Genomic DNA, 123,792 nt, shown 5'->3' with positions numbered 1-123,792 from the left:
AAATATTTTTATGCGAGCCATTGGCGAGCATATTATTTTATTCACCGAATTCAATAAATTTAGTATTAAACTTACACGAATTTAATATTCTATTTATCACATACCAAAAAAGACCGTTTGAAGTTTTCATTACGCTCCTTTAGCATAATGCTAATATATTTAGCGCGTCTTAACGAAAATGGCGTCAATACCATTTTTACGGAGTCGTAAAATAGGCACTGGTATGTGATAATGAGTTTTATTAGTTTTAATTAATTATTTTAGAGCATGTCGGTTGTTGGTCACCTAAAAGGAAGCTCTGAGTGTGAGAATATAAAAAAGTGTCAAAATGTAAACAAAGTAGTATTTTGACAATCACTAAATGTACTATATAAATGGCAAAATTTAAGGCACCAGAAGTGAAGGAATTTTCAGGTAATTGAGCCAATTAGTAACTTTCACACCAAAAATATATTTTATGAGAAAGACAATAAAAGCATTTGTGAGACATAATGGGCCTTTAATAAATGCACATAACAGGTTGCATCACAGGGAAATCTGTCATTATTTTCTTATTCTTTATATATATATTATATATATATAATATATATATATATATATAAGCAAAAACGCTATTTAAATTTGCCGTAGCTTTCGTAATGAAAATACTTGAATGATGCTTGAAATATGGGTAAATGGCAGTCTGGAAATTATGAAGATGTTTTTTTCTTCCTATGTTGAAAAATTTGGTTGATATGGCAACAAATAGACATAAAATATGGCAAATATAACAAAATTTGTGATCACTCAAAAGTACTGAAAACATTTTTATGAAACTTAAAATATGAAAAGATGACATCATGACCATACAGAGATTATGCATGTCAAGGTTCACAAATCTAGTACCAAATTTACTAGATTTACCCCCCTTGCACTTACAATTTTCATAAAAAAAATGTTAATTATCAACTTCTTTATTTCTTAGCATATCTACTTTAAACTTTGAATATATCTTTCTTATCATTACCCACTTCATAGGTGCATTATTCTAGCACCTTTATATTATCATCCTTAAATTTTCATATTGAAATTGGAATTTGTTTGAAAATTGTTAGATTTTTATTTTTTATTTTCTTCTTTATTACTTTAAATGGTATATTGTATTTTCCATTGCAATGTCATGTTGTATTTTGGGACGGAATATTATGTTACAAGAAATAAACTTTACTCTTATATCTTTGAAAATTGTTATATTTTTCACTTTTCATCTTTGATTCTATATATGGTATCTACTTAAGATAATTGTTGTTTGTCACCACTCATATCATGTATGATAATGTTTTCACTATTCTAGCATCTTTATTTCAAGTAACGTATCTCCTCTTTAGTGTAAGCATTTTGCTTTTTCTGAAGTGTTATATTCTGGTTTCAAACCAGGGATATTAAAAAAATTGCCCTCATTCTGTCAGTCAGTCTGTCTGGCCATCCAAAAACACTGTTCCTTGGATTATAATTAAAGAACTTGGAACTTTTTGGACAAATTTTATTTAAATAGAGAAAAGATGGCACATTAGTTATACATATTCATCCTGAAAAAATTTGGAACTTTTGATTATCTGTTGTATTAACATAATTTCCTCATTAGTCATGGAAACTTAACACATTACCATGATACAGATTAAAACAAAGAACTCCAAAGATTGAAGTTTATTCATGTCTACCACAATGGCTAAATATAATGGCCTTGACCCTTCAAAATGTTGCTTGGGTTCTTTCCAGTAGGGGACTTTAATATTACTTGCATTACTATCAAATTTTAATTGCTTGTTATTTCTGATATTTATTTCTGTTTCAAAGAAATATTTCATCAGAACGTTAACAAAATTGAATGGGCATGTAATCAGATTATTAGATATCATATTCATAATGTAAAAAAGGTATATTTTGATGTGACGTCATTAGCATAATACAAACATAGAGAAAACTGCGATGACTTTTTGGGGGTATGTGATAAATAGAATATTAGATTTGTGCAATTTCATAACTGAATTTATTGAACTTGTCGAATAAAACAATATTATGCTGGCCAGAGGCTCGCATGATATAATTTTATTCAACTCTTGCAATAAATTCAGTATTGAGCTTACCCTCATTCAATATCCTCTAAACACTGCATAGAAACACAACAGGAGATATTGAATGTAGTTAAATTATGTGTATTATATATGAGTCACGTCACGACAAAACCAACATAATGGGTTTGCGACCAGCATGGATCCAGACCAGCCTGCGCATCCACGAGGTCTGATCAGGATCCATTCTGTTCGCTTACAAACTCTATAGCAAGTAGAGAATCTGATAGCGAACAGCATGGATCCTGATCAGACTGCGCGGATGCACAGGCTGGTCTGGATCCATGCTGGTCGCAAACCCATTATGTTGGTTTTGTCGTGACACGGCTCATATGTTCTTTTAAATGATGTACTGCTGCAGAAAAAAAAGTTTTTATATAAAGATGAATAGGACATTAAGTATATATTAATTGTAAGTACATTACAACCTCTGTATAGCAACCACCCTTATCGGAGACAAAAATTTTGGTTGCTGCCAAGAGACATTGTCAGAGGTTACATTTATTGTAAAGTTTTGATTTGGTAAAGAAATGATACTGTTGTTGTAAAAAGGTGATTGCAGAGGTTACATTTAATTGGGAAAGTAATGAAAATGTTGTTGTAGAGAGGTGACTGCTCTACAGAGGTTTATTGTAAAGTTTTACTTTAGGACAAAAATGATAATGTTGTTGTAGAGAGGTGATTGTTCTGCAGAGGTAACTTTAATATCTTTCTTTGGGCAAAAAATTATAATGTTGTAGAGAGGTGTTTGCTCTGCAGAGGTTACATTTATTGTATAGAAATAATTTAGGAAAGAATGTTATAAAGAGGTAAAAGTTCTACAGAGGCTGCTGTAATTCCTGTCATCATTACATAGATTAATCAACTACAAAACTTGAAGATTAAGTTTGGAAATATATACACAGTGTTGTAAATTAATTAAATTGACACAACATGTGTGATATTTCATATTGACTCATTATTTGTCCTCAGACATGTTATATTGATGCTTGGCTTATGGCTAATACAAATATCTTTACCTGGTGAAAGGGACTCAACTGTGTTTTGTTTTTGATATAACGGGACTGAAAATAATTTTTTTGTGATTATAATTACTCAATTTCATGTACTTCTATACCAACAACTTATGTGCAAACTTTTAGACCATTTTATAAGCTTGATCATATTTTCCAGAAAAGCTAATCTATTTGTGAAAAATGACCCAAAACTTGAAAAGTGTTGCAATGCTTTTCACTCAAATTGGACAAAGAATGGCAAAAACATATGATTTTCAATGTATTTCTGAGTATATTATTTATTTAACTTTTGTACATATTTCTGTTTAGAGTGCCCCAGTTGATCTATGTGAGAAATTAAAATTTTATGTTTTTTGGATCTTGGAGCAAAGTGATCCTTTAACTGATCCAGTTAAAAGTCATTTGAGCCGTGTCACGACAAAACCAACATAATGGGTTTGCGACCAGCATGGATCCAGACCAGCCTGCGCATCCGCGCAGTCTGATCAGGATCCATGCTGTTCGTTATCAGTTTCTCTACTTGTAATAGAGTTGATAAGCGAACAGCATGGATCCTGATCAGACTGCGCGGATGCGCAGGCTGGTCTGGATCCATGCTGGTCGCAAACCCATTATGTTGGTTTTGTCATGACACGGCTCATTTATTTATACATCTACTATTATTACTACATAGATATTTAGCTTATCTGAAGAAGTTATTGTGATTGCTGGGCATTGTTCTCATTGTACAAAAAAACTTGCCCATTATTCAAACATTTTAAAGGGTATCAACATGAAGCTGTAAACAACATTAAATGTTTGATTAATTTACTTCATAGACTTCAGCCTTCTTATCATAGATATCATAATATTCAAGTTTGGCATATTTAAAAAAAACCAAAACATAACTGATTGTTGTATGATGTAAGGGAGAAAACTCTTGCACAGCTATACAAGTTTTATTTTTCATAGGGAAACAACTCTTCTGTGCTTATCTGATACTTTCAGATTACTCTCCCTTTTTACATTTTAAAAGTTTATTGATAAAATAATTGTAGAATTGTTGCATAACAGATTTATGGCTCTCATGTTTATTAATTTGAAAATCAACTTTTTCTGATACAATAATGTTTCATTTGAAATAAGATTGTTGAATTGTTTTATTATAATTATATATGAAATTATTTGTTAAATAAAAGGCCTAGTTGAGCAGGCCAAACAAAATTAACTGTTGTTCATTGTTAAATGGTCATAAGAGACAAGTCAATTGTTTCACCAGGGTTACATTCCGGAATAAGTTTTGGAGGTTTGGACCTTTCACCTGCTGGAACTAAAAGTGGTTAGTCATCATTATAGAGGCAGGTCCCATGTTCACTAAGATTTAAGGATCAAGATCAGGATCAAATTAAAAAAATCTCAAATATTTTCTTTTGTTTATCCTCATTGAATAAATATTTAATAATAACTTGATAGAATTGGACTTTAGATAGCCTGTTTATAAATTTTTAGAATATTGTTATTTAACGAGATATAGGCATTTTACAGTTGATACAAAAATTGTTCCTGATCATAAAATTGATCCTTATTTTTTTTATCCGATATTTGTATTTGTTATGATAACATCCTGAAACCGGCTTGTTTTTATGCAAATCAGCATATTTTTTTACTCCGTTTATATACCATTTTATTCTAGGACAATACGATCAATTTAAGTTTTATAAAACAATGGAAAGAAATGATCGTGAGCAAGTAGAATAAAAAAAATATTTTATGCGAGCCATTGGCGAGCATATTATTTTATTCACCGAATTCAATAAATTTAGTATTAAACTTACACGAATTTAATATTCTATTTATCACATACCAAAAAAGACCGTTTGAAGTTTTCATTTACGCTCCTTAAGCATAATGCTAATATATTTAGCGCGTCTTAACGAAAATGACGTCAATACCATTTTTACGGAGTCGTAAAATAGGCACTGGTATGTGATAATGAGTTTTTTTAGGGGCCTCCGTGGCCGAGTGGTTAAGGTCGCTGACTTGATATCACAGGCCCCTCACCGCTGTAGGTTCGATCCTCACTCGGGTCGAAATCTTTCATGTGAGGAAGCCATCCAGCTGGCTTACGGAAGGTCGGTGGTTCTACCCAGGTGCCCGCTCGTGCCTGAAATAATGCCCGGAGGGGCACCTGGGGTCTTCCTCCACCCATAAAGCTGGAAAAAAAATCGACGAAAAATCTCGGCGGGACGCTCTAGGATGGACCGACTTGAGTGTACGGTCGCCCATATGGGCTTTCCGGCGGCGACCTTAAATAAACGCATTAAAAAAAAAAATAATGAGTTTTATTAGTTTTAATTAATTATTTTAGAGCATGTCGGTTGTTGGTCACCTGAAGGGAGCTCTGAGTGTGAGAATATAAAAAAGTGTCAAAATGTAAACAAAGTAGTATTTTGACAATCACTAAATGTACTATATAAAATGGCAAAAGGCACCAAAGTGAAGGAATTTTCAGGTAATTGAGCCAATTAGTAACTTTCACACCAAAAATATATTTTATGAGAAAGACAATAAAAGCATTTGTGAGACATAATGGGCCTTTAATAAATGCACATACCAGGTTGTATCACAGGGAAATCTGTCATTATTTTCTTATTCTTAATATATTAATATATATATATATATATATATATATATATATATATATATATATATATATATATATATAGTGGGAGAGTAAAAATGACAGAATCCCTGTGGGTTGCATTGTAATTTAATTCAATGATTAACGTCTGCAAACTATAGCATACATGTACATTTTTTACCTTTAATCAGAGAACTTTCGAGTTAATTGTTATTGTCAGAGTAAGGAAAAGAAACTATGTTTTAAAAAGCAAAAAAGAGCGACATAACTCTGAGACGTTTAGTTTTCCAGTTTTAGCGTCTCTCTTAGTCGTTGACCTACTTTCCGTACCGTAGACACGTACTATGTTTGATCAGAAGGTACTCTACTGATGTTTTTATTTGTTTGGGTCGTCAGACCAAATAAATAATGGTAGCGAAATTTCAGACTCTAATGCTATTAATTGCAAATACCGAATGTAGTCCGCTTTTTTGAAGCGGTTACTTCCCTTTATATGTAACATTAAGGCCGAAAAATTCAGTGGAGATCACTGCGTAAATATGGTCACATGACAGGCGCATTCCAGCAAAATAATTCCCAAATGGTCGAAGATTTCTAATATTGTTTTATTCTTTATAGATATACATGCTTATAGAAAGCGCCATGATTATTTAAACAAGTGTTAAACAACAGTTAGCGTCGTCACAAACCCTAATTAAGAATAATAATGCTTTCAGTCACCGTGGCCGAGGAGTTTGCACGCTCGCTTAGGAAGCGCGAGGTCCTGGGTTCAATTCCCAGTTGAGACAAATCATTTTTTTTCAAATTGTTTAAGTCAAATAAACATTGGATTGAATATCAGTGTTGCAATTAGTCTTATAGCAAATCTACTACAATTAAAACGCTGGAAAGCATTGGTTGCACTATACAAAAAACAAAATTGTTTTATAATCCCACAACCTTCACATTTCTGACATTCTGAGACCCAAACAAATTCAGCGCCTTCTGTGCTTTGATTACTTTCGTCATCACGTCACATACAGTTTATCCAGCGGGAAAATTCAACTTGCATTCTAAGATATTATCTACACCCCACATCATAATCTGTAATTATTATAAAGATTTGTAATCATAAACAATTTAATATCTTAGATAAGATATATGTATTAATTAACTTTTTTCTGGCTGTCCTTTGATAAAAAGTAATAATAAGGAGATCATCACACCATCATTATAATAAGTTATAGATCTATATAACTAGATTCAAGAGCTACTGAAGTTGATGCCTTCTATTATGTTGCCCATGTCAATTCCAGTCATTTAAAAGTAGATCTAGATCTATTACAATTTTATTTTTAAAGGTGACATTATCGAGATATCTTACTAAAGTGATAGTTTGTATATGAGGACCTTATAGGGCAATGGGTTGTGGTAGCGTATGATCGGTTGCCATGCCAGGGAGAGATATTAGACGGCCACGGATCAAATATTCTTTATCTAAATTCTTAAAGCATATATAAAGTACCAAATATACTAGTATCAGTTGAGACGTTGTAGCTCGTGAAAATATGGATTTTTATCTTACTGAGTGATAACTACGTCCCATATTTCACGGGAAAAAAAAACGAAAGAAAGTAATACAAAACAACAATTTATGTAATTCTAAAGGTAGTTCTAGGTTTTATCTGATCACACGAGGGAAAAACATAATATTTATTGCATGCTATGTACAAGATTGGTCAAAATCGTTTTTTTCCCCTGCCTCTCATACCTGATGTTCTATGGTAAGAAAAGAAGAAAGTAGTTACACTTCTGAATGGGTCCCCAGAGAGGGTGACGGGGAGTCATTGCCAGGCTCACCCTGGCGTTCAGAAATGGACAAACTGTTCGGATTGTTTGCTTTGATGATGTAATGTTCTTAACTGAGATAAAATAGTTATGAAAACGTGTTCATTAAAACGTGTTATTGTTACATATCATTTCTGTAACGAATTACCGTAATTCATCACCTTTTCACTTCCGTAACGCGGCATGAATAAGTGGATTTTAAAGCAGCACGCCTGCTGATTCATGTTAAATTTCATGAAAGTATTTGAAATATATGTGACAGTAAAATATTGTTAGTTAGACAAATAAAGTAATTTACATATTGCAATCGGCATTTACAATCCAAGACAATAACCAAAAAGTGGTCAACATATTTGCAAATTCAGCCCTTACAGCGTTGTAGTAACGCAGTAGAAATATGGTGATAAAATACTGCAAAATCAGTCTTAAACCGCACCCTGACTTTCCGAAAACTACAGGATAGCTTCCTAATATAAAAGAAAGCATTAAAGTCCCTGTTGAGATTCGAACCCACAACATTGAGGGACATATTGATTTGAAGTCAACTACATAAACCACTCGGTCACGGACAGCTCCTATTGGTAGATATTCACAAGATAGTGCTACTGATACATACATGTACCAAATATTACATCTGTGGGTCTTGTGAATTTGACCAAGAGCATCTTATAAAGATGGCAACCCTAGTTCTACAAGCAATGGCTTTAGTGGAACAACTTTGATAAGACTTCACGTAAGTAACATCCCGACAAATTTTCATCAACTTTGAAGCAGTAATTCATGAGGTGGTGATGTTTAAAAGAAAGGTTGTCCAGGCACAACGCAATTAAAGGAGCTCCACTGATATCAAAAAGCCTAAAAACACAAAAGTTGAAATTCTTACATAGAACAAGTTTAAAGTCATTTTAAAGGGAAATGTCTGCAAAAGCTAACAAAGAACATACTCAGAATTGAATTGAACATCGATTGTTTGTGCAATTCTTAGTCTGGAATGAGTGGAAAGCGTTATGTACAACGTTTTTCATTTTTTGGTCATTTCGCACAATTGAAATAATTATTCTGGTAAAAAAACGTAGTGCGGGAATGATCTGAAAATTTGAACACAAGTTATTGGTCCAGACTTACATCAAGTGGTATATATACATCTCTGGGAAATATTAATTATTTCCCTTATTTAAAAAAAAAAAAAAAACCCTCAGTTGAGTCCCGCGCGATGGACTAAGTGCGAGTTTAAGCACTTTGTGCACAAATGGGAATAACACATTATTTCACTGCACTGCGTTTTTATTGTTATCATTCCTGCACGAAGAAAATTTAACCTATTTATCATATTCACCGAATGTTTATTTAAAATATGGACAGCACTTTTTGTCCATTTGAAATAAAGCACTGTCCGTCCAAAGTAGGCAGTTTAGAACGGGCGCGGTGGTCAAATAGTTCTCCCTTTGACTACACATACAGGGAAAACGAACTCGATTCCCCTCTTACCAACTAAAAAGAAGCACATGATTTCATTTGAATCACATGTGTACATGTATTTTGATTGAGGTTTCATCCGTTCGTGACGGTTATAAACCTGAATATATTTTACACCAGTTAGTGCTGACATTGTTAATTTTGTTGTTGTTGTTCAACTTCTTTAAAAGGATATATTCCTCATTATCGTGAACATATACCTATATTATAAGATATTATCATGCAAATTAAGGCATGGATAACTACCGATGAAATGTAGAACGGTTACTGGCCATTTCAATTCTTTTATCAAATATTTAACAATGTTTAATCTAATTCTAAATTAGAAAACTCATCTTTCATGGTGATCTATATGTGGCCAGCGGAAACCATTCCGAGTGAAGGCATTTATTCAAAATTTAAAACAAGGGGAATGACTAAAGCTTATTTTCAAGTTTATTATAATACATTAGTCTCCCTTTATCCTATTATTTTTTAAAGTGACTAAATTTTGTTAAAAATCACAGAATATTTAATTCTACGCAAGGAAAAAAAGAGAGTAAATGTTGTATTTTGTTAAATAAAATGTTCCATAAATAGAGGATATTTTGAATGAGTGTAGGTTCAATACTGAATTTATTAAACGAGTTGCATCAATATATATTATGCCAGCCTCTTGCGAGTATAATATTATTTTATCAGATTAAGTAATGGAGCTACACGAATATGACATTCTATTTATCAAATATCCAAAATAAGAACTGTTTACGGTAAAAAAGAAAAACCTTTTCATTGACGCCTTTATGTATAAAAATAATATAATTATAGTGTAACGCTTACATTTAGCGCGTTTTACGCTATGTTTGCATAACGCTCATGACGTCATGCCAAAATATATGCACGGCCGGCCGTGCAATACTGTTTTCACGAAGTCGCAAAAGCAAAAGGTATGTGATTAAGGAATATCCATTAACGCTAATGAAGTAAAAACGTTACACACGACGCGACCTAGATTAATACGCGCCGACGTCATACTTGACGTCATGCACGTAACTATCATTGCATTCTACACTAGGTGTCTATATGATAAGTTCAAAGTGCATTAAATTTTTATGGTTATTGTTATTCTACAAATGCACCATTAATAATAATAATAGTGTATTTAACAAGTTGTTGCTAAAATATTAAGGAAGGTTTTTATATATTCAAATCAAACTTGATATTGAAAAGAAAAAAAAGTTATAGATAAACTTAACAAACTTTTATTGCAGTGAAACTTCAATTTCCTTTTAAGAAGGAATTTTATTGCAGTGCGTAGATCTATTTCACACTAAATAAAAAGCATTTTTTTGAATTAATGACAGAAATAAATTACAATACATTTATGATCTTAATACGAATACACATAATACAATAAACACTTAAAATGTATACGTAAGCTTTATGGATTATCTTGCCGAATGAATGATCGGTTATATATATACAGTATATACATGGTCTATAACTTAACTACTGGGTTATCGGAATATTATACACTTTATATTGAATTTTACGGTAGCTTCAATTCGATTTGTGTGTTAAGGTAAATATATATTTTTTATCTAATTTAAAATGATTTTAAACCATAATTTCAAAATCTGAATTATAATATACAGTTTCCATGTCGAATTGAAATCGTTCATTTTGATATGTCAGGGGATTAAGCTAACATTGCAACGGAAGTGCAAAATACGGTGAGTGGATACTTTAGTCCTTGGTAACGCGACTCCATTTTCATAGCGACGAGACGGTAGCTTGATAGCAGAGGGATTTCTTTCTCGTGAGTAAAAATTTAATAAGTTACAATTGGTAATGTTTTAATTAGAAATAATTAGGAAATTGGTTATTCAAATTATATATATTTTATGAGCGATTTTGCTCTCGGGTTTCTTAAATATCCAATTAAATTTAAATGACTTATTGACTGACGTATCGATGTCATAATGGGGGTATTTAAATGACCATGGTAAAATTAAAGGTCTCAAAGCAAATATTAACTAGCGTTTGAGAGGCTTTTAAAGGTTGTTGAAGATATACAAGTATGTCTAAATCGAATTAAGTCTTTTTTTCCAAAAGAGTCAAAATAGAGTGTTTAATTTTTAACTTAATTGGAAAATTTAGCAAAAAATGAAATTGTCGCACCATTAGTTTTGGCAAATTTAAAACTCTTTAAAATAGCATGCTTGATTAATTTTTTCTTGTTTTATAAATGTCTATTGCCTAAATATAGTTTATTTTCAATTTCTTTTTTAAGGTAGCGTTCTTTTGAAATATCCAGTACTTAGTACAGTTTGAATAATCGACTTTGTTTGTCAACTACACGCAATACATACACATAAATCCCTGCTGATTAAACAATATTCAATATATCAATATAAGTTAAAACTGTTTTAGATGATAAGGGGTTAATGGATCCAGTGCTGACGGTTTTGTTAAAACATATTGAATTACGTACGGTGCATTTAAAGTTATTTCTAACAACCTTCTACATCGATGGTGAAAGTTATGTTAGTTTTGTTTAAGAATGTTAAATACTAAATACTAGATATATATTATGTCTATTTACACGTTTTCTTTTTACAACTAAAAGCATTAAGTAAAATACTATATATACATAGTTCATATATATCGCAATACAGAGGTTACTTCCCAGCAGCCAGAGGTTCATTGTAACAGAACAGCTATATTATACTTAAAGGGTGGTATCCTTCTTTTAAACTGTCTAAAACAGTTTTGAGGTTCTTTCTTTAATACAACACAAATGTCAACCTATTATCCTTTAGTTGAGAAAAAGACAGTAGGCAAAGAAATTCGTAAACTCATTTGTGACAATATAAAATATTGGGTAGCTTAATTATGTGTATACTTGATTGTAACACGTCTAAAAAGTACATGTTAATGTATTAGACACTTTGGTATGGTAAACTGTAAATTCATGTATGACTTAGGTATTATTGAACCACTAAAATGCTTCAAAGTTTGTCACTATTAACAATAGACAGTCGTAATGATTTATTTCATGTGCCAAGCTACTGTATTTACACTGGGTATTGGGTATTTGTAGCAAATTCGCGTCATTTTATTGTTAAATTTACAAACGTATGATAAATAAATTTTCGCTTTTTCTCCATTCAAATAGAATTGTATCGAATTGCTCCGACTTGGAAGTGTATTATGTTGAATAAACAATTCATTCTGTGAAAGCTGATAGAGCGGGCGAGGGAGATGTGTTGACTTTAATTTAAAAGTTAAGAAGTTTTTAAGGTGCTTAATTTAGATATGTTTGAATTATAAATTGAAAGTGTGAATAAATGCTATTCAAAAGTTGACGCCTGTATTATCCTACATGTACTTGGTTCCTATTCCATTTAAGTTTGAAGTTTAATGAAAGAAACTCATATTTCTCGTTTGTATTTAAAGATGATCACAAATGGAAGTGGAAATGCATATTACATCATTCAAGACACACGCACACAAATACTCCCTTCATTTGTTTTTTTTTAAGTTAATACTAGATCGCTGTTTTGAATATGTAAGAAATATGAATAGTTAATGTATCCGTGTAGACAATTATCTGTAAAGCTTTTAAAAAGTCGTTTATTAGATAATAAACACCGCTGAATAGGTTTCGACTTAAAGACTCAATATGTATTAACGCCTGTTCGTGGAGAACTTGGCAACGTTCGGAATGTTATCTCAGTGCCCAAATAAATAAGGTCACAGCATTCATAAAACCCCTCACTGTTAACTTTAATCTCTTAAAATTCATTAATATATTTCACAAATAAGTGAGACTAAAACTTTTAAATGTCCGATTGATTTGTTATTGAAAAGTGGTTTACACTTGCGATACATTAACATTTGTCAGAAAGTCCGAGAGCGTTAAATACCATGGTGACGGTGAAATCTCGGTTCAATTGGATAATGTTCAGCTTTTATATATAAACATAAATGGTCGAGATATTTTGAGTACGAAGGAAATAACAGACGCGCTGACATATAGTATAACTATGACATAATTTAACTCCTAACTACGTTTTTAATAGCGAAGTTAATTATACGACTGTACTTAAAAAGCATGCTACTTCAAAACATTTATCTAAGTTCGATTGTGTTGGAAGCTTATAAAGCTGATAAGCTTCGCGAAACACTTTCAAATCCGTTCAAAGAACCAACTAGTACTGAGCAATGGGTGTAAAGTTTCTTTCTCAAAGAAACAACGACTTGCCCCTGATGGGGTTCAAACCATTATTCCATTTGACGCGCATTTTTCAAGTTGTTTGTACCTTAACCAATTATCTTAACCAGTCTTCTTAACATGGCATACTGCCCTAGTATCCATTTTTTTTGTCAGTTTATGAATATAATAAATTTATAAAACATTTTTTTTCTTTCAAAATGAATCAAAGTCTTCAACTATGTGAAATATACAGTTATAAACTTCCAAGACATAAGTTACATTTAATACATTAATATACTGACATACATTTGACCTTTTCATGCGATTTGAATCGTACAGACAGTTTGTTGGCTCGATAATCAGTTTTTTACCTTTAAATCTTTATGAATTCTACTGCAGAAAGGTTTAAGATAATATTTTACGAATAGTTCTGGGTGATTTACGTTTTTAATCAATAGTTCCTCTTGGGGATTATAAAAGCTTTAAAAGGTTCAAAAACGGTTCAAAAACTGACTAAATATTGTTTTAGATTATGTTTGATTCATTTTTAATATATTTTACAAAAGCACATAGCGTTTTTTTGTATGATTATGAATTGTCTTGTTTATTTGTTGTTAGTTTTTGGAAGTGTTGTTTATCTTATATAAAGAAATGTGGTCAGATTGTAACCATGCTTTGGATTTTAGCTGTGTTGTCACGGAAACTATGACTAATATGACTAAAATGAGGTACTTGCACAGTTTAAAGAAATTTCATCATTTGAAATTCATAAAAAAAATGAAATAATTAAAGGGAGCTCCACTGAGGTTAAAAAGTCTAAAAACATAAAATTCAAAATTCTTAAATAAATCAAGAGAAGCAATTAATTAACTTAATTGTAAGGGAACGATCTCCAAAATCAATTCTTGTGCGATATAAGCCCGATTTAGGTGAAAAGCGTTGAAACGCTTTTCTTTTTTGGGGTTATTTCGCGCAATAAAATGACGATTCTGAAAAAAAAATAACTGGGATAGGGAATGATCTGAAAATTCGCACAAATGTTATTGGTCTAGACATACATCGAATGGGAAGAATATTTCCAGTCCCGCCATGTTAAAAAAAAACAATAACTCAGTGTAGTCCCTTTAATTTCTTGAATCATTTCGTGGGCTTAATACAACATCTAAGTATTTCAAGTTCTAGATATGTTTATTAACTTTGTTGCAATAAGTCCACACGCAGTTAATTCAACAAACAAACTTGCCTGTATTGTTCATATCTTTAAATTTAAGTCATATTTTTTTGTGAAAGAGAATCTAAGAAGTTTCAAATAAGTACGCATCCACGTAAGAGCTTTATGTCATAAAATAAAATGGAACGCAGCAACAATATGCTACACCCACATCACCTCCCTCTCCATTCGATTTTTGCATTATTTCATTTTCTAACAGCATAGACAGTTTTTGCCGTTTTTCTCAAGGGATGTATCGATCAGTCGGTGTATTTACCAAACTTGTAAATTATTAAGCATTCGTTTAAGATAAGATTACAAGGTAAATAATGGAATGAAATTAACGGAAAATGATTAATAATATTGTTTACCAATAGTTGATAAATTATTTCCTTTGTTTATTCATAGAAAAGAAGAATAAATTCTCAGGTAGTTAACCGACTGACAGACTCGATTCATTTTCATGGAATACCTGTAATTATTCCTTAAATAATTGATGGCTAGACTTTTTGGTGTATAAGGCTATGACTAGATATATCGTGCTATAATATATTTTATCTTCCATTGACAGTTTGTTGATGTAGCAACGCGGGCTTTAATTGAAAGTAGTTCATATATTCTCGTTTTATCGGTGCATCTTGTCTGACTTTATCACCAAATTCAATCAACCTATATTGGCTTCACCTCGTAAAACCTAAGTTTATGTCTTTAAACTATGCCATCCGTACAATAAACATAATACTGCACTGTGAAGTAATACATATATTCTTAGAAATAAGGCCATGCTTATATACGTACACTTTGATTGATTCATTCCCTGGACTGATAGTCACAGGCATTTCGTTCTTATATTGCACACGAAATCTTTAAAAGTCACATACCCTAGATGCAGCTAGCCAAACTAAAACAGCTGGGACGTTGCATTCCTTTAAATTCTTTTCTATGTTAGGGAATTTATTTCATTCATCTTCATGAAATTGGCTATATTAGAAAATGTATGACTTAATCACTTAATATATATACAATCAGGTTTTAAACATGATTTAAAGCGAAAATTTGGCAATTGGAAATATGCTTTATATTTGTAACTTTTTTTCAAAATAGAAAAGTCCTTCACTGAATGGACTTTAATAATAAATGCGATATTACACTTCAAAATGGTAAACTAGGACCATTAAGTATAATATACGATCTATTTGCGTGACAAACGACTGTAAGAGTGTTTTGCAACAGTTACAGATAAATATCTAATTACTTGTACTATTTTATCAGTGTCGATGGCCGCTTTGTATTCTTTTGGAAGATCTATGGAAAGAATTAGGGTAATCACTCGTGCCTATTCGGTTAACTTCGCCAGTTTCCGCGACAATCACTCAGGAAAGAATTAGAGTAATGACTCGTGCATGTCAGGTCAACGTCGCCAGTTTCCGTGTTTTTTCTTTTCTAATAAGAAGAAAAAAATAGCGAAATATGTTCATATTTCACGAGCTGATGATGGAATTAAAACTGATTTAGAATTCTTAGGTAAAGACAAACGAAATCTCAAAGAAAGGCATGTTTAGATTGTGAGAGATAGAGTGTTGTAATGTAATGGAAAGTCCATTTTTTTTTACACCAGGCAGTCAATTTAAGCGTTTGTTGCTTGATTTACCAATAAACACGAAAGCAGTCATTTACAATTATTTCTATTTTTACTAAAATGGAGGTATTTGAACAGATTTACATTACTTGTTTATTTTCTTCTCATTTTTTTTTCAAACTTCTCTGAAGAAATAAAGATCGCAACCATCAAACAGAAAATATGTCAACTGCGTATTAATTATCCTTGCCTTTCTTATTACATTTTCTACAAATAATCTTATTTTCGTGGATTTATATACTTTTTCAAAAATAAAATATGTATAATTACTATACAGACGGCGAATGTTATAATTAACACTTTCGTCTAAAGATATTTACATTCAGTTTTTTTGCTTGTAATGTATTTAATTCAAATGAAAAGAAATTCTATGGGACGGAAAACGCATCAAATGTTTTACTGAAAGGTTTCTTGATAATAATGTATTTTGAAAGCTGTGTGCGCTTGAATTTATTCATGTTTTGGCCTTAATCGATTCAAATGTTTTTATGTGATTTTGTGTATAATGCAATCATTGATGTGGCATGTACCTTTTCAAACCAGATATAAGAATACTTTCATACGCACAGATTTGAACAAAGCCTATAAAACTCGCTTACTCTTTGTATGATACGATCCCTTATGAGATAAGATCGCAGTTAACATGGTGTCTATATAATGTAATAAAAATTTCATCAGTGAACATGTGTGTTATGGTTTAGATTAATGTAAATATTTAGAATTTACGTCACTCGAACAATTCTTTTAAGTCATCTCAATCCAAATCCCCACGATAAATTATTATCAGAAGACATTATCAATCATTTATTTCACCTACTTCACAAAATTTATTGTAAAATGAGTTCATTTGGATCACGTGTCACAATAGTTAGACATTGTCGTAGTCGGACCAGTTAATGAATTGTTTAACCTTTAGTTAGAAGTCATTACTTTTTCCAATAGAAATATGGTTTTAAATTTTTTAAATCAACCCTTTAGCACACGTGTCAATATAGTTATTCTTAATTGATTTTATTTTCAATTTTTCAATATTTATTTAGTGACCATATGTTGACATTTAAGTGTTCATTATTTTTTTTATTTAATGATCTTTGTCAAAACATTGGTACCATTATCTATAATAATATTTAAACATATTCAATTTCAAACCAAAAAACTAAAGTTGTCTAATGTTTCCAAAACTTCGTCTCTCTAAACGTATCGATTAACTTTGACACTATTACACTTTATACATAAATAAGATAATGAAATTATGTTTGGATAGGTAATATATTATTTTTCTGTACGATTGTATTTCGACAAGAACAATGCCACATCTATTCAAGTATTGTTCTTTTAACAACCATAGTTATTGAAATCGCTCGATCGAACATATCCGGTTGCCAAGATGTATTCGAGCGCTTAACTTGAGTTCAGTCATAACCGTATTTTGAGTTAGAACAAGGCCTGTTGAATATTTAAATAGATGATTCAATTAAATTTTGGCTATAAATCATTAGTATTATTGTAGACATTTTGGGTATCAATTACACGGTGATATATATGCATAAGAATGTACATGTATCATAACAATATTACATATGTCAATAGCATACATAAGTGACTCGCGGGGCCGAGTGGTTTGGTCGCTGACTCAAAAATGAATCTACCATCGACACTGCAGCGGGTTTAAGCGAATTAGTTGGGTCTTTTCGTGTAAGGAAGCTACGCAGCTAGCGTTCGGACTGTAGGCAGTCATGCCAAAATAACTTACTTATGCCATACATATCAGATCTGGTGAAATAAAAGTGCATTTTTTTTCTCGACAGATATAATTTCATTACCACATTTTTTTATCAAAACTGTAATTAATTGTTTATATAATAAGTTTATTCAATTATAATTTGTGACGCTTTACAAAACGTCGTTTTTGCCAGAGATTTTCCTTAGCAAATAGTTTAGCATACTTGTTGTTCCTATATTCCAAGGATTCTAAATAATGTGGCCAATTAGTATTATTTCTTTCCACATCTTCTAATAATCAATTTAGAATTTCATTTTTTTTTCTGGATTCAAAATAATTCATTCCCATGAAAACAAACTGTAAGAGAAAATGTTCTGACTTTCGGATATAACCCTTAATGTTTGACCTTTGAACCCTGAAATGGCTTAGCCAAACAGCAAAATGGTTAAAAATCCATTTTGAAGAAAAATATCTTGGGAGGTACGAGATATTGTAGAGATCATTCGAGTAATAGTTGTACTAAAACTGACAATGTCTAATGTCCTGCCTTACTTATTTAACGTCTGACCTTCACCCTTTCCTAAATCCACTCTTCCATTAAAATTATTTATCATTTTTAGAGGATTTTTGAATAATTACCAGCTGAATAACAAACAGTGCAGACCATGATTGGACGGCAGAGTCCCTGCTGATCTTGGTCTGTATTGGTGGCCTCGGTAGAATATGTTGCTGCAAGTAGGGTAAGGCTTAATTATATACATGTAGCGGTGCACTTAACGTTCTAAGGTAAAAGTTCAGGTAAAAGTCAGCCGGATATTTAAGAAGCAATTAATCCGTCTTCTCAAGAAGAAAAAAGTTCATGTATATAAAGAGTTTTGTTAATCTTTATATATTAAAGTGTATATTATATTAATATAATACTAAATGTTTCATCTAGTATAAATTGGTCGATATCAAATAAGGTATGGTCTGTGGTATATAATCCAACGTTTAATACGCTTATATTCAAAATCCAGAGAAAATATTAACATGTAAACTACAAATCAATTTTTAATAAATTATTGGAAAAGTATCGTTTAAAACGAACTGATTCCTTACTTATCAGCAATTTAAAGAAATGGTTAACAGAGTTTGATATCACCTTTTTCGCGTTTTTTACTTGACAACTGTAAAATATAAACAGCTATTAGCTTATCTCACAAAGTGCGAAATTTTTCAGAAGTTTTTTTTCTCTCTCTTTTTAACACAAAGAAGAAGGTTGAATGAATATATATTTGATTTAGATATTGTTGGGTTGGTGAATATTGTCGCCATCGTTATTAGAGACAGACAAAACCCTCAAACCGATTTCTTTTTTGTTTAAAGTAGTAAAAATCAACTCTTGTTTTGCTGCTTTAAAAAGTCAAAATGACATTTCTTAAAAGATCTTTATACAAATAAAGATAATCGCTTTACAACCGAGTACAACATAAATAAGCACAGTTCAATCTCTATACTATTTGAGCCGCGTCATGACAAAACCAACATAATGGGTTTGCGACCAGCATGGATCCAAACCAGCCTGCGCATCCGCGCAGTCTGATCAGGATCCATGTTGTTCGCTTACCAACTCTTTTACAAGTAGAGAAACCGATAGCGAACAGCATGGATCCTGATCAGACTGCGCGGATGCGCAGGCTGGTCTGGATCCATGCTGGTCGCAAACCCATTATGTTGGGTTTGTCATGACACGGCTCATTTTTTTGTCCTTTCCGTATAACAGCACAGGCGACAGAGTCTATGTTATCGACAATACACCCCACTTCTATGCCCAATGTTTACTTATCGTAATACTTTAAATCCCTCTATTGCAACCAGCCAAGTAGAATTCCATTTTATATTTTATTAACAGACAGGTGTAAATACGCGAAAACTGTAAAAACATACTTAAAACGGAAAAGTAAACACTCCCCTTGTAATCGCTACTGAAAATAACATAAATCGAATTGAAACATGCATTTTCCTGTTTACTTTAAGAGAAAGAATCGAAATGTTCATATAAACTATGCAGGAACGAATTTTTTCCCGTGACACGAAGAAAAAAAGGCTCGAAACCGCGTCCATTAATTTGATTTTGTTTTTCAGACCAACAGCAGCCTGCATTTAATAGTGGTTTATAAGATGAGTACAAATTGATGTTTTTGTCTTGAAAGGGTGATTTTAATTTTCTGAATCTAGATTATTTTATTGTAACTTGATGTGTTTGATTCTTGTAATGTTATCTCTTAGAAACTGAACTTTCTTATATTATGCCATGCAGTTTTAAATGTATATATGGATTAGACTTGGGTTGAAACTCGATAAAGTACAATGGATTTGATTATTTATCACCCGTTCTGAACAATTTATTATCTAAAAACCTTTAAAAAAATAAATGTTGGAGAGAAATATAATATAAAAAGGCTTTGTGCGGTTTGTTACGGAGAATGACAAATTACTGATTAAAATTACTATTCACAGGGGGTACAATGAAAACGTTAGCTATTTTACTGAAGAAAGTAAATTTAGAAATCGAAATGAACAAGAAAACATTTTCACTAGTTTATATGCAATGAGTTTATTGCCTTTTTGTGGTCAATATTTACCTTAACGATAGACCAACATGTAAATTTCATTAACAAAAAACCCACACACAATGGCTTTGAAAGTTTAAACTCTTGATAAGACATGGTAGTGCTTTCATTGTTATTGCGTACACTATAAAATCCGATTAATTTCATGAATTTTATATAACAACGGGCTTATGTGAATTCATTTTACTTAATGTATTGTTGTGGGTGATATAAACCGTGCTTTAGTAAAATGAAAATGAACTTTATTTCATAGATACAAAAGTTACAAAAGGTACAACAATCAAGTAGAGTTAATAAAATAAACTAATATGATCTGGGATATTACTTGGATATATTATACTGTACTTTGGATGTGTATAATAACATATAAATTGTTTAAACATTAAGTGTTGATCAAGAATAGTTCAAAATTTTAACGCTTTCGTTTGATTTTATTTCAAAATTTTATCAAATTATAGAAAAAGATAGACTCTCATTACAAAATATAAAGTTATTATTATTATCATTATCATTATTAGATTATCATAGAATTTAGTTCTATATTATTTTTTATTTATTTATGAAACTGTTATGAATATGTTATTGTCAGCCAGGATTAATGAATAGCTTTTGTTTTCTTAAATACCGACAAAGAGTTTGTAGAGAAAAATCACCTCACCCGATAAAGATCATTTTCTCTAGTAAGGTCAACTGTGCAATGAAACACAATTTGCGCGTAAACACTCTGGACTTTACCTCATATTGATTACAGTTGTGGATTATCAGAATAGGTTATATTACGAGTTCTGTGATAAATTATGCATAAAACATACATAAAACGGATACTCTTCATTTCAGGACGTCAAACCGGAAGTGGGCATCATCACGTGACAGTTACTTAGAAACGTGTGTCTGACAACGTCGCCATCCTCACAACTATTGTTGCATTCAGCGTGCTGTCGAAAATTTAGACAATCTAACCGTACAAACGATATTTTGGATTTAGTTCAGGGTCCAAGTCCCGTACAGCATTCAAAATGAGTCACAAGTAAGTAAAATATTATGTGTCTTTCTTAAATTAACGAGGATTTGATTGTTCGTTTGTGCGCTGGCGCTACACGTATTAATTTTGACGTTTGGTAATTTTCTTAAGCCAGAATTTTTCAATTTTGAGGGTGTGATTGCTTTGTTTCTGACAATTTGATATGTTATACAGAATACAGACGGAAAAGAACTATTAATCCGTTTAAGGAATCTTTTAACTGTTTTTTTTAATGAATTATCTAGATCTACCAAGTTACCCCATCATAGATCTATATTTCCTCTGTCTATCCATAGCCTGTTTAGATGCACCAAGAGCTTGAAAACGTGAAACTAACTGATGATGTATTTAAATTCGTTAAATTCATTCTCTGAATGAAATTGTAACTTGTTTCAATATTTATGTCAGAAAAAAGACAGATTAATTGCTGTTTCTGAATTATTTCTTGCAATAGGGGCCTAATGGCTTAGCTAAATATTTTCTACAATTAATATTAATTTATATTTACGTGTTTTAAGATTAAAACTACCAATAAATTATATTTCTGATGAACCTGTATCCACAATTTAATAAACATTTTCATATTATCATTGTACACATGTATCTATCATAAAATTTAGCTAGGAAACCAAAGAGTATAAAGGAAAGCGCATATTTTAAGAATGTTTGATATAGGCCCGAATAATATTGCATTAAATTTGGATTTTTATTCATATCTTAAGAAAATAACCAGAAATATTTACATGTTTTGCTTTCACATGTTGCATAAAATTCACAACAGTTACCTTATATTTCACGTTGTAAAATACTAATTTAAATGTTTAGGGGACGAAGCTGTACCAGGTAAAGTATTTTAGCAAAATTAATCATTAGTTCTCTTGTATTCTCGTAGTTAATGCACATTCTGCTCATTAATCACTCATTTCGCCAACTTCCCTCTGGTTACGAAAACTATCCCCTCATTACGCCATATTTTTCTGATAAAAGAGATTTTTTGTTGTTTATTTTACATAGTTTATGCTAGAAGTACATAAAAAACGCATGTTTTAAGAATTTGGAAAGGTAGCATTTCAGTTTTAGGGAATTAAGGTACGGAAGAACGGAAGTATGTATAAGCTTTTAAGGCAGTAGAAAATGCTAGTTTTAACTACATGTATAGATAGGAAAAGTTTCTCAAGCTAAAGTAGGGTTTTATTTTCTCTTTAAATAGATAACTATCTTGACTTTGCTTTTCTTTTCGCTTATTACGATTATTCCGTACTGCCTTTCGTAAAACATCAAATCAAGTTAATTTACATGATCCGGAGTTAAAAATTATAATGTCTTAAAACAAACAATTGCATCACAATTTTGAATCCTTATTCCTTTCTTTTCTGTTCCTTTTGTTTTCGTAAAGCCGCTAGTTTTTACACTTTTTTTCGGGATATTTGGCACATTTAGACTATATACAAAATGTACATATAATATGTACATGGATTTGTCGATCACTGATAGTTTAAAAAGGTCTAACGGTCGATAAGAGGAACACGTTTTATTTTTCTAATGCAATAAAATCATTTGGTCTTCGGTAAGCTTTGTGAAATTGAATGTGGAAAAGGAATTACATTAATAGCTGTATACTTCAGCCGACACTGCACAGAGTTCAACGGAAATTTTTGAAATTCCGTCTTTTCGTCTTTTACGAATAATGTCTGTTACACTGCTAAATTGTAGAAAGGACTTGTCCTTTGAGAGATTTTAACATCAAAATACTGATGTTCTGCTGCCACAGCCTGGCCACAATGTGCAGATATGACGGTTTTTCTATTGAATGTATTGAAATACATGTAATAATTAAAAAAAAAATAGTGTACTGAAATAATTTTATGACTAAAACAGATCGTTAAAGGGACTCCACTGAGGTTTTTTTTTTCCACAAATTAGATTTATCATTTAGATATATTTTTTTCGGGAGAAATTTTCCATTTGATGTAGTTCGATCTTAACCAATAACTTGTGTGCAAATTTTCAGATTATTCGCTCACTCTGTTTTTCAAGACTAATTATTCTAATCGTGAAAAATGTCTCAAAATTTAAAAGCGTTACAACGCATTCTACTCAAAAAGGGCGATGAATAGTTAAAAAAAATACGATTTTCAACTTATGTCTGAGTGTATTTCTTAATTATCTTTGAATACCTTTCTGTTTTATTTGTCCCAACTGATCTATATAAAAAGTTTAAATTCACTTTTTAGGCTATTGGACCTCGTTGGAGCTCTTTATAACAAAAATTGAATTAGATTATCCATAGACGATTTATGCATTTTGATAACATTTGTTTTTCCATTCCATTTTATATCTAGAAAGTCTGTTCATCAAATGCGCTCAATCATAATGTTACATGTTTAAATCAATTGTGCGATAGTTATGCAACGTAATATTATGCTAACAGTGTATCAAATATGCATAGGAATGCGTGATTAACGTGCATGCATTTTTAATGTAACATGTATTGTAAATTGAAAGTGATCTTAAACCAGGATAGATTGTGTTCAAACTTTTTAACTATATCACTAAACTTGAAGACAACAAACTAAATAAAAATACTATGTAATCTATACCAACTTTCCGTTTTTCATGACTGAAGAAATAAAACTATGCCAACTTTTAAGACTTTTAAAACACATTAAAAAGTACGATTTGCACGAAACTTAATTGTTATTCTGAATAAGAGTACCTGGAAAATTTAATTAGATTTTATTACCCGTAGTGAATATGTCGTTTTAACACGCAAGCAAGCTTTTATTGAAAACGCATGAACGCTTTCAAATGTATAGACTTGGAATAATGCAAGCAATTTCAATGTAAGATTTATTCATGAAAATAAAAGTGTAACATTTTAAAATTTCCGATGTATTGAAATTGTATATAAATGAATGATTAAACAAATATTTCATGCCATATGTTTAAAACATCCGGTGCACAACCCATGAGGGCAATTATTTAAAGCAATAAATACAAGTTTATTCGCGAGATAGCAGTACAAAATGTAATTGTTTGTTTTCATGAACAAGGACTGAACGGTTTCAATTTTTCCCATCTGAATTCGGATAATAAAATAGCTATGTTTAACATTTCAACCTGTCTTTTACAAGTTTTATTATACATGCATTTCCTTTGACGGATGCACTTTACAGAGTGAACATTTAAATGCAAAGAGAAGATAAAATAAAATACAAAATGTATCACTGGTATTCATCTTTATTTTAAGCGTATTATTCATGTCATTACAGATTGGCATTTTACGACAGCCCAGCCATTGTCCGCTCCCGAAGTGCGACACCACTCACACCGGAAATGTCCAAAATCCTGCCATACGTTTCCGACAAAACTATTTCAAGACATCTGGGGTATGCAGGACGATCAATGGATCTAGGTCATGCCAGGAACTACTTCAACCCTGCCAGGTAATAATGCCCCCACACCCCCGACTACTACACATTTAAACGCAAAATTGATCCATTAAAAGTTAAAAGTCCTTGATCTATTGTACACGCAATTTCTGTTTGAAATGGCCCATTCGTATCCAAGCATGTCTAAATCTGAAATCAATTCATGATAAATACAAAAAAAAAATCAACACCAAAACAATCAAGACTGCCAAAATAACATTGATGTCTAACGACAAAGTATTTGTTTATAAGTGTAAAATATTTCAGTTGGATGATAAATGAGCGTTAACAATACAATAGATAAGACAAGTTAAATATATAACATACAGTAGTTACGTAAGAAAACAAACACATATGTTTCAGAAAATAGCCGTGCCAATAAATCAATAAATAAAATGTTTTTGTAAACTACATGGGTATGCTATATAAAGCATTGTGGATTAACAATTATTTGGGAACGTAATCGTAAATAATGTAACGCCATAAAAATCTTGTTTAAGGAACACAATTTACTCCCGATACACACCCAATGACTGGGGAGTTTCTAACCAGATGAACTACAGTTTGTCCGACAAAGAGCGCGCATTTGGCGAGCGTCTACGTGCCGACGCTTGGAGAGCAATGAAAGAAACAGACGCCAGAACCAGAAACCGCCAAAATGACGTCACCAAAAAGCTAGGTATGACAACGAGCAAATATGAACAAAAAAAAAATTCATTTATTTCTATTTTGAACGAAACACGTGTACGTTTGAAGAAAGAAAAATAATTTTATAACTAAATTAAAAAGAAAAATGATTTTTTTAGAATTATTTTCCATCTACTTTATGGTATAATAAGTGAATGACTAATTACTATTTGTTTAAATATTGCTGCCACAAACACGTGCTTAAGAAATATTGTCATTGTGATATAAAAATATATACATGTACATGAATATATTATCATCATTCATGGCTCTATTAATAGATAAAACTTGCATATTTCTATATTATTTATGTTCATTATGGATTGAGTACAAGAAAGAATGACAAACATAGCCTTCAGGAGTCAATGAAACTTAAAAGCATTGTTTCATGTTTTGCTGGACTGATTTTGTTTCAGGGGAAAGAGTTCAGGACATTGCGTTCTGGAAATCAGAACTTCTTTCTGAAATCAACAGTATAGGAACAGAATATGAGAATTTAGAGGTACTCCGAATGAATGACTTCCTATGTCGGTAATCACGTGACATTCAGTAGCAAACATCCTCTAATTTCTACGCATCCCACTCTCTACATGTTAACTAATCTAGCATGCATGCATTATTACTCGCTCCTAACAAAGACTTTGAGATCGTTAACTTTGCGGTTTGTTATTTTGGTTTTTAGCTAATCTAGAAGGGAGAGTGAGATAGTGACTCTAACACTTCTTGATTGAAAACTTCAAAATCAAAACTTACTTGGCCAATGCTCCGGCTGAATTCGATATTTCTTCGCCTTCGTCACCAAAGAAATGTTGCTACATGATACATTTAGATTCGCAAGTCGTCTGCAATGGCTAAAAGTAGCACTTAGATAAAATGTAAAGATCTCAGGGTGCTTGTTTAGAGAAAGTACAGAGTCATTGGTTATGAAAACTGAATTTTTAATCAAAGACTTTTAATACCACTCAAGAAGTTTCAAAATTCAACAAGTCTTTCGGTATGAAAGCAATTCAATCCGCAGAATTTAAACATTTCTTTCGAATGTGAAAAACAAATTCAATAAGTCTGAGAGAAAAATCAGTTTTAGTAGCTATTGGCATCGGTGTACACCAAGGAGCAATTCTATCTCCCCTATTGTTTTCCTCAGGCGAACGTGTTTATGACATCGCATTTTGGAAGAGTGAGCTAAACATGGAAATCAACTCCCTAGCAACCGAGATTGAAAATTTGAAGGTAAATGTTTGCCACGTGACATTCAGAAAATATCGTTTAAGAAACATAATGGTGTCAGAAGTTTATTATCTTGGCAAACATTTTGTCTTTGATTACAAAATGCGATGAAGCCTTGAGGATTATTTTTGTCATATAAACGTCTAAAAGCATAGTTTAGTTACAGTAAATATACGGATATATTTATATATCAATGGTTTCACTTATTTACTCTATTTATTAGTGGTTGAATATTTCTTTATGTCACAATATTTAGTGTTTCATCTAGATTTAACGCTATTTTATGTTTGCTTGCTTGCCTACTGAAAAGAAGAATGAATTACATAACTGCATAGAATGATTGCAAAACAAATGTATGCTTTTGGTCTCCATGTGTTATTTAACAAATGTTTCAGCTGATTGTTTATACAAAACATGACCATTTTATTCATCTAATTTTAATTTACCAAACTCTTTAAATTACTTAAATACATTCCCAACCTCAATGTAGATTTCTAAGATATTCCTGTTTGTTCCAAATGTCCTATTCCTCCATCATTTTGTTATTTTCAAATTCCATTTGTTAGTAAAAAGCCACCCGGTCAGTCGCTGCATTTTTATTTCTTCGCAGTAGTAAATGCACTATAGTAGCAGTATGTATCAGTAGAAATTGCACTTTCTTACGTAAATTGTTCGGCCCGGGAACACAATTGCATTTTAGTACTAGTAGATTAGCTGTGGAGCAAATCGTAGCACTGGCTTTCAAACATAAGCATAATATTCTCTACGATCATTTTTTATGGTGTTTGATTTTAATAAGTTTTACATAGTCATATGTCATCATGTATATAGCGGTAGACGATTGCATGTAAATGAACTAATAAATAAATGAACCAATACGTACATTTTAAGGTAAATTTGAAAAGAAATGAATTTCTCTTTTTGAAAGTAGTGCATTGACTGCGCAATAGTTTTTCAACCGATAACTGCTGTTTATATAGGAATACCGCCGTACCTGCGAGAAGGCTCTCTCCGACACAGCTAACCCATTACATATTGCCGAGGAATGTTTGATGCATAGAGAAAAGAGACAAGGAATTGACCTGGTTAATGATGATGTCGAGAAAGCTCTTGTCCGAGTAAGTACTGTTAACCCTAACTACCCTAAAATATCTTATATGGACTTGTCCATTTTTCAGTCTTGACAAAACCTTTCACAATTTTAGGATTTCACATTATGCCTCAGAAATATATGGTTTTCTCTTTCTTAAGGATGGGCAAACATGTGTTTTATAACGTTTAATTAAAGGTGTTATAGAACATGTTAGATGAATTTTAAACTGAGGTAGGTAGCTCTGAATGAGAAACCATTTGTCATAAAAATCGCAAAATGTAAGCAATGAAGTACTTTGACTATTTCTTAATAAATCGTATACATTTTGTAATTGTTTGAATTATGCATCAACGATTTTGTTGTAAAATGATCCAGTGTCTCCAAATACAAGAATAATTGGTATTATCAAATGTTATATGAACACTAACACAGCATTTTCTTCGTTATTTTAGGAAGTGAATGTAATCAAGAAATGTCAAGCTAAGATGAAGAGAGTTTTGGACAAAGCTGCCGTCCAACTGAAGTAAGTTTGTATCACTATTGAATGGGTCAAAAACAAAACATAGATATACAAAACGTAGATACAAATACATATTTCAGATTTATTGAAACTTCAAAATGAAAACATTTTTGTTGTTATTGTTATTGTTTTTGTAATTATCTGACATTGAAGATTGTTATTCTTAGATAATGGCTCCTATAAGTTTTTGCCTTCAGCCAAAGTCTATATATTTTGTAATGCTGTTACTTACACATGTTTAGATATTCTGAATAAAATATAGTTAACCAAAGTAATTATCCTATTTATTAGGTTGAATTTAAAGCTAATGACTTTAACTCTCAATTAACAGTCTGTTCGGGAACTGTTATGTCAATGAATCTGTTTCTTTTTCCTTTTCATTAAAAATATTTTATCAGTATAAATATAACGAACAGCACTAAAGATTGATAATAAATCTATTACATGTAGGATAATTATTTGGAAGGACATGACTGCAATCCATATTTACTTTCTATGCGTTATTTATTAATGTATTTACATTAAATGAGTCTTTACTCGTATTTCTCTGCCCAGGATGAACCGTGCTGCACAGCACACTTTGGAAATCGACGCCAAGGACAAACATCATGCACAAGGACTTGACGATCGCATCCAGTCGTACAGAAACGGTTCAGCTGGCACTGGTTACTATCCTGGCATTGAAAATATTGATAACACGTATGTATACAATGTTTCTTTGTTTGTTTTTCAAAGTTTTAAAAAAACAACATCTTCTTCACTGGTCATTTTTGTATATTATTTTTTGCTTGTCTTTTGGGATTCATTATTTACAATACTTTAAATTGAATACTGCTTTTAGAAAGGGTGTGGCTTTGTATGGATGGAAGTAGGAAGGGTTTTGGAGAAATATTTACGTTTTTTAAAGCTAACATTAAAAACGTAATTCCAATGTGAAAAAGAGTATGCTCTCTATATTTCATGAACTATGATTTTGACAATATCCATCTTCTTAACATAGAGTTATGTACCAGTGCAATCGACCAATGTTATTAAACACGGATGTTTCAGCTGGGATGAAATTATATATTTCAGAATCACTATCCCAGAATCATGGGCAAGGTACACACAGGAAAACATTGCCAGATCCCAGAAGGAACGTGCATCTTCTGAACGTTTAAGAGGAGAGATCGACAGCTGTCTCCGCCAGTGCGCTAACGACATGTGGAACATGTTCAACACAGTGAATAACGCCTTCAACACGAGAATACGCGAGACTACAGATGCTAGAAACAAACTTCAAGCTCATCTCCAGAGAGTATGTTTAAGATTCATTACAAAATTTTAATTTACTTAAATCATTTAGTGAACTGTATTCAAGCTTATGAATATGCAATATATTCAAGACATTTATTTATTTACAAGTTTGATGTTCGTAGATATTAAAGCAAATTGAAACAAAATTCCGAAAAAGGCTGTGTCAATGTTTTTGCGTTATCTTTCCTTTGCGCCAATTATGTCATATATTTTCTTATTTTCAAGTTCTACTATAAATGTACATGTATTGAAAATGCATTTCTTTTATATCAGACAATGGCTGAAATCTTCGATATGGAGAAGAACATTGCATTGCTACGAAAGGCCATCCAGGACAAGGAGGCACCAATGAAGGTTTCACAATCTCGTCTAGATGAAAGAACCAGACGTATTAACGTAGAGCTCTGTAACGATCCAGTCATGAGATCGTAAGTACATGCATTTAATACCGAGCGCGCGAAATTTGAAACCAATATCGATATGTAAGCTGATACCTTATTGGTCACTGAAAAAAATCTAGTATTTGTTTAACCAATCAAATGCAGACTTCAAAGTGATGCATTATTTTTGCTTGAACTGGTTTAAATATGGACCCAGAATCTGCGTGAATCTGTCCATGTATCAAACGAATGGAACAAGACCTATTATTTTGATTCCTTCTGTTAAATCTGTATTGTTTACATTATCTTTGCAGTAAATCTGATATTAGCTTTTATTTTAATAGATAACTTTGAAATCAATCTTAAAGCCGATCATACTTACGACGTTTTCTTTTTTAAACAGTCTGCAGCGTGAGGTGAGCGAGATCCGAGAATCTGTGCGTCTACTCAAAGAGCGTCTGAAGGCATCAGAGTTGAGCTTGGCACGCTTGATGAAGACAAAGGCAACATTGGAACACGACATCTCGGTCAAGGAGAACAGTCTAAGAATAGATTCACAGTATTGCATGGGCATGCGCAAAGGATTCCCAATGGATCCAAAAGTCGGACCAATTTTCCAAATGCCTACATGCTAGGGAACTTTAAATCAATAGACATATTTTGTTTAAATAATTCTAATTGAACACTTTATTTAATAAAGAAATTATCTCATGCTTCATGCAACATTTTAGTGCGTGTGATTTCTCAAAATATTACTAAAAAGAATAAGGTGTTATAAAGCGTATGAAGTCATCCTTCCTGGATTGTGTCACCATTTAAACCGGCAACATAGTGCTATTTCAGGTGTTGCTGAAATTAATTCCTATTTTTGCCCATATCTCAAAATTATGTTATATATTACAAAGGGTTTTACATAATGTTATATATCATGGTTACAAAATTGCAAACATTCAGAAAACAGCCCCAACGTTTTGTTTTTGCATTTTATTTTTTCATGCAGTGCACACAAATTTCTTTCTAGATCTGCAATCGGCCATGTTTGTTATCTATTTTTTGAGTGTGGTCACATTAATTAAATCTTTTTTAACTGCCATGAAAAAGCTACCATCGTTAGTTTGTACATTTAACTATTATTTGTTTATTTTCTTTTACTTTGTGCTTAGTTTTTTAAAACATATGTACAATGCTTACTTAGTAAGCATGTCTTTTTTCTCTCGGTTTTAACACGCTAGATTTAAGAGATAATCTTGTTTGGTTTCCAATCATTTTTTGTAATTATATTTCTCCCCTCTCAATATAACATTTCTTAAATAATTTCTTACAGGAAGGTGAGTTTTAGTTAATCGCTTGACAAAATGATTTAAACAGATATGGGCATATTCTAATCCCTTTCATTCTTTTTATGTGGCTGTAAAGAAATGTTATATTGAGAAGGGTTTGATGGGTGCGGATTTCACTCTCTCTTTTCTCATAGTACAAAACAGTATTATATTGTTATCCTATTCCACAATGTAAATTATGTACAGTGTGCTTATTTTCATTGTAGTAACTTGTTTTTTTATATTTCATGTATTTATTTTAGATTTTATTTCATTCGAGTCATTTTTATTACGCTATTGGTATCAATTCAGCTCTCCGACGCCGGAGAATCTTATGGTTTGTTGCACTGAAACTGTTCTCCAGCGTTGAAGAGCTCCTAATAGCTATCCTTTGAGATCTTCAATATAGAAGAGCTCATGATATCTATAAATAGGCTAAATTGCCTAACACCGTAGTCAGATTAGATTCTTAGAATAGAAGCAATTATGCTTACAACCAAAAACAGTATTTTTTTCATTCGTCATTCTGGTGTGAAAATGTAATCAAATTGTATTTTTTATAATTTTTTGTGTATATGAGGTAGAGGTCAAATGAATTTGTTTCCAAAAAAAAAACGTAACCAAAATATGATGCTGTAGATGTTTAGTCTTCAAGTATCTTCAAACTTTCTCCCGAACTTAATTAGTATGATGAAAAATAAGCAACAAAGAACGAACTTTGAAGACTTTTGTCCACTGAATGACTTTTTTATCAGTATTATTTAACACGAAGTATTACTATTGTGTCCACCACAATCTAAGTTATTTATCTACAAATGTAGATTGTTTATTTATGTCCTTGCTCAAAACGGCGGGAGAAATATCTTGCCTAAAAATCAAATTCCCTTGTCTGTGATAAGTATAACAGGATTTCCGGAAGTCATGAGTGTACGCATGCGTTTAGAGATTTCCGGTCTGAAGGTCTACTAGTTATGTTTGTTATTTTGTATGTATTGCATAGAACCACAATTACCAAGGCTTATGTTGTTTGCACAATAAAAATCTTACATAAATGTGAGTTGTTTTTCTTACTTAATTGTTAAAATAGTTCCTTAAGCTTCAAACGGTGTCATTATGTATACATGTATACACGCATTGCACTGCAGTTTCATTAACAATGTATTATGTTCAAGTAACAATTTCATTTGCTGATTGAACAGAAATTTCAACATTTTGGCATTTCAACTTTAGAGACAGTTTTATATATACATGTAATTGTAATATAGTCTGCAAGTATGATTTAATCATGAAGTGGAGCACAACTTTCATAAGTTTACAATCTGCGACATATCCATGTTACCCAAGTAGTAATTAAATTAAAGTCCAGCAATCCACTTTTCTGTAGTTCTGCTGACAGTGGCTGTACCTTTGAAGTTTGCCAACGCGTAAACATATGATACTTGCTATTAGTTAATGTAAATTTATCTTTGAGACTTCCTCTTACTACAGCATTGTTTTTCATGATAATAACAGATACATTTTTTAAAACATACTACATGTATCTTATGCCAATTATAGCCTTTTTATGAACAATGCCGTGTTTTAATCGAGAAATCTTTTGAAATACACATACTTACAATTTTAAATTCTCAGTAGCCTACGCGCATGCGCCCAAAGAAGCAGCTTAGATTTAATTATTTTAATTTACGGAGACGCTAAATAGGGACTGATAGAGATGTAGCTCTAAGTTTTATTGAACTATTTTAGTAAATTCTCATTTACCGGTATATGTAAGACATTGCGGGGTAGAATTTTCATCCTGCAATTAGTACTATTACAAAATAAAATCATAGGTGAAACACAACAATTGAATTAAATAATCCTTTCTAACATATATACATTTAACAGTTTAATGATACAATGTACTTAATCGCTATATTTACAATTTCATGAAAAATACCTATGCAAATGTTAGCATATATAATATGCAAGAGAGTCGGGCTACAAGTTATTACGCTGTATCTATCAAAATAAGCCAAAACTCTCCCTGCAAAGTCTAAACTTTATATCACATCTGTTCCAGAACATGTAATAAGTCTCTGTTTCGAAAATAACCATCTGTTTTTTATTTTATTTTATAAGCATAGATCTATGCTGTATTCAGATGTTTTAAATATTTTTGTCTGTATTTGTCCCTAGAAAGTTAGAAACAATTTTATGTTCGATTCCATGTCCAAGACACTAAAAGGCACAGTATGACCCAGAAACAAATACATTTTTACTTCTTAAGACGATGCAAACATGAATTTTATAATGTTTAACTTATGGTTTACAGAAATGTGAGATGCTTGTTACCTAAAAAATAACAATAAATGTGAAATGATTTGTCATAAAAGTAGCAAAATGTAAACAAAGTAGTATTTTAAGAAAATAAAAAGGAAAGCAATAATAAGGCATGATGGGCCTTTAAGATATGACATTCAAGATATGTAGTATTTTGTGAACGTATAGTTTTTAATTAATGAAGTGTCAGTCGTTTAAACATCTACTGGAACGGAATTTTCTTTTCACTTTCTGTGTCCCCGTTGTCGAGTTCTTTTTCCTCGCTCGGTTCTTCTTCTGTATTTATTTCTAGTCTATCTTGCAAAAATGGCAAAGATTCCCAATTTAGTCTAATATTTTGCTCTTCGTCTTGGAATGAAACTTGACGGGAAAAACAAGCACCCAGTGACATTGACTTTGTCGTCTGCTTTCTCGATGGAATATCTGAATAACAGTAAAATGTGAATTAATATTTCAAATTGCCAGCATATACAATTTTTAAAATTAACAAATGTTATGTTAACAAAAATATCTTAAATTATGACAATCACTTTATCTGCTAGGGTTTAACTATGTCAGTCTTTGCCACTAGCATAGACCTATGTCTGCCTGAACATCATGCAGTCTGGACAAGCTCTATATTGATGGTAGCTCAATTTCTGTATATTGATATTGAAAGCCTTGACATTTTGAATGGACTGTTCCAGCTTCAAACCTAGGAAAGTCTATTTCAAAAATAAAGCATGTTATGGGTGGAAGTAAAACATATTATTTACAGGTCACAATGGATAGATTATGTAGAGAAATCAAGAACTATGTAAGATTGTTTTCATAGTAGTCCCATCATATGCCAATTAGATAGAAAATCACCATGTAATAAGAAGAAGCTACTTCTTTATGTGCATGTATGATTTGAAAAATTTAATGATAGATGTTCAATTAACAAGAATCAATTCACCATATAAATGTTTTTCGAGCTCCTTATAAACGTTTGCAACAACCGGCTGATTTGTTTCATTTTTAATTACAACAACAACAACATAACACAAAAAAACAACATAAGAAAAAATAAAACAACAACATCAAAAATGTATTAATTGCTTGAACATAATTTTGAAAAATCTATTTTGTCCTTAATGCTGTACATTCTGCAAAAAAGAAACAAAGCTTAATAGTAGGCAAATATTTAAATGAACCATTAAATACGACATTCCTTCTAATGAAATACAAATGAAAAAATTCAGAAACAGTGGCATTACCCTTATGATATCTGTTCATTTAATAAAAGTATATAGCTAATAGCTATAACGTATTGATATTTGCTTAAACATAAACAAGTAACACTTTGTGGAAGGCTACTGGTTGTTGAACTAACGATTCTTCAAGAACTATGAAATTGCAAGATGACCCAACCGATTCTGGAACCCGTAATCCTACCAGCGATCGGTGTAATATATATATATAGCACGGTCAGGTTAGGAACCTATAATCCTACCAACGGTCGGTGTTTATATAGCAAGATATATAGCACGGTCGGTTGTGGAATCCATGATCCTTCCAGCGTTCGGTGTTATATATAGCACGGCTGGTTACGGAACCCATGATCCTACCAACGGCCGGTGTTATCAATATAACGACTGGTTGTGGATCCGAATCCATGATCCTACCAGCGGTCCGTGTTATATATAGCACGGCCGGTTGTGGAATCCATGAGTCTAACAGCGTTCGATGTTAGATATAGCACGTACGGTTGTGTAATCCGTGATCCTACCAGCATTTCCGTGTTATATATAGCACGGCCGGTTGTGGAGTCCATGATCCTACCAACGGTCGGTGTTATATTTAGCAGGCCGGTTGATGAATCCATGACCCTACAAACGTGCGGTGTTATGGACAGCACGACCGGTTGCGGAACTAATATGATTCTACCAACGTTTGATGTTATATAAAGCACGGCCGGTTGTGAAATCCATGATTGTACAACGATCGGTGTTATATATAGCACGACCGGTTGTGGAATCTATGATCCTACCAACATTCGGTGTTTTATGTAGCACGGATTGTTTCGGAATCCATGATCTTACCAACGTTCGGTGTTATATATAGCACGACCGGTTGTGGAATCTATGATCCTACCAACATTCGGTGTTTTATGTAACACGGATTGTTTTGGAATCCATGATCTTACCAACGTTCGGTGTTATATACAGTACGGCCGGTTTTGAAACCCATAATCCTACCAACGTTCGGTGTTTTATGTAGGACGGGCGGTTGTTGAATACATGATCCTTCCAACGATCGGTGTTGTACATGCATATAGCACGGCCGGTTGTGGAATACATGATCCTGCTATATATAGCATGGCCGGTTTTGGAATCCATGATCCTACAAACGTTCGGTGTTATATACAGCATTGCTGGTTGTGGAACACATGATCCTACCTACGGGCGGTGTTATTTTTAGCACGACAGGTTGTGGAATCCATGATTATACCAGTATTCGGTATTATATAGTACGGCCGGTTGTGGAACTCGTGATCCTACCAACGTTCGGTGTTATATAGTACTGTCAGTTGTGGAACTTGTCATCCTGTCAACGTTTGGTGTTATATAAGCACGGCTGGTTGTGGAACCCGTGATCTTACCAACGTGCGATGTTATATAGAACAGTCGGTTGTGGAACCCGTGATCTTACCAACGTTCGATGTTATATAGAACAGTCGGTTGTGGAACCCGTGATCTTACCAACGTTCGGTGTTATATAGAACAGTCGGTTGTGGAACCCGTGATCTTACCAACGTTCGGTGTTATATAGCACGACTGGTTGTGGAACCCGTGATCTTACAAACGTTCGATGTTATATAGAACAGTCGGTTGTGGAACCCGTGATCTTACCAACGTTCGGTGTTATATAGAACAGTCGGTTGTGGAACCCGTGATCTTACCAACGTTCGGTGTTATATAGCACGACTGGTTGTGGAACCCATAATCCTACCAACGTTCTGTGTTTTATGTAGGACGGGCGGTTGTTGAATACATGATCCTTCCAACGATCGGTGTTGTACATGCATATAGCACGGCCGGTTGTGGAATACATGATCCTGCTATATATAGCACGGCCGGTTTTGGAATCCATGATCCTACAAACGTTCGGTGTTATATACAGCATTGCTGGTAGTGGAACACATGATCCTACCTACGGGCGGTGTTATTTTCAGCACGACAGGTTGTGGAATCCATGATTATACCAGTATTCGGTATTATATAGTACGGCCGGTTGTGGAACTCGTGATCCTACCAACGTTCGGTGTTATATAGTACTGTCAGTTGTGGAACTTGTCATCCTGTCAACGTTTGGTGCTATATAAGCACGGCTGGTTGTGGAACCCGTGATCTTACCAACGTGCGATGTTATATAGAACAGTCGGTTGTGGAACCCGTGATCTTACCAACGTTCGATGTTATATAGAACAGTCGGTTGTGGAACCCGTGATCTTACCAACGTTCGGTGTTATATAGAACAGTCGGTTGTGGAACCCGTGATCTTACCAACGTTCGGTGTTATATAGCACGACTGGTTGTGGAACCCGTGATCTTACCAACGTTCGGTGTTATATAGAACAGTCGGTTGTGGAACCCGTGATCTTACCAACGTTCGGTGTTATATAAGCACGGCTGGTTGTGGAACCCGTGATCTTACCAACGTTCGGTGTTATATAGAACAGTCGGTTGTGGAACCCGTGATCTTACCAACGTTCGATGTTATATAGAACAGTCGGTTGTGGAACCCGTGATCTTACCAACGTTCGGTGTTATATAGACAGTCGGTTGTGGAACCCGTGATCTTACCAACGTTCGGTGTTATATAGCACGACCCGTTGGGGAATTAGGAATGATACAACGAAAAACTCGACTGTATGCATGAGTAAGTAGTAAACTTGCAACATATTGTCAGAAGTATTGATGCCGTTTGACCATCAACAGTGATTTTTTGTTTTATATATACATAATTTACTGTAATTGCATTTTTATTGCAATGTACTAAATACAGAAATTTATTTCAAAAATTCTCACTAATTTGAATTCATTGTACATTCAAAGAGATTACATCTAACCGCAACATTTTTTTTAATCTTTATTTTGAAAATTTACTTTTACTGGAGAGGAATTGATATAAGTATTGTTTTACTTGTTTTTCAGTCCATTCTGATTTTCTTTGTTGTGAAATGTAGTTTTTGTACAATTAATGAATAAATAAAGTTTCTAAACTACTGTAATTGCAGATGAAGATATTGTATTTTACCTCAATGCATAATAGATAGATATACTAGCTTCATCTAAGAGTGATTCAGGTACAGTTTGACATTTACAAGGGTAACATATTAAGTCATTAAGGTTTCAATCACTTCATAAAATACATGTCTTGTTTTAAATCTGTTTAAGTTTTATGCATATCTATGTAACTTAGCATTTACGGATTAAACAACAGCTTATCGGTTTAAATACAAAAACTGAATTATACGCAGATTAGGATATAGCACCAATCCGGTCAATGGACCGGGGTCAGACAGAAATTAGTAGGCTTACATTTAAAATAATTTCAATTTAAACTTCATAATCGCCTTATTTACCACAGATATTTAAATCATTTGCGTAAGAAAAAATTGCTGCCATTTGAATTTATTCCAAGTGAGTTACTATAATTGTAATAGGGAAAAAATGCTGAGTAGCGTCTCGGACTTATGCCTCATAACCCAAAACAATTACAAAATCAGAAAATTAGTTATTTTAGTTAAGTTTTCTCTATGATAAAAAATAAAGTTAAATCTTGGCATCTAAAATAGACCTAAAATGACATGTTTATTACACTTAAACAACCTGTTATAAATTGCTATTTGGTCACGACCTTTCCGACTGAAGTCATTTGCAGAAACAGTCTCTCCGACTCTCAAATTGTATAATTTAAGTTTCATCTTAAATAGACCAAGTTCTTAAAATGTATACTCATACTATACTATATTTTAGTTTTCAAATAACCGGACAATAAGAAAGCATACAAATATCATCTATAACACTTGCTGTATTCATATCACATTCAGAAACGAAAACATATTTTATCTTTTCGATTCATAACATATACAAGCCAAAGACAAAATACTCTACGTTTTTTTTTTAATTAAATACCCGTACAGCCGAAAAGTATTAACAACTTCTTTCTGTACCGAATCACAATTATGTGCTGTAAGGGTTTTGTTTCTGTATTGTATGGATCACACGTGTGTGGTGTACGGATTTTCTATCTCCACTGGATCATAACACTAAAAAACTTCAAAATGTGGTTCACTAAAAGTGCACAGATCTATATGGTACACGGATTTTCTATATGTACGGGATCACACGTGTGTGGTGTACGGATTTTCTATCTCTACTGGATCACACGTGTGTGGTGTACGGATTTTCTATCTCTACTGGATCACACCAGTGTGGTGCACGGATTTTCTATCTCTACTGGATCTCACGTGTGTGGTGTACGGATTTTCCATCTGTACTGGATCACACGTGTGTGGTGTACGGATTTTCTATATCTACTGGATCACACGTGTATGGTGTACGGATTGTTTTATCTCTATCGGATCACACGTTTGTGGTGTACGGATTTTCTATTTGTACAGGATCACACGTGTGTGGTGTACGGATTTTCTATATCTACTGGATCACACGTGTATGGTGTACGGATTGTTTTATCTCTATCGGATCACACGTTTATGGTGTACGGATTTTCTATTTGTGCAGGATCACACGTGTGTGGTGTACGGATTTTCTTTATCTCTACCGGATCACACGTGTGTGGTGAACGGATTTTCTATCTCTAACCGGATCACACGTAAGTGTGTACGGATTTTCTATCTCTACCGGATCTCACGTGTGTGGTGTACGGATTTTCCATCTGTACTGGATCACACGTGTGTTGTGTACGGATTGTTTTATCTCTACTGGATCACACGTGTGTGGTGTACGGATTTTCTATCTCTTCCGAATCACACGTGTGTTGTGTACGGACGGATTTTTTTTATCTCTTCCGAATCTCACGTGTGTGGTGTACGGATTTTCTATCTCTACTGGATCACACGTGTGTGATGTACGGATTTTCTATCTCAACGGGATCACACGTGTGAGGTGTACGGATTTTCTATATCTTCCGGATCACACGTGTGTCGTGTACGGATTTTTTTCATCTCAACCGGATCACACGTGTGTGGAACGGATTTTCTATCTGTACAGGATCACACGTGTGTGGTGTACGGATTTTCTATATCTACCGGATCATACGTGTGCGGTGCATAGGTAATCGGCGCGTTGATGGTCACTACCCCACACCCCCTCCCCCCTCACCCCCACACCCACTCTACAGCCCTCCTACCTCTCAAAACCATGTAAAATACAGTATTTTTCATTTGAAACATGTTTTAATATTTGGCTTATGCTTTTAATTCAATTACTTTCATTTCCCACAAAAAATAAAAAAATTGATACATATATATTGAGTGCTGAAAATTGATCGGCGAGTTGCATACCTTTACTAAATATATATGTATCAATTTTTTATTTTTTGTAGGAAATGAAGGTTATTGAATTAAAAGCATAAACCAAATATTAAAACATGTTTCAAATGAAAAATACTGTATTTTACATGGTTTTGAGAGGTAGGAGGGCTGTAGAGTGGGTGTGGGGGTGAGGGGGGTGCGGGGGTAGTGACCAATCAACGCGCCGATTACCTATGGTGCGGTGTACGGATTTTCTTTATCTACCGGATTACACATGTGTGGTGTACGGATTTTCTTTCTGTACAGGATCACACTCGTTTGAATACCGGATAACTCTCGTGTGATGTACGGGCTTTCTTTCTGTTGGGTATTATTTTTTTACGCAAACAAAATCTTATCTAACATGTATGTAATTCAAGAAATAACTGTCTTACATACAATGAATTTAGTTACAAATAAAACTTCAAAATGTGATTCACTAAAAGTGCACAGATCTATAAGGTACATACTTGGTAAGTAGTCTTTCATCTCATCAAAACCAACACCGTTTATTTTACAAATCTCTGTGAAAACCTCCACCATATTCTGAAATTATTTCAAAGGGCAGATAACTCAAGCTGAAACAATACATTATAACATTTTAACAAGAAAATCACAGGCACTTGGGTTGTGGAGCTCCAAATGCCTTAAAATTTTAAATAAATTGTATATTTGTCAATCCAAGCAAATATACATTGTATTTATCATAAAGATATATATCAATAAAACCTACTTAAAGTAGTTTTGTGAAAAAATCTAATTTTAAAATGTATAAATATATTATATTTCCCAAAATAAATACAAAAATATCAGGTTTAAACACAACATCCACTACAAAAGTAAGGCATCACCATTATAGGAATTGTGCCAGATATGCAAAATATCTTTTAGCCGCATGCCTCCAGATCTGATGAGCAAAAATATTTAAAGAAAATTAAAGTTGAGAAAAATGTACTATAAGATTTTATCAAAAGAAAAGGTTTAAGAAATAATTTGCATGTTATGTGCTGGACTAATTTTGCATTACTTATCACCATTTATGATTTTATTTTCGCGTTACTAACGCAGTTAGGGCTATGTTTGCTTATTTCGACGTCTTTTTGGTAATATACGTGGATTGCAAGTGCTGTTTGAAATATGTAAATTAGTTTCTTTGTTCACTCCACAACATTTACTTATTTTAAATACATTTTTAAAATGTTCATTAAAATAGGCATAACTCTACAGGCTGTAGAGTTATGTTGCTTATATGACGTCACAAGCGTCTTCTTGTCATACAAACATGGGTACGTGAAAACAAACCTGTTGCTGAGCATTGAGTGACTCCAGCTCTGAAATCTTTTCCCGTTGATATTTGTTCTTTTTATACATCAGTTTTAGAAGGAAATGAAAGTTGTCTTTTACCGCAATTATAAGACCTAAATTGAAGATAGAAAACTGTGTCGGTACATGTATTATTAAAACCGTTGCACTGAAATAATTTTATGAAAATCACACGAATTGTGTTTCTTACATTACAAATATATATAACGTGAAGAGAAATTGTAGAAAACTGCATTATACATTGTACCTATATTAGATTAATAAAATGATTATCAATTTATATTTGTATCAAAATGTGGAAAAAGAACTGTAGAAAAAGAAAAGAAAAAAGTAAAAAAGGATAAAGAAAAGGACCAAATGGTGTGGTCGAGTATTTAACGTTGTAGTAGTCGTTGTAGTAATCTAAGAAGTGTTAGCCGCTTGGGTTCGAACCTTGTCAGTGGCAAGACGTTTTTACATTGAGCAAACTTTACCCTCATTTATTAGTTAGTACAATCTGGCTCCAGGGACGGTTTCGAGTGTTAAACATATAGCGTTCTGCACGATTGAACTAGACTTAAATTCTGTATAAACCAAAAAGTAACTTTGTCTACTGTATGGGTTGATATGAAACAACTGACAATTTAAAAAATAAACCATTATTTACTATTTAGAACTCTTATAATTCTCCACGGGATCATGATGACCAATATGAGGACAAAGGACTCCACGGGATAGTTTGTTAGTCCGTTTATATAACATAAATCCAGGGTGAATGATGATATAACAACTATACCGTCAAAAACCTGAAAATAACATATCCACAATATCATTCACCCCATCTACTAGTAAATTTTCATGTATTAGTATTCAATTTTATAGCGTACACAGTTTTTACGGATATCCTTTACTTTTCTTGTATAAATCTATGGAAAAAATATCTACCCTCTCAAAATCAAAATATAAGTCATATTTTACATTTCTATGAACAAGTATAAAGATTTGCATTTAGCCCATACCCTGGTGACTGTGTCACGGACTTGCTTATCTTTGAATTTGGAACAGTCCATTCAAAATTAATGGATTTCAAGATCAAAATACATCAATTGTGCTACAACAATATAGAGCTAGGTCAGGTTATCGGATGTGCAACCTTGCCAGACTCGTTTCTGGCAATGCTCATTACATTCAGTTCCATTTACTAGAGCATTCAAAATATTTTGTAGAAGAAATGATTATGAAATACGTACTCGTTTAGAAATGATCGAGTGTATGTAATACAAGATTAAAACAGTGCATACCTCGAGCTTATGCTTTACAAAAGATAACCCATGGCAGAATATTTTAAACAGTGTCTGAAATGTAGAGAAAAATAAAAATAGAAATATATTATAAAAGCGACTTGTACATGAATAAAGAGCGAAATAAGTGGTTGTCAGTAGATACTAAAGAACTACGTTTGAATGAGAAAATGATGTTAAGCAATACCGTAACTATAGCCATCGGTCAATTAAGGAAAAAGAGGAAAAGATTCCTCAGTTATGCATCTCATATATACAAAATCTAATTTTGTCGTATCTGTAATTGTCTTTTCGTATTATCGAAGCGAAAAGGACGACGCAATAAAGCAAAATATGACACATTAAAAGAAGAAAAAAGCAAAAACAACAAAAAAATACGAAATTGTAACAAATGAGAAGACGACAAATAAGAAGCACTTTTGATGTCTATCATTTTTGCCAAATTTTTGTTCACCGTTCGCTTTTCCGCCTCAAAAATGCAAAAAAATGCGATAACACAAAGATACCAATACAAAAGTGTGTACTTACAAAAAGTACTAAAATGCTTAATATAGTAATACTGGCTTTATGGAATGCGTGCGACACACTTTCCTCTAGGCTGTGAGCCTCCTCCTCCAGGAAGTGGGGATCGTCAGAATCCTTGAATATTGGTACCCCGTAATTATGAGCTCCTGGTTCCGTGCTTGAAGGGACTATATTATGCTATAAATAGAAGACAGATATCAAATTGGATTTCCGTATTAAAATGTTCTTTATCTTTTGTTATTTTTTCAATCAGTAAAGTGTCAAGTGAAGCTTAATTCTTAGCATTTAATTGATCATTCATTTAACAAGCTTATAAATGAACTTCACTACATTATGAAGGACCATTTAGAGAGAGGTAATGTACTTTCAGTCTTGTTTCATATTCATAATTACACTGAACAATCACAGATTTGTTTAATTACCGCATATTCTTGGATTCTGCATGCCAGTTACTGGCATTAGACATTGCTATATAAGCGACTTTGAAAAGTACCTTATATAGAACGTTGATAAATTTTTATTTTATTGTTTTAAATTTTAGTTTTCTTAACAAAATTAAAACATTCATTATATAAGGATATTAACATAAACTTGTTATTATGAAAATTAAATTGAATTTAAACAAATGAGCCGCGTCATGACAAAACCAACATAATGGGTTTGCGACCAGCATGGATCCAGACCAGCCTGCGCTTCCGCGCAGTCTGATCAGGATCCATGCTGTTCGCTTACAAATCCTATAACAAGTAGAGAAACTGCATGATAGCGAACAGCATGGATCCTGATCAGACTGCGCGGATGCGCAGGCTGGTCTGGATCCATGCTGGTCGCAAACCCATTATGTTGGTTTTGTCATGACGCGGCTTAAAAATTACCCCTAGGTTCCTCGTGGCTCTATCTATGTGCATGTAAGTTAGATTTGTGTCACAGACCAGTTTTGTCGTGAGAATTTTATTAAAGAATTTATGTGTATCGTGCACATGGTACCCGGCAAATTGTTCCGGGTGACGATCTTTTAATAGTTGGTTGAACTGTTCCATCGTATTCTCAGCCGTAACAATCATTTCTAGAAACGAAACAGAAGTCAGGACATTTATATAAATATTGCATAGTTACACTTTATACATGAAGTAGGTGAACTTCTGACTTAATGTAAGAATGAAGTGACCATACAATGATGGACTCGAACGCAGTTAACACTAAAAACATTCAAAGATTTATTAATTACATATTACATGTATGTTGGTGATAAAAGCGTCTACTAAAAGCAAGAAAGACATATTCATGTATAAGTAGGTAAATAGGTAAAACTTTATTTCTTTATTTGCTGTTGCTATTAAACGTTATTATTTCCCTCTAGGTCTAAGTTTCCTACAACAACTCAAAATCACGTCTTCTTTTATCTTAGGGCATCGACCGAGGTCTTTTGAGATGAGCGGATTGGGGATTTTTCTAGATTAATGTTTCATTTGTTGTAGGTCTAAGACAGTAATTTGTGCGCAAAATTTCAAATCATTCGCACACTCTGTATTTCCAGAATAATTATTTTGATGTAAAAAATGACCCAAAATTGAAAACGTTTGCAAGGCTTTTCACTCATATCGGGCTAAGAATAGTATAAAAAATACAATATGGAATGTGTAAGGAATTTAAAATTAATGTTTTTAGGCTTTTGAATCTCAGTGGAGTTCCTTTAATGCTATAAACTGTCCTTGGGGGAAACAATTACCAGTTTCAATTTCTGCTCGATTATCGATTAGTATATTAGCTAAACTTACTTTTTATAAAGTAAACGTCGAGTATAAGTTCACTAAGGACTAGCAGACAATCAAGACAGTTTAGAATGACAACTATCAGCAATAACACCTGGCTATGTAAGATCTCTTTTCCCTTCTTCCGAAACCTAAAACAGAAATTACTGATTTGAAACGTTTGTCGTCTGTTCCCTAGAAATAATAAAATTGGTATAACGTGTGTCTAAAGACCCAGTAGGACGTTTCGTTCTTTTACAAACTTTAGTCGTGTCTATAATTCAATTATATTGGATAAAATAAAAACTTATATTAAGAATGATGCCAAATGCAAGTTTCTCCAAGTTCATCAAGAAATTCTAAAGGAAGGTTAGTTTACATTGATTACGCGAAAGTGTGTACCTCCATATTTCCTATATACATTACAAGTAGCGAAAAATTATATATTCAAATGAGGCTTAGTGCGTGTAGTTCTTGATTCTTATTAAAATAAGAAGAAAATAAGGTAGAACTCTAACAGCGTTAATTACTCTTTCAGAAACTGTGTTGAAATGAATTGAAATATTTAACAAAAATGTATTATCGTTCTTAAGTATTTATTTTCTGTTGTAATTCTTGCGTACTACTGTATTTTCAGTCCATCAATAACAATACTGTTCAACACAACAGTCTCTAATAGTATGCTGTTACAGCCAAAGGTTTATCAGCATATATGATTCATATAACGAGGTCAACGACCTTACTTAAATATATTGAAATCGCGCTTGTAAACACAACATCTGTTTACGTAATTGAAATAAGCCCAGGCTCCACAATGTTCCCGTGCAAACACAATATGTTAAAACAATTACATCTGTACGACACTTCCGCTCTAACTCTGGTAATGTAGGCGAAACATTCTGATATTTACCATAGAGTTGCGAGCCGGGTGATAGTCGAAAAACGATTTTTAGTAACGTAAATCATTTTTTCTAAATTACTGTTTAAGTCAATAATTATAACAAAAAATAAGTTGTTTGGGAATTCATGTGAGCCTTCATGCAATACGACCGTTAATAACTGCATAATATTGTTTTACATTGCATATATTTTTACTTTCTTTTACTTCAATCATGTTTCCGTGGTCGAGGGGTTAGAGTCGATGACTTCTAATCCACTTACCTCTCTGGCGTGGGTTCGATCCCCGGGAGATGCTTTGGTAGTTTAGCGCGGAGGAAAGTAGTCTAGTACTGGTGTAACTCTCCAGGAACGATGGTTAGGAAACTACCCGCCTATATGACTGAAATACTGTTGGGAAAAGGCGTAAAATGAAACAAACAAACAAACAAACGAGCATATATTTTTACTTTCTTTAACTTCAATCATGTTTCCCGAGCACTTTAGTATATTTTTTTTACTACAAAATTTTTAAAACTCGCTTAAAAAGATAGTAAGCTGGTAAACCCCTAGCCTCAAGAAGTATATTAATTCTTGGAGTTTAATTGTCATAAATTTGCAACCATCTTTCTCCAGCACATCATAATTTATGTCTTTTTTCAAAATAAGATATAATAAGGTTCATACCTTTGAAGTTTTGACTCTGGTTCGAGCTTCTCTCTGTTAATATGCTTCTCCAGGAAATCCTCCCACACGGACAGGGTCCGGCTCTGTCGAGGACTGAGAACTTCCGGCGATACTCCAAGGGCATCCATTACATAGAGTACAACTCCTGATATCTTGTCATTCAAACTTTAGAATCACTGTATCCAAATTGTTCAAAGAAAAATATGTGCTCCTTGTAAAATGTGCTGGTAAATTAAGAAGTACCATTAAAATCACCACGTTAAATAATTAAGGAATATGGATAGAGAATGTAAACGCTTTCCTAAAATTAACCTATACGACTATCATAAAGTTATAGGTTGAAACACATAAATAACATAAAAATACTACTGTTAGTGATAAAAAACGAACACAGTGTACGTACGGGAGATTGTGTAAGTTATGCGAACTCATTTTTCCCTAGAAGTCATCCAATTAATAACGTATGTTGCCAGTACAATTTGATGTTCTATACGTCATATCTTAATTCTGTTCATATTTTTCTTTCCGCTTAAAAGTACGCTTGGTGTTATTTGTATTTTTTTGGTATATTTTATTATCACAAAGCAATTAATTTTGAGAAATGATATATCTTCCAGTTTGTATTGACTAATGATCGGTTTTTTTAAAAGCCCAATAATAATGCCCACCAAATCATATTACCTTTATTTCTTAAAAAAATCTTAAAATATAGCAATTTGCTCATTGGGCAAATAGCTGAACCGTGTTTTGCTTTTTGGAATTTAGTACTTATATAGTGATTTAGTATTTAGTATTTTGTATGGAAGTCAAAAACCATTTTGTGTACAGCTTTTGTCGTCAAATACTCCTAAATCCATTGTTAAAAGAGTACATTTGTATAAAACGCTTGTTTCTAAAGAAGAAAATTCTAATGGTAAATGTGACCATTTCGGTGCTCTGTATAAATATTACCCTTTTCCACAATACTATTATTTCGGAGGTTTTGTTGCTGTTTGATGTATCGCACTCGAGACTCGCGAAAAGCGCGTACATATACTTCATAAATTATTTTACCCCTGTATATGTTCAGAATATTAAATCAAATTTACATCTATCCCACATAAATCAAGAGCGTCAAAAACAACTTTCCTATTTTTACGGTAGTACTTGTACTAATTATAGCTGGTAACCGGACTTGTCAAGACAAAATAACAATGTCTGTTAACATTAACTTCATATAAAAAAGCCACTTACTTATGATGACATTTCAAGTATTAGATCAGCATCCCGCCACTGTTTTTCGTTTGATTAATGAAATATTCAGTATAACTTGACTTTTCATTTACTCATTTAAAAGGCAGACCGAAAAAATATCAAAACGCAACCCTCATCATTATACGACTGTCTACATATACATACAGTCAGCCAACTTATGAACTTAAGATGTGACCAGCTTAGACATTTTTTATTGTTTGTTTCGTTATAACTTTAGATCAGCTACATCGACGTTACAAAATCGACTATATTCCAGCGATATATCGGCCTACGTTTCAGCGATATATCGGCAGACAATTATTGAGATAAGCACAAAATCGACAATATCCCACCTTTACATCGGCGGACAGTTATTCGACTATATCCCAGCGATACCTCAGTAAAATCGACAATATTCCAGCGATATATCGGCGGTCAGTTTTTCGACTTCATCCCAGCGATACATCAGTAAAATCGACAATATTCCAGCGATATATCGGCCGGCAGTTATTGAGTTAAGAAGAAAATCGGCTATATTCCAGCGAACACTTACCGAGTTTAGAGCAGAAAACACTATTGAGTTTAGCACAAAACCGACTATATTCCAGCGATGCATCGGCCGGCACCTACTTAGTTAAAAGATAAAATCGACCAAATCCAGCGAACACTGGAGTTTAGATCAGAAAGTACTCTATTCCAGCGATACATCAGCGGTCAGCTTAGCACAAACATTATTATTATGCAGTAAAATACCGTCGGTTAACTCATAATCATATAAGTTTTAGCATGAAATTCACCTTATTCCAATGATATACCAGTTGACAGGTACACTGGCAGGCAAATTATGAGTTTAGCGCAAATTTCACTTATTTCATTCCAATGATATACCGAAAGGAAGTTCGGCGATTATCACACATTTCCCCTTTTTTCCTATGATATACCTGCGCACATTTCACCTAACTCAATTTAGCAATAGAAGGCGATTGACATCAGTCACATTTTTGTGACAGGTGAATAATTACATGCATATAGATAGACGAGAGAAACGCAAAAAAAAAATCAAATAAAGACGTAAAATATTTAACATAAATTTAATTAACTTTTTTCAAATGGCATTTCTTCTGTTACACATCACAACATAATCACAATTTAAAGCTTGAATTTGTTTTTCCAATGAACAAAAACAAACAAGAAACAAAACAGGTACATTATACATATAACAAATCTGAAAAGAGCATATGGCTGGTGGGAAATTCATATTGGCAAACGGCATTTCACAATTATTTTTAAAAGGAAAAATATATAAAAATACATTAATTTTATATATTGACTTCAATGTATTTACTTTCATAAATGGATGTAAATTGTCATCTGATAATATTCTTTGATTGCAAGAAAGAGAATGTTTTTATACATTAGTAATTTTGACAACATGAATGTCACTAACACAACGTTTTGATATATTAATCACTGAAATAAGTGGTTTTTGTTAGAAAGTAAATGTCACTCTTATACATTTCTTAAAATATTTATATTAAATGCTTTATTTATAAAAATGTTTACTTTTCAAAATCTTCAAAATAAATCAAATCAGAATCAAGAATAAACCCTTTTATGGAATAATCATAATGTATTTGAGTAATTAAACAGACAGAAAAATCATGAAATATCAAGTATAAATCAATATTGAATATTCCAAGGATGGTCATTTGTGACAAGAAATCGTAAAAACTGAAACATACATACAAGAAAATAATGCAAGGGCCAATTACAAAGCAATTCTGGCAATTTGATGCACAAGTACTCTGGGTGAACACCACTAAATATGCTGACAATTGTGTATCTCAAATAATGTGACTATACTTATCAGTGCAATAAATGTTAATCATAATACTGCTAAAATAATAATAAAAAAAACTTACTCATCAAAAATACTCCGATTTATTTACATTTGTTATACAGGGATATAACAGATTCTTTTGTCTACAGATCTAGGATGATAATTTAAAATTTATATGCCCATGCAGGAAAGAAGAAATAGAAAAAATACAAATAGAACCCTTTTTACACACTCAAATATTGCTTCGAGAAGAGATTAAAAATCTATATAAAAAAGAAATTGTTCATCACCTTAGTGCAGTAAAGGGTTAACTCCTATTGAATTCTATAAGGAGTTAAGCTGATACTGCACTAAAGTGATGAAATATCCAACAGTCAAAGAAGAATTTTTTTTATCAATAATTATATTAGAAACCAAAATATCTTTGAGCTGGAGAACCATTTTTGAATAACATCCAAGTATGACATCTAAACTAAAAACCATGCTATGTGAAGCAAAAACTAACTACACATATTGAACAGGCAATCCATCAATAATGCAAGACGGGCATTTTGCTACAAGAGCTCCTAAAAGGACAGCATACTTGATAAGTGATTATCATTTGAAAAGAAGAGCTAAAATCTTTTTAATCCACAAGAACCAACAGTTAAAAACACCTCTTATTTCTAATAACAGAACAAATCATAATACGAAAGGTAGTACATTGTTATATAACAAAACAACAATCTAAATATCCAAAAAATTTAACCTTAACACGCTAGCACCAAAATTGATTAACCTATGCCACCTGAATTAAGCTAACCTAGCCTGTACAGAGGTTTTTTTCTGTTATAAGCTAAGTTTTTGTATAATGATCTGGAAATCCCTAAAACTTTGAATGGACTATTCCAAATTCAAAGCAGGGCAAATAAATTATACAACTCAGAGAGTTAAAATTTCTTCTTTACCAGTATACTGTCAAATTATCAACTTATATCTATACAAACTTATCACACTCTGTTTATGTACTCAACAGATAACCTTAAAGTGAAATCAAGGTCAAAGGTCAAATAATCCACCAAACAAAGGACTTGTTTCTCATTTCAATCGATAACTGATAAACCTGTTTGAAAATGTGAGTTAATTCATAATTTTACTTAATATAACACTTTACCATTTAAAGAAATCAGCAAAAATCAATGGCAACTGCTAAATATTGAATAAATAACACAAATGCCAATTTAATTTGTCATAAATAAGTGCAGACTGAAATTTCAACAATGTTTTAATCATAGTATTTCATAATTCCTTTGGACATATTAATGAATGTGTATGTCAGTAAATTTATTTAAATAATCATGAAATATTTCAACTTTACACAAGTACCCTTTTTTTAACAAATATTGATTTCTTTCACTTTATAATATATACAAGCCACTTCAAGACAATAATGATAATGTCATGAAAATATCTCACCAGACAAAACAAATATCTGAGTAAGCAGATAACAAAACAGTGAAAGCAATACTTAAAGGGAGACTACTCAATCTCAGAAATTATCTTAACAATGAAGTTTAGACTGTACAAATTCAATCAATACTGTGTCTGCAATTATGTGTCATTTTACTGTTTTTATTGCTTTCGAGGGATCAATTCTTTCCAGATAATACCAGATATTTAAGAAAGCTTTTCATATAATATAAAGTTCAAGTAATATCAAAATTGATACAAAATTTTCAAAATTGGAAAGTTCTCGTGTTACAATCAAAGTAGTGTAACAATTTCAATACAATAGTCATCTACATGTACAGATAGAATTATATTATATATTATAAAGGCAATCTGTTGAAACGAAAATTCCAAAAATAAACAAGCATCTAACAATTGTGATTTTATTTTGACCTTCATAATACTGAATATTTGTAACATGGCTTTTCATTGGATAATCCTGACATTTATGTAATCTTTATACACAGCTGCTATCAATTTGTGAAGTAAATTTTGTTTTTCCTCTCTGATGTATTACAAATTCGTTATAAATATATTACTGACAGGTTATATGACTGTATATAAATGGTTGTTTGCAATATAACCCTCTCCTAGCGACTTGGGTTATATTTTCATACAACCGTTTATATAGGGCCATATAACCTGTTAAAAAATCTATATAACAAATAATATATACTGCTGCAACATGTTTATGCATTAATTTATTTTCTACCCATAGAAAGCAATTGTTTTAGTACTGTAAATTTGAAATAAATAATTATGACAGAATATATTGCTGTGAATTACAATTTATAGCTATATAATCCTTATCTAAAAGGTCAAGTCCTGAAATCTTACAACCATATATCTTAACTGAGCCATAATTCATATATTATCATAGGAACCCACTGGTACTGATTCCACTGAACTACATTCAAATGAAGCATATACATAATCAGTATGCATTGGTATCCATATAACTTTATCAGAAGTGTTTATAACTAGTATCATTATACTAAGCATCACAGACAAAATTTGGCACTTGAAACACGATTATCTCCCCTTACAGACTAACATCAACTTACTCTTTATAATTCAACCCTCTCATAACAGACCTATGCCAAAAATATACAGTTAGAAAATCCTAACCTATAGATTAAATTCTTTAAAAGAAAACAAACTTAAGAGAAATATTTTCATAATTTTAGAAATGTATACAAATGTGTATGTTAAATTGTTTTTTCAATCATACAAAATATGATAAAATTTACTATTTTTTTATCAGCAACATTGTTCCCTGTTACAAAGAGTAACAGATATTTCTATATTGTTTTGTTGATGACAGGTGCCTCTAACTAGACTTAATCACTTAATTTATACATCTGGCATCATTTTTACTTATTAGTTTTTTTTTCAAGTGTTCATAAATCTGGCGGTGAGCTGCTTTACAGCAGAAAAATTAAATGATACAAAAGAGTTTTGTTAAATGCAAATAAAATAATTATTACTGGTAACTTTAATATGTAATACAGACAAAATAATAGATAAATAAGAATAAGCTAATAAACTATAGCAAGTAACAACTTCGAAGAATTTGTCACCTTAGTGCAATAACTGTTTTAACTCCTATTCAATATAGAAGGACTTAACCCGTGTCTGCACTAAGGTGAGAATTATGCTATAATATAATAAATATTACAAAACTAATTGATTACAAGAAACTCTATAAAGAAAATACTTTGTAATGATTTCACTTAAATACAAGTGACTAGTCTATAATGACAAAAAAAAAAATCAACCTCCTGAAGCAAATAAAAGATTGTTTCTAGTTCCTTCAGAAAAGAAGCTTTTTACACGCAGAAAATATACAGAAAATACATAAATCTTACCATCCTGCTGGGACTGTGCATGGATTGAATGTTTCACTACCGTTCACTTCTTTCATCTAACTTCTACGGATTTGGCCAAAAATATGAGGTTTATTTTAGGTTTTACGAATTCATTTTAGTTCAATTGAATTGAAATTCTGACAAATGTGAAATTTCAAGTAAATACCATAAATGATTATTGATTAAAGTGAATTAGTCTATAATGGAAGGTGTGTAATACAATTAATGAAAATGTTGATATTATTTAGTATCAGACATAATAACAAACGACAACAGATATATTCATGGGCGTTGTTTGCATTTGTAAGATGAATGATCTAATATTACATATACGTATATAGCAGGTAATAAAATGTTCTAGAACAAATTATTATACATGTAATTCATCAAATAAATGTTCATCCTAAATAAATTAGAAATTTATTAACAATTTCTATTTTTCAAGCAAATTTAAAAAACAATATCCAAATGATATGCTTTTATTGCTTTTGTGAATATTTGAAATACATAAGGAATGTGCCCATTGTAGACCAATCCACTTTAAAGAGACAGAATTTTATATAAGTATAAAAAGTGCTGTAATTCAGTCAAAATTTAGGTTAAAGCTTTGTGTCCTAGATGTATCAAACATAATCCTTAAAAGACATGTGTCAAGTTAAAAGTGACTATCTCTAGTGGTCATTTAAATATAAAGTTTTTCGAAAGTTTGAAAAGGGGCATAATCAAGTCAAAATTCAGGTTTGAGAGGTAAGTGTTATGCCGATGCATAGGTTAAGTAGGACAGCCATATTATCTTTGAATAATTGAACAAAAAGATAAAAGTAAAATTTACAATTGAATAAAATGAATACAAAAGCCTAAGAAGTCTTAAATCAAATTCATTGATTTTGTAAAAAGAAAATCACTTCATTTTTTTTTTATTACACTTAACAGTAGCAGGCAGATGTTGCAGTTGTTACAATGAAAAGCTTATCTGATAATGCTCGTTAAAGAACATAAACAAACCAGTGAGGTGTAACAACTCTACAGCGCATTGTAACATATGATATCTGTCAGCTAATACACAATATGTCAACTGGAATAATAACTCAAATGCTTTAGTTTACAGGTCTCGACACTAACTTTTTCAGCAGGTGGTATGCCGGACCACTGGATTCAAAATTCAGGTGGTCCTTTCTGAACACAGGTGGTCCATCTTTTTTTTTACTCATTTGTTTTAAGGAAACTTCAGATTTAGAAGAACTACACTTAAAATTGGTGACAGAGACACATTTATTATTAGATTTATAACAACTGAAGAAAACATGTATTTTTTCTATTTCAATCTAATCAGATAGTAAGTCATTGTAATCCTATTTAGTATTTATTATCTCATTGAAAAATACATGACAGTACTCATACTTTGGTTAAGTGACTTCTTCCGCAACTCAAGTTAGGGAATAGTGAAACCATTTGTGAATGACTTATTTCCTTACTGTTATTCAAATACTCATTGCTGTTTCCTGGTACATCTTATAAGAATAATAATTGCTTTTTATAGATTACCATTTTTAATTAAACTATTAAGTTATTATATTCTTGTCTTTGAAACAATGAAATATTAATGATAAACAGAAAAATTCCTACATTATAATTGAGCTTATCTTCCTCACAGATTTATTATACATTGTTTGTTGAAATTTATTTATTTTTGACAAAGTATTTATAACCCTTTAAAGTACTTTAAATAAGAAAAAATGGATCTCTGATCGTTTAAAAAAGTAGCCAAAGATTACTAGATATTTAATTTTCACTTTATTATTCATTATTCATGTGTGATACAATGTTACAAATTCAATGCAGTACTAGAGACATTTGAATGAATTTTATATTTTAATTTACAAAAATAATTTTCTACTTTTTTAATTACACTGTTAGCGAGTTAATAAAAAGTTATTGATGTTTTAAGATCTTTTTGAACTAATGAGATGAATGAACATATACCTGTACATCGGAGAAATGGTTTTAAACAACAATTATAGAACACGTTTTTCGACCAAATAACCATTCTCCCAGATGGCCCTGCACCATTTGGAAAATTCAAGTGGTCTAACGGACCAGTTGCCTGTAAAATTAGGTGGTCCTTGCCAAAATCAGGTGGTCTCGGACCAATGGACCACCGCTAATGTCGAGGCCTGAGTTTAAACATATACATGTGTATATACTATAAACCAGTCTGATCGTTATTCTGTGCAAATTTCTTTCTCTTTAGGTACTATAAGTCTGCCCAGACATATAGTGCCAAAACAAAAGGGTTGTCCCAATTTTACGAAATGAATAATATACATCAAAGGTATATCTGCCCAGTTTAAGGATAATTTTTAAGTATATATGTAATAACGTAATAATAATGTATAATGTTCAAAGTTTGAAAGTTTATTTGTTCCACCATTAAGTCTGTTACCTGAAACTACAGTGCAGAACAAAAACCTCTTTACCACAACCATGCCGATTCTTTAAACTGCAAGACTTCACAATATGTTTAACCTCCCTACAGCAACAACCTTTCTGCAACATGCCCTCATGGATGTTGTTCTACAGAAGTTGTACTGTAACTGGTACTGGCGATATACGAGGAAACATGATCATGACCCTAATGGGACTCAAACCCAAGATTCCTAGGTTGAAAGGCTGACACCTTATCCACTGGACCAACTTTTATTTAGGACTTACATCAGGATCTGACAAGAAATAAATATCTTTGAACATAGATGCATATCACATGCTTTTAACTTAAAAATCTGACTGTACTTTATAATGTTGGCAGTATATACCGGGTATTTTATATTTGACCCTGAAGTCAAATGCAGAGCAGAAAATAACATGTTACTTGTATATAACAAAAGTTTAAAGGTATACATATTGCATGAACACGTCCTTTTTTTACATGAAAAAAAATAGAACCATGACTATCTATCTATCAATATGACATTATTCCTCAGCTGTGCTCTGCTATGGAAATAGACTCCAAAAGGATTCATTCAAGTTGAAAAAACATTGTTTCAATATCGAGCATAAAGAAATATATGATTGTAAAAATATAACTGACATAAAAAATACAACTGACAGAAACATGAATAATTAATGTCAATGTGACATAAACTCTAATAGTGAGGTCTTAAAGGAACTCCACTGAGGTCCAAAGGCCTAAAAAAAAAAAATTTCAAATCAAACAAATATCCAGTGAAGCATTTTAAATGGAAAATTCTGCAAAGGATAACAAAGAAATATACTTAGAATTAAATTAGAAATCATTTTTTTGTGCTATTCCTAGCCTGATTCGAGTGAAAAGCATTGCAACACTTTTCATTTTTGGGTCTTTTTGCACTATAAAAATGATCATTCTGGAAATACGGAGAGAGGAAATGAGCTGGAAATGTGCACACAAATAATTAGCCCAGACCTACATTAACTGGTATAAAAATCTCAGAAAAATATTTCCAGTCCTGTCATGTCAAAAAACCTGAGTGGAGTCCCTTTAAAGCTGTTTACTATAATCATAGCATTGAGCAATGAAACACTATAACTTCAAAGACTAGCTAATTGTATATATAAAAGCATTCTGTAGCACCCACAGTGAACTGTTAAAGAAACAAAACAAAACTTGTGTAACTTTAAAGAGAAAAAAAAACATATTAACAATAACAAAGTATTTAAAAAACCTTTTTTATATACATCTCAAATGATTTTATAATTATACAAAGAAAACAAAATTTGTCTATCATTTAAACATTGAAACTCAAAAAATATATATTGTATATTGCCTCTGTTATTACGTTATGTACAAACTCAAAAGAATAAAAATTTAGATTGCTAAAATAAAATAATCATCTGAACACAAAAATAATATTGGTACAAAATAATATTGGTACAAAAATATATTTACTGCAAAGCTTGCAGAAATGAAAGCAATATGTATATACAATAGCTCCTGATAAGCACGCACAAATCTTATACATTTAAAGTATCAACCATAAATAATCCTCAGAGAAAAAAAAAACAACAAAACTTTCAACCCTTAAACTGCTAAATTTGTGTTACTGATTTGCCTTGCTTTGAATTGACACTGCTAAATTCAATTTTTATGGATTTCAATAACAAAATTGAACAAAATAAATCTACCAACAGTATAAAGCCTAGTCAGACTTCACAAAAGTGCAGTGCTGTCTTTCTCTATACTTGAGGCTAACTGTTTTCTAGTGCCAGCAGGTAATGGGTTATTTAATTACTTACAACTACTTTCATGAAATATTTACAAGATACTGAAAGAAAATAATGGAAAATTGATAAAAAGATCAATCTCTTCTTTACTTCTAGTTTTCCATATAACTAAATGGAAAAACAACTACATAATGATAAAAAGTTCAATATTTTCTTTACTTCTAGTTTTCCATATAACTAAATGGAAAAACAACTACATAATGATAAAAAGTTCAATATTTTCTTTACTTCTAGTTTTCCATATAACTAAAATAATAAACTAATAAAACCTACTATGTTATAAGCCTAGACAGAATATTTTTTTGATTGATTTGAGTGAATTACAAAATATATCTCATTGAGTTGAATGAATATCAAAATATATCTCGTTAACTTGTTTTTTGATATCTAAATATCATCGAAACATAAAAGCAACAGTCTTCTCACTGTTATTCACCGAGTCACATAAATGATGCTTCAAGATGAAACAGTAGAAGGCTTAAAGCAGCATGCCTCCAGATTCATGTAAATTTTCATGAAAATTTTGAAAATGTATTTAAAAGTAAAATATTGTTTAGTGAACAAAGAAAGTAATTAACACATTGTAAAAGGCACTTACAATCCACGTAAATTACCAAAAAAAGAGGTCAAAATATACATAAATACCTCTTACTGCATTAGTAACGCAGTAGATTTATAGTAATTGATACTGCAAAATCAGTCATTAATCGCACATTACATGTGAATAATTATTTAAATATTGAATCTTTTTACTTTTCTTAAGATCTTAATACATTTTCTTCTTAAGATTGAATTTTTAAAAATATTTTTGCTCATCTGGAGGTGTGCAGCTTTAAGAAATGAAAACATCTTATTCCAGTGTCTTGCTACATGTAACTATGGCAAAAATGTAAAATACAACTTAAAGAGTAACTAACATGAACTTATATAAATTATATCTCAAAATATATAGAGGATATTCAAGTTTTGTCTATAAATACATGATTTATTTTCATCGAGTGGCATGAAAATAAATATTTCATGAGTGGCAGTAGCCACGAGTGAAATATGAAATTTCATGCCACAAGATGAAAATAAATCATGTATTTATAGAAAAAACTTGAATTTTCTGTTTATTATATACATTTTCCTCTTTTTTGACATTAAAATTTGAAAGACTTTCCCTTAAATTTTGTGTACTGGCAGAATTTAAAAGAAAGTAGTCCGGCAAGACACCAGTGAAAATACGGAAAATATGTTTCACTGCAGTGAAAAATAAATTTTTACAGTGAAAATACGGAAAATGAAAGTATGCATTTTATTTCATCAATATTTCTCAATATTTCATTTCTAAGTATATAATAAATGTTACTATGTACTTCTGTATTTCACATCATAATTTATAACTACATGACATTGTGAGGGTAAAGGTATATAATATTTCTATCTCAAAATTCCCAAAATTTCATTTCAAAATTATTAACTTTTTTTTATCCCATGACATTGTGAAGGTAAAGGTTGAAAAAATATTATTTTTTAACATACACAAAACTAAATAATCACTATTTGGTCTAAGCTAGGACAACATCTTTTTTGCTTTATTTTGACCAACACAACATAATTTGCACAAAGACCACGTGTTCAAAATTTCATAACAGAACTCGATCATAAACAAATGCTTTAAAAACAAAATAAAATTTACAAATTGCGTAAAGATTGCGTAACAACAATAACAACATATTATGTACAATTGTGACAAAAAGTCATCAAAAGTTTAGTCATCATCGAGGTCAGATATCAGGGTATGATATTCTGCATCACCTCCCCCTCTTTTATCACGCCTCTTCCTTGCTTGTGACTTGTCAAAATGAATTAAATCATCCATCTCTAAAGTTTCATCATTTTCATCATCAACATCTTCAAGGGGAAGGAATCCATTTCTCTCATTCACCTTCAGAGTTACTCCCCTTTTTCTTGCAACACATTGCATGAGAATGAAAATTACTAAAATCATTATGCTTAAAGCTAAAGTAGTGTACATTAAAATAATTGAACCCTTGTATTCATAAAAGTACCCTGTAATAACTGGGACAATCATTTGTCCCAGTGCAGAACCTATCACAAAAACGGCTGTGGATTTTCCAGTAAGGTGAAAATATTTCTGCGCCCATGAAATTCCTGCTGGAAAAGCTGATGACATTCCGAGGCCGAGAATCAGTGTTCCTAGCCACAGAAGTTTATCATAGAAATGAATCCCTATTGAAAGCACTAGTCCTCCAATAATCATAAATATCATGTCAAACACCAACATGACAGTGGGACCGCAACATCTCGAGAAAAAGATTGAAAGTCCTCTTCCTGTTGCAAGCGAACCCCAAAATATTGCAGCTGCCATTGCACCCTGCTCCTTAGGCCATTTGTTAAAGTCTACAGCAAATGTTGTTACTAAAGCACCAAATGTTACCTCTAATCCCATGTAACAGAAAAAGAAAACCCCTAATAAAAAGATCAAGCTGGCTTTGGAACATGTAACCGAGGCTTTGAATCGCTCCAGTTCATCAAAGTCTCTGTCGGGGGTTAGACGTCTCTTATCCGTGCAGTATAACACTAGAAATAAAATGGCAATTAGAAATAATGCAATGCCGATACTTAAGTAAGCAAACTGAATTCTGGATATATTTTTCACAGCATGTATTGCATTATGCAGGAAACTGTCGACAGCAGATTGGGGCTTCTTTGATACTTCAGTTGTACTCACTTTATCATTTGGGATCGAAGCGTTTGTGATTGATAGAACATTAACAGTTGAATTAGTACTGAATATTTCCGGTGTTGGCGTAATTTTCACATCAGGTTGAACAGTCTTCAACGTAGTTGGTTGTTTTGTTGCTGGTGTTATTTTTCTTGTACTTGGCTCTGTTGATTTTGTTGTTGTTGTTGGCGCTGGTGTTAATTTCATCGTTGTCTTAACCTTTTCTGATGTTTGTTATTTTCTCTGTTGTAGTTTTCTTACTTGTTGTTGTTGTAGCTTTTATTGTTGTTGTTGTTGTAGCCTTCTTTGTTGTAGTTGTCTTTTCTGTAGTTGTTGTTGTAGTTGGCGGTAAGGTAGTAGTCGTTAGCTTCTTTGTACTTGATGTTGTTGTAGGTTTTGCGGTAGTTGTATTTAGTTTCATATTAGACTGGGGACCAAGTGACTCTTTTTCTTTTTCTATTGCTGGTTCAGAGACCTCCGTTTGTTTTAATGTAGACACAGTACTTGTTACACTCTCATGATTACTTGTGTTAAATGTATTTGTTTCACTGGAAGCTTGGGTAATATTCGCTTCACCAGAATTATTTCCACTAGTAGCATTAATTTGGTCTGTAGAAGTATGATTACCAACCAGTGCGGATTCATTGACTGTTTTATCTTTGTCTAAATCAGGCAGCTTTGTGCTTGTCAGTTCTTTCTTAGTCGTACTAGGAGCATTTTCATCATCTTCATCTTCATTAACAGGTACAGGTATTTTATGCTCATCTAAATGTTTAGCAATAGGTTTACCATCAGCTGTATCGGGTTTTCTATTACTATCAGTGGCAGCACTTGGTTTATGAACTTGCTCTTCGCTTTTCACTTCGGTGGTTGTCGGTGGTGTAGTTAGCAATGTAGTCACACTGGTACTTGTATTACTATCAGTTCTATTTACTGTAACTGTGACATTACTTTTGACTTTAGATGCTAACGAGATGTTTGCATTCTGAGTAATAGTTTTATCTGTACTTGATTTAACATCTGTAAGATTGACTTGAACCAGCTTGTCAGATTCTTTTACTTTATTCTCTTCTGAGTTTTCAGGGCTAACTGTATCACCTTTAGTAGATTCTGTGCCTAATTTTTCAGTCTCATTAGCTTTTTCTGCATTCGAATTGTCTACTAGTTTTGTATTTATATTTGAATTTGTTGTTGTTGTTGTGCCTGCATTAGGTCCGCTCTCATTTTGACCGGTCACTTGTCGCCTTGATAACTGATGTTGTCTCTTCCATCTCCACATTCCAGTATTTTCATCTTCATCATTTCCCGAATCCCTTTTCAATCTACCGCCTAACTGTTCAGGCAAACCTCCATGTGGTTGCAAGTACTGAAAACTATCCATGAGTTTCAAAGAGCCTCTTTCAGAGAAGGTATCTCTTTTTTGTTTTTGTTTCAATCTGTTAGGACTTTCAAAAAAATCTCTTACAGGTCTATTGAATTCTGCCTGTAATGAATCCAGGGACCTCAAGGTAATATTTGCATGCAAATTATTTGTCAGGAAAGGGGCTACAGGAATATTTCCTTGAACAATACTGGTGGCATTGCGTTGCATATCTACATGAGATAGGAATGGTTTCGCCAGAAGTGGGGCTACAAATGCTCCGATTCCAAATGCGAAGTGTAAAGTCTGCATGAAAGGTGGATTCTTCTTTCCCCATAGCTGAATACAGAACACATTGCCTCCTGCAATATAACATATATGTGATAATAAATGTATAAGTATCTAATTGCAGAACATAACTTACAAGGATTACTTTTTTTAATTAGTTTGGTACACATACACACCAATTTACTTTACTACCTGCTTTCTAGGATTTCATGTTTTCAAACGGCTGAATACAGTGAATTTTATATTCAAGACTGCATTTATTTGCAGATAATTTGACAGTGTTCTTAATATGACTCAAGAATAAAGTAATAAACTATTTCATTCAACTATTCTTACCTGTGTCAAGTGCTCCCATGGTAACCCCTTGCAGGGCAAACATTGTTGCCATGACAACCATAGTAAGACTCCATGGAATAGCAACAGTTGCTACAGACGCAAGGAGTAAAGTGCAGAACATCAGGAGTTGTTTATCAAAGCAATCAAACAGAACTCCACCTAGCAACGCTCCTAGGAGATAACCTATTGACCTTGAAACAAATATAACCATCATCTGAAATGTTGTGGCCTTGACCTGGTCCTCAAGGTCAAGTAATGTTGGGCCAGGAATTGACACACATAAACCCTGAAACACAAATGAGTATCTAATTTATCATGAGAAATGTCTATCTCAAAGCATATTGACAACTGTGAATAATCAGCAACACTTTATTTCATGTACAAAATAACAAATTTAAACATCTTCATAATACACACCATTCCCCATTAATAATATTAAATAAGAACAATGTTTTGAATGAAAAATAAGCTACAAATCAAATATGTAATTGTAAGCCCTCTGAATCATTGTCTCTGAGCAGAATACGTTTTAAAATGTTACTTTTCTATGAAATTTAATGTCACAAATATGAACCTAGGGCTGATCTATTTTTGGATTCTAATATATTACTTTAGCACAGGACTTCTAGGTAATATTACACACAAAAAATCTTAGCTATAAGCGATACTGTTTCACACAAGAAGATTAAGTGAATGCAGAAGTCATATGACAAATTATATAGATCTAACCTCTTATGCTAAGCATTGTTGTTAGAAAGTTGACATTTTCTTATACAAAGTCAATGTGACTAAAGTTTCCGCAAGGACAGGGCCACTTTTTAATGCTAGGAGCATGATTTGTATAAATTTTGTATATTATTTCCAGTAGGGCAAAAATGTAAGCTCTAGGAAATGTGGTGTTTCAGAGAATTTAATCTCACTATGTTGATGTGTTTTTGTATGTAACTTTAACTATGACTTCCTGAGGGCATGCTCTATATAATCTTATGTAGAGGATCACAAGGCTGAATATCTTAGTTATGTGCAAAATTCTTTTTGAGAAGATTATTAAAAATTTCATTTTTGGTCTATCAATAGACTGGCTCCTTTTATGTACATAACATATGCATAAGATTGGAACCATTTATGGAACTTTATGGGAAGGCCACCAAAGGTTCACTCCTGTTAATTTTTTCAAAATTTATTGATAAATTTTGGATAGCAACAGACACCATACTATAACAAAAGCTCACCTTGAGCACTTTATGATCAGATGTCAGCTAAAAACAGTTGAATGTTATAATAAAATCTATAAGTGTAGTTCAAAGATTATAAGTCATTTACCAAAGCTAAGAATCCTAGTGAGAGACAGCATGTTTTCATGAGTTTTTTCGACCATTCTTGTGACTTTGGTACCCTTGTTTCACCAACATCTAGCAAGAGACCAGAGTCATCCCTTATCAATACCTCTTCCTCCGCAAGCCCCATGACTTTATTAACTTGCTACTGCATCAAAAATCTAAAATACACATGTAAAGTGTCATAATAGCTTACATGAATTAAAATTTAAATTAACAAGGGTGTTTACAAAAAATAAATCATTAAAGCAGAATATAACCTCTTGTCAGCAAATATATGTTACTGTGAATGGGAACAGCAAGCACAGAAAGTGTTAAACTGTTGAAATAGCACAAAACAAGTTTTATGTTAAAAGACATGTGACCACATTGCAACCACGGCCTCAATCCAATTTGGCCAATGGGGGCAGCAGGTTGAATCCCAAGCAGGGTTCTTGGTGATGCTTATTTCGGCGTCCCAGTGCCCATGTTTATTACGGCTGGACACATACTTTACAAAGCAAGTAGTGTTCTTTTTCTTTATTAATGAAAACACTACAAGGGTGTGTTATCTTTTCACTGTCAGACTACCTTGGACTAAATGATTGGGAAAGCGATATCAGCCTTGAAGAAAAAACAGAGGAAGTTTTGAAATTTAGGGTGAAGTGATGCTAATGTGTCATAAAACATAATATCCAACTTGCAAACTATATAATTTAATTTATAATGAATGGAGTTTTAAACTCAAGTTTACTCTGCTGGAACCGAAAGAGTAATTTTTAAAGCCTTTGTCACCAAGGAATCATTAAATTAAGTGAAAAAAAGGTACTATATTGGTGGAAGCCAGATGCAAAATGTCATCGGTGGCAGCATGGCCAAGTGGTTGTCATGTCAGACTATAATCTATCAATGTCCCTAGCTGTGTGGGAACAAACACTGTTAACAAACATCATTGTCATTTTGTATTTGGTTAAAGTCTTCATTTACATTTGCCAGGTTAAATAATTTGGTGTCATCCGCAAAGAGACGTAAGGTACTTTTAATTTGACTTTCAATGTCATTAATGAATATAAGAAACAATATTGGTCCTAAAACACTTCCCTGTGGAACACCACTTGTTACACTACAATCTAGTCAGATTTACTATTATTAACAACAACACACTGAGTTCTGGTTGGTTCCGTGAACAGATTTGAAAGTGTGTCTATAAGGCATAATAAGCTTACAGATTCCTACACAGTAGAACTGAAATAAATACTGGGAGCTTTTAGAATCTGTCCACATCAAAATCTATATTTTAAAATTCCAACCCTCTAAACCTAACCCTTATCAAAAACACTAACCCTAGAAGTAATCTGAGTGATTTTGTAGAAACATAAATATTGAAGAAATAATATTGTGTTTTAACTTTTAAATCTTTCTTTCACCCTTACTAATAAAAACATTGTAACAATGACTAGTTTTCAATGTCTCTCACTGTCCTGATCATGTTCATTTTCAGGTTTTTACTTTCTCTCACACCTTTTACTAACACACCCAACGCGCACAATTTCCTGCCTATAACACTCGCGAGATGGGTTGGCAGTACTCAGAGATAGATAGGGTAAAATCATAATGTTAAAAAACAGCTGCGGACAGATTCTAAAGGAGTAAAGCCTACTGTAGCCAAATACTGTTTAAATCAAATTAATTGAAAATATCAGACGTGGTCGACAGCTGCTGATGTAGATTACAGCTTAAAGATAAATGGCACTTCATAAAAATAACTTTTAAACAAATTTTAGTCACAAAGGTGCAGACCAAGACGGGATGGGGCCAGACCTAATAGCCATCTGATCATGTGTGTAAAAATCATTAAATTATTTATAATCGTGCAAATTTCCGTTTTTTACAATAACGGCGAGGATTATTTGGCCATATAGCTAGATTTATAAGTCTCGATAAAATTCTTATTCTCATTTATCACATTCAAAACGGCTGAAATGATATGATTTCAAGAAAATATATCCTAAGAAAAATACCAAAGTTTACTCTTCTCAATCACCGGAAGTTTTCTCAAGCCGCTTACGAAATCGTAGCATTTTAAATAGACTTAATTCCGTCCTAAACGGGATGTTTTGGTTACGCAGTACTAAATCAGAAATAAAATAGAATTGATATTTTTTTCGCTTGAACGTAAAGTCGAATTAGTAATGCATTTCAAAGATTGAGTATTATAATAGTGATTGTCTAATAATAATCTGATAATTGATAATAAAAAATGTTCATGATACAATATAAAAACGATATCCAAAAGACTGCCAATGTAATCCAAACGAAATTTTTACGATTTTCTGTTGTTTAAGTAGATTATTGATTTTATTTTCAAAATAAAATATATAAATGAATACAATTATGAAGAAATGCCAAGTTAATTTTATTTTAACGTGTTCACTGATTATTGCTAATTGGATGGTTTGGAATTTTAATTTGAAGATATAAATGATTTATTTCGTAAACACAGCTGATTCCTCAACTTTGAAATACGCATAGAGTTACAAAAAATGCATGCAGAAAACTAGGCTACATTAACTCACGGACTTAATTGATTGTATTTTAAAGTCTGCGATTGACCGTAAACTATAATGCCATCACTACAAATGAAAATGTCAAACATAGGGCCTACATCACTGAGAGATGGTACAACAAGGACCAGACGGATATGTTACCAAAAGACTACTCTAGAAATAAATAAGAGAGAAATAAAAAAAAACAAACAAACAAATAATTATCTTTCATTTAACTGGTAAGTGTTGGCAGTAATAGGCATTTTTTAGTGATTTTGGAAATAAGATACTTACTCGTTATTTATCTACATGTATGTAACAGAAAAAATATCTAGCCAGTCTAATTATTACCTGTTATTTATCGTGTTAACACGAAAACTTATTGGTTAATCATATTTCAACGTCTATAATAATAATTATTATTATAGACGTTGAAATATGATTTTTTTTCAAAACGGCTTATATTCAGTTTTTTTTTGATACATATGATCAGTACATGGCTTGACAAATATGCAGTTTATTTGGATTTTAAAGGCGTTTTGAGCTCCACACCCCAAGTGCCTTGACAGTTTTGTCGACTTCTTCACTACCATTGAACGAAGAACGGGCTACCAGAAGATTCAGCATGAAAAAGACGTCCCCGATGAGACTACTATAGTGGACCGGCAAGGGTGTTAAATTCTCGGACATATGGTTAATTCCGGCGCCGAGTAAAATATACTCAAAAACAAACAAATCTGCGGAAGAATTAAAAATAGCCCCTTGAATATGATAATGGTGAACTACATGTAAACGCAACTAATGGATTACTGTTGAAATATTTGATTAACATAAATACGAAAGCATAAATGTTAAATTTTAACTAAAAACATTTCAAAATTAACCCTTTCTTAATTTCTGTGGGCTTATATTTTAAACTAATGTATGCGGCAACATTTATATTAGTATGGAGTGAAAGGTCCAAAGATACAGGAGGGGACGATGGGTCCTATATAAAAATCTTATATAAAAATAAATTTGTCAAAGGCTTATGCAAACGCTTCCACAAAAGGTGTCACTCCGATACGGAATTAGAACAACACACTGTAGTCTAGACAACATTAAGCAGCGATCTCTAGTTTGATTGGTCATTATAGAAGTGTATTTATTGCATCTGTGTAGTTTTGTGTGTAATATAATGACGTTTAAAGTGTTTATTGTGTATACCCCAGGACCTCATTTCTTTGGAAAGGATTAAAGATGCACTACTCGCAAGGAGACGGTAGTTTAAAAGTGGTCAATTTAAACAGCGTCACAACGTTATGAAGATTTCTAAAAAAAGTAGATGGCTAACATATCATATTACGGCCTCATTTGACTTATTCAGTGTTGCTGTTTAAAGTTGAAGACATTGTATATAATTCACCAAGAAAAGTGAAATCCAGAGGCCGAGTCAAAACTTTTTGGTCCCACACTATATTAAACCTAAAATGTGTTTGATTTACTTTAGAACGAAATTTGACTGGGCAAATGCACCGTGTATATCCAGTACCACCGGAATGTGAAAATAACGCACGATTCGTGCAATAAGTAACGCAGAATTGTGCAATAAATGGCGGATAACTGACAGGATTTCCGACGCGGTAAGTAATCTGGCAAAAATATTTTTATTTAACCGAACTGAAAAAAATGTATAGCTGCATATGGCTGCAAAGACATTACTCTTTATCCATCATCAAGATTATTTCCACGAAATTGTTCACTTTTCAAGATCGTTCGTGAAAATGATGACTTGACTATCGTTTTGAGCGAGATTTTGGCTTTTTGTAGGCTATTATAAGTACAACAATTCATATTACAGCGTATAATTTCGATTTTAAGTAGGCAAGTGACATTTAATAAAATTCTGGTGATATAGAAAATTGACGTAAGTTGATGAAATGGGTTTTAAGTCGTTTTTATGAGGTAACGCAGATGTACGTGAATAGTGCTTCGCGGTAACGCCGGAAAATGTGAATTTTTCATATATGGCACTGAACTGTTATACATGTTTAACGCCATTAATCGGCGAATATCAGAACTTTTCAAATATATTTTTGTGGGGAAACTTTAACTCATTTTATACATAATTTATTTTACATGTAGTTTGATTGAGTAGAAAAAAGACACAGTTTCGAATCCGTCCATGAAACCACAGAGCTATAAGCTTCCTAATGTAAGTCTTTGTTAAAGAGAGTACAAAGCAATGCATGAAAATTTTACTTACTCAAGGAAAGAACGGGGTAGCAACGGGGTAGCATTTTCTCAAAACCTATTGAGATGGTAGTTATGAAAATGAGCTTTGTTCAATTGTAGAATGTTTCATTGTTCTAACTCTTTATTAATTATTAGACATGAAGAAGCCCACTTTTAGACCTTCATGGCATGGATAGATGAAATCTTCCACAAACACATCTATAGTAGCTCTCCATATGCATGTATATTGAGTAAGTAACCAAAATATATTCAACCTATCTTTAGTCTATGTCACCCTTTACCTGGTAAATTTATGAAATGATTTTGCTCAGCTATGAACTTGGAACAGTTCATTCAAAGTCTGAGAGATTGCTATTAGATATTTAATGTATTTGTACAAATGAGTTACCTGTGTGAGCAAATGGTCACTCGTATGGATGTGACCTGGCTCTGTACTGGTGGCCTCTTTTAGGGTCATTAGTCCTGTTGTAAAAGTCTATAGTAATGCCTAGTATAAACTCTTACGGTAGATGCATATGTTTTTCCCATACAAGGTTAACATTATAATAAGAAACCCTAAGAGTAGCCCACGGGTTATAATTTATTTAACTTTAGGAGATGACAATAAGGTTATGCTTTTAAAAGACTTTTGGGCATTATAGTTTCTAAGTAAAATATCTTTTGAATACAAGTTACTTAGAAGTATGAGAGAAAAAATAATTAAATAAATAATCCATTTTGTCAGAAGTTCACCAGGCAAATTGCTACAGCCAAATATTTGTTTTGGCTGGGTTTCACATCACGCCAACATAATAAAGGACATATGGAGACTTTCAAGCTTTACGGGTGCATAATTCCAGGCATAAAATATACAGACTTCTCTTGATTGTTTTCTATTATTTTTATATTCAATTTATTTGCAAACTAAGTTTATTGTTCTTATTTTCTTTCAAGATCAGACGTGGGCAGCATGTTCACAAATAATAATTTTATTTCAGGAAACAATTGTCAAATTGTACTAAGTTACAATATGCAATAAAAATCTTGAAAGTTTGTCAAGATCTAATTATCGTATACATGTATTTCTTAATAAGTTACGAAGAAAATACATTGGCTATGGGTCGCAAATAACTTGATATAATATTCGCCGATAAAAGGCGTTAAACATGTACCATATAAGAAAACAAATCACATTTTCCGGCGTTACCGCGAGGCACAATTCACGTACATCGGCGTTACCTCATAAAATGGCTTGAATCACATTTTATCAGTTTATTTTAAAGTTTCTATATCACAAGAAGTTAAGTTTATGTCACTTGCCTACCGAAATCGAAATTATACGTTATAATATGCAATGTTGTACTTGTAATAGCCGACAAAAAGCCAAAATCTCGCTCAAAACGGTCATCATTTTCACGAATGATCTTGAAAAGTAAACAATTTCGTGGAAATAATCTTGATGAGGGATAAAAAAATATGTCTTCGCAGCCGTATGCGGCTTTTGATTTTTTTTTCAGTTTGGTTAAATAAAAAATAAATTGGCCAGTATTTTTACCGCGTTGGAAATCCTGTCAGGTATCCGCCATTTATTGCACAATTCTGCGTTACTTGTTGCACGAATCGTGCGTTATTTTCACATTCCGGCGTTACTGGATATAGCGTATATTCACTGTGAGATGACAAAACAAATTATATGTTAGTACCGCAAAACCTCAGTGAAAATACTTTAGCGGTATTCGCTCGCCCAGTGGAGGCATTTAGCAGTATTCAACCTACCGGTGAAGATCAAAGTTCTCCACAATGGAAGACAAGACTGTCTGGGGCCAGTTTCAGTCAAATTTTTTGAAATTTGCTATACCAGCTGGCGTGTCAACTGCTGCTTTTGGTTTAATTTTCTTTTTGAGGAAATTTGGGATAATTTACCAGTGGTCGCACAAGGTTTCTATCCTTCTTTTTTTATAGAAAAAAAAGTCATTCCCTGGGCCTTTATTATCATTGACACAGAAATGAGGAGTGTTTTCTGATGAGCTACTCGAGTAACACGCGTGATATAAGTTAAAAGAACTGGTCGGGTAAAGACAATGCCAAGGCATATCAGGCCCGTCGTCACGATTTTGTGATTGGTGCGGCGAATTTGGTATGTTTTAGGCAGAATCTAGGAGGGTACGGGGGCATGCTCCCCCGGAAAATTTTGTATTCTAGGATGCTCTCAGGGGCGTTTTACCGTATATTTGGCACAGTTTACAGCCTGTCGCTAGTACACTTTATAGTAAAATGTCAGCCATTTTTTACAGATTTAATTTAAGTGGTGAAATTTAAGTTTTGCATAACGGACGGGCAGGTGTACATAAAAGATGAATACATGTAATTGATATTTGGCAAATGAAAAATAAACAATAACTGATGTTGTTATATTTCTTTAGATGCATTTTTATCTGATAATTATTGTAAAACAAATGCAAGGAATATTACAATGCGTGGATTATTGTCGAGAATGTCCTTTCACTGGTAGCATTATAGTAGCAGGCATTACTAACAAAATCTATAACAGAGAACAGTGCTCGTTCTAGCACCGACTGTTTTGACACAAATTTCAAAGCGTCAGGTAGAGTAACAGTACTATTTTCTGATTTGTCAAATGTGAACGTAGCAGCTGAAGCTGCATTTCTAAGATGTCTTGGTAAATATCGTTGCCATAGAAATCACAAACAAAACCAAGTTTTCTAGCGTACTCGGTCTTCAAAGTTTGTGCGGCCTTAATAAATAAATCCTCCACGTTTTGAAGTACGCGATATCCCGGTTGTAACACTGGCCATGGCAAGATCGATTTCTTCAAAGTACTAAGGCCGGAACATGCCCTTGTTTTTTTCTGAATTTATTTCAGAAGTTGAATGAAAATATATTATGCGGACCTCTGTCGAGTATAATATTTTATTCATCGAGTTCAATAAATTCAGTAATGAACTTACACGAATTTAATATTCTGTTTATTACATACCAAAAATAAGTACCTTTTGAAGTGAAAAAGAACCATTTTTCATTGACGCCCATAGAAAAACGCTAACATTTATTGTGTATAACGCAAATGACGTCAAAATACATGCACGGCCGTGCAATTCCATTTCACGGAGTCGCAAAAACGGCACGGATATGTGATAAAAATATGACTTTTGAATGGTTACCGTGTACAATCAATAAAATGTTATCAAGTTCTCGGAGAATTCATGCATACTAGTTTAAGATATTCATAATATATACGGTGAACTGTCCGAAGCCACGTCGATTTCCCCTACACCTATACCTGGTCAATTAACAGTGTCCAGTTCTTCTCCAAATCCCTCCAGAGGCGTGCACGTCGCGGAGAAGGCACACGGCAGGTCAAGGTCAAGTCATCTTAAGTACCAGAGGTGATTGGTTAACCTGTCGTGACTCACTCTGGAGGGTTGGCGCTAATGAGAGCCGTTTTTGTTATCGTCAGTCAGGAATATGATGCCTTGACAGTAGTGTCGTCTCCTCTACCACCAACGAACGAAGAATGGGCTACCAGGAAGATTCAGCTTGACAAAGACGTCCCGATGAGACTACCATAGTGGACCGGCAAGGATGCTATAATCTCGGACATATGGTTATTCCGGCGCGCGGTCCGGCGCGAGTATAAATAAACTTAAAACTGACTGAGTGACTGGGGGTGTCCAGTTGTTTCTTCGCGTCATGTTTGTATGTTACCGCGTATTGCAGTTAAGGGTCAAATTGCTTATCAGCGATGCGTGTTTTTTTTTTTTTTTTTTTTTTTTTTTTTTTTTTTTCTTGTTTTTTTTTTTTACTCATTTTTGGCCAAAATATTGGTCAGGCCAAGGCCGGACCGGCCGGACCATCGACGACGGCCTTGCATATAGGGACAAGCGAAACAGGCTAAATTATTAACATTAAGACATTCAAGCACTGTGCAGGCATATAACCTACTCTCAGTTCTGGCTTCCAAAAATTTTATAAGAAGCTTTTTTAACATGTTTCTTTCGTCTGATGCGGCATTAAAGTTTTGGATCAGACCCGTCATGAAACCTTACAGGAATTCACGAATTCGAAAACCTAGCTAAACGCCGTTTTGCGGTACTTTCTGTACATAGCTCTGAAGAATTCACCTAATGAAGTGTAATAGCGAACTCAATGTTTTCGACCTTTTTTTTAAATTAAATTGAAATAAAACAGTTATTTCTTTATAAGAAAATAATTAAATATCATTGTATGAATAATTCCATACAAAAAATAAAGTAAATAACACAAGTTTACGCAGAAATAACCTTTTTTATTATGGAAGATTCCACGACGTCTGTTTGAATTTTATTGATTTTCATTATAAATAATTTATTTTTTTTGAATAATTTGCAATAAATATTAAAGGAATATTGATAATGTTCAAACACATCAATTTTTTTCACCTGAAACGGTTAAATAATGATAGAAAAATAGAAATATCACGTAATTGTGTTATGTACTTCATTTGGTGTAATTCCCCAGAGCTAAAACGGTAACATACCGGAAAACGGTGTTTAGCTAGGTTTTCGAAAAGGTCAATAAGACACATTGGTGAAACCTTGTTTTAGTTTGCAAATATCTTTTTCCAAATTAATTATTGTGCAATATATGCTGATAAAAATATCATTTCAATCATTTCGTTCTAGACTATTTGAATTATTATCTCAATCTATTAGTTGGTGACATGACTTGTGGTTTCTCTAAGTCCCCCTCTACCAGTTTTATTATGCTCCCTGAAAAATTTCGGGGGAGCATATAGTCGCTGGCCGGCCCATAACTTTGTTATTTGAAGTGGATTTTACAACTGTTTTATAGAAATTATCACCATATTGAGACGACGTGTCGCGCGCAACATTTGGCTCGCTACCTTGAAGGTCAAGGTCACAGCATGACCTTGCAGAAAAATCGTTCCGGGCCCAAACTTCTTTATTTGAAGTCTGATTTTACAACTATTTCACAGAAATGATCACCATATTGAGACGATGTGTTGTACGCAACATTCTGGTTGTTTTTACACTTTGAACTTTGTCTGTGACATAACTGTGACACTACAAGAGGTATACCTTCCTGTGTCCAAAACCTATTTGGGGAGCATCACCCGGTTCAACTGGCTCTTGTTGAATTATAGTATGAAAGTAGGCAAAGCCTATGAACGGGGAAGTCAGATGTCAAGTGTCATTTGATATTTCATGCATTGCTTCTGTTTTCATTCAGAACACCTTCAAGACCATTCTTAAGTGGAGAAGTTGCGAGTGTTCTGTTATGATGGAGAAGCTTGCCGATTTTCATTGATTTACATTAAAAATGGTTACGCCCAACTGGAAATGACACTGTAAAATTCACTGAAAGCTATAGAAATCTATATTTGAATTACTTTTAAATATGTATACAGCTGGGCAAGTCAAAGCCTTTGACTTTCGCTTATTAAAATATTAATACTGTCAATAAAATTGCATATCATACTGCAAAACATCAATTAAACTGGCTGATGTCAACCATGACATTTAGGAGTTGAGCAAGACATTGTTGGACATAATTCGAGGGATCCAATTAGAGTACATGCATTTACTAAAGTCAATTACATCTCTAGTTTCTTATCATCACTAATTTCACGGATATGGCATATTGCAATATGACCAATGTTAATATCAGGTGGTCAAAATTGAATTGACATATTTGCACAGTTCACCTAAACAACAAAGTTTATGTGCAAACTATTTTAAATCTGTAGATTTTTTTAAAAAAAACAACAACAACAACATTATACTTATTTCTGCAAAAAGTCACAATAATAATCAGTGTCTGTTATAGAAATTCAAAAATAGGGGTAAATCCCCCCCCCCCCCAAACACATTTGTAGATGACCCCTATTGATTTTTAGGTAAATAGGTCAAAGGTCAAGGTCACAATAACCTTGAATGTTAAAATGGTTTCCTCTTATACTCTTTACACCAATTAGTTACCAAATCTTCATATTTCACATATTGATTGGTCATAACTATTAGATGACACCTATCAATTTTGGGGTCTTTAGGTAAAGGTCAAGGTCACAGAGACCTTAAATCTGTCTGCCCGTTAGTAGACCACATGGTTTCCGCTTATAATCTTCAAAAGTATTTATCATAAAGTCTTTATATTTCACATACTGATTGCTTATTAAACTAGTAGATGACCTCTATTGATTTTGTGGTCAGTAGGTCAAAGTTCAAGGTCACAGGGGCCTTAAATGTAAGAATGGTTTCTGCTCATTATCTTGAAAACTATTCATCACAAAGTCTTCATATTTCACATACTGATTGGTCATAACTAGAAGATGACCTCTATTGATTCTTTGGTCACTAGGTTAAGGTCATTTGGTCCTTAAATGTTAGAATGGTTTCTGCTCATTATCTTTCTAAATGTTCCTGTTTGTTAAAAATATTCATTTTGACTTACAAAGTAAAGATGATTTTATTATTTTAAATTGAGCAATATAACAGTAAGTAATTTTTACCGAAAAATGAAAAACTAGAGTGTAACACCATTTACCGAGATTTAAATGATGACATACTGTTTTCAAAATGGCCGACCTATGGTCTACGTCTGACCAATTAAATCTGATTTTGATTGAATATGTTGATGTTTCCATGGGTCATACAGCAGGAAATATTTAAATTTTCAGCTTAAGAATATTTTTTTGTACCCAAAGTTCATTGTTTTCCTTTTTGTTTCAAAGTGTTAAGCACCATGAACTAAGAGGAGCACAGTATATATTTAAACCATCTTTGTTTGACATGACATGATTTCATTACTCAAAATAATTATGCAAGATTTCATTTTTATTTACTTTTTTTATTTTTCAGTACTGAATAAAATAAATAAAATAGAATACAATGTATAAGTCAACAGATAAAATAAATAAAATTTTGAAGAATATAAATCAAAAAATTTTCTTTAAAATTTCGGGAAAATAAAATGGATTAAGCCATCTGTGTAATACACATACAAGCAGTTGTAAAAATATGGTTTTTAGCTTAAAGTAGCTTGATATTATAATATAGTGTATTGTAATTGTAAGCTGTTGTATAATATCGAATAATTACAAGTGAATAGTCCTGTTTCTTCCCTTCCTGTCAACTTCCTTTCATAATTTTATGAATTCAAGAGCAAAACTTCTAGGCAGGAAGTTAATTAAAGTAGGTGAAATATCTGATCACCAGTTTACTATATTTGTACCATTTCATACAACTATGTTTTTTTTATTTATTTATTGCTAAACACCACCAAGACAGGACTATGTCCTTCATAATTAATTGTAAATTATAGTTTGGGAAGTGCCTTTGATGTTTTGTATACTATCGCTAACAGTTGGGATAACAAGGCTGGTTACCATAACTGTGTGGTAACCGCATGGTTAAATTGTTTATACAGTTTGATGGTGCCACATGGAAAGTCTTTAAACCAATAAAAAACCAGTCCCAAAATGTTGTCAAACTGTTCTTTCATTTTCAAGACATTTAGATGTACAAACTTTTGATTTTATTGATTTATTCAAGTTTTGGGCGAAATGATTCTAAGTAAAATTGTTCATGCACTGTATAACACTATTGAATTGGATACTTTTAGGTTGAGAGAGAATCTAAAAGACATGGTGGTGAGATTGTGGCAGAGGTTTTGAAGGTATCATATGCTCTTTACTTACTAGTGAATATGGTATATTTTAAAATACAATGTATAATGCGGACACAATTACTTAAGATATTCAATATAAAGCAGGAGGATTATGATTATTGATGGCGTACCAGTTTGAAAATACATGAATATTTTGCATGTCAAATGCATGTTTGACTGTTCATAATAAACACAGTTGTGGGCTTTATGGTGTTTACATTTCTTTGTGTTTATTATGAAGAATCAATATTTTACTTACTTAATTCATAATATACCCAAATTTTGTATTTCTAAAATATAAAGAATGATAAAGAATGATTAATGACAATATCAATGAAACAATTTTAGAGCAGAAAGTTTTAGATGATCTGTAATTAATAATTAACCTGTAACATATTGGGTTTCATAAAATGGACTTGCCCAGCTTCATTTTTCAGAAATCACTATTATGAATTTAAGGGATATTTAATAAGATGAAACATTGAAGTTAAAGTCAGCCAACAGTATAGAGCTAGGAGAGCCCCCACATCCATGCATTCTGGCCAGGCTCTATACTCTTGACAATTGCTTATCATTTTCGGTTCTCGCAGGGCAAGGTTTAAGACCATATTGTGTTAAACCATTGGCTTGTAGAATATGTTTTGATATTGCAGGCTCATGGCGTGAACAATATTTTTACACTTGTTGGTGGCCATATCTCACCTATACTTGTTGCCTGTGAAAAACTTGGCATTAGAGTAGTGGACACAAGACATGAGGTTTGTATTGCTTTAGGTATTTAATATGGCTCCTGTAGCTAAGTGGGTAAAGTTATTGACTGAGTCATAGGCTGCTTTAAGGTAGCACACCTCTAATGGACATCATTTCAAACTTGTTTTTGCATATTATTTTCATTTGACTCCCAGAATTAGGAATTTTTTTGATTTTATATTGATGTTAGCCTACTCAGTACTGAACATTTTTGATGTACATGTAATAAGGAATATATTCTGTTTTTCAATTCTTATACATGAAATTGAAATTTTGGCAAATGTTATAAAGTTTAATATAGAAAATTTTGTCATATGTTATAAAACTTAATATACATTGTAAACACAACATTTTAAATTTGAAACAAACTTTTCTTAATCATTTTCAGAGATATTTTGTTTGAAATTTGACTTTAAATCTTTTTGTGTCGCCTCTACAGTCTACAGAGTAGTGGCGACATATAGGGATCACTTCTCCGTCATCTGTCTGTCCGTCTGTCTGTCCGCACTCACAGGACAGTAATTATGTGGCTAGAGGGACATAATAGGTAACTGTTCTTCTCTTTGATGTCATTCATTCCGTAATGCTTTTATGTGGCTATTTTCTTTTGTGTGGCTAAAAAGAACAATAGAGAGAACAATAGAGTAGCCACATGATTACTGTCCTGTGAGAACGTCCGTCTGTCCGTCCATCACAAAACTTGTCCGGACTACTCCTCATAAACTACTGGTGCAATTTCATCCAAACTTTACAGGAATGATCAGTACCAAGTCTAGTTGTGCATATTGTCAGCATTTTCCTGTTCAATGATTTTTGTAAGAGTTATGGCCCTTTAATAATTTTTATTTTTAAAGTTTGTTCGGACTACTTCTCTTATACCACTAATGCAATTTCAATGAAACTTTACAGGATTGATCTTTAGCTCAAGTCCTTGCGCTTATTACACGGGTTTTCCGGTTGAATGATTTTTGGCCAAGTTATGGCCCTTTGATATAAAGGCGTTTTTTTCTGTGTGTTGCCAGATACACAAAAGCTTGTCCGGACTACTCCTCATAAACTACTGGTGCAATTTTATCCAAACTTTACAGGAATGATCAGTACCAAGTCTAGTTGTGCACTGTCTGTCTGTCTGTCTGTCTGTCTGTCTGTCTGTCTGTCTGTCTGTCTATCTGTCCGTCTGTCACAAAACTTGTCCCTACTACTCCTCATAAACTACTGGGGCAATTTTATCCCAACTTTACAGGAATTTATGACGCCACTACTCCGATCACTTCTCCATCTGTCACAAAACTTGTCCCAACATGAAATTGGCCATCATGAGGCGACACATGTGATCACTGATCGCTCTTGTTATAGGCTTTATTTGTATTATGAAATTATCCTGCTTTGAAATTGTAATTAATCATTGCTAAGTTTGGGTAGTTTATATATTCAGCGGCCAATAGTAAAGACTAGTCAAACTAGGAAAGAGGTGGCCTTTTGGTTAAGATGTGTGCCTTTCAACAAAGGGTTTGTGGTTTCAAGCCTTACTAGAGTCACATTCATGACTCCTCATATGACACAGTACTGGTTAGTTCCAGGAAGTGAACACAAGAATATTTCAGATAAGCTACTCTTAATTTCTGTGCTTTCCATTCTATTAGTCCCTACGCTTAGATAAACAAAAAATCTTTAAACTAAACCACATGTTTGTTCAGGCTGACCTTGCTTATACTGTGCCACTGGTTGTTATTGCCAATTGGCATTCAAAGAATTAATCTGCTTTATGTGAAAGATTATATTTTGTACCTTTGACCATCCTTCAATTCATTTGAAAAATGAAAATTAAGTATATTTTCTGCAACAGGTCACTGCAGTATTTGCGGCCGATGCTGTTGCTAGGATGTCAGGGACGGTTGGCGTGGCTGCTGTCACAGCTGGTCCTGGACTGACAAATACAGTGACTGCAGTGAAAAATGCACAGATGGCAGAGTCCCCTGTTCTTCTGATGGGTGGTGCAGCTGCTTCACTCCTCAAAGTAAGTTTGAAACATTGCCTCTCATTTTTGTCCATGCTGGAAATATTGCTGTTAAAGGAAATGTCCTTTTGTAGGCTTTCCAACTTTTCTTGAAGCTTATGAAATTTATACATAATTCATCTGTCAACAGTTTCAAATTAGTTATTATCCTTGCCCTTCTTCAGTTTTCTATTTAATGAATTTTGTCGAACAAGTGACATTTCTATATGGAAAAGTAATTTAGGATAACTTATTGAAGGTCATTTGTTCTACCAAAGTGTTTGCACTGGTCACATGGGTAGAATTTGTTGCCGTCAGTACAAAAAGAGTTAGAAGTTAATTTTTATGTTTATTTCACAGGGACGTGGTGCTCTACAGGATATTGATCAGATGTCATTGTTCAAGCCCCTGTGTAAGTATTGTGCTACAGTAACCAAGGTACGAGATATAGCACCAACACTTAGGAAAGCGTTACAGATGGCCCAGTCTGGAACACCGGGTTAGTATGATAATTGTTATCCTTTCTATTGCTACAGATGTGTAATGGATATGTAATGTGGTCAGTGAATAATGAAATAAATACTTTGCATTGTGTCTAAAATAATAATGTTTATTATCGATAAAATAACAATACAAGGGAAATGACATCAGATAAACTCTTCTTCCCACCAACGTAACATTGTCTGCCTGCCATAACGTCATCTTTATGACAGGATTTGCTTGATATTGACCAATAACCTATTGGAACTAAAAGTGATAAGTCTTTGCCAGCAGTAAAGTCTACTAAGTCTTTGCCACCAGTTACTCAGACTGTGCAGATAAACAAGTATAGAGCCAGACCAGTCTGCACATTTGTGCCATCTGAATAAGCCCTATACTGTTGACAGCTACAGTTTTGAATTTTGATATTGAAATCCCTTAAATTTCATAAAGACTGCTTCAATTTCAAAGTAGAGCAAATCCAGTGAACAAATTCAGCAGCTGTGTATTGTGCTGAAAGTGATTTGATATCAAAATGGTAAAATTAAGCAACCACTTTGCAGTTTGACCAAGCTCTAAACATAATGCTGTTGGAATAGGTAACACATAGATGTTTTCTTTCATTTGAAGTTAATTTCTGTAGAATCATTTAAGCTCATCAGTTTTTACATAATTTACATTCTAGCCCCTTTATTAAGAACATTTTCTTTCTCTGTATATATTTTAACATTTTTTTTCTAGGGCCAGTTTTTGTGGAATTTCCTATTGACACACTCTACCCATATGAAATGGTAAACAAAGAGGTTGGAGCCAAAAATAAAGGCAAAGGACTCGTTCAAAATATTGTAAACTGGTAAGAAGATTGGGGACTGTTTACCACAAAATCTATAGTAAATGCCCCTTGCTCAAAATACTGTAAACTGGTAAGAGTAAAGGGGTGACTGTTTATCAGAAAACCCATTATAAATGGCCCTTGTTTAAAATATAGTAAAGATGTAATAAGATAGGGAAGGGGAGGGGCTGTATAGTTTTTACCACAAAACTTCCCTTGTTCAAAATACTGTAAACTGACAAGAGGATGGGTGACATGGGTGATAAATACCTCTGTTCTAAAAATTGTCATGTCTTTGTATAAGGTACTTAATATAGATTTTATGGTATGAATTTTTGAATTATCTACCTTTGTATACAATATGTAATTAGTTGTATGAATTTTCATGATATGTTCTGGAAGTTGCACATGCATTGGAAGAATGTAATGATGATGTTATGTATTGATTTTGTTATTAATCTCCAATTAAAGATAGAAGATTAATGATTAAGTGTCATTGAAACAAAAAGAAACAAGCACGAGATACTCTTTTACATTGAATTTATAGTCATTACATGTAAGCTATTTGAGGATAATTTGATTATTTGAATAACACAGCATCTTTTTCTTCCATTTTCAGGTATCTGCAGAACTATGTGAATGATTTATTTGCAGGGGCATGGGAGAAAAGGGATGTAACTCCACTTCCTGCTCAATTACCTACTGCAAGCAATGATCAAAGTAAGTCAGGAAAGATAATATTACCTGGAGTTTTGATCAGCTCCCTTGTAAACTCATAACCTACTGAACTTCTGAAATAGATTTGGCCTGCTTTGAATTTGGAACAGTCCATTTGAAGTTATATAGGGAATTCAAAATCAAAATTCAAAATGCATAGGATTATGTCTTGATGAAGTTATAAGATTATAATTATGCTACTATAAGAAAAAAGTGCTTGAAAAAAATATATGTCAAAATTTATTTAATTTTTTTTTTTTATATGTAATATGCAATAGAAAAATCTTGTCACCAGTATGGATATCTAGGCTCTTGGTATGTTTAACAAGGCAAGATGTACCAGTTTGTACAGGAAGTCTGTGTTAAATACTTGTTTTTTACTTTTCAGCAATTCATAACTAAATGAAAAAATTCTTCAGTTTTTGCATGTCTTATGTGAATATTTGCTGTTATTATTTTTCAGTCCAGAAGAGTATTGAACTGTTGTCGCGAGCCAAAAAGCCTCTGATACTTCTTGGATCTCAGTCCACACTTCCTCCCACGCCAGTTGATGATCTCAGAAAGGCTTGTGAAGTAAGTCAAATTAACCCGTACTCCCCACTAAATGTCTTACATCAACTTGTTCGTCTACAATTCTGGACAAAACCATTTCGTCCATTTTAAGGAAAAATTGCAAAATAAGTGTTGATGAATAGCAAGTAATACTGACTATGAAAGGACCAAATGTGCATTGTATCATGGTTAGAATCAGCAGGCTAATGGAACAATTAATATGATTCTTTAAATCTAATTTGTTTTGTGGCTTTTGGTATTCACCAGAGTTGTGAATACTGTTCTACAGGAAATTTCAGAAATTATTCACAAGACTGACAGCATACATATCCATGTAAGATACAACCTAAAATGTTTAACCTGATTTGTTTGATAAGTAGGAAGTAACTGGCATGTCAATCAGCCTGACTAAATTTTGTATTGCAAGTGAGGTTATGAAATTGATATCATTTTATTTTCAGAGTATGGGTATCCCATGTTTCCTTGGTGGTATGGCAAGAGGTTTACTAGGTAGATACAGCGAGCTTCAAATTAGACAGAAACGTGGTGAAGCTCTGAAAGAGGCAGATGTAGTGATCTTAGCAGGTAAATATTGTCATCTCATACATATTTATTTTAGGGGTGTGCATGGGCTAATGGTTTAGGTGGTTGACTTTAAACCACTTGCTCCTATTGTGTACAGATCCTGACAGGGTCTTTGGATTCAAGTGAGGAAGCTATCCAGGTAGGTAATGGAACATTGGTGGTTCTACTCGGGGTGCCCATTCGTACCTGAAAAATGCATGCACAAAAAATTATAGTTTCCTTTCATTCTTCAATCACATAAATTCAGTAGGTGAAGTGTTAATTATTGTATTTTTCAGGAACCGTGTGTGACTTTAGGTTAGGTTATGGAAGAGTCCTGAATAGAAGATCCAAAATAATTGCTGTAAATAGAAACAAGGAACAACTTTATAAGGTAGTGAAAATTAAAAAAAAAATATTCCTTTAGACCTGTAATTTATGGGAAATATTGAAAACTTGTTATTAAATATTTAAAACTTGTTAAAACTCAGTTGGTCAAGATGATAGAACAAAATCTGAAAGAGTTTCCAGTAATATCCAATTATTTAAAAATTTCATAGACTTAACTATTGAACCATAAGTTGTAGCAGAATTGAAATAAGCAATGATTAACCTAACATTCCATATTGTCACATAGAATACAGACATGTTTTGGAAGCCTACTGTGGCAATACAGGGGGATGTGGGCAGTTTTATGGTTAAGTTAGCAGAGGGTATGAAAGGTTACAAGTGTGACCAGGAATGGCTTAACATGCTGAGAAGCAAGGATACAGAGAAAGAAAAGGCTAACAGGTACCAACAAAGGGAGTTTTTCTTTATTTTGTTAAATCAAATCACTAATTTACTAATTGAGGACCCTATATGGAGAAATAATAGTGAAATCTGAAAATGATCTTGAAAAAAGATTTTTTTCAGGAATTAGTAAACAGTCTGATGATCTTTATATCTAACTTGGCGTTATAGGTTGCCACTTTATATATAAAGGGTTTACTTTAATGCTTTAATTACAATACTGCTCTTGCTTTTGTCTTTTTACAGTTGTTCGGTTTTAAGTAATATTGACATAGCAAAGGTCATGAAATATGGCTCTAACTTTGCTGATGGGGAATGATCTCTTTATTTTAATTACAAGAGGACACCAGCCTTAAATAGACTAGCTGGCTTTTTTGCCAATGTTATAAAACAAATTTGTTCATGACTTAATATCCATATTAAGGTTTTTACATATTTGTTAAGTTATAGGTAGCAAAATAGTACAACAGTTTTGACCGTTTTCTACCTTTTTAGGGATAAATGCAGTGAGGTCACAGACATACATTTGAATCCAGTGAAAGTTTTACATACAGCAGAGGAAGTGATGTCAGAAGACACTATCATGGTGGCAGACGGCGGTGACTTTGTTGGTACCGCAGCTTATATCATGAGGTAAATATTAATTTTGAAATTTGTCTCAGTGTACTTCTTAACATTTAGTTCAGTATATTCGTCTCAGTATACTTCTTAAGATTTAGGTTTGTTTTCAAATTCATCTAGGTATACTTCTAAGATTTCTAAAAAAAGTACATATGGAGATACAGGAATATTTGTTTCAGCTATATATAAAATTTAGGATATTTCACAATTATTTGTTTACTGTTTTGAGATAGATGCACTCGCTTTTTGTAAGCACATCTTGTTTTATATACATTGTTAGAAAAACTGTTCTCTTAGCTGTTGGAATATGGATTGAACTGGCTAATGTCTAACACTGGCACAATTACAGATATGTAGCATTTCGAGACAATATTTATACCCCCCCACAACAAAGTTGTAAGGGGGATATACTGGAATCAGCTTGTCTGTCCGGACGTCGTCTGTCCGGCCGGCCGGCCGGCCGTCCGTCGGTTTTCCTTGTCCGCCCATTAACTTAAGATTTCTTTGACCCACAGACTTCATATTTGGCATGGAGGTTAGTCATGATTAGTAGATGACCCTATTGATTTTGAGGTCACTGGGTCAAAGGTCAAGGTCACAGGGGCCTTGACTAGAAAAAGCTTGTCCTCCCAACAACTTAAGATTCTTTTGACCCACAATCTTCATATTTGGCATGGAGGTTAGTCATGACTAGTAGATGACCCCTATTGATTTTGAGGTCACTGGGTCAAAGGTCAAGGTCACAGGGGTCTTGACTAGAAAAAGCTTGTCCGCCCAATACTTAAGATTCTTTTGACCCACAATCTTCATATTTGGCATGGAGATTAGTCATGACTAGTAGATGATCCCTATTGATTTTGAGGTCACTGGGTCAAAGGTCAAGGTCACAGGGGCCTTGACTAGAAAAAGCTAGTCCGCCCAATAACTTAAGATTCCTTTGACCCACAGTCTTCATATTTGGCATGGAGTTTTGTCATGATTAGTAGATGACCCCTATTGATTTTGAGGTCACTGGATCAAAGGTCAAGGTCACAGGGGCCTTGACAATAAAAAGCTTGTCCGCCCAATAACTTAAGATTCCTCTGACTCACAGTATTAATATTTGGCATGGAGGTTAGTCATGATTAATAGGTGACCCTTTAGATTTTTAGGTCACTGGGTCAAAGGTCAAGGTCACAGGGGCCTTGACTAAAAAAAGCTTTTCCGCCCAATAACTTAAGATTCCTTTGACCCACAGGCTTCATATTTGGCATGGAGGTTAGTCATGATTAGTAGATGACCCCTTTTGATTTTGAGATCACTGGGTCAAAGGTCAAGGTCACAGGGACTTTGACTTCAAAAAGTTTGTCCGCCCAATAACTTGAGAAACCTTTGACCCACAGTCTTCATATTTGGCATGAGATTGGTCATGACCATTAGGTGACCCCTATTGATTTTGAGGTCACTGGTCAAAGATCAAGGTCACAGGGACCTTTACTAAAAAAAGCTTTTCGCCTCAAATTGCTAAAGAATGCTTTGGTCAACAGTCTTCATTTTTGGTATTGAGGTTGTTTATGACTAGTAGATGGCCACTATTGATTTTTAGTTGACTGTGTCAAAGGTCAAGGTCACAGGGATTTTTACTATAATGAGTTTGTCTGCTCAAATGCTTAAGAATGCCCATCCACAGTTTATTGAATTTGACATTTTCACATTTGAAGCATTTAGAATACATAACTTAGCAATGCACTGGCTTAGTTACCTCAGATTTGGCAGGGAGGTTGTTTTTGAGCTCTAAATGGCCACTGTTGATTCTGACAAAGTGGTATGTGGGGGTATTCACGCCATGACAGTGGCAGTTCTAGTTCAGTTATATCATCATTATTCACTACATCACATATTGAATATGCTCACTCTTGTAGGCCAAGAGGACCTCTGAGATGGCTGGATCCTGGAGCATTTGGCACACTAGGTGTAGGTGGTGGGTTTGCATTGGGAGCGAAACTTTGCAGGCCAGAAAGTGATGTTTGGATTATTTATGGTGATGGGTCACTTGGTTACAGTGTGGCAGAGTTTGATACCTTCACAAGACATAAGGTAATTGGTCCCTTGTAAATAAACAAAACAACATATTTTAGTATTGAAAGTTTTGTGCATGATTTTGTGCATGACAACCATCTCTAGCAATGATCATAGGGAAGAAGACCTCCGTGGTGGAGTGGTTAACTTCAAAGTTTTAGCCCCTTACTACCGTTGGTTTGAATCCAGTCAAGGACCTCGGACTCTTTTATGTGAGGAAAATATCCATCTAGCTGACAGATTGTTCTCTACTGTTGCCTGCTTGTGCCTGAAATAACGCACAAAGGGTCACCTGAGGCCTTCCTCCATCAGTAAAGCTGAAAAGTTGCCACATGACATTTACAGTGACATTTTACAATGTGAATTAGAATACAACAAAAATGAAATGTCAAGAGAATATGTAATGTGTCATATGATTTGAGTTAGCAGCACCAAATCAAGTAATTTCTTGTTATCAGAGACTACCTAAGACCAGCAAGGAGACATTGAGTCAAGCAGTGATAATGCGTGAAGAAGATTTTTCTTTTGGGTAGATCCTTTCTTTGATGATTTTCCAATGATTTCACTGTACCAAAAGTGATCAGCTTTTCCTGCAAGTACAGAGTAAGATTTGCTTGCACATCATTTGGTCAGACCAGACTCTGTACTGTTGGCTGACCAACTTTCAAATTTTTCATCCCTGAATTGTTAATGGACAAATTTCAACAGTGGAAGCTCTACAAATTAATTCAAGAAATTTAGCAGGTTAATGGTAAAATTGTAACTATTAAGGTATCAACAAAGTAAACGAAAAAGTAAAATTTTCTTTTTGATTACAGACCCCGGTGATTGCCCTGGTAGGTAATGATGCTGGTTGGACACAGATATCAAGGGAACAAGTGCCAATGTTTGGAAGTAATGTGGCTTGTCAGTTAGCTGTGAGTACATTGTTTTGTATCTAATAAATGCACTACATGTTTCAAATCCTATTCATTGTGTTAAACCATCTGTATAATTAAGATCAGTACGATATTTTGCGGTTGGTCAATTTCAGTGCTTAACATGGTATATGTTATTTTTGAGGATTTGATTGATACAATGTTTAATTTCATTTTCATCCACTTCCTGTTCCAAATCAGTTGGCAAAAACTAGTTTCTACTGAAACAGTATTCTGAAGTATTTCATAATCATCTGCTATTGCATTACTTAAAAATACTGTTATCCTTTTCACTTGTAAGAAGATGCGTACATTTTACGACTCACAGTATGGTATTTGTATATGTAACATTTATACTGTCTCTGGAGTTTCTGGGTTTAAGAGCATTTTCCCAGTTTTTTTTTTGCAGAAGTAACAAAATAAGATAGAATTGCAGCGCTGGTGTTGAAAGGTTAAAATAAACACAAAATCCATCAAAATTAACTAGAGGTAACTTCAGTGAACCTATGTTTTGTGAAAGGAACACAAACTATTTTGTTTTGTTTAGCATATATTATATATGCAAAATAACATTCAACATTTTTTTTTCTTTTTTTCAGTTCACTGACTATGAGACAGTTGCCATAGGATATGGAGGTAGGGGCCTCAGATTGGATCGTAGTAAAGATGATAAAATCAAAGAGGTTCTGGAAGAGGCCATTAAACTTAGTAGAAATGGGGACAGTGTACTAGTCAATGCTTTAATAGGAAAAACAAATTTTAGGGAAGGCAGTATTTCTGTATAGATTGTAACGATTCACTGGTCTGCCTTGAAGCAACTGTATTTTGTAATTATTTAAAGCTGCATACCTTCAGATTTGTGAGAATTGCAATAGAAATTTAAAATTTGATCTAATGAGTCAAAATGGCATTAAGTGTACTTAAGTGATTAATGTAGCTTGAGGCACTGACTAATACGGTAATTACTATACATGGACATTACATTGAACAAAATTTGCATTTTTCTCTTACCCAGATACTGTTGTTGATGAAATGAGTAAATTCTTGCATATTTTACATAATACGTGTACATTTAAAGTTTCAATTTTTATACATTTCTAAAATTATAGATTTATTTTCTTACATGTGCCTTTTTTTGGAAGATTTATTTTACACCTATGAAGTCTTGGTGCTTTACACTAATATCATAATTCTATTTAATTTTTCTAAATGGTAACCACGATGTTCATGGGGGCATGTATGCACAGAATGTATTAAGATAAGTTTAACATATCTTTGAATCTTGAAAAGCAAAAAAACATTTAAATTATAATTAGTTTTGTATGTTACATATATATGTTAAAATCGATATATTTTCAATCATGTTTTACTTAGAAGATGTCATGGTTTTCATCGTGCAAATTAGGGAACTTTTGCACATGCAGTGTTCATACTTGATTGAGGTTTTTTGACATGATGGGAACTGGAAATCTTTCTCTGAGATTTGTCTACCATTTGATGTAGGTCTATACCAATAACATGTGTGCAAAATTTCCGATCGTTCTCTCCTTCCATTTTCCTGCAATCATTTTTGTTGTGCAAAATGACGCAAATATGAAGTTTTGCAATGCTTTTCAGTCAAATCGGGCTAAAAAATCACATAAAAAAATTGATGTTCTGTTTAATTCAGAGTAAATTTCTTTATTTCGCTTTGATTTTTTTTTCATGAAAGTGCTTCACTAGATCAATGTTATAATTTTTAGGTTATAGAATTTTTTACCTTTAAAATGGTGTTACTTTGTCAGTTGAGGAAAGCCATTTTAGGGGACACAATTATAATTGCATATCTTTAAATTGTTACCTGCTAAGTGTGCATCAAAGAGGGCATGAACATTGAACAGATAGCCCTTGTTTGTTATATACATTGTATTTTAAATGCTTTTTTTCTGATTATTTCTATCTATCCTGTGATATTCATGGTCATTTTGAATGTTTGCGTATCTTAGGAGTTCTGTCTTAGATTCTTTCATTGTGTAAATTTAATTTTGATTGTGTGTGATGATGAATGTAAGTGTCTGTATGTAACAGAAAATGATAATTTCTTCATGCATGTGATAATTTACATGTATCTATGTTTCTTGGTGTTTCTGTTCAAATATATATATACATGTATATATGAACAAATTGTACAAAACTGCCTTAACTGTAGCTATGTATGCTAATAAAAGAATATATTACAAGTAATGTGTCAATTGTTTCCGAGTCAAAATTTGTTTTGGCCAAGGCAACAGTTTTAAAGGTTTAAATGAATCAAGTATATAATAATGAACCAAAACAACAATGGTAAAACTAAGAAATTTAACCTTTGACTTAAAACAATTTTGTTCTTTCTCCAGTTTAATAATTCAAAGAATATATACAATATAATAAGTCGAAAAACAATGTACAACTGTTTATATCAAATCACAGAAAAATTCCCTAGCCTTTACCAATATATAACAATATCAAAAGTTAGCAAATACAGTAAAACCTGTGTTTAAAGACCACATCCATATACAGAGCACCCTGTAAAACATGGCATTTTTTCTGTGACCTCCATTTATTAGATGGAGTTACCTCCAAATAAGGACCACTCGTCTTTAAATGCCATATTTACACTCCCCTTTAGATGGGCTTTGTTCACAAGTTTGACTGTACATGTATCAATAAAAGTAATTGTGATAAAGATAAAAATGTCTACCAAATAATACTGTAACATATATCCTATGTTTATTATCAACATCCTCTATTATCCTCAATAAAATTATCACTGATGAAATGCTCACAGTTTCTCTTAACGAGAACCCCCCCCCCCCCCCCCCCCCCAAAACAAAAAAACAAACAAAAATAAACAATCAATTTTTCAACTAATGCAATTTTTTTTGGTTGGGTTTTTTAACTTGCACCAACACAGTATAGGTAAATTGGCGACTTTCCAGATTTACTTGTAGAGGAAGACCTCAGGTGCCCTTTGTACATTATTTCAGGCACAAACAAGCTACCCGAGTAGAACCACCAACATTGGGTAAGCTAGCTGGATAGCTTTCTCACAAGTAGAATCTGATTATTCTTGTGCTGTTCCAACCTACAACAGTATGTGCCAAGTGGTTTGAAATCAACAATCTTTACCACTTACATGAAATTTTCTTACCAACAGAGATCACAAAAATCATATGGTAAAGACATTGGCCGGGAATATTAACAGTTACAAAATAATGTAAAAAGACTCCTATCTCTAATGTATTTCTATTTTTATTTGGCCTTATGGCAATTCTTGTAAATTTCCTAAGTCAGAACTTTCTTAACAAGAATCATTATAATTTATTACTATTTGGAAATATATTAATCAGAACAACAAGAAGTTGGGAATAAACACCAAAACAACTCAATAATACAGGTCAAATTATTGATATTTGCTTAAAAGTGCATATTGCATCTCTACATCAAAGATGTGTCTTTGTCATTGATGATGCACCCTACTATTACATCCAATGAGATAAATGCACTACGATTAAAGATTTGATAGCTGAGATGATCAGGAATGACCTAAGAGGTGGGTGTGTACAAGTAAGAAAGATACAACAGTTTTGCGTCAACCCTTGGTACATGAAATGTGATAAATCAATATGAAATCACATGTATATATATTTTGCACAAGAAATATCAAAATAATATTAAAATCTAAATAAATTTCACAGTATTTTATAGCACTTTTAAGAACTTATATTTGTTTTTCAATCCTGCATGAAATTATCAATTAGTTGAGGATTCTGACTCCGTTGGCGCTAGTGCCACAGGTACGGTGCTTCCACAGGGTCCTTGAAAGTGAAATCTGAAAAATATACATAGAAAACCATAATCACAAATATTGCCTTTGATTTGACCTTGGTTTTAAGAATTGTTTATACTAGTTTAATGAAATTTATAACTTTTAATAAAACTTTTTTGAAATTATGCATAAAAAGAGATAAATTATTACCCAAATCCTGTTGTAGCAGGAGTTTCTTCAATGTTAAATTCCGCCACTGGCACACCTCTAGATGCAACCATGGGGGCGTACATGGCTGCAGGATACACGACAGATGATGTTCCTACCTAAAAATAGAATTTACAACAAGCTTATGACATCAGTATATATATCTAGGTTAACATTCTCACTCATGCAGTCAAACCAATCAATGTACTGTAACTTGCTCTTTTTTATTATTTTTTGAATCCCTCACACTAAAAAAAGGTCAGTTCTGAATTGAAAAGGGGAAAAAAAACCATTACAAACAAATAATTTTGCAGGATAAGAATTAGTTCCAATTTTACTAGTTGCAACCACCTTAAAGGGACTCCACTGAGGTTAAAAAGCCTAAAACATAACATTTGAATTTCTTACATAAATGAGCTGGTGCACTTTAAACAGAAATATATGCAAAGATAGTTGAGAAAATTACTTTGAAATAAATTGAAAATCGTATTTTTATGCGTTTCTTAGCCCGATTTGAGCGAAAAGCGTTTAAACGCTTTTCATTTTTTGGCTCATGTTTTTACAATTTGAATAATTATTCTGGAAAATCAAAGTGTGCGAATGATCTGAATTTTTGCACAAAGATTAGTGTTCTAAACCTACATCAAAGGGTTCATTTATCTGGAAAAAAATATTTTCAGTCCCATCATGTTAAAAAACCTCAGTGGAGTCCCTTTAAAAATACAATCCTTGATTCTGCACCAGTTATTATCTGTTTCTCTGTCAACTTCACCTCATGAATTATTTAGATTATACAAAATTCATTTTAGTTTGATTGTGTTGGAAGCTATAAGCTTACAGGAACACTTTATACAGGACCAGCAATCCTTAGACTAGTAGTTCACAGAGTTTATCACTCGGCCATGCTGCCACTAATTTGAATCTGGGATGAAATATCAATGGTGTAAGATGTAATAATTTTAAACTATATTGTCTTAAACAAGAGGGCCATGATGGCCCTGAGGTCGCTCACCTGTATATAGGCCCCCGGAGCGGGGCCAGTTTAAACCCCAGGGCTTTTATTTGAACAAACTTGGAAGACACCCATTAGAAGATGTTTCATGATGTTAAGTTTTTACTACACACATATAATGAAAAACAATGACCTTCCCACCCCCATCCCCCTGGCAGGGCCAATTTTAATCCAAAGGCTTTTATTTGAACAAACTTGGTAGACACCCATAAGAAGATGTTTCATGCTGAACATCTAAGCTCTAGCTCATTGGGTTTTTTAAAAGAAGATTTTTTTAAGTTTTTACTATACACATATAGTTAAATACAATGACACCCCTGGGGCGGGACCAGTTTTGACCCCAGGGCTTTTATTTGAACAAACTTTGAAGACACTTACTAGAAGAAGTTTCATGCTTAATATCTAAACTCTAGCTATTTGGGTTTTTCAAAGATTTTTTAGTTTTTGCTATACACATATAAGGAAAATCAATGACCCCCTGGGGCAAGCCAATTTTGACCCCAGGGCTTTTATTTGAACAAACTTTGTAGACACTCACTAGAAGAAGTTTCATGCTTAATATCTAAACTCTAGCTATCTGGGTTTTTTCAAAGAAGATATTTTAGTTTTTGCTATACACATATAAGGAAAATCAATGACCCCCTGGGGCGAGCCAATTTTGACCCCAGGGCTTTTATTTGAACAAACTTTGTAGACACTCACTAGAAGATGTTTCATGCTTAATATCTAAACTCTAGCTATTTGGGTTTTTTCAAAGAAGATTTTTTAAGTTTTTACTATACACATATAAGGAAAATCAATGACCCCCGGGGCGGGGCCAATTTTGACCCCAGGGCTTTTATTTGAACAAACTTGGTAGACACCTATTAGAACATGTTTGATGCTAAATATCTTAGCTCTAGCTCTTTGAGTTCTTTAAAAGAAGATTTTTTAAGTTTTTACTATATGCATATAGGGAAAATCAATGACCCCCTGGGGCGGGGCCAATTTTGACCCCAGGGCTTTTATTTGAACAAACTTGGTAGACACCCATAAGAAGATGTTTCATGCTAAACATCTAAGCTCTAGCTCATTGGGCTTTTTAAAAGAAGATTTTTTTAAGTTTTTACTATACACATATAGTTAAAAACAATGATACCCCTGGGGCGGGGCCAGTTTTGACCCTAGGGCTTTTATTTGAACAAACTTTGTAGACACTTACTAGAAGATGTTACATGCTTAATATCTAAACTCTAGCTATTTGGGTTTTTTCAAAGAAGATTTTAAGTTTTTGCTATACACATATAAGGAAAATCAATGACCCCCCGGGGCCGGGCCAATTTTGACCCCAGGGCTTTTATTTGAACAAACTTGGTAGACACTCACTAGAAGATGTTTCATGCCAAATATCTAAGCTCTAGCTTTTATGGTTATTTAAAAGAAGATATTTAAAGTTTTTTCTTTCGGTTGCCATGGCAACCAGAGTTCTGCATGGAATTAAATTCTTTGAACAATTTTTAAAGGTGACCACCAAAGGAACATTCCTGTGAAGTTTGGATGAAATTGGCCTAGTGGTTTATGAGGAGATGTCATTTAAAGTAAAAGTTTACGGATGCCGGACGGATGACGGACGCCGGACGAAAAGCGATCACAAAAGCTCACCCTGTCACTTTGTGACAGGTGAGCTAAAAAGTTTTGTAGGTACAAGCATGCACATGTAATAATCTTCCTCTGATGTGTTAACTTTTGTGGTGGATCTTGTCCATCGATGCGCTCACTGTGTAACGTAAACATTTAGTGCTTCTTAACAGAATATTTGTATGACTTCACATCAAAATATATGCACCGTGTCATGACAAAACCAAAATAATGGGTTTGCGACCAGCATGCATCCAGACCAGCCTGCGCATCTGCGCAGTCTGATCAGGATCCGTGCTGTTCGCTTTTAAACCTTTTAACAAGTCGAGAAACTGATAGCGAACAGCATGTATCATGATCAGACTGCGTGGATGCGCAGGCTGGTCTGGATCCATGCTGGTCGCAAACGCACTATGTTGGTTTTGTCATTACACAGCTCATATGCACTGCCGTTCATTACCATTTTTACACAGTCATGAAAGTGCCACGGGTTTATGATAATTATTTAAGACTACATTTAAGTCTTTTCAGGTACGAAAATTAAGCAACACACAAAAATATAGGATTTCACAGTATTCTTACCACAAGACAAAGATCACAAGCTGTAAGTTCATTGTCTGCAGCGGTCAGTACCTCCGGGAATAATCCCTCCCCAAACCATACAACATGGGGTCTTAGTAATCCACCACAGGAATCTTTTTTACATCTGAAGGAAGAATAAGGGATTATTGCCATAATTATTTTCAATACTAGTTGGAATGGACTTGCATGCAGTATGACCGGGCTTTGTACTGACAGTTGCTCAATTTCAGTCAGTCGTTGAAAGACTTGGCATTTTTATAGAGCTGTTATAATGCTTCAGTGCAAAGCTTATCAACGTTACACCAATATATCGATAATATTGTTTGGTTTTATTAACCTGTCAATTACATACTGATTACACGGACGATGCACACAGTATATTAATCTTCGGTAGATGTTCGGTAAGTTCCGTGAGATGTACGCTGTACGATCGAATTTAATTTAATTTGTATCTCTAAGATAAGTGTAGTCAGCGTTATAGCGTAATAGGGTAAATCACGAGTTTATAATCTATGCGCCACACGTGTTTTTTAAAAGTTCGAGGCCGCGTTGGTCCATGTTTTTTTCTTAATACTTTCAACATTATTGAATCTATATAATTATGATTATTTTATGTTGTTCGTTTTTTATTATGTTTTACTTAATTTAGTTATGTATATACTCTTTTTAAATAACATGTTTTTAAGAATTCATGTTTAAAATTAAAACGGATTAAAATCAATAAATGTCTTTTCAATGCCGTAAAACACACTACATATCTGTTCCATAAAAATATGCTGCAAAAATAAAGAAAGAGTACTAAAAATATGGCAACAGTAAGGATCGAACCACAGACCTCTCAATTATCAGGCATTCTCTTTACCGACTTTCCTATTGTGAATTAACGAAAACCTTAACATTAATCTTGCGTGACTAACAATTCATGACTAATATTCTCCACATTAATTCTCGTAAACAACACAGACCAAACCGAAGTGGGATCGAATATTTAAATGAGTCCTGTAATGTATTCATAATTGACAGGTCAATAAAATCAGACTATAACCTATAATTAACTTGTCTGTCTTGTAAGAATTTTTTTTCCAGACCATTCTTTTTTTTTGGTCATGATGCAATATTGACAACAGCATAATGTCTAAGACATGGATCTGGTGAATTTTTCATAACTTCTAGTCATTCAATTAATTACAGTAGTCAAAATTATTGATTTTTTGAAATTGATTGACAAAAATACATGTATCAACAATATTGTTTCTACTGATGACAGCTGTACATTTTTATTTTTTTCAGTTTTGTCAGACAAAGCAAATATATAATAGATTTGACCAACATAAAAAATAAGCTTCAAATCCATGGAATACATTATTTAGAACTAGCTCAATTTTAGGTCTGGAAAACTTTAAAGCTGCATTTCATTGACTGTGTAATGTTAGTAGCCATCTGTATAACAGACACATTTTTTTGGTGGTGGTGGTGGTTGTGTTGGTAGTTTATCCTTCTGATCACAGCAGTAAGTCACATTAAATTTACAATAGCACAATTTAACTACTGCAATGTTCCTGGGCAGTCACTGTCAAGCAGTTTACCAGTACTAAGTTGCCCTACTTGCACAATGAACTGTGTAACTTCTGTACATACCAGAGCAGAGGTACAGTGTGAATGACCCTACAAAGTATTCTTGATATAACCACAATGAAAGTGACCTGCAACATCTGGGTCGCTAGATTCATAGTCCAACACTCTACCTATTGACCTAACCAGACAGTTGCACATTTTCTTGATGACTAATATTATATACTGTATATTGTTTCCAATCAGATCTTTAAGTCTATTTTTAAATAAATAAATAAATAAATTCTTCTACTATTATGATTATTCATTTTTACATGAAGCATATACATGTACATGTAAGTAATCTGTTAAAGGGACTCCCTTGAGGTTTTTTGACTGGGAATTTTTTTTAGATAAATGTTCCATTTGATGTAAGTCTAGACATTCTGTGCAAAAATTCGGATCATTTGCTTTCACAATTTTTCTAGCATAATTATTTCATGTGAAAGCATTGTTTTCACTCAAAATGGGCTAAGAATAGCACAAAAATAGGTTTTTCATTTTATTTTTGAGAAAATATCATCATTATCTTTTGCAAATATATTTCTGTTTTAAGTGACCTAGTTTATCTTTGATTATTTATTTTTAACTTTTAGACCTCTGTGGAGTTCCTTTAAATTTTTTCGGCAAAAACTTGGATAAAATGACACTTCCTTGATACTTGAAATGCATATTTACCATCTACCAAAATTGCTCAGGTAATTTTTTCATACAGGAGATGTAATACTACATGTATACACTTTATATGCTGCTGATCATGATAATGTGTTACCTTGGAAGATCTTCTTCTTTTATTCTGGCATCTTCAGCAAATTCATCTGGCGCTCTGCAATTGTGACCATGTGTTATAATAATGTTACATGTAGTTTCGTATTTAATTACCTTAAAGTGATTGGGTCTTCAAGGGGCATATTTTCCATAAGTTTTCCAAAATTTGGAATTTAATATTATTGAAAAATATAGAAGTCTATTATATGATCTATAAATAGCTTTGAAATGCGTTTTCTGATTGGCCAAGAAGTAACTTATTTTTTTCATAAAACTAACAGGTCAATATCAGATTATTTTCACTGTTTTTTTCCTTTAAAAATAGTTTTACAGAGTATATCCAATGCCCCGACCCTTCCCCCCTGTCTGGAAAGACGTAAGGGTAACCGTATGATGTGACGTCACGCCAAATTAATTGTTATTATTCCGAGAATTGTTAGACAACTCACAAATAAATGTCAAATTAGTCTATTTTAGTTCCTATCTTTACATTTTAAAACAATTATGAATTTAGCTTTCCCATGTGCCTTTCTGAAATATTGGGTTTAATAATGATAACGAAAAAAAAAAAAAAATAAATGAGCTGAAGAAATGTCAATTTCCGTCATATTTCAATGGCAGGTTTGATAAGCCATATCAAAGCTATTTATGAATTACATAATAAAACGGATATGTACTTTTTAGCTGGTAAATATGATGTGATATGTACTGAAAAATTAATATTGACCTTGGTCAATATTTTTTTTTTAGTACATAATTATGATGATATCACATCATAATTATTCATTAGATAAAAAAGTACATATTTGTAAAGTATCATATGAAAATGAATATTCTTATAAAAATTAAATATTGCTTGAAAAAAATTATTGATAAAGTTCTATATATGATTCAGTTTGAACATTTAAATATGATAAATAAAAATGTTTGTTCTAGAACAATTCATTATCTGCTATATGAATATATGTAATATTAATTCATGTATCTCACACTTGTAAACAACTTTCATATATAATTCTTTCATAGGGTATAATGGTGTCAAAGATTCAATATCTCAGGGTTCAACTGTATTCGATTAATTCTGTATCAATAGTTTCACAAACTATAATCTTATCATTAAATTATTGGCATAACTGAAAACAATTATGCTGAATTGACGGAGAATTAAAACAAAAGAAAACCAATAAAGACATCAACACGATAATTCTATCAAATTATAACCAATAAAATCAACTACATCTCAGCTCAAATAAAATTTTAGTATTCAAAAAATTAATATTAAAACAACTTCATCTTAGCTCAAATAAAATTTTAGTATTCAAACAAGAGCTGTCGGTAGGACAGCAACGCTCGACTATTCTTAGTGCTTGATAGTAAAAAAAAATGCTTGATACAGTTACCTCCTCCTGTTTACAGGTTGGGGTCATGATGGTGAACAAGTGTGCAAAGTTTCAAAGCCATATGTCAATGGACTTTGAAAATATTTGAACTATTACAAAAACTTTAACGTAAATTCTAAGTCGAAAAAGGGGCATAATTCTGTCAAAATGCTTGATAGAGTTACCTCCTCCTGTCTACAGGTTGGGGTCATGATGGTGAACAAGTGTGCAAAGTTTCAAAGCCATATGTCTATGGACTTTGAAAATATTTGAACTATTACAAAAACTTTAACGTAAATTCTAAGTCGAAAAAGGGGCATAATTCTGTCAAAATGCTTGATAGAGTTACCTCCTCCTGTCTACAGGTTGGGGTCATGATGGTGAACAAGTGTGCAAAGTTTCAAAGCCATATGTCAATGTACTTTGAAAATATTTGAACTATTACAAAAACTTTAACGTAAATTCTAAGTCGAAAAAGGGGCATAATTCTGTCAAAATGCTTGATAGAGTTACCTCCTCCTGTCTACAGGTTGGGGTCATGATGGTGAACAAGTGTGCAAAGTTTCAAAGCCATATGTCTATGGACTTTGAAAATATTTGAACTATTACAAAAACTTTAACGTAAATTCTAAGTCGAAAAAGGGGCATAATTCTGTCAAAATGCTTGATAGAGTTACCTCCTCCTGTCTACAGGTTGGGGTCATGATGGTGAACAAGTGTGCAAAGTTTCAAAGCCATATGTCAATGGACTTTGAAAATATTTGAACTATTACAAAAACTTTAACATAAGTGGTTACGCCGACGCCGACGCTCGGGTGACTGCAATAGCTCTTCTTATTCTTATCGAATAGTCGAGCTAAAAATTCATATTAAAACAATTTCATCTTAGCTCAAATAAAATTTTAGCCTTCAAGAAATTAATACCAGAAAGGTATGCAAATCTTCAATGCATGAATAAGTTTGGGATATCTTGTTCATACAATTATCTGATGTTGGACTGAGATTCATTTACAAGGTTAAGCACCTGGAGTTAACTATCACTTTTTCTGCATAGTTTTGACATGTAATACTAGTATACTGACAATAAAATGGTTTGTTTAGTCAATGTGAATTATAGAGTTTCATTCAACATGAATAAGGAAGTGTACACAGTGTTTCAACACATTTCAAAGTTGTTTATAGCATGTCATTAAGATACTAAATAAACAGTTTTATTAATCCAAATTATAAAGAAAGGTCAACACTTAACTTTTCCATGCACTCACATAAAATCGTTTTATCATTAGTCATATACTCAAAGTATGTCTTCAAGTATGCCTAAACTAATATAGAGGTTTCTGTTATGGCCCCAATATATTAAAATAAAACCATTTTTATTGGGGAAGTAATAGGAAGGAATAGATGACTGAAAATATTACTTGCTTGCTATAACAGTGTGAACAAAAATACAGATGTGTTAGTGAAAATTTAAAGTCATTTGAAGATTTGTTCTTTTCAAGGAAAGATAAGATATAAAAGTATCTTTTCAAATTAATTTTTTTTATCGTAGGCTTTCAAGGTTTCACTAGGAGACCAGATTAAAAATGTAGTGTCATCTTATCAATATCAGCATGATATAATGATTACAGCAAATTTCTCACCCTTTATCTCGTAATGCCTCACAAATTGGACTGTCATAATTCTTGGCTATATCTCCACACTTTGTACATCTAGTTGTGAATAAATTACCTTTAAAAAAAAATACAACAGTAAAACAGTAACCTTATGAAGATAAAATATATTAAATCAACACACACCCATGCCGATATTGCGACTCCGTAAAAATGGTATTGGACAGTTGTGCATTGACATGACATCATTTTCATTATACCAGCATTGTGTAAAGATGCACTAAATGTTAGTGTTACACTGTAGGCCTGTCAATGAAAAAAGTGAACCCTTTTCACTGTCAACAGTTATATTTTTGGTATGTGATAAATAGAATATCATATTCGTGAAGATTCAATTAATACTAAATTTATTGAACTCTTTGAATAAAACAATATTATGCTCGCCTGAGGTTCGCATTCAACTCTATTGAACCCACACTCATTCAATATCCTCTATTTCTTTCATATTTCCTTTGAATTTGGAACTGTCCACAAGAAATTCAATGGTTTTCAATATATATAAAAGACTAGAAATGTGTCATCATGCCACGGATGCCCCCGCATGCAGCCAAAATTTCAGATGTTATAATATTTAGTTCCAAATTTGTTTGCACAAATTATTGTTTTCATTTTAAGTTCAAAGCCCTTAAAACTTTTCAATGTTAACACAATCCATTTTCATAAAATGTTCAAGGCACTGAAATTATTCAGTCTTTACCTTTTGAAAATAGCAAATTTCATATTTGTAGCCAAAATAATGGCTACATACATTTCCACTTTTGTGTATGAGTGCTGAAACTGAAAGTTCAAAATTTTTCCAATATTCAAGAAAGATAAGTTTGTCCAAAATCATTGAACCACGACCAAATTCAAACTTAAACTGCTTATTCCTAAGATGTATCTATATTATTTTCAAAGTGAAAGGGACATAACTCTGCCAAAAAATCATCGAACCATGACCAAATTCCAACTTGACCTGACCATTCCTTTGACATATCCATATGTCAAATTTGAGTTGAATATGTAACACTGTTGGGTAGATAATGAACAGAAACTGTGAATTTCATATTATTTTCAAAGTAAAAGGGACATAACTCTGCCAAAAATCGTCGAACCATGACCAAATTCGAACTTGACCTGTATTTTCTCATGACATATCCATATGTCAAATTTGAGTTGAATGTGTTGTACCGTTGGGGAGATAATGAACAGAAACTGAAAATTTCATATTATTTTCAAAGTAAAAGGGGCATAACTCTGCCAAAAATCATTGAACCATGACCAAATTCGAACTTGACCTGTATTTTCTCATGACATATCCATATGTCAAATTTGAGTTGAATGTGTTGTACCGTTGGGGAGATAATGAACGTAAACTGAAAATTTCAAATTATTTTCAAAGTAAAAGGGGCATAACTCTGCCAAAAATCATCGAACCATGACCAAATTCGAACTTGACCTGTATTTTTTCATAACATATCCATATGTCAAATTTGAGTTGAATGTGTTGTACCGTTGGGGAGATAATGAACGGAAACTGAAAATTTCATATTATTTTCAAAGTAAAAGGGGCATAACTCTGCCAAAAATCGTCGAACCATGACCAAATTCGAACTTGACCTGTATTTTCTCATGACATATCCATATGTCAAATTTGAGTTGAATATGTACAACCGTTACTTAGATAATGAACGGAAACTGATGATGACGGAATGACAGAATGACGGAAAGACGGAAGGACGGAAGGACGGAACAGGGTAACACTATATGCCCCGGCCATTACATGGCGGGGGCATAATAATGAGATAAAAGGTTACAGGTGTAATTTTTTGTAAAGCATGTTCATGACTGTGCAGGCTAGCCAAGCGCTCTTGTTGTGAAGCAACATTTTCACTCTGGTGGCTAAAGTCTGTTATAAGTGCCTCTAAATTTTAATTGGTTAAAAATTACCTTTAAAGCTGCATGCCTTCAGATGAGCCAAAATATTTCAAGAAAATCCATCTTGAGAAAACTGTTATAAAATGTTAAGACAAGTAAAAATATTAAAGATTCCAGTTATAATTCACATGTTATGTGTGATTAAAGACTGATTTTGCAGTATTTATCACCATATTTCTTCAGCGTAACTAATGCAGTAAAGACTATTTATGCATATTTTGACCACTTTTTGGTAATTTTCATGGATTGCAGTTGCAATGTGTTCATTTCACAATTTTTTAATTTAAATACATTTTCAAAATTTTCATAAAAATTAATATGGACCTGAAGGCATGCTGCTTTAAATAACAAGGAGAAAATGAAAGCTTTAAAAAAATATTACCATGCAATTCTATGATATTTTCCGAGCCAGCTCGCTTATGAAGTTCATCAATATTTTGTGTCACAATCACCACCCTACGTCCTTGACCTTTTAACCTCTTCTCACATTCAGCTATAGCAATATGGGCCTGAAATACCAGAAATAATTAAAATAATTGCTGATTGCACATGTGTTTTAATCCAAACCATGCAAAATATGTTTAAATGAAACTGCCCTAATTTGAAATTTAGGGACTGAAATATCTAAATCATTATTATATAATTAAGCAGTTAACACTTAGTACAGTACTGTCAGACTGTGCAAATCTTCAGCCTAGTCTAACTCAGTACTGGCATTAAGCACAGGAATTTTCATACATGCATCTTGCACTGAAATGAGGTAAAAACTGTGTTAAAAGGAAGCTAACGTGTCTGTCTCTCTACTCTGTGACTGGAGGTTTAAGTCTTAATATGGTTTTATAAATGGAATCTCATACAAGGCCTTTTTAGTTACATTGAGAAGCAAACTTGAAACTGCTGTCAATATACCTCAATGACTTTGCTTTATACGGGGAATAGACAAATACAATGTATGTTTATGCTAATACATGTAGCAATGATGTTGGCCAAATTGAACAATAAACACATAGAATCTGACATTTTGACCCAAAAGGAATTATAAATTTAAACTTTTAACTGTAAATAATTTCTACAAATAAACAACATCTTATTTTACTGAACAAAAATTAGACAATTTCATGAAAACTGCTGAACCTAAATAAACACAAACAGCTAGAAGACCCAGCAATTACATGTATAAGAAGCTCTCTTGATAGCTGTAGAGTTTTGTTATAGATATAAGACAAAACTTGGTACCTTATTTGGTTGTTTTGAGCCCATGACCTCACGTCTGTAATGATAGAATTCCCACACCAATGATGGATTGGATTCAAATGCCTCTGGAGTTGCAAGTTGCTAACAAATAAAAAGAATTTAAGAGTTAATGACAAGCAACAAAGAAAAATCTAATCAATACTTGATACATTACTTTCAACATGTTTTTTTTTCTTTCCCAAAATGCTATTGAAATACAAATGAGCTTTGCGACCAGCATGGATGGGTTTGCGACCAGCATGGATCCAGACCAGCCTGCGCCTCCACACAGTCTGATCAGGATCCATGCTGTTCGCTATCAGTTTCTCTACTTGTAATAGGGTTTGTAAGCGAACAGCATGGATCCTAAACGGACTGCGTGGATGCGCAGGCTGGTCTGGATCCATGCTGGTCGCAAACCCATTATGTTGGTTTTGTCATTACTTTAACTTTATGTAGAGCACTGACCACTATTCAGGCCATGATTATAAATGATATAAATGTTAAAAAATATATAATGCAATATCATGACATCTTGTCTTCAAAATATATATAGAATGCAATGTCCTTTTATCACATAGTGATACCCATGCCCCTTTTGTTACTATGTAAAACTGGCACTGCCCTGCATATATAAAGAGGCTATTTGTTTGTTTTGCATGTAAAATTGAAATATATTTCACTGAGTGAACACCAGAGGCAGATTGTTGCCAAGAGTGAAAATAGAATAGTTGGTGTTCACAAATGAAATATATTTAAATCTTACATGTAAAACAAATAAATTTTCTTTTTATTTCATGCTTTTTAGGTGATTTTAAGAATTTTTTACTGAATTTTGCCGTGTAACATTGCGCATTCTCCTTTATGACATCATCACATCATCAATTTTGAAATATAGTTCTGTTAAATTTCTCTAATTTTGTTACATTTTTAACATGATATATGATGACATCAACTTTCTTTTCCTAAAGAAGCAAAATTTACGTATGATGGCATTTATTTTTGCCTGTCAATCTATTTAGTTATGATATTCTTTTCATCTGCACTGAGATCTAGTCCGGCTACAGTGAAAATTAGTAGATCAGGCTACAGTGATTATATTTTATAAATTTCACTAGTGGTTTATCACAATATAATCATCTGATATATTACAGTATTATACTGGAAAGCATGGAATAAATTGATGTGACGTCATTTGCACTATTAAGGCATGTCAAGAATGAAAAAGGTTTACTTTCACTGTAAAGAGGTAAAGAGTTCTTATGTTGGTTATGTGATAAATAGAATATTATATTCATGTAGATTCATTAATTAATTTATTGAACTCATTGAATAAAATAATATAATGCTTGTCAGAGCTTGCATAATATAATTTTATTCAACTCGTTCAATAAATTCAGTATTGAATCTTAACTCATTTGAGCCGCGCCATGACAAAACCAACATAATGGGTTTGCGACCAGCATGGATCCAGACCAGCCTGCACATCAGCGCAGTCTGATCAGGATCCATGCTGTTTGGCTATCAGTTTCTCTACTTGTTATAGGGTTTGTAAGCGAACAGCATGGATCCTGATCAGACTGCGCAGATGCGCAGGCTAGTCTGGACCCATGCTGGTGGCAAACGCACTATGTTGGTTTTGTCGTGACGCAGCTCGTTTAATATCCTGTATGGCACAGCCTCTATACCTGAGCCTGCCATGTCCTCCAAAATCCTCCGGCACCTCTGAATGTTGGTACTCCACTTTCTGCACTCACACCAGCTCCAGTCAGCACTACTATATGTTTTGCCTTGTCAAACTTGTCACGGAATGCTGTCATATCAGAACTCGGCATTTTTTGTTCCTGAAATTTCACACATTGTAACAGAATCACAATGGCAGTTCCAAAGCAAAGATTTTAATTAAAAGCTCTACAATAGTCTGCTCAGAACAGTTGTTAAGATGAATTATTCACTTTTATTGCATCAAGCTCGACTTGTTTTTGATGTTTCATTATAAAATGAAGATAAAAGGAATTTATGAGCCTGAAATATCAAAAGTTTAAATCACGTAATTTGACTTAAATGCTGAATAAATGAAATTTACAATGCATTATGAAACTACTATTGCTATGGTAAAAGGAACAAACTAGAAGCAGAATGTTTCGTAGGGTAAGAAACATGTAATATGTGGTAGCTTTCATACACATGTATGCAAGAGAAAATAATATGTAAAGATAAATTTTATTAAAAGTATGTGATGTTGAGGTATTAGGTTTTTTGTTTTTTGTTGTATTTTTTTTAATTTGATGTAGATCTATAAATAGTTTCAAAGTTTTATGAAATACCTTGTAATATTATCAGTAATACCAACTGGTATTAATTTAATATTGTAATATAACATAGAAACAATGTTATGATAAGTTTTGTGCTTTAAATATAACACTTCTACTACTTTGAATTAATTATTCTTGACATTAAACAAAAATAAACCTATGATTCTAAACATAATGTCAAAATAAACCCATGATTCTAAACATAATGTCAAAATAAACCAATGATTCTAAACATAATGTCAAAATTAAATAAACCCATGATTCTGTACATGATGTAAAAATATGCCCATGATTCTAAACATATCGGTAATGTAAAAATAAACCCATAATTCCTAACATTATGTAAACCCATGAATCTAAACATTACAAAAAACTTAAACAATGATTTTAAACATTACAAAAAATATACACATGATTCTAAATATTATGCAAAAAAAAACAAACAATATGTAGACCCATGATTTTAAAATTAGGCAAAGATAGACCCATGATTATAAATACAATGTACATGTATTATTATGAAAACAATAGACCCATGATTCTAAACATTTTGCAAAACAAGAGGGCCATGATGGCCCTGAGGTCGCTCACCTGTATATAGGCCCCCACCCCCGGGCCAATTTTTACCCAAGGGCTTTTATTTGTTTATTTGAACAGACTTGGTACACACCCATAAGAAGATGTTTCATGCTAAACATCTAAGTTCTAGCTCATTGGCTTTTTTAAAAGAAGATTTTTAAAGTTTTTACTATACACATATAGTTTAAAACAATGTCACCCCTGGGGCAGGGCCAGTTTTGAACCCCGGGCGTTTATTTTAACAAACTTTGTAGATATTTACTAGGAGATGTTTCATGCTTAATATCTAAACTCTAGCTATTTGGGTTTTTCCAAAGAAGATTTTTAAGTTTTTGCTATACACATATAAGGAAAATCAATGACACCCCCTCCCCCCCGGGCGGGGCCAGTTTTGACCCCAGGGCTTTTATTTGAACATACTTGGTAAGACACCCATTAGAACATGTTTCATGCTTAATATTTTTAGCTCTAGCTCTTTGAGTTCTTTAAAAGAAATTTTTTAAGTTTTTACTATATGCATATAGGGAAAATCAATGACCCCCTGGGGCTGGGCCAATTTTGACCCCAGAGCTTTTATTTGAACAAACTTGGTAGACACTCATTAGAAGATGTTTCATGCTAAATATCTTAGCTCTAGCTCTTTGGGTTCTTTAAAAGAAATTTTTAAGTTTTTACTATATGCATATAGGGAAAATCTATGACCCCCTGGGGCAGGGTCAATTTTGAACCCAGGGCTTTTATTTGAACAAACTTGGTAGATATTCACTAGAAGATGTTTCATGCCAAATATCTAAGCTCTAGCTCTTATGGTTCTTTAAAAGAAGATTTTTTGAGTTTTTACCATATGCATATAGGGAAAATCACTGATCCCCGGGGCGGGGCCAATATTGACCCCAGGGCTTTAATTTGAACAAACTTGGTAGACACTCACTAGAAGATGTTTCATGCTTAATATCTTAGCTCTAGCTCTTTGGGTTCTTTAAAAGAAAATTTTTTAAGTTTTTAATATATGCATATAGGGAAAATCTATGACCCCCTGGGGCGGGGTTAATTTTGACCCCAGGGCTTTTATTTGAACAAACTTGGTAGACATTCACTAGAAGATGTTTCATGCCAAATATCTAAGCTCTAGCTCTTATGGTTCTTTAAAAGAAGATTTTTTAAGTTTTTAATATATGCATATAGGGAAAATCAATGACCCCCGGGGCGGGGCCAATTTTTGACCCCCAGGGCTTTAAATTTGAACAAACTTGGTAGACACTCACTAGAAGATGTTTCATGCTTAATATCTTAGCTCTAGCTCTTTGGGTTTCTTTAAAAGAAGATTTTTTAAGTTTTTACTATATGCATATAGGGAAAATCAATGACCCCCTAGGTTCGGGGCCAATTTTGACCCCAGGGCTTTTATTTGAACAAACTTGGTAGACATTCACTAGAAGATGTTTCATGCCAAATATCTAAGCTCTAGCTCTTTGGGTTCTTTAAAAGAAGATTTTTTTAAGTTTTTACTATATGTATTTAGGGAAAATCAATGACCCCCCAGGGGCGGGGCCAATTTTGACCCCAGGGCTTTTATTTGAACAAACTTGGTAGACACTCACTAGAAGATGTTTCATGCCAAATATCTAAGCTCTAGCTCTTATGGTTTTTTAAAAGAAGATATTTAAAGTTTTTTCTTTTGGTTGCCATGGCAACCAGAGTTCTGCATGGAATTAAATTCTTTGAACAATTTTTAAAGGTGACCACCAAAGGAACATTCCTCTGAAGTTTGGATGAAATTGGCTCAGTGGTTTATGAGGAGATGTCATTTAAAGCAAAAGTTTACGGACGGACGGACGACGGACAGACGCCGGACGAAAAGCGATCACAAAAGCTCACCCTGTCACTTTGTGACAGGTGAGCTAAAAAGACAAATTATTCTGAACATAATAAAATATAAACTAATGACCAATTAAACATTAATAACATGCACAAATATTTAACCAATGATGCGAAAATATTTATAGGTGGAATCAGAAGGGAATTTGGCACAAAATGAACCAGTTAAAATGAAGGTTCAGAAAATTTATCTGAGAATAATATTGATTTAATTTTTATCTAAAGCAACAGCAATAATCATAACCTATAATTATTAAGTATAGGTTTAAGTTTATAAGCACGTATTTACAAAATTAAATTGGTCGGGCATCGGGTTACGATTCATTTGAAATACTACAATCCTATTGGACAAAAAATAATTTAAAACACTAAATTTATGTATATGATATCAATTTCATAAAATGATTTTGTAAATATGTGCTTATCACTGTTACACATATATTTTACCTTGATAAATATCTTAAAGGCCTATTACACCCCAGAAATGCCTCCAGATTAGCGAAACTATTTCAAGAAAATTACACTGGATAAAAATTTATTAAGATTTTAAGAAAACATAATAGATTCAAGTAAGCGCTGTTTTTGCATATTTTGACTTTTTTTTGGTTATTTACTTTGATTGTGTAATTAAGTACCCCTTGAAACTTCTTTTTGCTCACTTGCTTTCAAAATTTTCATGAACATTGGCATGAATCATTCTTGAGGTATGCTGCTTTAAAAAAAAAACCCCAAAAAACCCAACTAATTTTGTATTTATAAGATCCAATGAAAGATTAAAATCATATATTTTTAAGACAGGGAGGAATCAAATTTCAACAAATTGAAACTTCCTGATTGGAAGATTTGGCTATTTTTCAAGGTACATACATAATATGCCCAACAATTAAATTATCATAGTACTCACTTGACTACAAACCTATTTTATTCTCAAAAGTATTTATTTTATATAAACTAATTATAACATTTTATATTCATTATGTACATAGTTATGTGCATTCAATAAACAAACATCCATTTTAAATACAAGATGGAAAAACCAGGTCTCAGGTAATTAATTTTTTTTTTGCTGAACACTGTCTCAAATCTAAGGATATTCAATCAGTGTTCATTCTGTATCAGTTTTTAATCAATTAATTAGTTGTGATCTGAGTCTAAGCTTTATAGATAATTTCTTAATAAAGTTCGGGCACGGACCCAGTGTTACTCTAATATGACTATATAGTGTATAAATAAAACATCTTTGGGGATAGCCTTCTTTTATAATACTAATGTGATATTTCAATGAAATATGTAATAATTATGTTTAAACTTATTTTTTTTTTGTTCTACATACAATAAATATTTTGTTTTTCTATACTATATAGTACACACACACACTCAGTTTTATTTAAAAAAAAAACCATTCCTTACAGTTATTGAAAGATCCTATTTTTCAAAATAGTTTAAAAATGGACTGGCAGAATGTTAATTACATTTTGGTATAGTGATACATTTAAATGCAGTACTGTGTTGTTGTTATTTTTTAGGCATATGAGGTAATATGAGCCAATCGTCAAAAGTTTAATTACCACACTGTACAAAGGACAGGATTTTGTCTCTTCTCTTTTACAAATCTGAACACAAGTCCTAATTCATTCCTTGATGTTCTTTTTTCAAAAACCAAAATGGCTGAATGCATTAATGACCCAAACAGTTTCTAGATTCTGAGTTACTGTACAGTAACTCAGCTAGAATATGTCTATCATAAAAAATACATGTATGACTGTCTGAAGAGCGTGTTTGTTAAAAAGTAATATGATATTTAGATTTTGCATATAAAATTACATAATTACTACACTTCCAATCTGTTACAACTGCTCTCTACATGGAATTGACTCTTTGACTCAGTTATCTAGAGAATTCAAATGTGTTAATTTGTGTGCAAGTTTGAAACATTAACTCACGCTTTAAATCAGATGAAGATATCTTATGTATTAAATAACAATGTTGATGAACTTGTAATCTGTCTGAAACCTTTTCAAAATTCGTATAATCCTAAGACTATCAATGGACTGAAACACTCCATTTGACTAATTGTATTTTGTGGTGATGTACAGCTACATCAATTGCAATGTTATGAACTTCTGTGTTCCTAGTATATATTGTTAGAGGTAAGCAATATGTTTTGCCAAGAATGTATGAATCTCTGACTCAAAGCAATGTCATGTTGATAGGAAAAGGCAGAATTTACAAAAAAATCATGATGTCCCCTGAAAACCAAATGAGACTGAATTGGCAATTTGCTTAATCTAATGTTGTAAGAACTTGTTGCCCAACCCATTTGCATTTTGATATGTACTCATTATTTGTATGATATGTTTGTAAACATGTATTTAATGCAATCACGGATTTATATTACAATATATTGTAATATAAATCCGTGATGCAATAAAATATGTTTAAACTAGTTCAGTTTACAGTTAATCAGTGTTAATCACTAACTCAGGTATAAAATGATGTCTTGCGACCTCAACTCCAGTAAAGTAAAAAGATAGAAATTATATGATGAGACAAGAATGAGTTCATCATGACTAAAAAGTAGTCCAACTAATTGACTACTGCGCGACGAGATATTGTGCTATTTTCGTGTCTGGGCAATATCTCGCCTCTTAAAGCGAGATTCTGCACCAGAACGAAAATATCTCAGAATCAAGCTTTGGCACGTCAATATATTTTGACTAGACTATAAAGTATATAGATTCTATATATAATTATTCTAGAAAAACACACAGGAGCTTGAAATTTTATCAATAATTGCCCTAAAGTCAAATTCCCAAAAAAAATCCATACCCTATATCACAGGGGGAAGACGCTGTGATCTGACATTATCCCGGGCCCCCTCCCCCCGAAGGCCCTGCTACAACCCATAAAAAATATCAATGCAAGTTGATTTGCACAATAAAAATTCATAAAAACAATATTCTGACACGTTTCGACGATTTTCATTTTACCCCTATACTATATGTTATAATATATAGTATAGGGGTATAATGAAAATCGTCGAAACGTGTCAGAATATTGTTTTTATGAATTTTTATTGTGCAAATCAACTTGCATTGATATTTTTTATGGGTTGTAGCAGGGCCTTCGGGGGGAGGGGGGCCGGGATAATGTCAGATCACAGCGTCTTCCCCCTGTGCCCTATATATAATATATAGGGTATGGATTTTTTTTGGGAATTTGACTTTAGGGCAATTATTGATAGAATTTCAAGCTATATAGAGTATGGATTTTTTTTGGGAATTTGACTTTAGGGCAATTATTGATAGAATTTCAAGCTCCTGTGAAAAACATGAAAAATATGAAGTCTTACATTGTATCCAGCCATTTTTGACGTCCTGCGAAAGATTTGTGTCACAGTACGTAATTTAATCATTTATATCAAGCAGAGCTGCTATTTCCACCAATGAAATTAAACTTCCTGAATGCAATAAACAGATAAAGTAACAGTTACTGATATTTGAGGTCCTCGATATTTGAGACAATTAGTCTACTTTCGGTTTACATTTCATCTACAGACGCTTTATGGCAAACGTTCTATGACGATGAGCAAATTTTAATGTTTAGAATACGGATAATAAATAATTATCCGTACTTTGATTACCTAATATAACAGAGCTATCCAAATCTCTAATTTTTATGTATAAGAAATTTTGAGCATTGTAAAATATGGATTTTTGAAAAATTACAATTTCAAAAAAAAAAAAAAAAAAAAAAAAAAGTAAAAAAAAAAAAAAAATCAAACTGATCAGGGTCTATTTGAAAGACCCTGAACTGATCAACCAATCAAAAATAAGTAATAACTAAAATGTCCAGTATAAGACATAGTAGCAATAGCAATATTATGCTGGATGCCGGATTTTCTGACTTTGGATAATGAAAGATACCAGAACAGAACAAACATCATACTGACATTGAATATGAGACGAGACATGCAGCTGCCTAGTGAGCACTCTTCACTGGTTTGAAACTGTACCATGAAAAATGTCTGGCGGATGACTTATATATATATATTGTCTTCTTCCGGTAAATTCTTAACGTTGCATACTCAATCATTGCATTGAAATTTAATTAATGCTGCACTAAAGATATAGAATTATTATTTTATCAAAGTTTTCTAAATACAATTCTGGGCGTTATCTAGAGTTACAAAATGTAGGTACAAGAAGAGGACAAGACAAGTTACCAGGATAATTCTTACTTTGGGAAACATAACCTAATATTCATGTTATCGAAATAGAAAGAGAATTATTATATATGTCGCTGTAATTTGTTTGTTTTGAGTTTATCTATACTAGCGGCCAGAATCAACCATATGAGCCAAAACATCTGCGCACTTGCTGGTCCGGTCGCTGTACCATCATCAGCGTTGACTTTTCAAACTGGACCTTCCTTTTATCTGTTCGTTGTTCCATGGTGGTAATAAGGAGATACTTCTGATTAAGGGATCGTTGTTTAAAACAAAACGACTCCTGCTATCGCCCCCTCCCCGAGTTTGTCCCGACAGGCCAATATCAATCATTCCTGGTACTTAGGATGATTTCACTTTAATCTGCCGTGCGCCTTCTCCGCGACCTTAACGCGTTAACGCCTCAATTGGCTTTGGAGGAGAGTCGAAAGTAACTATTACACTGCCATTTAAATTTTTGTATGGTTAGAATAACTAACTAACTTTTAATCGCTGTTTCTCCACTGTGCATTTTCCCATACTGGGATCATATTTCAACAAAAACACTAAATTTGCATTATGTGGGTCTTTAAGGGACAGTCAAAAAGTAAGTAAACGGTTGGTACAATAACAACATAAAACACAATTTCTGTGTCAACTTAATGACATAATAAGTTATTTCTGTAATTATATAATTTGAAGATCATACGCGAACAGTCTGGTATTTCAAATATTAAAGTTAAAAAAAGTAGCTGTATTATTATCACCAGTCTATACATTGTAAGTCCCACAATGTACATGTAGCAACTAATTAAAATAATTAAGAAATGTATGATACATATATGCATTTGGACATAAATTTTCAACACAGCCAAATATAGTTTACATGTGGACATTTTCTCAGGACAGGTTACAATCATTAAAACATGATTAACTTAAAAATTCCAGAAAAATTAGCAAAAGAATCGGCTTTAGAAAAAGTATCTTTACATAGCCTAAAGTAAATTGTCAGAAATAACGTTCTCGGCGGAGTTATTATCAGAACTCTGACAAATTTGTTTATAAAATAGTTGACTAGTATTTCACGCCTGCAATTCTAGATGTATTAGATTTAAGCTAGTGCAATAAGTTTAATCTCTTTATTACATTGTTATTTGAGAGGAACGAACGACAGCTCTGCTATGATGCTGGGCGATAATAACAAGATGAGAATGTTCTTTGGTAGCACACCACAGTAATGTAAGCCACAGCTTCGAATGGCCAGGGAGGATTTCTTGGATATAGTGAATATTCTGGATTTAAATGACTGGTTGTCTTTAAAATGCATTTTCAGCATAAAATTTGTTTTTGTGACATCTAATATGTCTAATATGTTGAAGGGCTTCAACGGAATGAATTGCAAATTTTTTGACTGCCTGCCTATTGCAGATGGGATAATTTCTTTGTAGATTTGCAATCTTATGTCATATATGTTCTCAACAAAATGTGTTTTCTTTTTCCAGGTTGTGTAGTTTGGTATCAGAATTATTAGACGTATTGCTTGTAGGACATTGACGGCAGGAACTTGAAATTAACTGTGGAGTGCTACCTTTGAATAACAGAGCAATATGAATGCATAGAAAACTTTATTTAAAGGAAATATTATTTTGTTGACATTATAATTTAATTTATCCAAAAAAAGATAATATTAATAAATAAATAAATAAAAAAAAAACAACAACAAGCCTCCAAAAAAGAATCCCCCCCCCACAAAAAAAAACCCCTAAAAAAACAATCAAACAATATTGCACCCCCGAAAAAAAAAGAACAAAAAACAACAACAACAACAACAACCAAAAAAACCCCAACAACAAACAACAACACAACAAAAACAACGACTAAAAAACAACAACCAACAACAACAACAAATAAAAATCATGGCAAGTTTTCAGTACAATGAATGCCTATTTTTTATAGCAAGCAGCAAAATGTGTTTCATTTGAATGACGTTTAATTAAAAAAGACAACTAATACAACTAATTTCCTCAAGTAGATTTGGAATAAATGAACAATATTCATATACATTAAAGACATAACTTGGGTTCTAATACCGAATATTAAATAGGAATTATATTATATCAAAGTATTTTATAACAATTGTTGGTGAAAATGAGAAAAAAATAGTGCAACATTAATTACATTTACGCCCCGTCGAATATAGTTTAATTTGTAACATTGTAACATATGTTCAAAGCAAGTATCATTATCTAAAATGTCAATATATGTAAAATACTGGCTTTTCTAGTCCTCTAGTTATATGTAATTAGCAATATGTTTTACTGTGTGTCACGTGACTTGAGATAAATGATTATTTTATTGAACGAACGTTTTCATGTGCTGTATATTTATATAAAATATAAAGCATGAGTGAAACTGATCAGGAATTGAAACAAATCAAACAAACGGATGATGTTCCGAAGAAATACGTGGCGGTGGGTAAGTCATTTCAAATTTTGTCGCATTTTCTCATAATTAAGTAGGCAATGCATGCTTTACGACAACAGCGTATACTTCCCTGAAATACAACAATTTGGGTGAGATACATATTGCGTTCGTATACGTTAATTAAGATAAGCCGCTTCCGAGTAAAAATCTGGAAATGGGTTACTCCCTAAGGAGAAATGAAAGCAAAGTATTCATATTTCAAATTGATTTATTCACTCAAGGCAAGTACAAAGCATGAGATTTAAAGAATATATGCAGACTTTGATTCATACTTACAGTGGACGGTGCAAGGGGGGAATCAGAGGTCCCGAAGGATCAGAATTAATACTGCGTTGTCAAAAAATTGGTTTAAACAACATCTCCTCATTAACTGACCATATTTATGCCTTAACTTGGCAGGAATGTTCTTTGCACGAAGCTCTTCCAAAGTTATCTAAAAATTAAATTTCATGCAGAAATCTTTTCACACTTTTTCTGATGCAGAATTGAATTTTGATCTAGATTTCGACCCAGTGGCCTGTTTTTTTAAAAACAGACCTGAAACTGTGAAAATCGGACTATGTGCACAGTTACAGATGCATGCAGACTTGAACCAAGTGAACAACTTTTTCTAATGAAATTTGAACTACTGTCACAGATTCAGTTGCCGATTTGAACTTTGATATCAGTTGACCTAAATTTTGACCTAGCGACCAATGTTTTGTAGTTAGATTTAATGTATGAAATTACTACTATTATGCACAATTCCTGATGCAGATTTGAACTTTGATATTTCGCAGAATGCCTGTTTTTCGTCCATATAGGCTCTTATGTTATTTTCAGCCTTTGTAATGAGATGAGCGATATTTGACCATTATGGCCCTTTTGTTTTTTATTTTGTGTGACTATAACGCGAAGTATATGAAGGCATTATGGGAAATATAGTTACATTAAAAACAGGTTGAACAAGAGCCCGGTTTGAGCCGGGTGATGCTTCCCGAATAGGTTTTGGACACAGGAAAGTACACCTCTTGTAGTTTCAGAGTTATGTCCCTGGAAAAAGTTCAAAGTGCAATAATTCCAAAATTAGGCAAGGCAGAGTTACTGTTCTTTGCACTGCACTTCTAATCAATGTGATCTATCAACCTACAAAGTTTCTTGATGATATATCTTATGATTTCCGAGTTATGTCCCGGACAACTTCAAAAAGTAAAAATAAACAAAGGGCAGTAACTCCAGAATTATGCAAGGCAGAGTTAGGATTTTTGTGCACTGCACATCTACCCATTGAGATGTATCTACCTACAAAGTTTCATGTTGATATCTCTTATAGTTTTACAGCTATGTCCTGGACAAGATTTTTCTAAAAGGGGAGATAATTCAAAAATGAGGCTTAAAGAGTTATGGTTCTTTTGCACTGCTCCTCTACTCAATGAGATCCATCTACCTACAATGTTTCATCTTGATATCTCTTATAGTTTTAGAGTTATGTTCCGGACAAAGTTCAAAGTGTTAAAATTAACAAAGGGCAATAACTCCAAAATTTGGACAAAAAGAGTTATTGTTCTTATGCACTGCACATCTGCTCATTGAGATCTATTCACCTACAAAGTTTCATGTTGATATCTTTTATAGTTTTAGAGTTATGTCCGGACAAGATTTTTCTATAAGGGGAGATAATTCAAAAAACCGAGCAAAATAGAGTTATGGTTCTTTGACACTGCACTCGCCCTCAATGCCCGCTACCACTGTATGTGCCCTCTACCACTGTATGAAGTTTCAATAAATTTAAATTATCTCCAAGGGTTTTCAAGTTATGCTCCGGACAAGACAACGGACGGACAGACGGACAAGGCGCCGACAATATGCTCCCCCGAAATTTTTCGGTGAGCATAAAAAAACAGGGACATAATCATAAGTGCTTACGCCCGCTGGATAATTTGAGGTCTAATTTATAGATTATTATTTCTATCCTGAGTTTCAGAAGCTATATTGAAATAAAAAACTATCTGGGTAAAATTAAAAAGCAAATGTTGTATGACGGGAAAATGCAAGACGAAAATTGAAAGATACATTAATAAGATACCCGGGATATATTTATCAATAATATACTCATATTATCAATAATATCACATTCAAATAAAGTCTTATGTAAAGCATGATGTAACTATTATTTGATAACTGACATGATAATGGTAGATATCGACATTTTATTTTAAGGCTAACGGACAACCCAAACACATAAATATCATTCAGAGGATGTTCTGTTTAGTAAGAACAAGTAATTTAAAAGACCATACGGATTCCGAGTCTACCGATGAAATAATCAAAATTTCAGTATTCAATCAAAATAAATAAGTTAGTGTTAAAAAGCCATTTTGTCAGCAAAAACAAAATGGCTCACCTAGAGATATCTACATTCATATAATGCATCATTCATTTTGTTATTCTACTCAAACTCGATAAAATAAGATGACATCTCCATCCATGTAAGAGTGATAAAGTAAAATGATAAAATCGTTTAAACATTTATAACAAATTGAGTAAAGTTTTACTATTCTGTTTACTAAATTCATTAAACAGTGTCCAAACTCCTTAACACTAAATGGTATAAACAATCAAGAATGAATATGGCTACTTTTCTACAATAAATCTTCATGTGGATTTTGTAAATGTATACTGTTTCTAATTTGTTAAATTGGTTAAATTGGAGCATTCCAATTAATGATACCACTCCACCGGAATGATGTTATAACAAAATGGATTTAAGAAATCATGGTAACTATTCATTTTTTTTGCATCCTGAAAAAGAAGAATAATTTAAAAATTGTACCAATTAGGCTCTGGTTTAAATATCTACAAGGTTTACTAAACATGCCTGTACGATATCTTAATAAATATGATATTTTTATTTCCAGATCAGTTGGTTTTATTAGCTCACCTGAGCTAGCTCAGGGTGAGCTTTTAGGATTGTTGATTTCCCGTTGTCCGCCCACATTTGTTTGTTTACACTCTAGCGGTCACTTTTTTGCCCAATCATCATCAAATTTTGTCAGGATGCTTGCCTAGGTAATTGCTCGGATGAGTTTGAACATGGGTCATCTCGGATGAAAAACTAGGTCACAGGAGCTAAAATAGAAAAATCTTGTTGACACTCCAGTGGCTACTGTTTTGATCCAAATGTCCTTGAATTTGGTCTGAAAGTTTGTTTTGATAATTTCTAAATCAAATTCGAATATACGTCACCTGGGGTCAAAACTAGGTCACACCGCCCAAATATGTAAAAACCTTGTTGACACTCTAGTGGTCACATTTTTGACTCAATTGTCATCAAATTTTGTCAGTATGCTTGTCTAGGTAATTGCTCGGATGAGTTTGAACATGGGCCATCTCGGATGAAAAACTAGGTCACAGGAGCTAAAATAGAAAAATCTTGTTAACACTCCAGTGGCTACTGTCTTGATCCAAATGTCCTTGAAATTGGTCTGAAAGTTTGTTTTGATGATTTCTAAGTCAAATTCGAATATAAGTCACGTGGGGTCAAAACTAGGTCACACCGCCCAAATATGAAAAAACCTTGTTGACACTCTAGTGGTCACATTTTTGACTCAATTGTCATCAAACTTGTCAGGATTCTTGACTCGGTAATTGCTCGGATAAGTTCGAACTTTGGTCATATCGGATGAAAAACAAGGTCACAGGAGCTATGAATAGAAAAATCTTGTTAACACTCCAGTGGCTACTGTTTTGATCCAAATGTCCTTGAAATTGGTCTGAAAGTTTGTTTTGATAATTTCTAGGTCAAGTTTAAATATGGGTTTTCTTGGGTCAAAAACTAGGTCACACTGCTTAAATATGGAAAATCCTTGTTAACACTCTAGTAATCACATTGTTTTACTCACCTCTCATGAAACTTGGTCAGGAAGCTTGTCTAGGTAATTGCTCGGATGAGTTTGATGAGTCAGGTGAACGATTTAGGGCCATCTACCCTCTTGTTTAGTCTATCAGATCTGATTAGCCCTTGTCACCGGTTAGGAACCAACACAGCTTGCATATAAGTACAATTTGTACAACTTCTAAATTTGTGTTTGCTAAACTGTTGATTGCTAAACTGTTGGCTACTCATTTTACAGATAGGCATTAAAAGAAGTATCATGAGTGCTCCATAGTCAAAGCAAGGCAAACCCATTACAAAAAAATATGTGTAGAATAACAATATAAATACCAACATATATTGAATTTATTAATTGCTTGTTTCCCACCCCTTATTGTTGTGTTTTATATGCATGTGATATCAACAATATATGAATTGTAATTATATGTAAAATATTGAAATGCATAAGAAACATCCAGTAAGATTTTATTATTATTAAAGGGAACTAAGATATATCTCATGATTTTTTTTATAAGATTTATAGATGTTTCCTTAATCTTATGATAGATGTTTGAAATGCATGTAATTGTAACATAGTAAGTTAACAAACATTAAAATTGTGTGTGCGTAAACCGAAAAATATATTCCTGATCACAATTTTATCCTGCTTTTCAAATATGGTTATTACCATTTAGCAATGTTTTGGTGCATGTGCCATTCGCTCTTAAAGAAAAAAGTAAAACACATTTCTATCATAAAGGCATTTTTGAATTATTCTTTTTTAAATTAAAAAATACAAACAGCAGATATACATGTACAGGATAGCCAAAGATATATTATGATCTTCAACATCCCTTTTGATCAAGCGAAGTCTCATTTTCAAAAGCCACCTCTTTAATTAACATTGCCATTGCAAACCCTATCAATAATTCTATATTTTTGTTGTTCCAGTTTACCATCACGTGAGCTATCAGAACGAGGAAGGCGTTGTCTCCCCGGGGGATGGCAACGTAATATCTGTTGGTGACAACGATGGCTCATGTAAACTGGTAGGTGCACTTAAAATGTTCTCTGAAAATAAATAAAGATCAACAGATATTTCTTTTATCGGGGTTTATTCTTACTGAACCTGCTTGCATTAAAAAAAACAGAAACTACACAAAAAGAAAACAACAAGAAGTAAAATAATCTGACTTGCTGCCTATTATATTATTTCATTATGCTTAAATAATTGAAGGTACATGTATATATGTATGTATATATCTATTTTACAAGTTAATTCACTTGATGAAATCTATATTTGTCTAAGATATCTATTTTCTGTCCGTTGTAGGTAAGTACACACCAGAAGAAACATGTCAACGTGCCGGACTATTTTCCTCTGTCAGTATTGTCACTTGTGATCTTCATTCCAATCGGTCTTGCTGCTATTGCTAACAGTCTAAAAGTAAGATTCATATTAATTATTTTAATTGAAAATTCCATCTAGTGTGTATACATTCGTGCGTTACAGCTGAGGAAAAATTACAAGTTAATCACCACTAAAATAGTATGATATTTAGTATATTTACACCGCTCAGAACTCTTGAAACACACCCCTTTTAACAATCTCGAGCCAACTGAAGTACTGGGCTGCGTTTTATAGAAAGCCCAAAGTATATCCTATGTCCTAGGATTTATGACAGACTATAGGACTAATTCAAGACCGTTTCCATAAATATTTCATCTTTAGTAAAAGTTGTATACTTTTATTATCATTCTCAAGTCATTCTCCTAAGAAAAGTTACAAAATATGTAAAATGAGTAAATGTTCATCTTCATCGCTATATTCAGAAATTAAAAAGTTTTAACATATTAAGAATCATAGTTAGGACATTTTAGATGAAACGAAAATTTCTCAATTTGGTTTGAGACATATTTTATCGAAGTTTCTAAATTCAGTAGAACAGCACGGATGAACACTAACATATACATATACGTAGTGAACTAAGACTTTCTATGTGTAACTCATAATCAGACCACGTAGGACATCCACATCCTTTTTTGAAGATGAATGTGTTTAATTGTCTTCCATTTTTAAAGTGGTTTCACGCAAGGGACGTTGACACATGCCTAAAATAAAAGAAACAGAAAGTCATACTTTGGTTTCTTTTACGAGTAAAGCGTGTAAATCTCCAAAAAGACCGAGACAATGTTTGTGTGCCTCAGGACATGAATTAGTTAATGATATCAGATATTGAACATAGTGTTATAGAAATGAAATAATTACATGTATTTTTTGCGGGTGAGACAGAATTATTTTGTGGCTGAACGTTTTGTTCTTATTAAATAACACATTGTCTTACGATAAGATAAAAGAGTACTACTGAAATAAATGGTACTCAAAAGTACCGTTGTTGATTGCAGTATATAAGGTCATCATTTATCTATTGCAGGTGAGGAAAGCAATCAAACTGGACGACAAACCGAATGCCATCGATGCTTCCAACTGGGCATTGCAGCATGCACTAACTGCCATTTTTGTCGGCCCTCTACTAGGATGCTTCTTGTGCCTTATAATATTTCTAACTATGTATCAAGCACATTTGTGAATTTTACTGTTTATCTTATCTATTTGTATTAAAGTATTAGGCCATCATCAGTTGCATTAACTGGTGGGTTTTGTAATGTTGCTTCTTTCATATTGCCCTTATGACTTATGTAGCCCACGTAACATTTTTTTGATACTAAACTGCGATCAGACGGACGTCTTTATTGACCCTTTTTGGTCGCATGTCGTTCGTTAATGCTACTACACCCAGTCGTTTGTTTCTTATTTTTTTGGCCGCTTTTCAATTGTTTTTAATATTGCGATTAGACGTCTGCTTTTGTCATTATGTAAAAGATATTCGCTGTCGATGCTGTTACTGCATGTTCACTGTATGACTAACTTCTGCCTTTTCCAATTAGTTCTACTTCGACACACATTGTCACAACACAAAGGTTTTACTTGTAAAATTTGAAAATATTTTCATCCTCAACTCTCCAGTCAGCTATAACCGCCGACTTTAGCGCACATCGCCGAATATAGCTTTCATACTAAATGCGGAACTGTATTTCAGGACACTTGTTGCTATTTTTGAGATATTTTACGACGAAATCTAGTTTTATGTTGCTGACAATTAAGCGTACCCTTCAGAATAAACTACTTTTTGTTGACATGCAGTCTCTTTCATTTTACCGTTACAAACATAGGACCCAAAGCTTGCCAAATCTGCTGACTTACCATTTATAGTATCATTAATTTTGGCAAATTTTGGCTAGCAGTTTGCTTACGAATTCTCGGCAGATTAACGGCACCAATACTATATGCTTCTTTTTAAACTCCTTCAAAGGTAAGCATGAAATTAGTTAACCAAATGATTCAGGGCCAGCTTTGTTTGAATCTTTGTGTGTTTTTTACAATCCTTATTGCTGAATAGAAAACCAAAGCACATAAGAAAACATTTGAAAATATTTGATAGTAAATTGTGACAGTTGAAAAAAAATATGATTATGGCAAACAAACCGTAAACTGTAATAAAAAAAAAAACATTGCCAGACAATCTGTCACTAAATATTGGGACATTGACAAAAAGCAAGTGATATAATAAAAAAAGGCGACAAACAGTGAATAATCCGTAAATTTGATAAAGGACCCCGTCTGGCTTGTTTTATCTATTGTAAATGCATTTTTTATATTATATTTGTCTAGTATATAATAATTAAACATTGGATTAGCTTTCGTTTTATATTTCTAATTTCCAACACTTTAGCAGCTCACACGCACGCACGCACGCACATGGACAAAAAGTAAATAATAATTAAAAAAAAAATACAGAACAAAACGAAACATCCACGTCCCCACCAAAGAAAATTAAAAGATGATAAAGTCACTCGTATATATTCATGAATTTACTTCTCTTCATATGCAAATTTCCGGACCAACAAATTTGTGCTTCCTAAGTAACGTGGATTTTAAACGCTACCCACATGCACAATGTTGTTATAATTCTACGATTTTAAGTACGGGACATATAATATTGATGAACCTTTGAAAACTTTTCATGGATCACACACACACAATGGTAAAAACAATGCTGCAATCATTGAAGTTTCGAGACGTGATACATTATCATATGATGCGATATGAAAGCATAATGATGATAATATAGCATTTCATAGTTCACGTGACTCCAGTGTCATCCCAAGTGCCTACTTACTTATCTTTGTGAACACCCAATCACGTCGCGTTCATCAAAATGTGAAGAGCATATTGTTTCAAGCATAAATGATATTTATTCATCAAGATGTCTTTTATACAAATTAATTGCAATAAAACCAGGTTTTTAGACACCATCCAATCAAAAACGCGCACACAATTTAAATCAGTTTATCCTATATATTATCGACGGTATTTTCAGTTACGGTAGAAATTAATTAGAAAAAGACAATCCGCCTTTCAACAAAGACCACTTCACTTCTATTTATCTGAACACACATCTGACTGTTTAAAATTATCATAGTTTTCCACCGAGACATCTTCCAGACATAGCCTTTTAATCTGGAGGTGTTGACTGGATTTTTTTGTTCAATTTGACTATATATAAACGTGGTCCCCTATTCATATTTCAAAGTCACTCTTATAGCAGTCAGAGTACTTGTTTAGAAAGCTGCGTGCTACACAAATTATATATAAAAAATTTATTGTCCGTCCGATTGTTCATCGGCATCTATATGATAAGATGATCGTCAATCGACATATTACATGGATTATCTTTTCTTTTCAACTTTATGATTCACTTGGAATTCCTGTTTTCTTCACAGACACTCTCTGTCAACATAAAGGTAAGTTATACGTTTGTTACCTAATAATGTTTTGAAATACAAATGTTTTCATTTCTTAGAAAAAAGTGTTTCTTTTTTTTTCGAAGTGATACTTTTTGTTTTTAATAAAATTTTATCATACTTACAAGGAACGTCATTGTAAATCACACTCGAGTATGATAGTTCTTTTCTTTTTGGTTGAAGAACGATTTGGCGCCGTTGTGATTCATCTTTTTGGAGTTGTAGCTAATACTTTGTTTAAGACTTTCTTCTTTAGACGACATAATATTTATTTTTTATATTTTTTTGAGAGTTTGCATCTTTTAATAGTTTTACAAGTTTCGCTTTTAGTGATACAAATCCACATTACTTTAATAGGCAATTCTTTACTTCTTGTTATCATTTATCAGTTTTTCTTTTGAGTATAAGGTTACGAAATTATTTAAATTACGCCATATAAGGGTTTCATTTGTATTTATTTTAGTATTGTCCCGAATATTATCGTGTTACTATATTTGCCCATATTATCTTATATATCTTTTTATTACCATTTAGAGAAAGACATTTTTTAATCGTTTTGCTTCAATTAGTTATAGAAAATTCTTAATTTCTGATTTCATATACACTGTTTTATAGGTTGTCAAAACAGAACAATAGAAGGATCGTATAGCATAGTGTCTTTTTATTTTCCCGGGCATCCCCATGATGATTTCTTGAAAGAACTTAGCAATGTCGGCGAAAGTTTATCTGGAAGTTATAACGATGTGATATTTGGAGCAAATGAACACGCGGTGAGAGAACAACAGCATTCTAGTGAATTAGGAAAGTACGATGATGCCAGAGAGCAAAGAATCTTTATGAAAGGAAAACGAAACAATAGCTTTAATAGAAAGAGGAAAGAATTAAATTGTTTAACACAATACAACGATCCAGTTCTCATCACTGCGTGCCTACGTAATGTATAAAAGTGTCCCCTGAATCATTCATGAAATATCTTAATCCAGAGGATACCGTCAATGACGTGTTTTAACGTTTCATAACTATTGTATGAATGACGATTCCAGTGAGGATAATATATTCTTTTAATATGTCTGTGGACATACTCTTTCTCACACAGACATTAACAAAGCACTGTGGAAGCTAAGTAGTTTTACACATTCTCGATCAAATAATGCACTTATATCTACAGCCATTGAGTTGTTTAGAAATTACGTAGTGCAAAATAACAATATCTTATAGCGTCCTTGGCTCTGTTAAGGACCACTCCATTTGGCGTTAGTACATCTGCAGCAATGATAATAAGGTACTGTATGCTGAAGCAAAGAGAGGTGTACATGCAGATTTTCGTACCTCTCTGCAATAATAAAGTGTATGATACCACATAATTATGTAGAAATTTATTTCAACATAAAAACAGAAATCTTACTGCTGCAATTCACGATAGCTTGCCGTTGTTACTAGAATTAAGTTTTCAGTGTTTCAAATATATGGTACAGTGCTTGTATAAAGTGAAAACAAAACAAAACAAACAAGATTAAGTTTACAGTGTTGTTATTTACTTTGTATACAAAGTTATGTGTTCATTTTTAATTAATGTTCTATTTATCTCATCCAACTAATATAATCTTCAAAATGATAATGTTTATTTTGATATCGAATGATGCGTGATAA

At 32.9% G+C, this 123,792-nt stretch overlaps 7 protein-coding genes across 12 annotated transcripts; 4 read left to right on the top strand and 3 right to left on the bottom strand.

Moving 5' to 3' along the window:
• The first annotated feature begins 10,467 nt into the window (after positions 1–10,467).
• Positions 10,468–32,458, top strand: LOC132719834 (tektin-3-like). 5 transcript variants are annotated; one of them, XM_060703760.1, is made up of 12 exons: positions 10,468–10,611; positions 21,270–21,459; positions 22,279–22,296; positions 24,726–24,899; positions 25,385–25,563; positions 26,716–26,801; positions 27,779–27,916; positions 28,344–28,414; positions 28,967–29,110; positions 29,486–29,708; positions 29,981–30,135; positions 30,491–32,458. In XM_060703760.1, the coding sequence occupies exons 2-12, from the start codon at positions 21,449–21,451 to the stop codon at positions 30,720–30,722; spliced, it is 1,431 nt and encodes a 476-aa protein (XP_060559743.1). In that variant the 5' UTR covers positions 10,468–10,611; positions 21,270–21,448; the 3' UTR covers positions 30,723–32,458. The 5 variants fall into 5 exon arrangements, with proteins under 5 accessions (XP_060559743.1, XP_060559742.1, XP_060559745.1 ...); XM_060703759.1 differs by lacking the exon at positions 10,468–10,611 and adding an exon at positions 10,692–10,848; XM_060703762.1 differs by lacking the exons at positions 10,468–10,611; positions 26,716–26,801 and adding exons at positions 10,692–10,848; positions 25,988–26,073.
• Positions 32,459–40,847: 8,389 nt separating this feature from the next.
• LOC132719821 (uncharacterized) lies at positions 40,848–46,902 on the bottom strand. The gene is made up of 8 exons (XM_060703742.1): positions 46,733–46,902; positions 45,197–45,321; positions 44,294–44,484; positions 43,422–43,595; positions 42,894–42,947; positions 42,260–42,398; positions 41,593–41,708; positions 40,848–40,868 (listed from the first exon to the last, which is right to left on the bottom strand). Exons 1-8 carry the CDS (start codon positions 46,858–46,860, stop codon positions 40,848–40,850), a joined length of 948 nt encoding a protein of 315 aa, XP_060559725.1. The 5' UTR covers positions 46,861–46,902.
• Positions 46,903–58,766: 11,864 nt separating this feature from the next.
• Positions 58,767–65,599, bottom strand: LOC132719832 (uncharacterized). Its single transcript, XM_060703758.1, is given in 5 exon segments — positions 58,767–60,367; positions 60,369–61,874; positions 62,137–62,422; positions 63,460–63,634; positions 65,474–65,599. Coding segments are annotated over 4 exon segments (3,129 nt in total). The 5' UTR covers positions 63,604–63,634; positions 65,474–65,599; the 3' UTR covers positions 58,767–59,174.
• Positions 65,600–69,980: 4,381 nt separating this feature from the next.
• On the top strand, positions 69,981–88,396 carry LOC132719830 (2-hydroxyacyl-CoA lyase 2-like). The gene is made up of 15 exons (XM_060703756.1): positions 69,981–70,150; positions 75,854–75,907; positions 76,552–76,656; positions 78,495–78,665; positions 79,005–79,143; positions 79,866–79,977; positions 80,576–80,676; positions 81,137–81,246; positions 81,687–81,810; positions 82,089–82,183; positions 82,427–82,581; positions 83,077–83,214; positions 85,104–85,278; positions 86,079–86,177; positions 86,777–88,396. Exons 1-15 carry the CDS (start codon positions 70,013–70,015, stop codon positions 86,960–86,962), a joined length of 1,902 nt encoding a protein of 633 aa, XP_060559739.1. The 5' UTR covers positions 69,981–70,012; the 3' UTR covers positions 86,963–88,396.
• A 1,103-nt stretch (positions 88,397–89,499) lies between these two features.
• On the bottom strand, positions 89,500–110,267 carry LOC132719831 (NAD-dependent protein deacylase sirtuin-5, mitochondrial-like). The gene is made up of 9 exons (XM_060703757.1): positions 110,085–110,267; positions 103,649–103,804; positions 101,964–102,062; positions 101,110–101,236; positions 98,781–98,868; positions 95,766–95,819; positions 93,383–93,506; positions 90,175–90,290; positions 89,500–90,027 (listed from the first exon to the last, which is right to left on the bottom strand). The coding sequence occupies exons 1-9, from the start codon at positions 110,145–110,147 to the stop codon at positions 89,949–89,951; spliced, it is 906 nt and encodes a 301-aa protein (XP_060559740.1). The 5' UTR covers positions 110,148–110,267; the 3' UTR covers positions 89,500–89,948.
• A 2,975-nt stretch (positions 110,268–113,242) lies between these two features.
• LOC132719825 (uncharacterized) lies at positions 113,243–119,943 on the top strand. 2 transcript variants are annotated; one of them, XM_060703747.1, is made up of 4 exons: positions 113,243–113,414; positions 118,228–118,325; positions 118,610–118,723; positions 119,712–119,943. In XM_060703747.1, exons 1-4 carry the CDS (start codon positions 113,342–113,344, stop codon positions 119,865–119,867), a joined length of 441 nt encoding a protein of 146 aa, XP_060559730.1. In that variant the 5' UTR covers positions 113,243–113,341; the 3' UTR covers positions 119,868–119,943. The 2 variants fall into 2 exon arrangements, with proteins under 2 accessions (XP_060559730.1, XP_060559731.1); XM_060703748.1 differs by lacking the exon at positions 113,243–113,414 and adding an exon at positions 116,025–116,180.
• A 1,884-nt stretch (positions 119,944–121,827) lies between these two features.
• LOC132719824 (uncharacterized) lies at positions 121,828–123,487 on the top strand. Its single transcript, XM_060703746.1, has 2 exons — positions 121,828–122,142; positions 122,758–123,487. The coding sequence occupies exons 1-2, from the start codon at positions 122,040–122,042 to the stop codon at positions 123,084–123,086; spliced, it is 432 nt and encodes a 143-aa protein (XP_060559729.1). The 5' UTR covers positions 121,828–122,039; the 3' UTR covers positions 123,087–123,487.
• The last annotated feature ends 305 nt before the right edge of the window (positions 123,488–123,792 follow it).

Source organism: Ruditapes philippinarum, unplaced genomic scaffold (assembly GCF_026571515.1).
Source record: "Ruditapes philippinarum isolate M1 unplaced genomic scaffold, ASM2657151v2 ctg3314_1_1_1_1, whole genome shotgun sequence".
NCBI classification, from domain to species: Eukaryota; Metazoa; Mollusca; class Bivalvia; order Venerida; family Veneridae; genus Ruditapes; species Ruditapes philippinarum.
The sequence above is the reverse complement of the archived record's forward strand: the minus strand, read 5'-3'. Positions and strand labels throughout refer to the sequence as shown.

Excerpts from the sequence above, each read along its gene's own strand:
- LOC132719834 (XM_060703760.1), top strand. Across the intron at positions 26,802-27,778 it reads CCGAGATTGAAAATTTGAAG|GAATACCGCCGTACCTGCGA; the intron begins GTAAATGTTTGC and ends CTGTTTATATAG. Across the intron at positions 30,136-30,490 it reads AACGATCCAGTCATGAGATC|TCTGCAGCGTGAGGTGAGCG; the intron begins GTAAGTACATGC and ends TTTTTTAAACAG.
- LOC132719824 (XM_060703746.1), top strand. The coding sequence starts at position 122,040 with ATGATCGTCAATCGACATATTACATGGATTATCTTTTCTTTTCAACTT. Across the intron at positions 122,143-122,757 it reads CACTCTCTGTCAACATAAAG|GTTGTCAAAACAGAACAATA; the intron begins GTAAGTTATACG and ends ACTGTTTTATAG.
- LOC132719821 (XM_060703742.1), bottom strand. The coding sequence starts at position 46,860 with ATGGATGCCCTTGGAGTATCGCCGGAAGTTCTCAGTCCTCGACAGAGC. Across the intron at positions 42,948-43,421 it reads TAAGCATTTTAGTACTTTTT|ACACTGTTTAAAATATTCTG; the intron begins GTAAGTACACAC and ends TCTACATTTCAG. Across the intron at positions 42,399-42,893 it reads TTGTAAAGCATAAGCTCGAG|GTTTTTGACGGTATAGTTGT; the intron begins GTATGCACTGTT and ends TGTTATTTTCAG.
- LOC132719831 (XM_060703757.1), bottom strand. The coding sequence starts at position 110,147 with ATGATTAAATTACGTACTGTGACACAAATCTTTCGCAGGACGTCAAAA. Across the intron at positions 95,820-98,780 it reads GAGGCATTACGAGATAAAGG|AGCGCCAGATGAATTTGCTG; the intron begins GTGAGAAATTTG and ends TCACAATTGCAG. Across the intron at positions 90,291-93,382 it reads CTTGTGATCTTTGTCTTGTG|GTAGGAACATCATCTGTCGT; the intron begins GTAAGAATACTG and ends TTCTATTTTTAG.
- LOC132719830 (XM_060703756.1), top strand. The coding sequence starts at position 70,013 with ATGGAAGACAAGACTGTCTGGGGCCAGTTTCAGTCAAATTTTTTGAAA. Across the intron at positions 79,144-79,865 it reads GGCCCAGTCTGGAACACCGG|GGCCAGTTTTTGTGGAATTT; the intron begins GTTAGTATGATA and ends TTTTTTTTCTAG. Across the intron at positions 82,582-83,076 it reads GAGAAAGAAAAGGCTAACAG|GGATAAATGCAGTGAGGTCA; the intron begins GTACCAACAAAG and ends CTACCTTTTTAG.
- LOC132719825 (XM_060703747.1), top strand. The coding sequence starts at position 113,342 with ATGAGTGAAACTGATCAGGAATTGAAACAAATCAAACAAACGGATGAT. Across the intron at positions 118,326-118,609 it reads ACGATGGCTCATGTAAACTG|GTAAGTACACACCAGAAGAA; the intron begins GTAGGTGCACTT and ends TGTCCGTTGTAG. Across the intron at positions 118,724-119,711 it reads CTATTGCTAACAGTCTAAAA|GTGAGGAAAGCAATCAAACT; the intron begins GTAAGATTCATA and ends TATCTATTGCAG.